The 134,461-nt window shown below is 42.3% G+C and overlaps 1 protein-coding gene across 9 annotated transcripts; it reads left to right on the forward strand.

The window, feature by feature from the left end:
• The first annotated feature begins 9,125 nt into the window (after window positions 1-9,125).
• Window positions 9,126-121,551, forward strand: EGF (epidermal growth factor). 9 transcript variants are annotated; one of them, XR_002889095.2, is made up of 26 exons: window positions 9,126-9,826; window positions 25,477-25,608; window positions 29,912-30,111; window positions 31,166-31,347; window positions 35,449-35,679; window positions 38,255-38,457; window positions 47,242-47,367; window positions 49,015-49,137; window positions 60,537-60,659; window positions 62,311-62,436; window positions 64,734-64,870; window positions 67,904-68,052; window positions 70,220-70,324; window positions 72,794-73,017; window positions 76,958-77,125; window positions 78,070-78,219; window positions 79,928-80,086; window positions 80,943-81,059; window positions 84,599-84,724; window positions 87,617-87,739; window positions 89,365-89,515; window positions 92,897-93,061; window positions 96,910-97,018; window positions 101,063-101,165; window positions 102,711-102,916; window positions 105,907-106,481. XR_002889095.2 is itself a non-coding variant. In XM_024106848.3 (25 exons), the coding sequence occupies exons 1-25, from the start codon at window positions 9,700-9,702 to the stop codon at window positions 120,510-120,512; spliced, it is 3,603 nt and encodes a 1,200-aa protein (XP_023962616.2). In that variant the 5' UTR covers window positions 9,126-9,699; the 3' UTR covers window positions 120,513-121,551. The 9 variants fall into 9 exon arrangements, 7 of the variants coding, with proteins under 7 accessions (XP_023962616.2, XP_023962610.2, XP_023962611.2 ...); XR_010601287.1 differs by lacking the exon at window positions 78,070-78,219; XM_024106848.3 differs by lacking the exons at window positions 102,711-102,916; window positions 105,907-106,481 and adding an exon at window positions 120,469-121,551.
• Window positions 121,552-134,461: the final 12,910 nt, after the last annotated feature.

The raw sequence follows: 134,461 nt of genomic DNA on the forward strand, positions 1-134,461 counted from the left end.
TGTTTTGACTTCAGTACGAGTTTTGACTCTAAGATGGAATAAGGATTTTAGATTTAGGGCAAATACATTTTAAATTATGAAATTAATAATTAATAAAAACAACAACGTGCAGAACATAAGACTAAAATATCCTGTTCTCAAAAGACCCATTGTCATCCTGACAGATTCACAATACCATTGAAAATACATTTACTTCAGTGGAGCCACACTGATTTACACTAGCTGAGAATCTGTCCCTTTGCTGTAGATAGACTTAGTTTTCTGCTTATTGAAATCCATGGGAGTTTTGCTGTTGACTTGAGCATGATCAGTTCCTATATGCTGTATAGCTAGAGGGGAAGAGCTGTCACTCCAGATCCTTAATCCTAGAACATGAAGAAGAGCATGTGCTCCAGCAACATGATGAGAGCCCACGCCCAAGGGTCCACATGTTTGTAGCATCAAGAGATTGTGAACACTGAGAATTCACACAGGAATTGGTTTGTGACTTTCATGCCAACATGCTTAAGGTAGGTCCTGAGATGTCTGTCTATGGATATTGAGATATTATTAGAATTTTACTATTTGATCCAGGTATTTTAGGTATTTAATCTTTTTTTTTAACAACATGTTCTGCATTGCCTGGGAGCCAAGCTCCAAATAAGGCAGGCAAACTCCATACACACAAATGGAGAGGTTTCAGTAGCATTTGGAAACACATGCAAACTCTCAGAATAGAATTCCCCCGCCCCTCTCCCCTTACTAGAGTCTTGTTTCATTTTGGAAAAGTGGACACAGAGGGTTAATTTTCAAAGCGTTGCCCGAGAGGTACACCTAACCCTTTCCCACTTTCCTGGCAGAGAAGGATTTGGGTGTGTAACTCCATTTTGAAACTGTACCTCATTGAGCATGACTGTAAATACTATCATATACTACAGAACAGCCCCAAACACTCTTGTTTGTAACAGTGATACTACAGTATTTGGAACACTTTTGAAAACTGTAGCTACTGTACTTTGGGGCTATTAGAGTAAATAAAACACAGTAATTTTTAATAGAGGTATCTAATGAAATGACACAAGAGAATGAGGTAGCTTTCTATACAGTGTACAAGCCAGTGATCACCGAGAAATGTTACCAGATTATTTTTGGCTACTTTGGTACTTTTGTAGAGATGTGGTCTGCTAGATTTAGTAAAATCACTGAGGGCTCCTTTGCATGTTGCCTTATCTCGGTGTATATAGGGACTTTACATAGTTAACCCATTTTGCTCTTAGCTTCCTATATACAGTGTAATGATTTCAGTATGGAGTAAAAATATTTACATATCACAAATGAAAAATTAATATATTTTACCATAATGTAGACATTTATATTCAAGATACTTACTGTTAAGGGACATTCAATAATATTTAGTAGTTCTCAGTGACTTACAGAAATGTTATGATAATACCATATCATACTCATTGTACAATTCATCAGTACTTTTCCCAAATGCAAATACAGTATAATCCTAACTGGATCTTTTTTTTTTGTTTCCCCCCATATTTGTTTTCTCTATGTAGTATACTGTTAGTAGAAATACATTATAACAAGTGCTTTGCACTTTTGAATTGCGTCTTCCAGCTGAGCTCAGTGCACTTGACAAATGTTAATGAATTAAGCCTCAAGCAGTCTTTTGAGGGAGGGGAAGTATCTTTATCCCCCTTGTATAGGTAAGGAAACTGAGATGGGGAGAGATTGTGACCTACCCAAAATCACACAAGAAGTCTGTGCCAGAGAGGAAAACAGAACGCAGGCCTCCTTGATGCTCAGCATATATACAGATGGAGCAGGTTGAGAACTACCTGTGGTAGACTTTATTTATTATTTATACAGCAGCACTCCAGCTATGCCTGCTCTCTCCTTGGCTTGCTCCTAGTGTGACCAGATGTCCCAATTTTATAGGGACAGTCCCGATTTTGGGTCTTTTTCTTATATTGGCTTCTATTACCTCCCACCCCCGTCCCGATTTTTCACACTTGCTGTCTGGTCGCCCTACTTGCTCCTGACATATCTCCTGCATTGTGGGAGAGGGACAGAGTGGTGCAGATCCAACTCTGTTAGCTAGTATCGCCCCCCCCCACGCCGACCAGGAGAAGCCTAATTTGCCCAGAGAGGCAAAAGGGGCCATCACGTGGGCCAAGTTCTGTCCCAATGTGGCTGATAAAACTGTGCATCCAAGCATAGTCTATGCAGCTAGTATACATTGCCATATAACTGAGTAGACAGTTTGTAGGTATGCTGCTGATTGATTGTTAGTCCTGTACACCAATAAAATAATCACTCCACTGCTGGATTACAAAGAAATGGTTTCCCAGAGCCCTTTAATGCTGAATCCTCTGCACCTTGCTCCCTTGAGTAGTCTCCAGTGAAGTCAATGGACCTATGTGTAGGAAACCAAGCAGGAGTTGGCTCCTAGGATATTTAGTTGCATGAAAAGCACTCTGGTAATAGTCAGTGACTGAGCCAGGTGTTGCAATTGGGTGGGTGATGGGTCTTTGGTGGTGGTTTGAAGAATGAACCCTCCCCACACTCACCTGGCAGCGTCAGCTCCTGTACCACGGGGCGTGGCCTGGCCCCCCACTCTGGGCATTGAGACCTGGTGTATGGGTTCACAGCACCATTCAGGTTTGATCCCATGACAGAGGGGCAGCCCGGTCAAATTTGAGTGAGTGGCATTGCATCCTGGGGTCACAGTGCCACATGACCCTGTGTGCCATGCTGCAATGCGCAGACCGGGGATCTGGGCCAGGCCCTATAGGACAGCAGCTGCTGCTGCTGGGTGAGTGCGCAGTGGGCTTGCTCTCCAGCCCTTTGTGAAAATTTGTATCTTACACCTCCTTTTGTCAGTTGCACAATATGCTTGACAAGGTGCCTCTCATAGACCTAAAGGCTGTGGCGGGAGGCAAAAAAGTGAAAACGTTCCCCCCCCCCCCCCTCCCCGTGCCCTCCATTAGCTCCGCCTCTGGGAATAGTAATATTTCTGTCTGCTGCCTACTAAAAACACACTCATGATTACTGCATCACACAGATCCTGTCTTGGAGTAGCAGCAAACAAAGTAGCATTACTGCTTGTTTGTTCTCTTCTGAAAACCTTCACATTCTGGCTCCAAGATGGTGCACCCACTCAAGCCTGAATTTGAGCCTCCATATTCAAAAAACTCACTTCTTCCAATAATAAGATGCAGATTTAAAATAAGCAGCGAGTTTATTTGATAAACCATCAGTGCCCTTTAAAAATCAAGTATAAGTTGTGCCTGCACCAAGTACTGCAGCCTTTCTTCCCACCCTGCTCTCTTTTTCTTGTCTTTCCCCAAGAGGAGAATTGACAGCTGTGGCCTCAAACAGGGTGTGTCTTGGATGCCGAGTTCCGGGATATCGTTCTCACAGTGGCATTTGAGGTCCGTGATAGGCTCTTTGGCATTGTCTCTTGGCAGCTGTGAGGCTGCCTCTGAAGTTGTATCAGGTCAGCCTGCTTTGTGTATGGCTGGGCCCCTTGCCGATGAGATGCCCCTTATCCTACCAACTGTAATTACTTCCTAATATGGTATAGCAGATCCACATACAAGACTCTGATGATCAATAGGAAAGGATCCAAATAGCCATATATTTTTCACCTTAGATCTATTCAGTGCTTTAATGTTACTTCAGATGAATAAATTGCATTGCAGCTAGCTTTGCTCACTTTTCAGTGCAAGACTCTGCCTTAAGTGGATTCTTCAGGAGGTTCTGCAACTCAAATATTTATTCATTAGAAATTTTCTGCATCCCAAGATCACCTCACTGTTTACTCAATACACAATTAAAAATAGATAAATAAATATTGCCAGCAATTGGCAACACAGTTTATTAAGCCTGCTCTCTGCCACCCCCCCCAAACCAATCCTTTCTGCCCCAGCTGAATGCCCAAATAAGGGAAATGCTAAATTAAATGAATGGAACTTTCACTGTGCTCAGAAAGTCATCAACAAAGGCTCTGCTTAACTGTAGGAGGAAGACAGTGCCAGAGTTGGCACCCTTCACTAAGAATGTCTTGCCATCTCCCCCCAAGGAGTTCTCAGCAAGTCGCAGCCACGACAATGGAAAGAAGCGCTGTTTATTTTTTACTCTGAAAAACTGGCCTACAATGATGTTTGCATCTACATCTGTTCATTTGTAATCCACCATAGTATTATGGACAGTATCTGATTTAACTAGACATAAATTAGGAACCCTACAGGATCCTTTTGTCAATGTGTGTATATACATGTGTATCTATGTGTATCCTCGTGTGTTTTGATTCTCCTCTCACACCAGTTACACACAAACACACACATTTACCTGTGTCAAGCTGGTGTAAGTTAGCCGAGAATCAAGCTAGCTGGAGATATGGGGGCATACAAACTTGTCAGAATAAAGGGAGCTAATTCATTAAACTAATCAAGTGATACTACTCCAAATTTCTCAGGAAGTGTTTGTAAAGAAAACCTTAGAATAAACTCAGACATTTATTTACTATAGAGGAACAAACCTACAGATGAGGAGAGAGAGAAAGTGAGTCATCTGCAGAGGGTTGCAATCCACAGACTGAAATTGACTTTAAATAATTATGTAGTTCTGTTAATTATCCATCTCCCCAGCCAGAACTCATGGGGAAAAAAGGTGCACACACACAGTAGCAATGCATCTGATAATTTGTCTACAGAATACAAACGTGTCCTGATAGTCCAAAATTCTAATCACTGCAGCTCCCATTGACTTCAATGGAAGTGTTGAGTGCTCAGCTGCTCTGAAGCTCAGTGCCAGATTTCATCCCGAAGGATCTCGCAGCATGTCTGTGTTCAGATACATAGACGAGGAATCATTTTACTACTATGGGGGAGGATACATTTTTGACCAAGGACAGTGAGACGAGGAAGAGTGCTGTCAGGCACACAAGCAGTCCTATACTCAGGTTTTAGGTTTCATCCTCAATATCCTCACATGGTAAATGGTACTCAACTTTAATGTATCTATAGCAACTCAGAATAATGAAGGTCTGCTTCAATTTGAGCCATTTGGTTCCAGGGAGTGTTGGTATTCCGAAACCTGATGCTTAGCTGATCTAGTGTAGTCATCTAACAGAGAGATCTAAAGCATCACCGGACAAAATAACCCAGTGGGCTCTACCTATATCATAAATAAGCAGATCACTAAATTGTTTCTCTAGAATGTTAATATGGTATTCTGTTAAATTGTCTAGCTATTCTATTACATTTTACAAAAATTATAACTTTCAGAAAATGATACCTCTTTGAATTACTTGTGAATTCCTTTGAATATCTTCTAGTTGTCAGGCATCATGTGAAAGCCTACAAGTCAAAATTAAAGACGTGAAAGTGCCTAAAGTGGATGATGCACATTACAGCTAATGCTGTAATTGCTGTTAGTGTAAGAGCTTTTTCATGGCTTTTTTGCCTTAAAAAAAAATCTTAACAGAAGATCCTATTAGTAATAGGAATTTTTTAAATTATAACAGAAAAAATATAGAATTCAAGCCATGAAAACCAAATCAAGTGAGGTATTTGGCACATGAATTATTGCGAAATAAATAGTGAGGACAGGAAGCATAATAATACTTAGTATTCCTGACACTTTTCATTATTAAAGTCCTTTACAAATATCAATTAATTAATCTTCATGACATCTCAGTATTATGACAGTAAGAATTATCCCCCATTTACAGATGAGGAAATTACAGAGTTCTGCCTAAGGCCACAGAAAGATCCATGTCATAGCCAGGCTTAGAATTTAAAAAACCCTGGCTTTCAGTTGTATGCCCAGACAACACTAGAATATGCCTCTCACTCTGTGCCCCTCCTGCTTTGCCTGTGGTGTATGGAATAGCATGCAGATTTATATTCCTTGCATCTGCCCCATGTTAAAGCTGTCTGACATACACTTTCAGCTTGTTGATCATATGACCAATAAGTGTGAGAAGGAAGTGAGCACTACTCAGTAGTGTCTTCAGCACAGTCATGGTCATTGGAAATATTTTCCACTGGGGTGGTAATTCCAGAGATCCAGATAAGCTCTCGGTGGGTAGGAAACGGCATGTTAACAAATACATCACCCATTTTTCCTGGAGGTTAGCAGAAAACCTCATTACAGTGAGGTGCACTTGAATCCCTCTGCTACTGTTGTGAAGTTGATTCCCTGGCACGACCCTGACTGAGAGTATTCAACTTCAATAGGCATTCTGTACCTGGAGCTTCTACAACTCAGGGCCACTGGGGAGGAACCAGAAGCTGGCTTTTGGGCTTTTCTGTCCAGGACTGTTCCTCAGTTCCCCACTGACAGTCACACTATAAACAGCCACTACATGTTTTGCATCCTTGCCCATATGGAAGTAATGGTCCTGATTACATCATCTCAGCTCCCTTGTTGCAGCATTTCTCTCCTAAGCACTAAATAATAATATTACCACCTCTCTCTTATATAGTACTTTTCATCTGTATATCACAAAGGTGGTCAGTATTCCTATCTCTATTTTACAGATAGGGAAACTGAGGCATGGTGAGGCTAAGGCCCAGATTTCTAAAGGTATTTAGACATTGCTGCACTCAGCCTTGCAATGCCTAACTGATTTAGGAGCCTAAATATAATTTAAAAAGAGATTTAAGCACCAAAGGAGCCAAAATCCCATTGCTTGCTGATGGGATTTAGGCTCCTATGTGTCTAAATCCCTTTTGAAAATAAGATTTAGGCACCTAAATCAGGCACTGCAATGCTGAGTACAGTGATGTCTAAACAGCTTTCAAAATCGGGCCAGACTGAATTGCCTAAAGTCACTCAGCCGGCTAGTGGCAGAGACAAGAATAGAATCCAGATCTCCTGAGACCCGGTCCAGTGCACTCCCTGTATTACAACAGACATTTTAAAATAAGATGCTGTAGCAAACAGCCCATGGTGCATTTGGAAAGCCAGCATGTTCAATTTCCTCTCTTTCTTGGAAATTCCTACTTTGGACTAAGGAAATGAGGCACGATCTCTTTTATCCAGATTTCAGTAACTAATATTAGGTATTCACTTCTGGATTTGTCAAGTCTGAGGTAGATCTAGCTTTTGGAGATGGAAAATGCCACCACTGAGAGAGCTTCTCTCCAGTTTTTTGGGATCCTCTGTTTATAAGACAGTCCTGAAATTAATGGGTGACTGGAGGTTTGCTGTTGTCTGACTGCACTGAAAGGGGCTCTGCCTAAAGTAAAGGTTATTCTGGTGTTGGCTGTTCAAACTTTCTCCTTTCTCCCACCCACTATCTGGGATCTGAGATGGAAGGGAAAACAAAAATCCATGGGCCTTCCTTCTGAGCCTGTTTTGGGTAGAGGGAAGACAGAGTAAAGAATCAGGGTAAAAGATGGAGGAGAGGTTGAATAGAGCCATGTGTGGGAAAGGGGAGATTGAGAGAATGAGTGTCCTAGGAGTAAAATTGGCCCTGGTTCTAAGGAAAAGGGAGAGATTATTCATTTCCCCCCCTCCTTTTTTGTGGGATTGTGTGAGCCTGACCTGGAGGAGGTCAGCACTCTTCAGGGGAGGCCCACCGCACAGTTTGGCAAACACTGCCTGGTGATTACTCACAGAGAAGTGATGCATTCCTTTAGTGCTGCTCAGGCACTATCCCCCCACCCCCCAACTTGAATTTAGAAGAGAATATGGGGGAAGAGGTGAAGTAAAGCCATGACCCAAAGTCATTTTGTTAGTGAAAATGTACTAATGGGTGAACATCACAATTTACAGCAGATTCTGCAAACCCCAACCTTCAGTGAATACCTCTCATTCACACCAGTAGGCCCGTTGAATTCAGTAGGGCTTTTTGCATGGGTGAGTGCTATTCAGCAGGAGTCGGGGCTGCAGTTTCTGGCCCTTTATAATTGACATTACTTTTGGTTTATAGTGCACACAGTTGTGAATCCAGTTCTGAATGTCTTACAGGAAAACAAGGTTTGCATTTGTCAGTAAAGATTTAATTAGTGGCTTTCCCCGGTTCTTGCAAGGAAGGCAGTGGATTAAGCAAGCAGAACATTATTGTGCATGGATATCAACATCAAGAAACAGTTTCACACAGTTACTCTTGGCAGAGAGCTGCACAGCTTAAAATCAATGTTTCATGGTTCTTATTTTCAATCAGTACAAGTCCACACGTTTTGTCAATTCAAGCAAATATAAAAAAAATTCCCAGGGATGGACTAGCGTACAGCTGTGCTGGGTTCTGGTGCTGCCAGTGTTCCCAGCTGCTGCTGCATCAGAGTATTTATTCCAAAATAATGCCGTAAGAATAATATAAAAACCAAACACCGCACGATAGTTAGTGTAACAGGCCCCCGTTCAGCAAAGCACTTAAGCAGCTATTTAAATTTTAGCGCATTTAAATCCATCCATAGTCAGCAAATCACTTAAGGACGTGTTTAAGTACTTTGCTGAATTGGGTCGATAATGCTTGTATGTCGGGGATTTTTGGAGCAGCAGGAAGAAAGTGAGCCTGATTCATCACTACCTAGCATCTTGTAGTCATTTACTCCTGTGAAAAGTGGGTGTAAAAGGCCACTGTGTCAGAATGGTAGCCTCTGTGCACAGATATCAATGACTACAGCAGGTGCAAAACAGGGCAGAATCAGACCACATGTTGTCTCAGTTCCTGACAGTAACTATCTGCCTGTGATTGTGAAAGAACGATTGGCCAAATTCAGACTGATGTAAGTGGTTGCCAGTTCTGAATTTGACCCTAATGTAATCCAACTTTCCAGGCAAAAATATACCTCAGGAAACCTGGAAGATTATATTTTTTTCTGTTTATGCACAAATATGGATTTAGGATAAAGTTTCTGGTAATGAAACACATGATGTTATTAATATGAATGACTAGTTATTCATACACTATGTATGTACAGTCATGATTAAGTCTGGATACAGCTGCTGAGAAGCTAAAGTACAGCCAGTGTTAAGCAGGTAGCTGCTAGGCACCAGGGACTGCTTTTTTACAATACTGATTATTTATTATGCCCGGTGGGATATCTGCACTTTGACTGGCTTCCCTGTAGTACAGAACTGACAACATTACTATTTGCAAACACAGGCTTCACTCAAGTGGCACTAAAAAGAGAAGAGGTGGGGCAAGCACAGCTTTAAAAAGGAATGGGGAGTCATTCCCAGTTTGTATATAAAGAGAAACTATGTTTTAGGAGGGATAATACCTATAGATAGCTACCCCCAAACTCATTTAAGGTCCGTGGTGGGCACTTTCACAGCTTTTCTGTTTTTAAGATTTATTCCACAGCTTTGCTTGTTGCAAGGAAATTTGCAGTGATCCTCGTGAGCTTTGCTTTTAAGCTGTGTTAAATTTGTGGCAAGGGTGTCAGGCATTTCATACTTGACTTAAGAAAAAAAAAAAGAAAAGAGAGAGAGAGAGAGAGAGAGAGAGAGAGAGGAAACGTGTGTGTGGAAGAAATCTTGCTGGAATTTCCTCAAAGGTTGTAGTAGGGACTGAAGTGACAAGAAAAGCAAGACAGGGATAAAAAACTGTGGGGGGTTGTGAAAAGATGTCCCATTGCATAAAGCTGGCTGTTGTAGAAACACTCTGGGAATACACATGTTCATCTTGTCGTGGATATGACTGAGTACAAGCAAGTTGCTCTCTATTGACAGTTCAAAAAGCATAAGATTATGTTTCTCGTACTTACTGCTTTTTTGCCAGTATTTTTCAAAATTGATTTTGTTAGCCTCTCAGTTTTACAGCACTGGAACTGTCCCAGGGGATACCGATTGGGGAATGAAAACTCCACTTGTATAGGTAAGTAAGTGACTTTTACTTTAGACCATTCAAATGTTAAGGGAAGCTGCATTTTTTTATCCTCTTACCTGAGTTTCATGTGCTTTTGGTTTTTACGTAATGTGTTTGCGTTACTATGATTGGCTTGATAAATCAACTTTTATATATTTTTGTTTCCCACAACTAACAGGATTGCTAGTCCTTTATTTTTATACCAAAACTAGCCAATGCCAATTTAGCTATCTGAAAGCAATCTGTAAGAGAAAGATTAATATTATTAGTAAAGAGATTTGAACTGTCCCTGGTTACCCCGTTCTGTTTTTATGTGTGTCTCTGTAATGTGTGTGTATATCCATACACTTATATATATATATATATATATATATATATATGTGTATATGTGTGTGTGTATATACACACATACACACACAGAGTGATACATATATAGACAAATACATATGTCTATATATGTATTATTTGGTGTGTGTGTGTGTGTGTATATATAGAGAGAACTTTTTTTAAAGATATCTAGCTTACATCTCATGCTACATGAGTCAAGAACCTATTTGGTATCATATTATGCTAAAAGGCACTGGTAAAAATGGATGTCATGGTAATATTAGTTTCATCTTAGTGAAATTAAGATTTATGAATTGGGAGCCCTTTCTCCTGACAGCCTGAAGTTGAGGACAGAACTTTAAGATTGTGGAAAGGCAGAGCCAGTGCTGTATTGGGCTATATGGCAAGGGAGGGAGGAAAAATTCTGGAAGTTTTCAAGGAAGGAACCCAAATATTAGAAGCTAACCCCTTTCCTTAGTTTTCTAGTGTGTCAGAAGCTCTGACTCAGTTCTTGACAAGATTCCAGTGATTTAATAACAGGTGCCTCTTGGTATGTTCTGCCAAGAAATGGCAACTTGTAAACAGAACACAAAAGCATTCATGCTAAATGTCTTACTGTTAAGAAAAAAGGAGCAAGACATACAAGTACAAGGTATACAAATAATAAACTTACCTGAAGGCTTTTCAGAGACTGAGGTGCATTTCATCACTCCTTTGGGAGTTCAGTATGACGCGTAAACACATTGTATGGGCCTTATTGTGTTCTCACTTACACGAGAATAACCCTATTGAACTAAAGGATGTTTCCTGGGTATAATTTAGAGCAGACGTTGGCCACTGAAGTTTAAAAGTCTATAAAGATGCATTCTTTCTTCTTTTTCTTGCAGTTGACTCAGTTGCACCTTTACTTTATATTTATTAATCTCCAGAAAAGTGAGAAATGCTTTGCTATCTCCTCTTCTTTTCTATAGAGAATGAGACACACTCCATTCTATTTTTCATACTGTACTTGGAGAGATTTCTTTTTTAAACACCTCAACCACCAGAGCAGCTGGCGAGTAGCTCAGCAAGACACTGAGGAAATAGTCATACAATCTGTAGCTATAAAGTAACCTGGTAGAAATATGTATTTTTTGCAATAGCTAAGCCTACGAGTAGATTATGTGATCACGGGTGTTGTATGATGTCAAGTAACATGTTGCTGTTCAGAGTATATGGAAATTGAAATGAAATGGGCTGGAATCTGCGCTCAGTTATAGCCTATTGGGGTTGCGTGGGTGTTATTGAGGGCAGAATTTGTCACGGTGCATAGTAGTGAAGAACAACACTTATGTGGAATGGCTTTTGATCTTTTAAATCCCTCTCTTTATTTTCTTCTGACACAAGATTTCAGTTATGTGACTGTAGAACTGTTAATGTTTGAGTCCCTGCAATAATTACACGAATCTGATTAGCAAATAAAAGGTGCTGTGCAAACATGTGCCGGGAAGCTGAGGCGGGTGCTGAAGGCAACTGAGGGGACAAATGTGGAGAGTGGGTCTCATGACTCATACTGGCAAACTGTGAACAATGACAATGCTAGATAGAACTTGACAAACATCTTTGTCATCTGTAGGTCATAACAAATATACCGGTTATTAATCAGTGCTACTGACATTGTCTGTTTTCCTGTTAACGTATCAGCATCACATCAGCCATAAAGGCCTTCACCAAAATGAGAAGGCAACAACTCTATAATTAGTGCTTTTTGCAACAGCTCTCTCTTTATCAGAAAGAACACAGGCTTTTCTAGATTTGTTGTTAAATTTTATTACTACTGATTCGGGGCTAGCTTGGGATAGCCTTATTCACACTGTAGTACTTTACTCCTTGAATTGTTTCATTGATTTCAAGGGATGTTCAAAGATCAAGGTGCTACTTATTGTAGAGTTGTTATAATCTGGCCCTAAATATTTTAAAATAGCTTTGTAAGGCAGTTTATTTGAATCCACCAAATCAATGAATGGCCCTGCCCCCTCAAGTGAGGGAGGGGCCACAGAACCCAGAACTCCATAGATTATTGGGAACAAGCAATAAAAAACCAGGGAGACCAAAACAAGGGCTTATTCGGTCCCTGGACCAAATCTTCTGAACTGTAGGGGAGGAAGAGGATGTTATATACTTTATTCTGTAATTATAAAATTATATCACCATTTACAAAAAATTAATGGTTTTACGCCCTGAACCCTTGTGGGTAGGGAAGCACCTAGTCAGACTGCAGGACTGGGGCTTTAGTTACCAGTTGGTAACTCATCTCTCTCTCTCCTAGATCTTAGTGAATACATGTAAACTTTCACCTGTACAGGAAAAGCAGTTTCAGCCATACAGGCGTTGTGCTCCTTTGTACCACAGTCAGAATGCATACCCAGTGTCAGGTTTCTAGAGGAGCTTTACTTCCCAGCACAGTAGACGATCATTTACCTGCATCACTCATATTTTTGAAAGAGCTGTAGTACATATGCTACTACAGTTGTTTGCTTATGTTTAGTAACCTTCTGCCAGCCATGCTAGTTAAACATTTTGCCTTCATAATGCATGATAGGACATTTGATGGGAATCTTGAAAATACTCAACAGAAGATATTTTCCACAGGGGTCTTATCCAAATCTCATTGAAGTCAACTGAAAGACTCCCACTGACTTCAGTGGGCATTGGATCAGGCTTTATATGAATAAATACCATCTTTATGGATTAAAATTTGCAGCATCGTTGAAAATTGAGGTATGAACAAGAAGTAACCAGGAAATATTGACAAAGTGTCCTGTGGCACCTTATAGACTAACAGAAGTATTGGAGCATAAGCTTTCATGGGTGAATACCCACTTCGTCAGACGCAGTGGGTATTCACCCACGAAAGCTTATGCTCCAATACTTCTGTTAGTTTATAAGGTGCCACAGGACACTTTGTTGCTTTTTACAGATCCAGACTAACATGGCTACCTCTCTGATACAGGAAATATTGGAAACTAATATCACATCTCTCATGGGGCCTTCTCCTGGAAGGTGCCAAGTGCTCTCAACTCGCATTGACTTCAAGGATAACATTTCTTGTCTAAAGGAACTTTGGATGGTGTTTTACTAGGGACAGGTAAGTCAGACTGATAGAACGAAGCTATCTTAGCTTTCCTTATCAGTATTTTGTTTGGTGAGGACTAGCAGGCATTAGTGTTGTGTCCAGTTTTATGTTAAGATTTTCAGAAGTGGACAGTGATTTTGGGTGCCTCAGATTTTAGGTGTCTAGCTTGACACACTTTTAAAAAGGCCTGATTTTCAGAAAATGCTGAGCTCTTTCAAAAAAGGGGCAAAAATAACAATGAGATTTACCTTTGAAAAAGGCAAGCTAATAATAATAATAAAATTAAGAATGCGTTCAGTAACAGAGAAATAAGGGAAGTAATGATTATTGGGTGAAATTTTTCAGACAAAATTTTTTTTTTTGAAGAAAAATGCAGATTCAGGTTGACTGAAACATTTAGTGAATTCTTGCTGAATTTGCCAAATTGTTTTGGTCAAAAATTTTTTTTTTTAAATTGACACAATTTGTTTCAGTGTTTTTGAAATTAAGTATTTTGATTCAGAATAACTTTTTTGTTTTAGAATGGTAGTTCAATTTTATTTTAAAAAATAAACCCTCAAAAATAAACCTGCATTTTGGGTTGTATGAAATGTTTTTTGTTTGACGCCAAACAATTTTTTTAAAAACTTTTTTGGCTGGTCAAAACATTTGAAAAAATTTCATTTCATGTTGCCCTGAAATGATTTTTGTAAATTTTTCAGTTCAGCCAGTGATCCAAAAAATTGATTATTTGCATAGCTCTAGTAGAGATGCATCAAAATTGGATGTTTGATTCAGAACACCTGTAAGGACTGTGTATCTGACTCTCTGGATACTAACTTGCTCTTACCGTTTGTTTTCCTGATCCAGCCCCAAATTGAAAATAGCCTGTTTGCCAGTTCTGGCACAGACATGGCCACGCTTGAGATTTGGGTCCAAGATTGAAAAAGTTTAATGAGGACAGTTTCTTTCTGTGAGATTTCTGCCATTTTCAGTTGATAGCCCTTAAGAGCAGCTTGAGAGATTTTGCACCATTGACACTCAGCCCAAAATCTGATTCAGTTTCATACCCAAACCAAAGCTTAAATTCACTCTGCTTTCAGATCCAAAGGCCACCTCCTTGGCCCTACTCCACTGAAAAAGTCCAAGGATCGATAATCTCTGTATCATACTTTCATGGCTCCTGTTATCATAGTATATCAGAACCTTCTGATCTTTAATATATTTATCCTCACAACACTCCTGTGAGGTAGGGCAGTGCTGTTATATCCCAGTTTTACAGATGGGGGCCTGCGGCACACAGAGACTTAGTGACTTGTCTATGGTCACACAAATAGTCTATTGCAGAGCAATATAATATATGCATGTAGTATAAATGCATTAAACCTGGGTCTCCCTGGTTCCAGACTAGCACCCTACCACTGGACCATCCTTCCTTCTGGGAGCAATGGACAGGTGATATACATGTTTGCAATTATTATTATAACAAAATCAGGTTTCCTGTAAGTGTGCTAGGTGCTTTAATGGAAAAGATATAAGCTCATAGGGGCAAGAATCACCAAGGTATTGCTCATGTCTCTTAGATTGGCCACAAGTACTTTATTGCTGTGGGTGCTGTAGTAGATGCAGTCTAGATGTAAAGTTAGCAGAACTATCAAGCTTATCACAGCTCACTGTGTTATTGCATATCTTTGGAATAGCCTTGGACATATGGTGTGTCTGTCAAGAGAAGCTGGTCAAGGGTCCACATGTCAGAGGAAGGTTAAGAAGCTGACCCTTGGGGTCTTTTTACCAATGCCCAATAGAAATATTAGCCTTGATCCTCCACTGCATCTGAGCTCATGTCTAGGGGGGTGAACATTAGGGAGCTCATTAAGGCTCCCTGATTCTGGATTGGCAGACTCCAGCATGAGTTAGAGAATCTAGGGCAGCCGTGACTTATACCAATAAGGTTCCCAATGGAGCTGGGGAGGATCGGCAAGTTGCCTGTTTCTTTCCCCTAACCAAATGACCTCCTCTGCTTTGCCAGTGTCTTCTCCCCACATGCTGAGTGGAGGGCAACTTGTGCAGCTTTATGCCAGTGAGGAGTCTCCCTTCCACTGGAGATTTCTCTGCGGGTCTGAATGGCACACAGTAACCCAAGTAGAACTGAGAATCTGGCCCATAGTCTTTTACAGATGGACAAGCAGTACGCTTGTTTGTTTTGCTTAATTAGCTCATCAGAATTGATTTTGACACCTGCTCCTTCGATTCCACCAGCCTAAGACTCAAGAGGTCGGTGTTACAGTCTCAGATTGGCATGCCAATTTCTGCTGCTACTTCATAGTAGTGCCATTTCTTTTTTCATTTCTTGCTCTCCTTAGGCCTTTAAACAGTACAATTTTAGCATAAGAGGTCACCACTGGGATTTTTTCATCCTTCAAATGAATTTTATGTTTTTGCTTGTTGATAAAATTGTGATGGTGACTAGATATAATGGGCTGAATTAATCTCCGGTGGAACTCCACAGGAGCCAAACTTCAGTGAGGTCGCATTTGTAAGTAAATGAAGGCAGACTGACTCACAGCCTTCACACACACACTGCTTCTCTGCATCCCTGCCAAGCATGCTAATGCTTCACCTTCTCTGAGCAGAGCGTTTCTCAGGACTCTCAATAAACTGGAATATTTGTATGTAAGGGCATTGAGCATTGCCAGCATCACGATGACATGATTCATGGTTTTCACTGATTCTCAAGGCATTCTCTGCATAAAGAAGTCTTTGACTACAGAGCAGCACCTCATTCTTCTATTTAGAGCTGCCCGTCAGAGCACTGCAGACAGCCTTTGTGTTCACTAAGCCGATTTCTTTCACAGGGAAAAGTTCTCATTAGTTGTTGCTGGGATACATAAAGCAGCTCCGGCAGGATGTCAGCTGCACTTCCCTTTGGCACAAATAGTGCAGGTGAAGGAGAATATGTATGTTGCACCTGGTGGGCAGTTTTAGGATCAGTTTCTCCCAGAGTTTAAGAAATAACCTTTTTACTTCTTAAACTTTGCACAGAGAGGAGCGACCATATTCAGTATTGGGCTATCATCTGTTTTACTGCAATACGATGAGAACATACCCAGAGACCCAATACATTCAGTAGTACCCCTGTGTACTACTGGCACCGCATCTTTGCCATTGTAATAAACGTTCTCTGATAGCAGAAAGTGGGTTACTAATATGCCTCTGATTTTATATTCAACAATTATTCTTTAACTATAGCATGCTTTCAGTTAAGGTGCTTGTTCACTCATCAGGGGGATTTTTTTTTTCATGTGAACTTTGGTGGCGATGAAAGGTGCCAGATTGACAGCCATAAATTCTGAAATTCCTTGTCTGTCCGCAAAACAAATACAACAGAGGGAAGTGTAAATTCCCTCACCCTGACCAGCCAGTGTGCCCTTACCTGGAGGAACTATTTCTTAGTTTCATCGAGTTTAAGGCCAGGAGGTAACAGTAGATCATCTAGTCTGGCCTCCTATATAACACAGGCCATTACATTCCACCCAGTTACCCCTGTTTTGAGCCTAACAACTTGTGTTTGACTAAATTACATCTTCCAGAAAGGCATTCAATCTGGATTTGAAGACATCAGCAGATGAAGAATCCACCACTTCCCATGATAGCTTTTTCCAGTGGTTAATCACGCTCTCTGTTAAAAAATTGTGCTTAATTTCTAATTTTAATTTGTCTGGCTTCACCTTCCAGCCGTTGGTTCTTATTATCCTTTCTTTGCTAGAGCTAAATGGTCCTGTAGCCCATTAGCAGTCCCTCAAATGATGCAGTCCCTGCAGATGGGAGTTACAAGAGTTGCTCTTATTAATACTAATGAGAGTCAAGTATCAGAGGGGTAGCCGTGTTAGTCTGAATCTGTAAAAAGCAACAGAGGGTCCTGTGGCACCTTCTGTTAGTCTTAAAGGTGCCACAGGACCCTCTGTTGCTTTTTACTAATGAGAGTGACACTCACCTATACTCCCCACCCCCCTCTAGTGCTCCTGTGAGAGAATACACCACCAAAAGTCGATTCCTTGAAGAACAAGAGGATAAGTTCCATTCATAGTGCTGGGATGAGTCATCAATTATATTGTATACATGTCAGCTGGTCATGTCTGATAGAAACACTGGTTTCTGGGAGGGCACATTAGTTACCAATTTTTTTTGGTTGTTGTCTTATCTGTTGCTCACAGGTGCCTTTCACTGGTACTTAATTTGCTATGTCTGGTATATGATGTAGTTTGGCTCTTGACCCTCTAGACTGAAAGTGTCCAGTTAAGTGGTGACTCTGATAAGACAAATTACTGCATGATTCAGAGGGTTTTGGAATGGATATTTGATTACTCAACAGGAATTTAAAAGCAGCTTTTTGCTGTTTATTCTCAGACTCATACAAAGCTTGTTTTTACATTGTAGTTGTGTGGCATTTTATTTAATGTCAAACAACATTATGTTTAATGACTAAAGGCTTGTCTTTGCTCTGTATATTTGATGGAAAATAATATTGAAATTCACTGTAGCTTAGCTTGTAAACATTCCTCTTTGAAACGCTTTTTCTCCTTTTATTCTCTCTGCATCAACTCCTTAGCCAATCTCAGGGCTGCAGGCAATATGAGATTGCAGGGTGAGCCCCCCTCAAACCCTCATTCTCCTTTGGTATACACGGATTACTCCCTCTTTGCCAACAAACAGGCAAACATTTTTCATGGCAATAGGTGGCACAGCCTCAGAAAAGCTATGACTGGCTGCTGGCTATTTGTAGGGTGATTTACTTCACTCAGGAAAGGAAAGGTTGCAGCAGAACAAATAGGAGCTGCTGCTTGGATCATCAACCTTGGGCAATTGAAAATGCGTTGCATGCAGCCTTTACCCACCACTCTTGTGGGGCCCAGCTGAGTAGAGCTTGGTAATGCAGGACAGTTGCCATATTCTTGGCACAGAGTGGCACAATAAACCCATCCGAGCTAATGTATCCCTCGTTGCTTCTGTTTTAAATAGAGACAGGTAATTAAATCACAACAAGTGAAAAGTACTTCACTTAGGAAGGAAAAATCAAATGCACAACTACAAGACTGAGAATAACTGGCTCTGTGGTAGCACTGCTGAAAGGGACCTGGTGATTATGGTGGAGCTCAAATTGAATATGAGTCAACAATGTGATGTGGTTGTGAAAAAAGAAAATATCATTCTGGGATGTGTCATATGTAAGTATTGATGAGGCATCAGCTGGAATACTGTGTCTGATTCGGGGTGCACACTTTAGGAAAGATGTGAATAAATTGGAAAGAGTCCAGAGGAGCGCAACAGAAAACACCATCTTGGCCACTATGGATGTAGAAGGGGGGGAGGGATAGCTCAGTGGTTTGAGCATTGGCCTGCTAAACCCAGGGTTGTGAGTTCAATCCTTGAGGGGGCCACTTGGGGATCTGGGGCAAAATCAGTACTTGGTCCTGCTAGTGAAGGCAGGGGGCTGGACTCGATGACCTTTCAAGGTCCCTTCCAGTTCTAGGAGATGGGATATCTCCATTAATTAATTAATTAGAAGCCCTCTACACCAACATTTCCACACAAAGATGGACTACAAGCCGTCAGGAACAGTATCCCCAATAATGTCACGGCACACCTGGTGGCTGAACTTTGTGACTTTGTCCTCACCCACAACTATTTCACATTTGTATACCTCCAAGTCAGCGGCACTGCTATGGGTACCCACATGGCCCCACAGTATGCCAACCTTTTTATGGCTGACTTAGAACAACGCTTCCTCAGCTCTCGTTCCCTAACGCCCCTACTCCACTTGCAGTACACTGATGACATCTTCATCATCTGGACCCATGGAAAAGAAGCCCTTGAGGAATCCCACCATGATTTCAACAATTTCCATCCCACCATCAACCTCAGCCCAGACCAGTCCACACAAGAGATCCACTTCCTGGGCACTACAGAGCTAATAAGTGATGGTCACATAAACACCACCCTATACAGGAAACCTACTGACCATTATACTTACCTATATGCCTCCAGCTTTCATCCAGACCACACCACATGATCCATTGTCTACAGCCAAGCTCTAAGATACAATCGCATTTGCTCCAAACCCCTCAGAGACAAACACTTTATCAAGCATTCTTACAACTACAATACCCACCTGCCGAAGTGAAGGAACAGATTGACAGAGCCAGAAGTCACCTACTACAGGACAGGCCCAACAAAGAAAGTAACAGAACGCCACTAGCCTTCATCTTCAGCCCCCAACTAAAACCTCTCCAGCGCATCATCAAGGATCTACAACCTATCCTGAAGGACGATCCTTCACTCTCACAGATCTTGGGAGACAGGCCAGTCCTCGTTTACAGACAGCCCCCCAACCTGAAGCAAATACTCACCAGCAACCACACACCACACAACAAAAACCCTAACCCAGGAACCTATCCTTGCAACAAAGCCTGTTGCCAACTCTGTCCACATAGCTATTCAGGGGACACCATCATAGGACCTAATCACATTAGCCACACTATCAGAGGCTCATTCACCTGCATGTCTACCGATGTGATATATGCCATCGTGTGCCAGCAATGCCCCTCTGCCATGTACATTGGCCAAACCGGACAGTCTCTACTCAAAAGAATAAATGGACACAAATCAGACATCAAGAATTATAACATTCAAAAACCAGTTGGAGAACACTTCAACCTCCCTGGTCACTCAATTACAGACCTCAAAGTTGCAATACTCCAACAAAAAATCTTCAAAAACAGACTCCAACGAGAAATTGCAGAATTGGAATTAATTTGCAAACTGGACACCATTAAATTAGACTTGCATTACACAAAGTAAAACCTATTTCCCCGTGCTAATTTCCCCCCCCTACTGTTACTCACACTTTCTTGTCAACTGTTGGAAATGGGCCATCCTGATTATCACTACAAAAGTTTTTTTTCTTCTGCTGATAATAGCCCACCTTAATTGATTACTCTTATTATAGCTAGTATGGCAACACCCATTTTTTCATGTCCTCTGTGTGTGTATATATATATATATCTTCCTACTGTATTTTCCACTGCATGCATCTGATGAAGTGGGTTTTAGCCCACGAAAGCTTATGCTCAAATTAATTTGTTAGTCTCTAAGGTGCCACAAGTACTCCTCATTCTTTTTGCTGATACAGACTAACATGACTACCCCTCTGAGAAATGATAATAGATTTAGGAAATCTGGTCTATGAGGAAAGGTTAAAAAGGCCTGTTTAGTCCTGAGAAAAGACTGAGGTGGACCTGTTAACAGTCTTCAAGTATGTAAAAAGGACAGTAATTGTTCCCCATGTCCACTGAAGGTAGGACAAGTAGTAATGGACTTAATCTGCAGCAAGGGAAGTTTAGGTCAGATATTAGGAAAAACTTTCTAACCACAAGGGTAGTTAAACTCTGGAATAGGTTTCTAAGGGAGTTTATGGAATCCCCATCACTGGAGGTTTTTAAGAACAGGTTGGACAAACACCTGTCAGGGATGGTCTATTTGGTCCTGATTCAGTAAAGCAGGGCTGGACTTGATGGCTTCTCGAGATCCCTTCCAGCCTGACCTTTCTATGATTCTATAATTTGATCCTCCCAAATGGCAATACTGCTGGCACTCAAATTAAAGGCCCAAATCCTGCAGCCTTTATTCATTTGAAACTGTTGTGTTTTGACTGACAAAGGGCTGCAGGGTTTAGTCCCAAGCATCCTAGATGCAGCTTCCTAATAGCTATAACTATCCTAAGAATCTGCTTAGCAACATGTTGGAAGGAAACTTTTGTTGAAGTTGCTCTTTTGTCTAACTTATTTCAATGCATGTACGCCATGAAGGGACAATGAATCTGCTTGACCTGGCCTAACACTGTGACGTTTAGGGGACATTCACAGTAGCATTTTGCAGAGTTCAATGTGGTAGGCTAATAACCTTCATGTAGAGGTTTAGGAAGAAGGAAAAGAAGGCTTTCTTTGCAAAGGATATATATTGAAATAAATGATATACAAAAGGACAGCATGGTAGGAATCTGTCTCAAAAGACTACTATCAAAATCAATCATATAACCAGATATTTCAAAAGAAAACCTTTAGAAGAAATTGAGGAGAGGGGCTTGTTATATAATAATTATTACTAAGCTTTCTGAGGAAGTAGCTGTCTAGCTAGAGATTTATGAAGTCCCCACTACTGTAGCATGTGAGCACCTCGCAAACAGTAGTGAACTTCTCCTCACAACAAACCCAGGGTCTAGGAAAGTTATTATTCCCATTTTGCAGTTGGGAACTTAAGGAACAAAACAGCAGAACTTCCATTGTATAAAGATGGCATAGCGCCAAAGTAGCAGTTCTGTGCTTCTTCCACCCAGCCCCTAGCAGAGGGGTCCTGTCTGAGGGACGAGTGGCATGACCAGGGTGAATCTTTGCTCCAGCTATCTCCAGTTGCCAGAACAGCATATTTGGGCATCTGCGTGTAAATTAGAGCAGTCTTTAAGCGACTGTAACTACGCTAGGAAGTTAACAGGCCTCAGAATCCAGGGGGATCATAAAAGTGGTATAAAAAAACCACGTGTGCCCCATGCCTTCTAGAGCTGTGCTAAGCACATTTCAAACACTGCTCAGAAGCTGGATCAAAATTTGCTGTTTATTTTCCTTCCTCAACATATTGAGAATGAAATAAGACGGGGCACTTTGGCTCATAGTTCCCAGATCTGAATGCCAGGGTTTACTTAGTAGAGTGTCCCTGGCTTTGGAATTCAGTTCTCCCATTGGTCTGAAAAGTGAGAGTCCATTCACCTACAGGGCAGAGTACGTTGCTCATCTGTTTTTCAGACTTTTCCCTAAGTGCTTATGGTGATAGCTGGATTATCTTTAGGGCTAATGTCATCCAGCATAATATTATGCATAAAATATATGTAAATTTGTCCAGTGACTGATGGTCAGATTTCATAAATTCAAAATAAAATAAATGATGCCACTGATTCTGTCACTAGATTTTGTATTGGTAAAGAGCAGGAGGAAGTACGATTTTATGGTTCTCTTTTGTTTTATGTTGCAGAGTTCCTCTGTGTAGCCAGCTAAACATGTTGGCAATCCGCTCTGAACAACATACTGCTGTGTGTTTCACTGTGTATTTGAGTAAAAGGCTTGTACATGGGTAGAAAGCATTTCTTGTTTTTCTCTATACTGGGCAGCTACAGAACTTTTGGGATGGGCTTTATATTCAGTTATTATTATTTGTCATGTATATACTGCTGTACGGCTCATGCTGTCTAATTTAGGGAAATATAATACACCGAATAACAGTTTAATAAACAATAGGTGCAGATGTTGGAGCTCTATGCCAGGAGTTATTTTTAAGGAGAAAGGGAAGTTGCTTGTCACCAGAGAAGTGGGAGGCAGTTCAAAGCATGGGGGCAGGATGGCATGATAGAAGGTGTGAAGCAGAGATTGAGGGAAGAGAGTTTGAAGAGAGCAAGGGGAAATGAGTTTAGATCTGGGCTGTTTTCAAAAGTCTCAATTCAGCCTTCACTTCTGCGCACAGACACTTGTAATCACCCTTTTTGATGTGTTATCCCTTATTCATATACATTCTAGAACTTACAAATGCAAAATCCAGTTTCATGAAGTCGGTGCTTAGTTTGCACACACAGAGGGGGTTTGTATTTGTAAAGTCTGTTGTTTTTGCGCTAAAGTGATAGTGTGAGAAACCTGTGCACAAAAATGATTTGTGCACACACAGTAGTGCACGTCCCAAGGGAAGCCACATTTCAAAATGTAAACCTGATTTATTTTACCCACTGAGGAGCAGCTTTTCCTTCACAGCCCAGCAGCTAAGAAAAGGATTGGAGCACCTCCTGACATAGTTACCTTATACTGATGGTTCTGATTCAGACATATCTGAAGCACTGAAAGTTGCTGCCTCTATGGTATCTGCTGTTGGTGCCTTTGTGCTTGAAGACATTGGGGCAGAGATTACACTCTCTAGTGGCTGAAATGGAATTACCGAGGAAGGGGAATGTAGAAGCCAATAAAAGTGGAAGAAAGATAGATTTAATGCTGGGTTTGCTCCACCTAATTAATTGGAGAAATTGTTCAAGAACAGCTGAGTTTTGTGAAAAACTTGAACCTTTGTTATGGTGCAAGGATCAAGGTCGGTTTCTTGAGCTATCTGGAGAGGAAGTGCAATAGCTGTGTCCCTGATTATCGAAAGCACCTTAAATCAAGTCTCTCTACAGGTATACTGCGATGCATGACTAGGAGTTTTCTTGATCATATTTGAACTAGAGGAGCATTCACACAGCCTTCAGTGAATTCCCAAAGCCCTCTTTCAGTTTGCACTGGGCTAAAATTAAAATTTGGGGTGGGTTCTCCAGGTTTTCTCTTGTTTGGTTGTTGCAAAGTCTAGGTCAGGAATATAGAAGGAAAATCCTCAGCAACCTATGCAGTGACTATAATTCTCTGAACTGTATTCCTGACTTTTTAGGAAAAGATGTGTTCAGGAATCAGTGTCCTTTTTGTCTTGCAATCAATTGCAGCCCTTTTCAAATGCTCTCTTGCTGCATTTTCTGTTTGTGTACATTCTTGTACTTACCGTGTTGATAAATTGCCAAAAAGAAGCCTTTGATATGCTTTTTTCTCCCTTCATAATGGACAGAAAAATGGATTTTATGCAGGGTAAAAGTCATTAATTAAGAGCACCTTATATGTCTGTACCAGTTAGCTTCCTCTGATGTACGCTAACAAATACATAAGACCCTGATGGTTCTAAGCGCTGAACACCTACTGAGTGTTGCCATCAGCTGCATTTGATTTCAGTCGGAACTGAGGGCTCTCTGTATTCTGTGGATGTGCTCCTCACAGGAGTGGTCCCTAAGTGTTTAATTCCTTTTCCCATATATACCACCAAATAAAACCTGCTCTTCAGGAATGACCTTATTCTCCAAAAGTCCTTCACTCTTGTAGCTGTTGCGTCAAGTCCCGATAATACAGCATAAATACATCAAGCATTTTTTTGATTCCTGAAGGCTCTAGACTAATCTGTCAGTTAAGAAGTCAGCGTTTCTAACTGATTCACTGGTTGCACTGGACTGGTGTTTGGTTTGGGCTTGTTGCTCTCAGAACTCAAAGGGTCTGATTTTTCTATGCAAGACTCAGCTGAATCCCAAATGTCCTAGATGCAGTTTAAAATGGGAATGCCTTGACATTCAGGCGTGTTTTACAATGCCTACTGCAGAAGGGGAGGTTGTGGGGGGAGAACTGGCAGGGAGAAGTCAGGCAGCTGCAGACTGAGGTAGTGTGTCAAAATTCATTTAGCAAATTATAATGTCAACCTCAGAAACAAACAAGAGCAGGGGACAAATACATTCCTTTTTGCCTGTGAAGCTACTGAACATTAGTTTAGAATGGAGAGTTGTTAGTTACAATGGATAGTCATTAGATAGAAGGGGGATTTCCCTGGCTTGTCCCTTACAAATAAATAACTGAACAAACCCCTTGTAGTAACAAAGAAGCTATATAATATGATTAATGGAATGTCATTCTGTGTGGTCACTCTGAAGCCTAAAATGTCTGAGTCAGTGTGCACAATGAAAATAGCTGCAAGTATGGGTTAGAGTTCTTTTTGATCAAAATATCACCAGGTTTCATGGCCTGTTACTGTCCAATTTTGAAATTCTCAGCCATTTTGATTACGAATTACACCTGTGCAGCGTACAGCTAGAGAGAGGCATGTATCTATGCGATGCCTAGAGTCCTCTAGACCATTGTGATAGCAGAAGTAACAACCAATCACCACCCTTACTCTACGGCTAGTTTGCATTTCAACAATTTCAGCACAACACAACCCACTCACAACAACACAACCGGCACACACAATAACCCCAAATACACACATGCCCTCTCTGCAGCACACACCCTTCATTCGCCTCCATGCACTCCCAGCACAACACAATCCACACACAAATCAACACAACTCTCTCAGCACAACACCCACAGTCTCCCACCTCACTTATACTTACCATAAGCTTGACTGACAAAGCCACAGACCCATTGCTAATGATACCATATAGTCATCCTACTCTTTTAATAATGGGAGATTAAAAATCTGTAGTTAACACGTTATAGTATAGACTAGCTGAGTCATATACATGCTTTCTTTTAGTATTTTGTTCTGTTTTGCTTGCTGAATTCTCCTGTATGTACTTGTATTTCAGATATTGATGAATGCTTTGAAGGTGGTCTAGGTACCTGTGGCCAAACCTGTGTCAATGTTCCAGGATCCTATCTGTGCTCCTGTTTGCCTGGCTACACTCTGGATAATGACAAGTGGTCCTGTTATGCTGATGGTAAGATAATATTTTTAAATTGCTGAATGGAGCGTTATCATTTTATCTATCAGTATAGCATCAGTTCACAATGTGAAAACATTCCAGGCTAGTCTGCTCCCAGCACTGACTTGACATAACTCAGCTACTGGACAAGGAGTGGGAAAAAGTCATGTGCTGATTAAACAACTGCCACAGCTAACATAAAATTAAAGTGGAAAGTGAGCTTACTGGAGTGGGCCCCTGCTCTGGTGTTAGCGTGACAGTTCACACACAAAACATAAAGTGTGGTTGTGGTAAGAAAAATGAGCATGTAAAAATGAGTCCTTCTTACTTAACAGACCAGCTCCCTGTCTCTGTGCAGAGTCATAGCATCCATCCATTCACCCACCCCTCTCCTAACTAACCCTCCTAATATTATCCCTCCCTCCCCAAAATCGTGGCACTAACATGACATTTGCTGCCATCACATTGTTCACTGTCTGTATGTGCTACCCCTTTCCCTTATACCCTGTCTGTCTTGTCTATTTAGAATGTAAGCTCTTTGGGGCAGGAACTGTCTACTCTTTTGTTTGCAGAGTCCTAGTTCAATGGGGTCCCAGTCTTGGTTGAGCGCTAGGCACTGCCTTAATAAGCATGATTAATAATAACTTCTCTCATGTCCAATACTGTAGTATCTGAGCACTTGTGACCAAATCAAGTTTGAATACATTTTACTCCTGGTAACTTCCCAGTGCCAGTATAGCTAAGGAAGACTGAACTGGATTGGGTCTGGCTCACAAATCAGCAACAGAATTGTTAGCTCTTTTCTAGCTTTAGCATCTTCCTCACACTGTTGATGAAGTGTGAGCCAGACAGAAACAAGCTTGACTTTTGGATCCCAGGCTGAGGTCACAAGGCTACAAGCAGCACAGACCGTTTAAAAGAAGCATTTTTATCTTATATTTACTTGTCCAGATCAAATGTACATAGTTTACACCAAGGAGAGGAAAATAATGTAGCCTCACAATGCCATCTGTGCACAGATGCTTTTCGGAGAACAGTCCCACATTAAATTGAAAATGGTACCAGAGAACATCATTATTTTTATAAGGGATAGTTTCAATGTTTAAAACACTATTCCAAAAGGGCTTCTGGAGCTGCTGTTTGGGTAATTTTCTGTGCTTCTTTGTAAGAATAATACGAGTATCAAGCCCTAGTCCTGTATCTTTTATATCAGATATAAACAATCTGTATCAGATATGATATGTGGACAGTCAAAGGAGAGGTGGCTTTTCACTTCGGGGGTTGTCAACATGGGGCAGAAGCCTTGCAGCTCATATCTCCACCTCTGGATATAAATTACTCAGTAGGAAACCCATCAAACAAAATTCCTTCATGTTTTATAGATTGTAAACACTTTGGGGGCAGAGACTGTCTCTTTCTGTCTGTTTGTACAGCACCTGATACAATGATGCTCCAAACTTGATTGGTGTCTCTGGACGATAACGTAGTATAAACATTAAATAATAACAACAACAACAGGGAACCCAAACAAAACAAAATTCCTCAGTGTGTTCAATTCCCCTTCAGTTAGAGCCCTCAATTAAACTACTGTTGTGAGAAATTCACTGACTGGAGAGGACAAAAACAAAATATATGTAAACTCTTGGTCAGTGGAGTAATTGGCAAAAATGCAAGCAGTACAGCTGTCAGGTTCCTGAGACAAATCAACCTTGCTGCAGTTCAACATTCATTTACCATTTACGTAAACCAAGTCTACATAGTTGAAATAGTCTCACATGGATTTGCGCAGTGCAAACAGCAGAAAAAGAGAGTCACTAACATCCTAGAAGCAGCTGTTATAATTGGGTAATACCTTGAAAACTCCAAGTACAAAAGAGCCCATGATACAAATCAGTGTGCTGGTCAACTTCATCATGTACAACAATAAACCAAATCTTGCGTTCCAGTCAAAAACTGCTGCCTAACCTGCTATTCGAAAGCAGAATCAAACTCAGAATCTTGAGGGGTAAGGAGTCCCATTATCTTGATGGGAGGTGGATAAGGCACAGAGTTTTATTTGTCTACCTTCACCTTGCAAGTGTTATGCATCTTGAGGACATCTAGTTCAAGTTTATAGGAATGATGACAACTGAGTTTAGAACCAAAGCTTATGCCTAATATTAAAAAGAATTTTTTAAAAAGTTTATGAAACCTATTATTGAAGCTGATGTACTTATTCATCCTTGTGAATGTTAAAAGTATGTCAGTGAAAACTGGTGGTAGGGTGTGGGTTTGAGGGATTTAAAATTTCCCCTTCAGTATTGGAAACTAAACCGAAGAGGTGAATGGATGACTATTATAGCTGTAATATATATGGGGGTGATTCCCATGTTACACATTTCAGGATAACTTTATTAATAGATTTTGCATGCATCTTCCCCCTCTTCATGTGCTCTGACCAGTTTCAGACACCTTTTAAACATACACATACAAACTACCTTTAAAATGTTTATTGCTTTCCCCTCCAAATGTGGTTTGGTGGCAAATTAATTATTAGGCAGCAGCCTGATATGCAAGACATTTTTAAAAAAATGAAAGGCTGAATTATGACTGGCATAATGAAGCTCCTTCTCTCACCAGCATATCAGTCAATAAGCAGTTGTTTGTACTACCTGAGTGAAAAGAAACGTGTACTGCTTGCAACGCTGCACATGCCAAACTGACCCTGTTTGGTCACGGTCAGGGGGTTATCATATCTCTCATCCCTTCTGACTCTGGCTAGAGCCTCTAGGGCTGTGCTGTTGGGAATGCATGGTGGTACTTTTCTATCAGGGTAGACAGCCTCTCTGCTAAAAGCCCTCATCTCTGAAAAAGAAATCCACAAACACGTTGAGGTATGGAAATGCACAGTTAGGGCACCCAAACAACCTTAACTCTGCCCTATAGGGAGAATCATGAGGGTAAAATAAATCTAACAAGACCATAAATTGGTTTAATGTAAATTGGTGCCACAGACACACTAATGTACAAATCAAAGTCATATGGCTATTGCATGATGTCACTACAGGGCAGAGTTAAGGTTGTTTGGGTGCCCTAACTATGCATTTCCATTCCTTACCTTTAACCTCAGTTCTGGATTCCCTGAGTTTAGGATACTTGCAGCACTAAATTAGTAATGTGCTCTCAACCCTAACTTCATCTTAATGTGGATTGTGTCTGGGAATTAATGGTAATAACTAGTGGCTGCACGAGTCTGTATGTGCAGCTCTTTCCTGGTGCCCATGAGCTACCTATGCTCAGACCTGGCCAGTCTCTGCTACTCTGCACCAGGACCTTCATCCCCCAGTGTGGAGATCTGAAAGGACTCTCTGGTTCTCTCTCTGTGGTTAGGGCTCGGACTGCTCTAACCAAAGAGAGAGCGATCTAGGAGGATACTAACCATACAGATGCAGCCACTCAGGGCTAGTCAGTGCTGTAGCCATCTCTCTCTAGGCTCAGGAGATGGGGAGACCCCATCACCAGCATACCAATGGGCCAGGAGCCCAGCTAGAGCATCCCCCAGCTGCTGGTAGGAGGCAGCCAGATCCCACTCCCAGCCCAAGGCAACTGGTGGCAGAGCCTCAAGGGGAAACTAGAAATCCCTGAACAACAGCTCAGGGGGAGCCCGCAGCCAGCAGGAACATAGGAATTCCTGTGTTCCTAAAGCTTGTTCTATGCTGCCCTATCAGGTTTATCAAGAGAGTTGCTGTTGTCTGTGTTATTAAAGAGCTCCATATTTATCAAATATCCAGATTAGAGCATTGAATCATTTGTATGAAGTCTTCAGATTTCTGGGCCCTGAGAGGTATGCTATAGTAGACATGTAGGCATGTCAATTCTTGAAAATCTTGGCTTTACTCAGTAATTGCTTTATTTTGATTTTCCATTTAGTAACATTGTACCTCTCAGGTGCTAAAGCTCAAAGATGGCCCCACACAGTTTGACTGAGACCCAAAATGAGGGTCACCAAAAATAGTATTCATCCAGGAAACTTAAAATGCTGTGGGATTCCATCTTTCAGTGTAAATAACTCTTTCTGTATTCTCTGTTTCATGAGTCTGTAATTTTTTATTCTGTTGATTTTCCACAATAAAAAGTGAGGGGGCATCACACTTGTGTGAAACATAGATAACCCTGGGACTAAAATGGGTGGTGACCCTTTGAATGCAGAACATTGTGAGGTATGAGTATTATAAGTTCCTCCCAACTCTGTGATGGGCATAGTGCTGAAAAGAATTTAGTGTCATGAAAGAAAAATACCAATGTATGACCACATTTCTTCCCTCCCTTCCCCCCCCAGATCCTGCACCATTCCTAATTTTTAGCCATGGAAATGCCATCTTTAGAATTGACGGAGAGGGGACCAATCACGAACGGCTAGTTGCCAATGCTGGCGTATCAGTGCTCATAGATTTTCATTACAAAGAAGAGAAAATGTATTGGGTGGACTCTGAAAAAGGGCTTCTGCAACGAGTGTACCTGAACGGCACAAAACAAGAGGTAAGCTGGTAATTGCCATGGGATTCTCCAAGAAACCATGTATAATAACAAATCTGATGTGAGGGGCTACTCTTCAGATACAGTGGTGCAATTTCTGCTTAAACAGATTTGCAATTGTAGCATTGAAGTGTGCGTCCCTGGCACAGTAGCCTTGGCAGCAACAGGGAGGTCTGTGTTCAGTGGGCTACCCCACTGGCATTCACAATACATGTGATCTCTTTAATAAGGTGAGGGGATGGTGATAGAATAAAGGCTATGGGGAGGAAATTCAGACAAATCTAGGTTTGTTGTTCTCGCAGACAGTACTAATTTCTACCAGCTTTAAATATATCACTGGAATTATGGGATTTTCTCAAATAGACTTTTTCAGAAACCCAAGCTGGCATGGCTAGTATGAAGAGAATGTACGTAACTCCCCTGACATTTTTCTTGAAACTACTAATTGAGACCTAAGGTTACATGAACACTCCTTTCAGCCTTACCTCTCTTGCTCAGAAACAGCTGTGCTCTATATCTGACTAAGGTTGTGTGGCAAAGACAAAGGAACTTCAGCACTTCCAGACCCCAAGATGCTGTCAGTTCTGCAGTGGACTACAATGAACACCTCATAGGTGAACTCCTGTGTCTACATGCAGCCTCATTGACTTATCCTGCATGTATGAACTTGAAGGATTAGGGCTTTTTCCAGTGTGTGAATGGATATTTTATAGCTTAGGAAATACAAGATAAATTTTGGTAAAAGGAAAATCTGGGCAACTTTGGGATACCCCTGCCTGATTTTCATTTGAGAACAGCTCATCCTTGCTTAGCATGACTTAACTCAATGGTTTGTGCTTAAAGATGTAGGTGACAGGAGGAGAGAAATGCAGCACAAATCAAGGTGATTAAAGAGCAAGCAAGGAAATCCAGTCTCTGTGGTGCCATTAAAAAGAGGCCAGCCAGTGGATTTAAATGGAAGCCTCAATGTGTTTGCAGGTCACTAGTTTGTTTGGTGACGACTTCCGGATGGTAATTTGGGTTGGTTTTTTTTTATGTTTTTAATTTCTGTTTACAGAGACTACGCTATGTTGAAAAAGGTTTTGCAGGGTTTGCCATCAACTGGATAAATCAAGATATTCTTTGGGCCAACCACCAAAAAGCAACTATTGAAGCAACTGACATGAATGGAAACAATTCACGAGTCCTTTTAAAGGATGTAGGTCATCCCACAAGTATTGTTGTTGACCCTGGGAAAAGGTAACTCTGCCTAAGTTTATAAATTCTTCGAATCAGTCTCAAAATAACCAAATGCTCTGATGGCTTCTTGTAGGCTAACAGAACAGCTTGCGTACAGTATGTTGATCAAATGTCAAGTGATTGTTACAACTTCCCCAAGAACACAATAAAGATAAATAGGGTGGCAGGTGGCAGCAGCAGAGTCCAACACAGAGACTGACCTCCCTAGTTCATCATTAAAGTGAGGGGAAAGAGCTCTGATTGCAGGGGAGGAGATGGGGTTAGGTCAGGGGGAAGAGGAATGAGGAGGTTATTGGTTGTCAGGGAAGGAGCCAATGAGGTCTCAGTTGATGGAGGTGGAGGACTTAAGGGGAATGAGCTTGATCTTCATTTGGTAAAGCAGGAAAGATGCCTGAAAATGCTGAGAAGCCCCAATCTAGAACACAATTCGTATTAAACATATAGTACTTACCGTATATACTCGTTTATTAGCCCGTTCGTTTATAAGCCGACCCCCCAAGATGGATAGGTAAAATTAGCAAAAAATGTATGACCCTTTCATAAGCCGACCCTATATTTCAGGGATTGGCAAACTTTGGCTCCTGCCCTATTAGGTCAGCCGCTAGCGGGCCTGGACATTTTGTTTACCTGGAGCGTTCACAGGCACGGAGCCCCTCAGCTAATGCCATAGTGGTTTTCTTTGTTCCCCTCTTTCTATTATATTTGCCTCCAATTTTGGTCAGCTTGTATACCGATTGTAAAGCTACTGACTGCTGTTACTGTTCTATAAATGTTAGTGTTTTAGACTTGATAAGGGAGCTTCTCTAGGCTCAAAATAATTTACATAGAGAGCCACTCAGAGATGCATCCATGCAGGGAGATTTGGCTGGTCTGAAGAGATATTTGTATTTGTATCATCACCCTGAATACTCTGTGCTGACTTCTCTTAACTGTGTAAAGCTCTTTCATTGGTAACTTTTAAAATAACAGCAGAGGAGACATTGAGATACTCCATATTGATATGGCAATAAAATATTTTTGTTGGCATTTTTGATTTACAATGAAGCCACTCGTCACCGCTGTCGATTTTAATGTTAAGGCTCACGTGTCCTCCTCTTTTGCACTTACACACTAACCTTCTTTTCATGCTAACCAACAATATCTATATTCCTCACAGGGTTGGCATTTGAGTATGATTTAAAAGGCTGAATGCCAGACTACTTATTTCTGTACTGAATGTCACATTTACTGATTTGGAAGTTGTCACAAGTCCTTGTACCCTTTCAGCCTAAAGCCACATAAAAACATTTTGTGAATGGAATAATGAAAATATATTTGCTAAACTGTTATGAACTCTGCAGACAGACTAAGGTGTATATATACACCTATGTGTGATCAGCTAGGGATTTATTTTAAAGCATTACTCACATGCTGCTGTGTCAGGCTAGTTAGCTATTAATAAACTGTTTAGGTCCTCCTAGAAGTCTACTTTCTTATGTATCATTTTTATATTTTAGCACAGTCTGCTTGTCTGAAAGTCCTGATGGTTCTATTTTAATATTAATATAGTGAAGTCAAGCAGTCAGTGAATTAATTTCCACAGGGACAAACATATGCAATGTCAGAAACTAAGAAGAAATATATCTTCCTGGAAATGTGTACAACTCTCAAGTAATGAAGATCAGCATGATAGCTAAATTAATAATCACATTTTTCTCAAGATATGCTTGGCTGGTTTTGCTACAGAATAATAATAAAGCAACCTTTTTCTGTATTACTCTATTTCCTTTGTGGAGTTTAGACATGATCAAGAATCTGTAGAGGAGGCGCTGTTGTCTAGGGGTACTGCAAGGGAATGTGAGTCAGGCAATCTGGTTTCAATTCCTCCCACTAATTTGCTATGTGACTTTGCGCATGTCACGTGGGCCTGATCCAACTCGTGCTGAAATTAATGGAAGTTTATGTGATTGGACTGGGCCTTTAATTGTTCTGTGTTTCTCTGTTTCTCCACCTGTAAAATGGAGATTATATAATTTAACCCACTTTTTAAAACATGTTGGTATCCTGAGATAACAAGCACCATAAAAGAGCGAACGATTATTATTGCCGTGCTTGAAAATTGCTATAGTAGCCACCTCATGTTGTCCTTACTAAAACATTTTTTCATCTGTTGTTTCTGTATCAGATTGACCTAGCACATACCACAAGAATTAGATTGTAAACTTCCAGGTGCAGGTACTGAGTCTTTCTGCTGCATTTTTATAGCACCTACCCAGTTAGGCCCTTTCTTGACTATGGCCTCCGGGTATGATATAAATAAGAATAATGATAATACACAGGCTTTGTGGCTTTATTATTTTGTACTTTTAAGAAGCATTGTATTTCTTTCAAATTCAGTATGATTTTACACTTTTGGTCTGAATGGGATATTTATGTCTAACAATTTCAGTGCTATCAAACCAATGCAATGTGATAATTTTGGAATTTCTGTGTGTAATCGTAAAACAAAGAAAGAAGCAAACAGAATTTAAAAAAAACCCTAATCCTGTAAAATAAAACAACTATCCATATATTGTTGGAGGAACTGTGGCCAAGCCAGGTCATGTGAAAATATAGGCCCTGATCCTCCAAACCTCAAGGAGAACAAGTAATTTTGCACAAGTAAATAGTCTCATTGGGCATGCGTAAGTGTGTGCAGGATAATGGCCATATTTTGACTGTGCCCTAATATTTAGATTAAAAGAAATCAATAAAATAGTAGAACAGGTATTTTTCAGTTAAGTTCCTATAAAACAGATTCTGGATTGAAATTGCTTGGAACGGAAGAGTTGTATTTATCCACAGAAGAGATACAACATAGCCAGAAGCAGTGCAGGCTTTCCCTAGTCATGTGCCTTTTCCCTGACTTGCAGGCATCCCTGTAGGGATGACAGGTTCCTGGTGACAATACTGTCTTCTCTGTTGGGGAGAGTCAACAAGGGTGTTGCTAGATCACAACTGCACTTTTGGAAACAATGTTTGGTCACCACTAAACTGGATCTTCCTTGGGGAGTTTCTCGTGTCTTGTTACCTAATTCCCTCAGCCATCCAGTCCCCTTGAAAACATTTTTAAATGTGAAAAAAATTATAAAATGAATCTTAGCACTACAGTGGTTGCCGTTGGACAGTCACCAGTTGTTAAAAGATACAACGCAGTAACCAGAGTTATTTCCTATCTTAAAGGTGTCCTGAAAAGGGGGAAAATAAGGTGTTTGCCCTATTTACTTTTTATATATAAAGAAAGCTATATTTCCCCCCTTTATTGTTTAAGGTTTTATTTTCCTGCTAATTATTTATATTAGACACTCAGATCTTGTCTGTTCTGGAAGTCTCTGTAGTGACTGAAGAACTTGTGAAATTATGATATAATGGGAGAAATATGCAGAAAGCTAAGAACTGAGTGCTGACGCTGTTTTTAGTCAGACTGTATAAAGCTCCTTTTTTAATTTGTAATTGTTGACATCTATTTAACTCCAATAGCTAACGAACATTTTGGAGAAATGATGGTCACCCATTTAATTAAAGTGAGAGAGAGCTCACAATGTGTAAACTCTCAGACCCACAACTGCTCCTCCAGCAAAACCAGGGGAGACTAGACTTGGCACTTCTGATACATCTGCAGTTAAAAAAAAAAGTAGGAAAGGTATTTTTAAAAATGTATCTGATAAGCAACAAATGTATTAAAATTATTTGCCTAAATGACAGAGAGCCTTTAAGCTTGCAAGCCTCGAAGGTCTTTAAGAGATGTAAAGGATAATGGCAACAGTATGTCAAGAGCAAGACTCAAATCCACTTAGATATATATCTTTTATGGACTTTCAAGTGATACTGCACAAGTATTGAAGAAGGGTATTTTGTAAACATTCTGTTTCTGGTAGACAGTTTCTGCATATCTGACTTGTCCTTCATGCAACAGATATCTTGGTATTACTCAACTTCTGAATTAGATGTTTCTGTTCTGGGAGTACTGTGATTAAAAATGAAGAATACTCTAAAAAGGGAGGGCTAAACAGATAATTTGCATCAGCTGCTGCACTATCTTGCAAATAGTTCTTTCAAAATATGACCCTTTTTTGTCTTTAGGTTTGTATTTTGGTCTTCAGACGGTGCTCTTTCCAGCGTTCACAGAGCAATCCTTGATGGAACTGACATGAGAAGTGTTTTGAGGACCACAGAAAAAATAAAGACCATCTCACTGGATTTTATTGACACGAGACTCTTTTGGATCCAGTATGATAGTGAGGAAGATGTTTCACGCATTGGATCATGTGACTATAATGGTGGCTCTATTCATTTGCCCAAACATTTTGCCCCGTAAGTTTTTCTGTGTTGGATAGAAGGAAACTAAATATTTTTTAGAGTTATATCAGATAAAGACATCCTCTTCCCCTTCTTCTTTGAGTCTGGAAATAATAAAGATTGTAAAGTACAGACAAAATGGCACAACATTTTCAGAATAACCAATATATAACCAGAAGATGATAGGAAAATAGAACAAACAACCCATTTTCATTGCTGTCTGAATAGTACTCCTCCTTGGCACTTTTCATCTCCTAAGCTTTTAGCAAATGACAACTCATTAATTCTCAGGATTCTCCTTTTAAGTAGCTATGTATTATTATTAGCTCCTTCCTGTATATGGAGAAACTGAGGCAAAGAAGTTATGTGATTTGCCACAGGTCACAGCAGGTGGGTTCAGAGGACAATGGAGGAGTGTGGGCTTCCAGCCTGTGCTCAGATCACCAATCATGTCTTGTCTTCCTCTTCTGTCTGATAGTCATATATAATCTTGCCGTCTTCTTCAGCTGCTGAATCTGGAGGCTTTCCTGACCCTGGCAGCACTAGATCTACATACTGTCCAATTCTCTGCTGATTTTACTGCTGTGGTCAGTTCCAGAGAAACAGAAATAGTGACAATGAGTGTCTCCGTCACGTATGGTCATCGTAAGCCTTGTCTACACTAGAGAATTTTGGCATTACAAGCACTTGTGACATTGAACACACACGAGTGCTTGCAATTGGGCACATTGCTTTTGCTTGGAGCAAGGCTCATCTTTGCTGCGTTCTGCGTCAGGTCACTCTGCAGTAATGCACTGACCGCAACATGGACAGAGACAGTTGCTCTCCTGTAATTGCCAGCACTGTACCAGAATGTTCCTTTTACCCTTCCAATGACTTCTTCCTGAGGTCTGTATCAGCACACATCTATCTCTTCACATTGTAGGAGGTGCTCAGGAATGGTCCCCCTCACCTATAGACCTCAAGATGCTAGGGAAAACCCCCTCTTTCAGTACCAACTGTCCCCAATGGGCCCTGGTATATCAGTCCCCCCACCAACTCCCCATCCTGCATTCCAGTCAGATACTACCATCCCTGCCCCCTCTGTCATCCTGTTCACTTCCTGAGAATGGGTTAATGTCCTCAAATGATGGACATTTTAGGAGCTGTACAAGACTAAGCTCCTTTTGCATACACTTTACGAGGTGTGGAAGAAAGACCAGGACTGTGGACTTCAGGAAATCTATATCTCCTGTATTAAGGCACCAGTCCTGGGGATCTTCTAGGAACTGTGGGATTGTTACCTAGGGGCTAGATTATTAAATGTATTTGAGTGCCTAAAGGTGCAGATAGGCACCCAGTGGGAATTTTAAAAAGAACCTAGGCACCTAACTCCCATTGATTTCAATCAACTTTGAAATTAGTGGGACTTGGGCACTTTTGAAAATCCTACTAGGTGCCTATCTGCACTTTAAATATCTGGCCGCTAGTGCTTCTGCAATGGTACAGGATTACGGTGTGGACACATTGCAATCATGCACTTGAAAAAAGGATGCCTACTATGGATATCCTGCATCATTGCAACTTACATCAGTAGAATCACACCAATGGAAGTTGCAATGGTACAATTCTCTGTTGTAGACAAGGTTTTATCACATCCTGGTATACATGATTTACTCCTTAGACAAACTGCCTTAGAAAAATTGTGTTTTGTATCAACTGCCCTATGTCTGGTCCAGAAAACATATCTGTTAAGGCTCTAGGTCTGGAAATTGGGAGGTTTTATGCAAATAAAGTGCCACCTAATTGTATGTTTCAGTATGTGTCATCTCATTTGCATACAATTACCATAAAATCTAAGTTTCTCTGCACACTGTCAAATCTCTGAGTTGCTCCCATTGAATTTACCCACATCCCATCAACCCAGTCTCTCTAGCTCCCCACTTCCTCCTTTGAGTTTCCCAGTGTTCTCTGGGGCAATATTATTTTCCCTTGAGCTCTGGAAGGGGCAGAGTCTCCTTCTTCTTCCCCCCATGTGAATATTCTGGGAAATGGATGCCAGCATACTGCTCTTGCTAGCCATCTATGCAGAATTTCCAGCCTCTCTCTTGCTCCTGAGAGGCTCAGGAACCCAGCCGAGGGGGCTAGAAATCAGTAGCCTCTCAAAGAAATGGGGATGCTTAACAGGCACTGTTCCTTCCACAAAGGCACATGGCATAGTGTGTTGTCCATTTTAAACCATGGGTTCAATAGAGTTAGCCAGAATATCAGGACTTTCTCTGTGAAACAGGGCAGTCCTGGTCAACTAGTCACTCAAGCTGCAGGAGTTGTTAGTAATTGTTTGGCTGGCCCCACTGTGTCTGCAGTATGTTGTGTGCTATGTTGTGAGCAACAGTATATTGTGTCCATAGTGACATTTCAACTGTCATACCATACCTCACAAACCATTCAATCATGTGTTCACAGGTTTTAATTTCTGATAAAAAGTATATCAGGGTATCTGAAGCAAACATGGTTGATCTATGTTCCATGTTTTCAGGAGACATTAAGCAAATGATTAAATAGGGATGAAATCAAATGTTACTTATTTGTTGTTTCCTTTCCACTCCAGACACCATTTATTTGGCATATCTCTGTTTGCTGAGCACTTCTACTATCCAGACCCGAAAACTGACACGATCCGGAGAGCCAGTAAATTTACAGGAAAGGTTATAGTCACAATCAGCCTGAAACCATCATTTTTGCCACCTGCTGAAATAAAAGTGGTGCATCCATTTAAACAGCCTGGTGCAAGAACAGATGCTCGAGATTTTGGTAAGTCACCATATAATGACATGCTTATGTGTATAAGAATATTGTCACACACTCCATTTAATTTTTCAGGATAGAATTTTTTTCAGCAAGAGTTCTGGCCCCTTTGAAGTTGATGACAAATTCCCATGGACTGCCCTGGGGCGAGGGTTTCACTCAATATGCATGACTTTAACAGGAGCTTCAGTTAGGAAGTACACAGAGAACAATCTAATTCTATTCATTTACTAATGAGGAACATCCACATGAATTAATTTCTGTGTGTGTGTGTGTGTGTGTGTGTGTGTGTGTGTGTGTGTGCGCGCCGCATATCCCTATATCAAACATACACCTTGGCAACTCGCCTTCTAGGCTAACTTCCTCAATTCCTGTCCCCTTATGGACCTTTTATTCTAAGGCATAATTGAAAACCTTGCTATCAGTCCTAAGTTGTTCTGAGAAATGTATGAAATGTCCAACCAATAGTATATATGTATGTCTCAGTCCCACAGTGAAGTAACTGGATTAAGGGTCACACTGTTTACCCTAGGACTGATATGGAATTCCTATAGAAACTTTTAAATAAGAAGTGTGAGTCTGTGTGATTTACAATAAATCACCTCAAAGTGTGATTAAAATACCATGGGTATTTTACTGTGGGATCAGAAGATGAATATAGGTGAAGGGATCCCCATCGTTGCAACATGGCACCTAAATACCACAGTGGTGGGTACACTATAAATGCCCAGAGAGGAGGAAAAAAACAGGGTCTGACTCTCCACTGTCTTGCACCTTATGTAGTCATTTATACCTTCCCAACTGGGTGTGGATGGTTATTATTTAGATGCAGTAGCATTTTGCACTTATTTTGTACAAGTGTATAAGCAACTACACAAAGTGCAGGACAGTGGAGAATCAGGCACCGGAGAGTGTACTATGGCAGTGGTCCCCAATCTTTTTTGTCTGGCGGGCGCCAGACGACGAGCCACGGAGGACCGTGGCGGCAGACGAGCATCCGCCGAAATACCACCGACAAGCGGCAACATCAATAGGCGTCGCCATCGAAATGCCGCCGAAAATCGGCGGCATTTTGGCGGTGACGCATCTAGATGACGCTGCGTCTCGGTGGATTTCGGCGGATGCTCGTCCGCCGGCCAGTACGTGGGCGCACTTAGATGCCCTGGCGGGCGCCGCGTTGGGAACCCCTGTACTATGGTAATTCCAAAGCTCCCATGGAAGGTGAAGAACCATGAGATTCTGAGCAACTCAGGTGGTGAGGAACATAGAGTATTTCTTAACAAAAATTATAATGTAAAAAAACCCTCTTGAAACATAATTCGGAAACCACCCCATGACACTTACTTATTAACTTCATATCTCTTATCCATCTTTTGACCCTCCTCTCCCTTCACTCCATCCGATGCCATATTTGGACCCACTCTCCCCTCTTCTTGTACCATGGAGTGGTAGAAACCAAGATCTTCAAGAGGTATCTCCTGTGGAAATATCTAATTTTCACTTCAAGCATTTATTCTGTTGCAGTAGGGATGCTAGCAATGAAAATCGAATGTCAAGTGCTTGCATGAAAACAAAACACACAGCCATGACCTTAAGGAGCCTGTCCCTTTATTCAGAGATTTTTCCACTGCTCTGTACAACATGTTACTAGCAGACTGAATCATTCCCTTTGGGAAAAAAACACACAGTCACCGGATCAGGGTAGATGTGGTTCAGAGGTTGAAGCATCTGCATATTGCTCAACGTGATACAACTAGTTGACCCAGGTTTGGAAGGTACTGCATAATTTCTCCTAAATCCTGAGCTGGTATTGACCAATAGGGTGTGTCTGCATGTGCATGTGGTAGAGGTGAGGGGAGAAGAAACTGGCTAGTTCATAATTGCTGACACAATGAATGCCAGGGGCTGTCAGCTGGGTTATAAGCGTTCCCTTGAGGCAAAGTACATAATGTAAAGCTTATCGATGCTGGGCACTTAGCTTTTACTCTTCTCATCGGAGCTTACATGTATTCGCCTCCCCCTCCCACCGAAGAGTATAGACCGCTTTTCACTGTCCACGTTTCAATTGAAAAAGGGTTTTCCCCCTGCTTTTCTTAGTGGATAAATTGTCAATGTTTTGAAATGTGCCATGCTGTTGCAGCTTTACTGCAAGGATAATTTGGTAGAAGCATGAAAGTAAGTGGTGCTTGTAATGCGTTGTTTTCCTCTCCCAAATGGCGTCTTATAATACATGAGGAGAAAAAGAAGCTTACCTTGCCCAATCCAGATGAACTCTTTGGACTTTACATGTGCATTGCTTAGCTTATCCAGCCCAAGAACCAGGCTTGAGAAGGTTAATTAGCCCAAAGCATAAATGAGATTTATAAGGGATCTTACAACAGGGCAACCTGGAGATGAGAGCATGTAGGCTCTAACTAGATGCCCTGTAGAGGCTAAGTCAATGTTTGCTGCAACACAGCATTAAATGTGAATGATCAAACCTTATTTAAACTAGAAACACAGATGGCAAGTAAGTTCTCCTCAGGTACAAAGGAACCTGACAGGAAATGTTTAACTGCTACAATTCCTGCCAAAGATCAAATTTAGGTTATATGCTGCAGGCTTTTTTCATTAGATGAATGCCTTGCTTGGGAAAGGTCCTCCACTATAGCCTTTTTCTTTCATAGGATAGTCTTGAGCTTGTCATGACTGTTTGTTTCACAACTATCAGGACATTAATTTGGCTTTGGGTTTGAGGCAATGTACTCTCACAATGTCATGATGTAAATACCACAACCTTCTGATTCAACAGCTTTGTTCTGTGGGGCAAAGTGTGAAAGGTGGAAGGCATTCTTCCCACATGATAAAGAATCTGAGGTAAATAGCTTCAGATTCAGCTGCTGATAAATGTATAACCCCTCTGGAATACTTGCCACTTCTACTTACGGTTTATAGACTGTCAGCATTGTCCTGACATCTCAAAGACCGATTTCTCCTTTAATTATCTTTTTTTCCTGTAAATACTGTTCTGTTTAAAGGGATACTAGTGTCAGGCAAAACTTAGCCCCAGTTTTAGGTTTTATTGCTAAAATTTTCAAATATGGGTATCTACATTTAGGTTCCTAAATCCATATATAAATCTTTTGATTTTCAGTGGTTCTGAGTATCTGTAACTCCCATTGATCCTTAAAGCAGACGTGGTTAAGAAAATGGCCTATATGATTCATTCATGAGGCCAATAGAAATATTTCCATGATATTTTTTATAAAAGTCCAGTGGAAGCAGTTTATAGTGTTGCTAATCTCTTTGAGACAAGCAGCTCAAATTTTGACACTTCCAACCAAACCTGAACCAAAAACCTCTTTCATATCTGATTAAATAGTAATTCTTGAAGTGCTTTTCTACCAGTTGGCCAGCACTTTCCATATTATGGCTGGGTAGAATAATGCATGTGAAATACAATAGTTAGGCTATTTTTCATGTGGTTGAATTTAGAGGGTGAATTGGAAATAGAGCACATGAACAAGCTCTCTTGTACTTTCTCACCTGTGTGGTCACATGAGGGGGGGTTTGCTGCATGTGTGTGGGTAAGGGTGGTTGCATACTCACGTTCAGCAGCAGCAGTAGCAGCAGCAACAGTACAGCTATTCTTTGCCCGATAAAGGGTCAGGCAATCCCAGAAGAAGATTAAGGAGATTAAACCAAAAATAATAGTTTGGGAGACAAAAATAAGCTTGTGAGCACTCGGTCCTAGTTACAGAAGCACCAGCCGCTGAAGGGAGCTGGGCACAGACAGCTCAAGAAGCCTGAAAACCCCTCCCCATAAAAAGGATATTTGGATAATTGAGTTTTGTTTGAGGGAAATTCAGGGTGGGGGTTTTTTGGGTGCTGTTTTCTATTTGTTTTGAAAGCATCTTTCTGCATCAGGTGTAGGGTCCAATACATTCTACAAGTTCTATGGATGTAGTATAATAAGCAAGGATGTATAGCACTTTAATTCTAATGATCAAGGAACTAGGGTCCCTATTAGTGACAGATTTTTTTTTACCAGCTTCAGGCAATATGTTTGTCTAAATAAAATGTTGCTGGGCTCAGTTAATCTATCCAGCCAGTTTTTCGGAGCATATGAGGCATAAGCACCCCTTACTGAAGTTTAAAACCAGGGTCACCAACTGGCCATAGGTAATGTGAAGAAAATGACCTCTCTTTATGATGCAGTGGCATTTACCATCTTGTTATTTTTCCTTCTCATTCTTTCTCTCTATTATTCTATTAGAATGTAGCCATTGTGAGAGGTCATGATTATGGAGGGAGAGGTGATCTGATTCTTACAAGTAGGCAGTGGGGCCAGTCCCTTGGAAATATGAGTATCAGGAGAGAGACTTTGGACTGTACTCTATATTCTGTGTGGAGCCAGTACAGGAAGCAAAGCCTTGGGTGATGTGTTCACAACAACCTGTGTTGCTACACAAAGAGGCTGCTGCATTTTGTCCCAACTGGAGGCTTAGCGAGGCATGTGGCTTCATTCCTAGCTTCAAGTCCATAAATACATGGGTCACGGTGGTTGTGCTATTTTCTGGCCAGTTGCATATGGAAGTAGGTAGGGTTTTGCCAGGGCTGTTTAGGCATCCAGTAGCATTACAGTCCAAAGGATCCAAGGCTCTGGACTGAATTAACTGTCTGGGGGCAGATTCTATAAGCCAGATCTCTAACATTTGGGTCTTTTGTTGTAAATAACCACATTTTCTTGGCATAGTGCTTCCATATCTTCTGGGACAGAACTTGTGATCAATAATTTTGTAATTGCACCTTATCTCTATTTGCTACCTATCCAAGATCTATCCTGTTCTGTAGTGCCTACCACTGACTCTTTCCTTTGAAAAGGTTCCATTCAGTTATTCACAGGATTAATTCTTGGCTTTGTTTTCTTCTCTCTAGACAGTCTCTGAAAATAATGCTTCCCAGGACACAAAAAGGATAAGCGTTTGGAAATCTCCTTAATTTCTGCCTCTCTGAGTGTTCTGTGTTTATTAAACTAATTACTTCCTTTACATTCATGATGGAGAGCTGATTTTCCTGCTCTTCTCTTTTGGTTTGAACCATAATGATACTCAGATATTTAGGAAATAAGAGCAGATTTTCTCTAAGCAGATTCACTGTGTGTCCTGGGAAGAAGTCGACAGCATACACTATAGTTCTTATCCTATTACAGATGGTGTTTTCTCTGCTAATACAGGAGCATCTAAGGGCATGATCCTCCCCCTGCAGAATGTAACTCCCATGGATTTGACTGGAAGTTACCTATATCCTGCAGAAGGAGAATTGGGCCCCACATATTCCTATTCACCATGCACAGCTTCCTCTTATTCCTTACCTGGCTTTTGCTTTGATTTTCCTTACAAATTCTGGGGATTAGTTAGTTATATGACACCTGAGGTAGTTCTTAGATATGGTAGCCAGATACATATATGCCAAATATCTAACTGCTGTATGTGTAAAAAATGGAATTTTCAGAACAGTTTTTAGAAATTCCTACCACTTTTTATTTCCATTCAGTGAGTGTACTTGTTGTCTTCTTCTTTGAGGACTGCTGTTTTGAGGATAAAGCAGTATACTTACAATAAAGAAGCAGCGTCTCCTCTAGTCGCGTACCCTCTAGTATTGTATAGTGCATGTCAGTTTAAAGTAGATCCCATCTTTTATGCAAACTGTGTCCCAAAATGCTTTACTAAGTTAACTATGGTAATAGAGTTAAAATAAAATAAATGCAGAAAGAGAGATCTTTGTCTATTTAATAGGATTCACAGGGAACCAATAACAACAGTATTTGGCAGCAAACAGAAGATTATTTGAAATTGAATCACAATCGACTCTGCTTTTGTCATCTTGAAGTTCAACTGCTAGCTTAACTCGGATACTTTTTTCCTTTGTGTTCTTCAGTAGTTGTTATTGTGGATAAGCTGCTCTAATAAGGTCTTTATCTGTCCCTCTGTCTTTGGCTCTAATGTGCCAGAGGCCGGCATTCCTTGTTGTTGATGCTGTGCTATGTCATTTAGGAAAGCTGCTTTGGCACTATCATAGGATACCATTCTGCCCTCTATAGGCCCCATCCACATTTATAGACCCAGGACAACGAAAATGATTAGGAGGCTGGGGCACATGACTTACGAGGAGAGGCTGAGGGAACTGGGCTTGTTTAGTCTGCAGAAGAGAAGAGTGAGGGGGGATTTGATAGCAGCCTACAGCTACCTGAAGGGGGGTTCCAAAGAGGATGGAGCTTGGCTGCTTTTAGTGGTGGCAGATGACAGAACAAGGAGCAATGGTCTCAAGTTGCAGTGGGGGAAGTCTAGGTTGGATATTAGGAAACACTATTTCACTAGGAGGGTGGTGAAGCACTGAAATGGGTTACCTAGGGAGGTGGTGGAATCTCCATCCTTAGAGGTTTTTGAGGCCCAGCTTGACAAAGGCCTGGCTGGGGTGCTTTAGTTGGTGTTGGTCCTGCTTTGAGCAGAGGGTTGGACTAGATGACCTCCTGAGGTCTCTTCCAACCCTAATCTTCTATGATTCTATGACCTTTACTGGTGGCTGATTGCCCATTGCCAGTCCTGTTGACATGTGACTGTCTGGCCTGGCTGCTTGCATTGGCCAAATCTTTTGTGAAATTAGGTTCTTGCACAGGTGTGTACCTCCCATCTGTAGAAAATGGCAAAACCTCATTTTACAGATTCTAGTTCCTTTAAGCACACTCCCCCGCCTTGTCTCCCTATGCATGTGCCCATTGTGTATACTGTTATAGTGGCGGATCACCTGTTCTGGTGTCTACTCTTAACTCCTATTTATTGGCAAGAACAATCCCCCTGCACTTGCGAGGAAAAAAGTTGAGAGTCTCATCATCAGTAGCACACAGTAGATAAGATAAACGAATCCCCATTGTCCAAAGTGACAATGAACATGACAAAGAAGACAATTCATCACAAATGTTCCATAAAGTCCAGGCAGCAGGACAAAGTAAATGATTAATTATTAGTCATATATAAACAACAGAGAGGAATAAAATGATAATTAGCATATGAAACAGGATGCAATATCATACGCACTGTTGGCAAGGTGATAAGGTCTTTGTAAAGGGACCATTCTCCTGTACATGCACAGATAGGTGGAGACAGCAAAGTGGATCACAGAGGCAGACAGTCCTTTTCTGGTTGAGGGATCATCTTGCATTTGGCCCAGATGCATCTCATCACTCTGACTTTGCAAACCAACAAAAATCATCTTGTGAGTCTCTGACTATTGACCACGGGTCTCCAGCCAAACCAGTTCTGTCCTTTCTCCTGATGCCTCCGGGAAGTACCTGTGTTGGCAGATGGCCATAAATGATCCTACACAGTCATGGCTTTTAGCCTGCCCCCACTCTCCTGTTGGAGCACAAGGAGCTTCATTTTTAGATAGTAGCTTGCTGATTTGATTTTACCAGTGGAAAATGACACAAGGTTATTTCCCTAATTTGTGGAGATGACTGAAGAAAAGCAAGAGTTAGAGCCCAGAGCATCTCTGCTCTTAACTGGCAGGATTAAAATAGCCTTCCACCAGAAGAAGCAAAACTTTAAAGAGAAGGAGTTTCCTTAGAATTGGCAGATGAATACAGTAGAAACTAACTAGACTTGGAACCTACATACTGGAGATCCTGCTTCCCTCCTCCTACAACTGTGATGGGTGGAGGCCACTCTAGCTGGACTCATGGAGTAAAGGTCCAAAATAACCTCTGTTTGTTGACTGTCAGTGCATGCTTTAGTGGAGGCTTTGGGTATTATTTGGAGGAGAGGAGTTTAGCATGAGGATAAATATAGTTGGGAGTTGTTTTGTGCCGGGTGGTTAGTTGATGGGTTTATTTCGATTAAGTGTATTTTTAACTTGTGGCAGAGACAGCCTAGACTATTAGATATTAACATCAATCTCAGTACGCAAACAATCAGCTTCATCTGTTACTTTAAATATCACAAAGCAGTAGCCGGGTAAACTCCGCATAGGTTCCATTACTAGTGTGGCTCCCTGTCTGGAAGAATTTCAGCGGTCTTTAAAGGGCTTCTGGAGTATTATTACTGTTTCTAAGGTGATCCTACTTAGTAGGCTTTATTCTCTGTTCATGAAAGAAGCTTCGCATTATTTGTCATAATGATTATTGAATACTAAACATGCACATAGCACCATAATCTTGGATAGCTTCACAGTCCCTTCCCCAAAGAATTTTTATAGTCTAAATTGGACAAACATAGAACATGAAAATAACAGATGAAGGTTGTAGGGAAAGGAGCAATAAAAGTTAAAACAAATACAAATGTCAGTTTATACAGCAAGAGTTCTGCTGTTTTAAAAGACAGACCGAGGCAAGGCAAGCTTTAGATTGTAAACTCTTTGGGGCAGGAACCATCTTTTTGTTCTGTGTTTGTACAGTGCCTAGCACATTGGGGTCCTGATCCAGAACTGGGGCTCCTAGGTACTACCACAGTACAAATAATAATAAATAATAATAATTATTAATGAGTAGACAACACCAGGGTGGAAATCATTGGTGGAAAGCATGGTGAATGGGTTTTGAGGCAGGATTTGGAGGAGGAGATCAAAGATGCTTGTGTCCTTCTTTCTCACTGAATATCATGGGTCTGATTGTGCAGTAGCTCCATGTATGAAACTGTCTTTCAAATCAATCTGACTTCCACATGAAAAGTGACTATGAAATCAGGTTCTGTATGTCAAGGTGAATTTTGTATTTTATAACTCAATCTCCATCCTAGAAAACATTTACTCTTCCAGAACACAGATCCTGCCATTTGAACAAAGAAAACTGCAAGAGAAGCATCTGCAGGGATGACTCCAAGACCCATCGGTGCAAGTGTTCGAATGGATTTGTTTTGAGTGGAAATAGGCAATACTGTGAAGGTAATATATGGTTCAAAACATGGGATGGATGGGGCAGCTGGATAAGCTTTCTCCCACACTTTAGCCTTTTCTCAAATCTTGAATTATGTTTCTTTAGGAGATTCTAAAAATTTCAGTTTACTTTCTTTTTTTCCTTATATTTCATTTTCACATGTCCGGGTTCTGATTGAAACTAGAAGCAGAAGTACCAAAATACCTCAAGGAAGTCTGTTCTTTGTGAAATGTTGCACTCTCAGTTTGGATTAGTCAGATGATGTTCAGATAAGCGTGCATAATTTTGTGTGCTTATAAGAATTGAAATGAATCAAACTCCAAGGGTAAAATGGTCAAAACATGCCTAAGTGATGTAGGTACCTCCGTCACATTTTCAAAAGTTACTCAAGCGCCTAAACCTCTTACTTTTGAAAATTGTACGTCATTTGTTTTAATCTAAATTAAACAGTCCAGTATTTTTCTTTGAACTTTTTTCTTTAATTTGTAAAACTTGTTTTAGGGTAAAATTCATAAAAGCACACTAATCACTCAGGAGTAAAATGTATAAAGGTATTTAGGCCCTTAAAGATGCAGATAGGTGCCTAGTAGGATTTTCAAAAGTGTCTGAGCAGGTTAGGTGCCTAACTCCTATTGAAATAAAGTGGAATCACTTTAGAAAGTGGAACTTAGGATCCTAAATCATTTAGGTGCTTTTGAAAATGTTGCCCTAAGTCACTGACAGGGCCAGCTCTAGGATTTTCACCGCCCAAAGCAAAAACAATTTTGGCCGCCCCCCCCTTATTTAATTACTCCGCCCCCGGCCCCGCCTCAACTCCGCCCCTTCCCCGAATCCCCAGCCCTGCCTCCTCCCCCCAGGCTCTCAAGCCTAGGAGGGAGGGGGAGAAGCAGCGCCGCGCCGCGGCCACTCAGAGTCTCCCCCTCCCTCCCAGGTTTGAGAGCCTGGGAGGGAGGGGGAGACTCCGAGTGGCCGCGGCGCGGGTGCCGCTTCTCCCCCTCCCTCCCAGGCGCCCAAGCCTGGGAGGGAGGAGGAGCAGCGGCGTGCGAAACGGCTGCTCGGGATCTCCCCCTCCCTCCCAGGTTTGAGAGCCTGGGAGGGAGGGGGAGATCCCGAGCCGCGGCGGCGTGCGAAACAGCTGATTCGCGTGCCGCTGCCCCCCCTCCCTCCCAGGTTTGAGAGCCTGGGAGGAAGGGCGAGTAGCGGCGCGCGAATTAGCTGTTTTGCGCGCCGTGGCAGCAGCAGCGGAGGTGAGCTAGGGCGGCCGGGGCACATTTTTAGGGGCGGCATTCTGGCGCCAGCCATGCCGCCCCTAAAAATGTGCCACCCCAAGCACCAACTTGTTTTGCTGGTGCTTAGAGCCGGCCCTGGTCACTGAGGCATCTAAATACCTTTAAAAAATTGGCCCTTAGGCCCTTAAAATTTGTACCCTTCATAATTATAAATCAGTATATTATCTAGCTTGTTTGAACTCTACAAGCTTTCTTTTCATGGTTTATTAAGACCAGCATATTTGACAAAAGAAATATCCTATCTTCAGTAGAACAACTAAATAAGAATTTCTTCTAGAAATGTTACTTTGCTTTATTAATCCATGACCCTGCATGTATTAAATATATAATGACCCTACTGTGTCATACAATTGTTTCTCTTGTCAGATGTCAATGAATGTGCTTTTTGGAACCATGGCTGTACTCTGGGATGTGTAAATATCCCTGGATCCTATTACTGTACATGCCCACGAGGTTATATTCTGCTGCCTGATAGAAAAACATGTCATGGTAAGTAGCTGCAATATATAAACATTTGAGGACTGATCCTGGAATCCTCACTTACACAAACCTAGTGTTTCCAGTGTTGCTACATTTCTCTCTTCCAGCCCTTCAATGTGTAAATTACACCAGCTTAGACTCAGTGAACCAAATTTAGAGGTCATGTCTGAGGAAGTAAAAGCAGTGCTTAATTTGTGCCAGGACTTGCCAGGGCTGAGCTTCTCCCCCCCCCCACCCCCGCTGGCACCTCTATGCTTTGCAGTTCATAGCCCTGGCACGTCTGGGCTTGCTCTACCAGTTATGAATATTAAAAAAAAAATTGCTTGAGCCCCAGCACCTCTTTCATTACAAATTAACCACCAACTATAAATTACATATGGATAATCAAGTGTGAGCCTCATGGAGCCTACAGGAGTTAACTAAGCATCCAAATCCTAGGATGTTTACCTGAACCAGTTCCAAGCTATGAACCTCAACTTTTGGGGTTCTCCCATCCCTGGCTGTGTATATACTTTTGCAATGTTGACAATGGGTTTTTGCAACATTGGTGATAAATATCACAAAGCAATATATAAGGTAGAGAATGTAGGAGGTAGTGAATTTTTTTATCTTGCTTGATCTTAAAGAGATCTTTAACAACCTGAGAGAGTATCCATTTTGAGATAATGATAATTAAGGTAATCATATAAAATAATATAAAACTCACCAAAATACACAGAGATTTCACTTGTGTGGGTAAGTAGGAGTCTTGTGGACTTTGGACTCCCGATTTATTTGGAGAACTTTTCCTGAACAGTTTTTCAAATTATAGCAACTTCGAGATGATTTTGGGGAAAATCACAAAAATTTCTAGCAGTTAGGTTAAATTACAACATCCTCTCACTTCTCATGACCATATACGAAGTGATTATATCCAAGAAATCTCTTTTTGAGTGATTTTTGTTTTATTTTGTGAGGTATTATTTTCCATCTACTGAAGTATTCTGTAAGTGGTATAACCCTAATATAAGACAATAAGTAACGCATATTTAGAACATAGCATATGTGAGTAGGAAAGATGCCAAACACTCTTAGCCTAAATAAACATATGTTGTGTGCTTATCCGGCTTCAAACAGCTTGCAGATAGTACAATGAACCATAATGTTTAACATAATATAGAGTCTCGTGGTTGATTAATAATGGAAATAATATATCCCCAAAGCATAAAAATTGAAATATCACCTCCATTTCATTCCCCAGAGATAGAAAGATTTTCTGACGTATATCATTGTGAAGCTTAGCCAGTCATTTCTATAGATTCACATCTATAGTATACAACTATAGTTCCTAGTATTTTTGTTATATGAAATACATATAATGCGTACTCTTGGAGTAAGTATCCAATATGCTCTGATATATCAAAATGGAAAGTAGGATAATTTCTTTTTCTTGGAATATCTTCTATAAATTGATGTTCTGATCATCACTTTTGTAGTTTGAAAGGTTAGGAATGCTGCTGGTTTTGGTTTTGTTTTTCTGTGTAATATTATCCTTGTGTTAGACCCTTCACATCTTCTGGCTGTGATGTGAAATGATCTCTTTATGACACACTTTTCTAGATTTGTTTCTCAGCAGGGTTATGAATTTGACAAGCTCATATATTCCCAGTCAGTTAGTCTAATGGGATATTGTTTCCTGAACGTTTTAAAATTTCCCTTTTTGCTAGTCCAGGTCTTTAGAAGCACTTTAGTAACTGATCTGGATCAATTAAGTAATTTCAACAGTATTTTAATCATGTTTGATTGGTCTAATTGTTTAGTCATAGTTTCATTCATTTAGAATTGCCCAGCCAAGATGGAATTTGGCCACGTAAATATTTCTTTTAATTTTTATTCCTAGCCATGATTCTATTCTGTTCTGTTCTACGTAGGTTCTTATACCATACTCATAATCACCATAGTATCTGAGGCCTATTAGGTTCCTAATTTCCATTGGAATCATTGAGGATCCAAGCCTAAGTGCCTCTACACCCATTTCTGTGAGACAGATCTAGCTGCTGACTGTAAGACTTGGGAATATGAACACCTAAATCCCTACGTATGTGGGAACCAGAAAGTAATTTTGTGTCCCTAGCCAATTTGGTCAGGAAACAAAGGTGAACCCCACTCACCTCAGTGCACATAGGTGGGATAAAGTATCAGGCGTCAGCTTTATTAGCATAATTGTGGGTTAAACAGTGTTTTAATCCCTACCAGGTGTTGAGAGGGGTCATTATGAGAGGACAAAGTTTTACATAATAACCAGCAAGAGGGAGTTCTCCAGTACACCCACATCTCCAGGGCCGGCGCAACCCATTAGGTGACCTAGGCAGTCGCCTAGGGCGCTACAATTTGGGGAGTGGCGATCGCGGTGGTATTTCGGCGACAGGACCTTCCACCGCCTCAGTGGGGGGCGGCATTTCGGGGTGGGACCTTCCGCCGCCTAGGGCGGCAGAAAAGCTGGAGGTGCTCCTGCACATCTCCTCTGTCTTTTCTGGTTGCTCTTGGCCCAGCAGGAGAAATGCCTGTAGAGGGAGGGGTGAGTGTCCCTCTCCCAGGACTGAGCAGCCAGTACTCAGGGAAGCAGTCCTCCTGCTGGTCCCCTTAAACTCCCAACCCCAGCTGATGTGGGGTGGGGGATGCAGGGTGTGACGTGCACAATGCTTTGCAGATCTTGTAAAGAAATTTTGCATAAGTTTGCTCACAACAGCCTGTAACAGGGCAGCCTGCCTCTTTAAAGATCTGGAGGCCTTGAGCCAGCCCTGTTCAGTCACCCCCATCTGTGCCATAATTAGCTGCCTCCCAGCCTGAGGGGGAGGGAAAAATAGGGTCAGCAGATAGCCTGATGAACACCTGGGTCTCCTAGGGCTGACAGAAGTCAGCTGCAGGGAGGAGCTCCAGGAAACAGGTCTCACAGCTCTCGTGGAAGCCGGGAATTCCAGAGAGCTGTGAGAGCGATTCCAGGGAAAGCAGGCAGGGAATGGTGCTCTCTGACAGAGCAGGGAAGATTTAATGGTAGTGCAGGAAGGGGACCTACATTAGAGGAGGAGACTGAGGCAGAGAGTGCCTGCATCACTGTGTTTGACCAGGAGGGGAGATGGGGCAGTCATGCCTGTGGTGCAGTCTAATATGTTCCTTTGTTGAGACCCTAAAATTATGTAACCCTCCACTCAGATTTACACAGATACAATGTTCCTTAGGTTTGTCATGGAAAACTGTTGGAAACATGGGCTTGGAAAGTCTGTGTGGTTACCAGTACAACTGGGCTCTTTAACTGACTTTCCCTTTGTGCTTGATTAGGATAAGCATGCATGTGTATTACGTCCCTTCAGTGCTACCTGTGCTGTGTTTGTTTTCAGACAGTGGTTGGAAAATGCCTTTTCTTTTACATGCTACACTTACCCATGGGGGAAAGAAGAAAATTTGTTTAAAATAATGTATCTGTGGGGCAGCATTGTCCTGTGAAAATGCAGTGGTACCTCTGTTGCCCAGGTGTATTTTAAAGGGGTTTCACTTCACCACTGTACATGCCGCTGTTATTTTTCACAGGTTAGCAATTTGGGTGTGTTCTGTATCTCATGAAATCTCACCCTCACAGCATGTTACTATTGGCTACTAGTCTGGCACTCGTCCCCAAACTGTCCTGGGCTTAGTTGTGGCATTTAGGCATAGGCAATGAGACACTGCTCTATCCCAGGAGTAGCATGCTCCAAAAGGCATAAGCCCATTTTGGTGCCCGGTGGGATGGGGGAGGCTCCACTATGGTACTGTAGGATGGTACAGTCTGCTTCCCTTGGTGCATCTGGCCTGCTTGGGAGCTTTTGCTCTGCTTCTCCGCATCTCCATTTGGATGAAGTGTGCACCTTGGGGCACACAGAGGGAGAAGCAGTTCCTATGCTCTGCTGAGCTCAGGGACGGCGATTGTGACAGGCCTTTGCATGGAATGCAAAGGCTTAGGGAGGAGGCCCTATTGCAATCTATCCCTCTCTTTGGATGATTTATTTGTGGTACTATCTTACATGCAGCTACTTGGGACTGGAAACATTTTCAACACTGCTCATCACTCTGTCAATCCAAGGCACCTATCAGCTTAGTATTTAAGTGCTGAACAGTGATATAAGGTGAGAAGAAGATAATCTGCTTCTGAGACAGGCAACGGACCAAGTATGGATTAATTTAACTCCTAGATTACTGCTATAACTTCTATAATACAAAATGACTCCCACCCCATACAGTGCACACATAATCACAATACCAGCACATTCTCTCAACTAAGCAGAGAGATGGAATAGTGGAAGCCCACACAGTAGCCTGAAACTTTGATGAGTCCCTGCTTATTATATAAGTCTCTTCATTCTAAAGCCATAAATTCCTATTAGGGTATTAATGTAAGGTCAGTTTCTAGACCTCTTTCAAGGTACTTAAGAGGTCAGAAAAATGCATTGCAGAGCACAGTTGTCTTGGATAAGGAATATTTACAGCAGCTATGTATCATTCAAGCCAGCAGACACAGAAGCATCAGTGGGAAACCTGCATTTGTTCCAGTATCAGTCCTCCCAACAGATGTTACCATATGGCACTAAGGCAGTGTAAAGAAACAAATATGTTGGCTGGAAGGAGGACATCTAGGGCTGTTCTCTTCTCTAATTACTTGAAAGGAAAAGAGAATTAATGAAGGAAACCTAAAGATGCAGTTGGCGCTGTCAACAGTTGTGATGGAAAATCCTGTCAGTTCTGTGCTTTCTGGAAAGTCTATTTTCTCCCACAGGAAGTAATGGCAGAATTTACCATCATGGTATTCAAGAAAAAAAGGAATAGTTTTGTATTTATTTATAAATATTCGCATATTATGAGCCTCTCCCTGAATTTACCAAAAGAATTGAAAGAATCATAACAAGTCTTCTGCCAACAATAGGCAGTATCTCGGTTACTGAGACTGATGACAATTTACAATCCCTTACCAAGACAAAATATCTCACCTTCCTTGTGTGCCTGGAAGATCAACAATTAAGACTCTGGTGAACTGAGAGAATATGTTCCAGAGTCAGGACCCTGCAGTTCCAATCACTAATGGTTACATACAGACTCTGTCTGTCTGGAGGAATTACCACAGTGGGTGTAGCAATATTTAAAGAGACAAACAGCACCTTAAGTAACTACAACCCCACCATATTAATTGGATACTAGTGGGATTAGCTGCTAATCTGGTGATTTTTGTTCATATGCACATGATTGAATTAATCAACAATATACTGCCAGGAAGAAATTTTCCTTCGTGGCATATTGGCAAGGTTTTTCCCACCAAGTTCTTTTGCCTTTAGTTACTATTATTATTTATTGTTTGCATTACTGTAGCATTTAGGGTATACCTACACTACAGCTGAGAGAGCGCTTCCCAGCTGGGGTAGACAGACTTGCACTAGCTTTGCTCGAGCTGCTGAGCTAAAAATAGCAGAGAGGACATTGTGGCAATGACAGAGACTCAGGGCAGCGGGTGACTAGCCTTGCCTCAGTGTCCACCATCCATGGCCCAGCTGCCTTTGTCCCTTTATCCCAAGAATCTCCAGTTGACTCCAGGGAAATGGAAGTGCAGCCCCCCTTGGTGTAGTGCAGCAGCTCGGTGAGTCAGCGTTTAACCCTTCTATTGTCTTCTGAACACTCAGCTGCAAGCAGACCATCAGACAGCCTTCTGTATTTGCAATCGAGACTGAGCAGAAGAGGTCTGTTGCATTGCTTCATGATCACAGGAGCATAGCCAGATTTTGGCAAATCTTTGGTGTGAGGCCAGCAAAACTGTGAACTTGAGTAAAAGTACCAGGAATGACCACACATACCAGCAAATAGCAAAGAAGCTGACAGTGTTGCAAATTTACTGGAGTGGTGACCACCGCAAGGAGCAGATTAAGTGGTTTAGGACGGAGCTGACAGGAAAACAAGGAACAAGAACCGCACCTTACGCAACTCGCTGACATCGTGTCCGTTTTATGAAGAGTTTGATCAGGTGCTGGGCACTGTGCCAAGCACAGAACCAACTGTGGTGCATGATGACCTGATCAGCCAGGACGGTGCTCTCCTGGCCCCAGAATCCAGCATGGGGACTGTTGGGATGGGAGTCAGCAGCAGGTGCTGAATGAGGACAGTGAAGTGACTCTGTTGCTGAAACCAGTCCCAGAGGAGGCTTTGGAGCAGGAGCAACAGCAACACATCCAGAGGCCATACTCCGAGGAGCTGTTTGATGCCTCAGCCTGCTGTGGAGCTTGCAGCAGACACAGAAGGAACAGAAACTGCCCTGAGTGTGATAAGTTTCTGGCTCCGTTTTAATGTTTGTTGATACTGTAAGGGGAGGGATTTCCATTCTATGAACCAATGCAAAAGTTATTAGAAGCCCCAGCTGGCACAAGTATCTGCTAATGTCAGATTGTCTGCCACCAGTGGTGTGGCTCCCTCTTCCTCCACCACGTGGCATTCAAAATGGTGACCAGAAAATGCAAAACTGTAAAAACACCTTGAAAGTAAATATTTATTTGAGAACACACAAGTTTTGGCTAGGGCATTCCTGTTCCTTAAAATAATAATTGTACATTGCCATATCTGTAAGGACGCCGCTCTGTAACCACTCAATGGCGTAACAAGCCACCTGGAAACAGTGATTCTAGTCCATTTTCAGCCAAAGGCAGTCCATAGGTGACAAAATCATTTGTGCCAAATTTGACGGGGCTTTGAAATTTTCTACAGAAATGTGGCAAGAGGCAGAAGGGTAAGGAAGATGGCTGTGCAGTTCTGGGTGTTTCCATGCAGTCATAACAGGCTAAGCCTTGTGGAAGCTAATGCAGCATCCTGTTGATTTCCCTCATGCTGATAGTTGCAAACTTTTCCTGCAGTAGGAACTCCAGATAGGTAGTAGCATTTTGGAGAGAAGAATATTTTCCAGGGCCACCTCGGTAGCTGACCAGCCCACTCCACTCATAGATGAGCTATTCAGTCACTACATGTGTGAATATTTCAATTGCACACTGCAGGTTTCCCACCAGCAGTTTGGGATAACATCTCCCTTTGGCAATCGGCCAAGAACTGTTATGTCCTCCAAAATGTGGAAGGCCTGAAATGATAGAAAAAGCTTTTGCAGAATGGCCACCGATGGACACCCACCTGCACCAAACCCAAATAGTTCTGCAAGTTTTAGAAAGCGAAAAACAATTTTGCGTTTTTAACTTACCATTGTCTATGCACTTCTTTCACTGCGATTAACCAGGCTGTGTCCAGAGGCCTTCTGTGATCTGAAGTATCCCTCTCACAAAATATTGAAGTTCAGTTGGAAAAGTAACATTTTATGTCTTTGAAATCAAAAAGGATTTTTTCTGTGCTCCTGCACTGAGCTGTATGAGACAATAATCCACTGTGTCTTGTCCTGTTCCAGCCCCCTCAACATCTACTGGCTGCAGTACCTCCGCAGCTCGCCCACACTGCAACAGGAACCTGAGCCAGTGTATCTTCATGAACCATTCCAAGAGGAAGTGTTTCTCTGGTGAACTTCTGGTTGGAATTCTGGACAGCATAGGTGCCAACTTTCTCTGGCGCCAGTGGTGCTTGCGCCCCCCCCTCCCCCCGTCTCTGGCCCCACCCCGACTCAACCCTTTCCCCGCCCCTTCCCCACCCCCATTCCAACCCCTTCCCCAAAGTCCGCACCCAACTCCTCCCCCTCCCTGCCTCTATTGGACCCCTTCCACAAATTCCCACCCCGGCCCTGCCTCTTCCCCGAGTGTGCTGCCTTCTTCCTCCTCCCCGCTCCCTCCCAGGGCTTACTGCATGAAACAACTGTTTCGCGGTGCAAGCACTGGAAGCTAGGGGGAAAAAGTGGGCATGCGGCGCGCTCAGGGGAGGAGGCAGAGGCAGAGTGGAGGCGGAGGTGAGGAGGGGCGGAGAGCTGCCGGTGGGTGCTAAGCACCCACCAATTTTTCCCCGTGGGTGCTCCAGCCCCGGAGCACCCACAGAGTCGGCGCCTATGCTGGACAGGGCCAACGAGCAGGTCCAGTATCAAAGATAGAGGAACTTGTGGCTAGAGGAAAGGCATGGCAAGAGGAAAGGCTCAGGCTGGCTGCACAGCTTGAGGACAGGGTTTCGGTGCAGTTCTTGGAACAGGAATGGTGGCTAAGGGAGGAGGAGAGAGCTCAGCAGAAATAACTCTTTGAGCGGTTGATACCGCTAAAAGCAACAAGAGTGCTGGTTTCTGCTGCATGACCCACACCATGGCGTGAGTCCCCTATGTGGTACCAAGAGATGCAGTCCAGAAACAGCTTGCAAAATGCCATGGCTGGGTGGCCCATGCAATCAGGCTCCATGAGTGGCTGGGCAAGGCATGGAGTGCCTCCACCTCTCCCCCGGTGCCAGGTATATGGCGAATGGGGGCCCAAGGGACATATAGTGGTAGGGGGTTTCTGCCTTGTATATTTGCAAATTTGACACCATCAGCTCAAGATTAAACGAAGACTGTGAATGGCTAGCCAACTACAAAAGCAGTTTCTCCTCCATTGGTGTTCACACCTTAACTACTAGAAGAGTGCCTCATCCTCCCTGATTGAACTAACCTCGTTATCTCTAGGCTGATTCTTGCCTGCATATTTATACCTGCCTCTGGAAATTTCCATTACATGCGTCTGACGAAGTGGGTATTCACCCACGAAAGCTTATGCTCCAATAACATCTGTTAGTCTATAAGGTGCCAGACGACTCTTTGTTGCTGTCTTGTATATGGTTTCACTGTTTGCACTTGTTCATGCACTTTTTGTTTTTGCTAAGGTTCTGTTGGTAGTGGTGAAGTAATGGCAGCTGGCCTGCCTGGCAGTGGGTGAATGTACTTTTCAAATGCACATTTATAAATAAATCTTTTTATTTTATCAAGAAAGTTTATTGCTGTCACTGCATCACTTCAAACACTTTATATTTAAAATAATAAAGGTTCACCTCTGGCTTCACAAAGATTGTGAAGAGCACCGCAAGCCATAGTAATGCTCACAGCATTGATGACACTGGAATCCAAGAGTATGTAGAGGTCTCTAACAGGGTTTCACTCTACCAAATGCATTCACCAACCATTCTGCACCTGCTCAGAGTGTAATCAATGAATCTTTTGCCAGGGCCTCAGAAGTCAGGTACAGTTTCATAAGCCAAGACAAAAGGGGGTACACAGGGTCCCCCAGAATAACAGTGGGGACAGTAATTCTGTTTATGGCAATGTCATTTGGTGGGAATAGTGTCCCAGTCTATTCATGAACGCAGACTCCCAGTGGGCAGAAAATCATGCCATTATGAACTTTCCCAGTGCAGCCCCCCGTTGACATTCATAAATTGACCTCTGTGTCCACAAGGGCCTGCGTAACAATGGAGTAGTACCCTTTGTGGTTTGTGTAGTTGTGTGCTCCTTGAGGAGTGCAAAGTATGGGCACATGAGTTGCATTAATGGCCCCCGTGCTGTTTGGGAACCTCATTCTCTCAAAGCCAGCAATTACTCCAGGAATATCTTTTATGCCCACCACCTAGGGGTAAACCAGATGCCTGATTGACTCAGAAACCTCTGCCACAACTTTACCCACCATTGACTTTCCAGGACCAAACTGGTTGGCAACAGATATGTAGCATTCTGGGGTTGCTATAACTGGAAGCTGGCTACCTGCTTTTGGACGGGCATTGGCTATCCTCATCTGTGTCTTTACACTGGAGGATCAGGGCAAGCTGCTCGCAGAGCTCCAGAAATGTAGCTTTCTTCATGCAAAAGTTCTGGATGCACTGCTGGTCATCCCACGTCTGCATGTTGCTGTGGTTCTGATCCATAAAAGCCAGCCTACGTAGGGGACTTCAGCAGCTATGCCAAGTGTCGTGAGCAGCATCAGCCAGTTCGAGTCTGCCATGTCTGTGTCCTCTTCCTCCTGCTCCATCATTAGCTCTGTCAGATGCCTTTGGTAGGTCAGAATGCTGCCAAAACGTCCACCTGAAACTCACAGAAGCTCTGCCTAAAGTGCAAGCAAGAGAAGTTCTTCAAATGGTGCCCCCTCCACGTTGGTGGCTCTACTAGCTGGAGCGTACAGACCAAAATGATGGCTCAGCAGGATGTGTGGGTTGGCTGTTCAAACTTCCTGTAATGTACAGGGTGGACAGTCAAGTTTTCTCACAGTTTACCATGGTCAAAGGGCTAAAGCAGCCACATTTCAGGAGGGTGCTAGGGAGTCTGGGACATGGTTGGTTTGACTCAGTTCTGCGTGTTGCAGTGTGGATGCCAGAGCCCCAGATTTGAACCCAAGTTAGAAAATTCTTAATGTAGGGTTGACAATCAGTGTAGAAGCTCAAGCCCTGGTTTCTGTAACTCAGGGTCCACTGACTCGAGTCCTGCTAACCCTGAGCTTATATTCCAGTGTAGACCTACCCTTAGGGAATGTCTACACGGGAATAAAAGACCTGTGGCACTGTCATGGCTGGCCTGGGTCAGCTGACTTGGGTTTGCAGGGCTCAGGCTGCAGAACTATAAATTGCTGTGTAGATGTTTGGGCTCGGTCTGGACTGTCCCTCCTTGCCCAAATGTCTACACAGCAATTTACAGCCCTGCAACCTGAGCCAGCTAATCCAAGCCAGCCATGGGTGTTTTAACTGCTGTGTAGACATACCCTTAGAGGCTCTAGCTGAGCTCAGGGCTCCGTTGAGATAGGCACTGTGTGTACAGAAGTAAGAGATGGTCCCTGTCTGGAAGACCTTATAATCTAAGGTCCTGATTCAGAAAGGTACTTAAGCACATGCCTTGAGGAACATGTGTGGTTCCCATTGACTTCAGTGCTTAAGTGCCTTTCTGAATTATGGCCTAACGACAAAACAAAGAGTGGGAGAAAGGAATGTTGTTGTCCCCATAGTATAACGCACTTTACAGATGGAGAACTGAGGCACTGAGTAGATTAACTACTCATGGTCACACAGGGAATACAGGGCAGATTTGGGAATTGCACCCACATCATCTAATTTCTAGTTCAGTGCCTTACCCACAAGACCATCCTTCTCTTCAGATTAGCCTTCCTCACAGTTTCAGAGCCCCTGTCCCTGTTCAGTTATTTGGTCATTTTCACATGCAACCGGTGAGTGTGTCTTTAATTGCTGTTACTTTGCTGACATCTCAGTAAAATTTTGGAAAGTTTAAAATTACAAGGTACATATTAACAGCTTCAGAGCACAGCAACTATTCCAACTTTCTCCTTCATTATACTTAATAGAGATTTTGAAAAGCAAATAGAAATATTATCCTGGCTGTGTCCACACGTGAATCTTTGTTGTGCCTTTTTAAACATGCTGATTAACCTTTGTCAAGTTAGTATATGTTTTTCTTAATCCTTTTCCTTTTCAAATTACTATAGAGCTCATTTCCTGTGCAAATAATCACACTGAATGCAGCCATGGTTGTCTTGAAACATCTAGAGGGCCTGTTTGCTTTTGTCCAGAGGGATCGGTGCTCAGAGGAGATGGCAAAACGTGCTCAGGTAGGTATATTAACCTTTTTTTTTTTTGCTTTAAAGGGTGCTAAAGTCTGTGTTTTTTGCTGGTGCTGAGCACCAAAGCTGCGTGATGGTGTTTCACACTAGCTTTGTGCAGCTGTCAATGACTGTGCAAGACAGCTGAGAATCATGCTCTTTGATTGGATGAACAGAACTCATCTGCACCAATAAACATTTCTTGCCAGCGGCATTTGAACCTCCGCAGGCCGTATTCTGCTGGCCCCTTTTGTAAATGCTAATCTGGACACTCCACAGACATTTGTTCCAGAACACACACATTAATAATTTCCCCTTGGCAGAGGTGCCACAAGTACTCCTGTTCTTTTTGCGGATACAGACTAACATGGCTTCTACTCTGAAAACAGCACAGAGAGTACAGCTCAAAAGTTGAACAAGGTGGTGGTGAGGAGTAGCAGAGGTGACTTTACAGCTCCCTAGATTCTGGGCTGCTCTAACTTATGACAGCCTTAGCTCAGCTGCCTAGGGGCTGCTTTGTGGCCTGAATAGCCGTAGTATAAAGCATTTTTGTTACTTACCTTCCCCTGCTGACACCTGCTCCCATTCCAAATGTGTCTCCTAAACCAAGGGCTGCAATGGGGCGGACAGTGTAGGGCTACTTTGCTGGCCCTGTGAAGTTTCTGCGTCACAGGAATTCCCCCAGGATCATCGTGGCCCTTTTACAATTTCTCCATAGTCTGGTGTTATAGGAGCCATGATCTAGGAAGGATCGAGGGGGTGGGGATAGTTTTAGTCAGTGTGGCTCAGTTGAGTCAGTTTATGTAGCCAGTGGGTATGTCTACACTGCAGCTGGGTGCGTGCCTTTGAACATTGTGGCACAGGCAGTGGCTTGGTCTAGCTGCTCAAGTAACTAACCAACCCCCTGGGTCTGTCCTTAGGTGGCTGGCACGTGCTGCAACATCCACCCTGGTATTTTTATCGCTAGCTCGTGTTGAGCTAGCGCATGTCTGTCTACTCGGGCTGGTAGACGTGACCCAGCTGTAGTGCAGACATATCCAATGAGACCGCATTCTCTATATGGCCATGTATGGGAGGAATGGTCTCTTGGTGTGGGCAGTGATTTTTTTTTTTTAATCTAGTAAATCATTTGCACTCTTCGTTCTCCCAACAAGGCGGCATGGGCTTAGCAAATGAAACAACGAAACATGATGTTCTGGCCTGTCAAGTTAGAAGATCAGTGAGTTTCATTGCTTAATTACCCTCACCCATTTCACCTTCTGGTGAGAGAATGGCTTTACTTTGCTGTACCATGGGACAAAGCATAGATATTCAGTGTCTGATGGTAGTCGTTACTTTCGGTAGATTTGACTAGAGTTCTGTTGAGTAAAATGAGCTGACTTAAATAATCAACACATGGAGGCTCTGTTCGTATGTCCTACTGCTCCTGTTGTAAATCTTCAAGAAGAGATGTAACAGAAGGAGATGATCATGTTCACCCATGTTGGTAACCTTTGGCCTTTAACAATAATGCTGACTTCCTGAAATCTTTGGCAACAATAAAAATCTATCTCATAGTTGAAATCACAATTGTATGGGTTGTTCTGTTGCTGATACTTGTGATTTTTATAGTGTTTTATATTATAACTACAGTTAATTTTTTTAAAATGCTCTGTTTAAGGTTGTACATCTCTGGATAATGGTGGATGTAGCCAGATGTGTACCTCTTTAACTCCATCTTCCTGGGAGTGTGGTTGTTTTCCTGGATATAAGCTGCAGGGGAATAAAAGACACTGCACTGCAATAGGTCAGTATTGAAATGTTCCTGGATATTCCTGGCTATATGACAAGAAAGGTATAACAACTTTTAACGGGGATTGGGAATTTGAGGAATATTGATAGTTTAGGAAAATAAAACATGGTGAAATATATCATGACGTACATAACTACATAGTTCAGTTTCCCTTGCAACATATTGTTCCTTTTAGTCAACTTCAGTAGTTCATGAGGGGTCCCATCCTTCATTGTGTAGCTCTTGGGTGGGTGGGGGGGGATTGTTGTGCCCCACAAGTAAATGGGGAGTTGTGTGTGCAGCAGTCTGCTGATGTGCTACACAATGCAGAATTGGGGTCTAGGTTTTTATATGTGGGGACTGGGCAGGGCATGGCCAGCTGGTGGCCCTCTATTGCAGAAGTTATTTTCACCACTGATCCAAAAAGACCAAGTTTGTTGACATGCATGTCACAGTGCAAGGCCCATCTATTTGGGGTGAGGACAGTGGTGGTGGGCAGATAGTAGATTGGTTTTTGGAGTGAATCTTTACTTTTAGATTTTTGTCAGTGTTAGATGTTATGAATTATACACATGCCCAGAGAGGTTGTACTGGATGCATTTTATAAATTTAAAAATGAATAAATTGCATTGTCAAACACCAGGCATATGACATATGCACATCTGTACTGTACCATTTTACTCCGTGCATGTCAATCCCAATCTGCAGTCTTTGCTATTGCAGTGCAAAGCTCCTTATGGTCCCGCACTGTCCAGTGTACTGGATTCTATGGTGGTGCTGTGCTATACAGTTTATAAGAGGAAGGATTTTCTTGTGGCTGAGTCACTGGACTGGCACTGAAGATGAGTGGATTCAATTTCTGCCTCTGTCGCAGACTCTGTGTGCCCTTGGGCAGATGACAAGGCTCTGATCCTGCAAACACTTACCCACGTTTACTTTTCCTCTCCTGTGTAGTGGTAAGCATGTACATGCTTGCAGGATCAGGACCTAAAGCCCGGTGCCTCAGTTTCCCCACCCTTCCTTTCACCCTTTGTCATTCACTATTTCTATTTAGATTATAAACTCTTTGGGGCAGAAAGTGTCTCTTACAACATGGTTGTACAGTGCCTCACACAATGGTGCCCGAATCTTTCTTGTAGCCTCTGGGCAATCCTGTAATGCAAACAATGACAGCAGCACTAATTAATGTATGTTGGGGGGATTAATTGAGACTGTCAGACTAACTGCATTGGTGAAGTAAGTGAGATTTAAGTCCAGGTCCCAAGGGTAAAGGCTAGTTCAATAAACTAAAGCACTACCAAGCTCCCCTCCTTTGCATTGTAAAATGCTGATTTAGGGTATGTCAATGCTGGAATCGGAGGTATGATTGCAGCTCAGGTAGGCGTACCTGTGCTAGCTTTAATTTAGTTAGCGTGGCTAAAAAAAGCAATGAAGATGCAGTGGCACAGACCTCTGTGTGGGCTAGCAAAGCAAATACTTGCCCAGGGTTCTGGGAAGACTTGTACAATCTGCTCTGAAATCCAAGTGCTGGCTAGGTGAAAGCTAGCACGGGTATGCCTACCTTTGATTGAAGTGTTGACGTACCCTTAGTGGTGCCCACAATATGGGCTGCCCAGGGGAAGGAGTGAGTATGGCTTAGAGTCTGTGTTCTGTATTTTAACACTTCCCTTTCTGTTTCTTTGTTAAATAAAAGACAGTGTGATTCAGCTTGTGTATACCTGGGCCCAGACTTTCAGCCTTTCCTGAGACAAAACTTCTATTAAAACAACAAGGAGTCTGGTGGCACCTTAAAGACTAACAGATTTATTTGGTCATAAGCTTTCGTGGGTAAAAACCTCACTTCTTCAGATGCATAGAGTGAAAGTTACAGATGCAGGCATTATATACTGACACATGGAGAGCAGGGAGTTACTTCGCAAGTGGAGAACCAGTGTTGACTTCTATTGACTTTTATGGGATTTTGCCTGAGGAAAGGACTAAGTAATAACTAAGTAAGGACTTCATGATTTGCTCTGTGTGTATGCAGCATATCTATGCAGTCAGCTGTGCAGAAGAGATAAGTGCCAGTTTAAAATTTAGCAATAAAAGGAAAAGAGGTAATTGCTTTCAGTGATAGACAATTAACTTTTTCCTTCTTTACTGATGAGATCTTGTTGATGTTGATCGCTGATTAAGATGACGGAAACAAAAGAGCAAGGAGAGACAGAGAGGAGAAATGTGCACTCTAATTGCTTTTTCACACATAAATCATCTTATCTACAGATTACTTTGAGCCTAGAAAAATTAACATGCATGCAAAATTTCATTAACAGGCCCCAGGCCATTTTTGTTGTTTGCAAACGGCCAGGACATCCGCCGCATCAGTTTTGATGGAACAGATTACACAAGTTTACTCGACTGGCAGATGGGAATGGTTTTAGCACTGGACTATGACCCAGTTGAAAGTAAGGTAAGGCATTAAAAATGAGAGGATTTTGAAGTGTTGTGAGGACAAATGGATTGTGCTTCCTTGTACCTTAATCTTTTTGCTGCCAGTGATCCAGATAACATGCTGTGCTGCTATCATTCCGTTGAATGTCCAGCAACACAGTTGGTGTGGTGTTCTGTCATGAGTAGGAATGATAAACACAAGCCCACCGGTTAAATTTGACCTTTCAGTTCTGTCTCCATTAGTTTAATGTGGTCCATATGCCAAAATGGCTGGATTTCCCACATGGTTTTAAGCATGACTACAGTCAAGAACAAAGAGATAAGGTGGATCTCTTATATTGGACCAAATTCTGTTGGTAAAGGAGACGCTGTCTAGAACAAAAACATTTGTATAATCAATTGATTTCTCACTTTAAACTTCAGAATTATTTCCTGGAAATATATCAGGTGCTTTTATTGAAGGATCATAGAAAATCAAGCCATCTTTACCACTGATACGCATCAAAACCCATCCGTATGTAGAGGCTCTTTTAACAAGCATTGCACCAAAATCTCCTAGTAATATTAAACCAACTTTCTGCAAATGTGGCGGGCTTGTTAGCCATTTCAGAATGTGGTCCTGATTCTACCTGGTGCTCCTTCTGGACCCAGGAGTCAGCCCACATGGAGCAGCTTGCCAGATTAGGGCCAGTGAGTACTGCCTCATCTCAGTGCTCTAAGCTTGGTGAATTTGCAAGAGGGGTGGTTGAATACTGCTTTGTTAAGCCTTGTATAATAGTTTTCTCCTTTTAATGAGACATATCTACACTGTTCTCTAAGGTAATGCAGTATGCTCAAGTTTATCTGAATACCGTGAGGGATGCAGATTTTATTTGGATAATTGGGAGTTCAGAGAAATGAGAGGGCAGCTTCTTGCCCCAGTCCCCCAGTGGTCTTCCTTGCTGTCAGAAACAGCTAGACAAGGGATAGACTTTGCTGTTGTCACAGCACATGGGCAGTAACAACAAGGTAGCAGACTCCCTAGCACCTGGCTCCGGTGGCTGCTTGGCTTGGTGCACACATGCCCCAGCATTACCTCCTGGGGGCTTAGGGAGCAGCATGGAGGCAGCTGGGCACAGGTAGCAGGGGCAGGAGCGGTGCCAGGGTTTTTGCCACCCTAGGCGGCAGTGCTCCTCCTCAGAGTGTTCTGCGGTGGGGGTCCTTCTGCTCCGCGTCTTCGGGGCGCTTCGGTGGTGGGTCCCAGAGTGAGTGAAGGAACCGCCGCTGAAGCGTCCCGAAGAGGCGGAGCGGAAGGACCCCGCCGCCGAATTGCCGCCGAGGACGGCAAAATGCCGCCCCCCAAATCCTGCCATCCTAGGCAACTACCTAGGGTCGCCTAGTGGAAGCGCCAGTCCTGGGCAGGGGGCTTCCCTGGCAGGGTTGCGAGGTGGCAACTGGGCAGGGGTTTCACTGGAGGGTTGCATGCTGGCAGCTGCGTGGAGTGGCTAACTGGGAGGTTGCACACAGGCAGCTGGTTCTGGGTAGGGTTGCCAACTGTCTAATCACACAAACCCAAACACCCCTGCCCTGCCCCGCCCCTTCCCCGAGGCCCCACCCTGCTCACTCCATCGCCCCTCACTCACTTTCATCAGGCTGGGACAGAGGGTTGGGGTGCAGGAGGGGGTACAGGCCCTGGGCTGGGGCCGAGGGGTTTGGAGTGTGGGAGGTGGCTCCGGGCTGAGCCTGGACCGGGGGACTGGGGTGCAGGAGCAGGTAAGGGGTGAAAGCTCTGGGAGGGAGTCTGGGTGCTGGAGGGGGCTCAGGGCTGGAGTAGGGGGTTGGAGTGTGGGAGGGGGTGAGGGGTGCCAGCTCCAGATGCGTGGTACTTACCTCAGTCGGCTCCTGGTCAGTGGTGCAGTGGGGCTAAGGCAGGCTCTCTGCCTTCCCTGGCCCCATGCCACTCCCAGAAATGGCCAGCATGTCCCTGCTGCCCCTTGTTGGGGGGAGGGCAGGGGGTCTCAGCACCCTGCCTGCAGATACCACCCCCACAGCTCCCACTGGCCGCAGTTCCTGGCCAATGGGAGCTGCAGAGTCGGTGCTCTGAGCAGGGGCAGTGCGCAGAGCCCCCTGATCTCTCCCAGGGGTCACAGGGACATGCTGGCCCCATCCGGGAGTGGCATGTGGCCAGGTGCTACTGGACTTTTAGCAGCCTAAAATCTCCCAGTTTGGCTGCAGTAGCCTCCAGGAGTTAGAGCCTGATCCTCCACTACTTTCAAGCAAAATACTCATTGAAGTTAATGAGAGTTTGCCTGAGTTGAGTTAAAGAGTCAAGAAAAATCTACAGTCAGTGCAAAGGCATTTATGTTGTTAGCATTTGCAGTGAAGTTTTAATGTTATTTTGTATGCAGTTTTGCAGTTCGGGATACAATTCTCTGCTGATACCAAATATAAAATGGCTTCCCCCACCGCCCCCACGAATGGTGGTAACCATAACTCTAGACAGTGGAGACTTTCAATTTTTGGCTGAGACCTTGCAAGGTTCTCTGCGTAGGCCAGACCCTTGTGCCTGCCTGCAACCCCATTAGAGTCGAGTCCTGGAACATCTTGCAGGACTGGGGCCTGTTATTTAAGAAAATAACAAAGACAAATGTGAAAAGAGGTGAAACAGGAGCAAATTATATCCATCCCCCTCCACGCACCTGCTTTCATTTACTTAAATGATCTGGCAACTAAATATTAACACATTTCTTTCTGTCTCTTCCTTCTCTTGTTTCATGGGCTGTGTTTCACTTTAGGAGGTTGCTGTCTAAAAGGGAACCATGATTATTCAGGAAGTGTTATGTAGGACACCTAAGATTTACTGCTAAGTATGCTCAGCCTGCAGAAGTCATTCTGGTTGAAGGATAAGTGCCTGTTTGAGCAATAATCACAGGTTACCGTTTTATAAATAAATGAATAGGGATGTTTCCAAAAAGAAAATTCATAGTCAGCGATGAAACAGTAAGATCAGGGAAATTGGACAGATATTATCTGTGAAATAGTTGGAAGTAACTCTTATGTTTCCTCTTAACAGATTTATTTTGCACACACAGCCTTGAAGTGGATAGAACAAGCTGATCTGGATGGCTCAAATCGTGAAAAAATTATTTGCGAAGCTATAGATACACCTGAAGGTCTTGCTGTGGACTGGATTAACCGTAAATTGTATTGGACAGACAGAGGGTATGCTCTTCTCTCTGCACTGATGCCAGAGCACATATAACTTTGTCATAAGATATATGGAAAAGCTGAACTGTAATATGGGAATAATTGAGATGTTACTCTAAATACAGTAGTGTTTTCTCTAGTGACTGAAAGTCATTACCGACTGAAAACTTAGCATCTGAAAATCAGTGTCAAGGGTGTGAAAGTATGTAAAAAAAGAACAATTCTCTGTGATTCTGATATTGTACTTCTCGTACAGGCAAAATTCCCACTGATTTCAGCAGGAGATTGGTTTTTGTGAGAACCAGGTGATCAGACTCAATTGCAATGAATGTAGAATATGTGCTGCATATAAGCATCAGGAACATTAGTATATACTATACACATGACACATCTTGGACATACCACAGAACCTTTGTCTCCTTAATCACAGACCTGCTTGAGTTAAAGGAGTCCCTTCGTTAATTCACTGTCATAGAAAGGATTATGTCCTCTTTATGGCTTAGTCACTAGTGGATAATATGATCACACATCTGAGCCAGCACATTACACTATTCACAGAGGGGAAAAAAGGCCCATCTTTGGCAAAAAGGCAGTGTTGGATTAGAGCAACACTTAGTGGTTATATGAAAGATGAAGGATGGTTACATACAGGGCAGGCTCCAGGCACCAGCTGACCAAGCACGTGCTTGGGGCAGCACCTTATAAGGGGCGGCCAATGTTAGGGTGGCAGGGGACGCGTGCGGTGTTTTTGTTTTTGTTCGCAGGGCAGCGCTCAAGGGCTTTTTTTTTTGTTTCAGTGGTGCAGCGTAGCCCTCGGGGTGGGCAGGGTCTTCGGCGGCGCAGCACGGGGGGGGGTTGGCTGGCGCGGCGCTTCGCTCCAAGGGTTTGAGCGGCCCAGCAAGGCGCTCGGGGGGGGGCAGGGGTTTGGGCAGCCCGGCGAGGCACTTGGGGGGGTTCGGCAGCCCAGCACAGCGCTCGGGGGTTTGAGCGGTCCGGCACTCCAGGGGTTTTGGGCGACTTGGCGCTTGGGGAGGGTGGCGGGGGTTTGAGCGGCCTGGCGCGGCAATCGGGGGGTGGGGTTTGGCGCGCTGGGGGGGAGCGTGGGTTTCGGCGGCGCAGCACTCGGGGGGGAGGTGTTACGGAGGGGGGGGGCGGTGCTCTTCTTTTTTGCCTGGGGCAGCAAAAAAGTTAGAGCCGGCCCTGGCTACATAGCATGACCAACATTTTACTAGACAATAAAAAGTGATTCTGAATATGCAGATATCTTACTCCTGTATATGCTGTACCCTGAATAGCAGCTTCCTCAGTCTGTGATGTATATACCCAGGCTATTTTTGTTTGTGAACTGTCTGGAAAATATGTGGATCAATTTCCTGTGTAAAAATTAGTAAAGTTCCTATGCCCTTCCTTCAGAAGGTATAGTTCATGGATGGATTTGTACCTTTCACACATTCTGAGCCACTGTTTTTTTTTCTCCCATGCCTACATTCCTCCTTTCATCCTGACACTGCTGGCCCTTTCCTTGTTGAGTCAGCTAGGAATGGAAGGATGTAGGTTTCCTTTCAGTCAGATGTTAATACTATTCTGACATTTGTTCCCCTGGATAAAATTTATGAGAGTAAGGTTTCTGCAATCTTTTCTGGATAATATACAGGACTGGGAGTCAGGCCATCTGTTTCTGTCTCAGGTTTTCTGTGTTTGCTTGGGCACCTCACTGACTCAGTTTCCCTGTCTGTAAAGTGAGGATAATGATATGTACCTGTCTTTATAAAGTGCTTTGAGACCTATGGATGAAAAGAGCTGTATACGAGAAAATTATTTATTACTTTTGTCCTTTAACACTTTTCCTCATTCAGGAGCTTATTTTCCCCTTGACTCCAGTTAATGTTCTTAATAAACAGACGTCCAATTCTCTACCTACCACAAAAAAATGAGTTTAAGATTTCCTACAGAGAGTAGTCTGCCATCATTCCATTGGACCAGATAATGGAGCTATGACATGAATGATTAAAACAATGAGTCAGTCAGTAATGGCAAGATTAGCTTTTGTATTTGAAATGCCATTCATTGCACTTTATGGTCAGCTAAAGCAAATGACAGTTTAAAAATTCAGTATATTTTGCTAAAGAAGGGAATGAAGATGATAGCAGTAATGGCTCAAATTGTGTCCTGTATATTTCAGGAAGTCGTACATTGGGAGGAGTGAGTTGAACGGAATGCACAGAGAAATGATCATCAAGGAGGACATCTTCCAGCCCCGAGGGATTGCTGTTCACCCACTAGCTAAGTAAGAAGTAATAGATACTATTGATCTAAGAGTAGGTGGTGAGGAAAGTAAATATTAAAGCTTTTTCCCCCCTTCTCTAATTAGGAGGCCAGTGTTCAGGTCCTGCCTTTGTCCCACATAAACTGAGTTTGTTGATCTAATCCTAAATACTTGTCCACTTCCCACTGTTGGAAGTGGACTGCCCAGTGAAACAGTAATTGGGGGTGCTGAGAGTGAAGATTGATGGAGTTGAGTGGGAGAAGTTTGCAGAGCACCTGCCATCACTTGGCTCTACCCAGTTCTATCAGTTCATCATTGTCAATCAGCACCCAATTCACCTTGGAATAGGAAGAAAACAGTAGATGACTTTTTTTTTCTTCAAGGAACTATAACTTTTATTGTAAAGAGACACACATTTGCCTTTGGGACACAGTGGGACCACACATGCCAGCTCTCTGGTTTTGTGTGGGTGGGCAGCTGTAGCAGTGGGAATCTAGAAGCAGTTTTTAAAAATACTTATGGCTTCTTTTTCACTGCTGGGCTATTGTTAGTTGAGTAATTACAGGAATTATTTTATTACTATGTGTTTTGTACAATTAGCACCTGGCACCAGGGATAAATTGTATATAAATAAAACTAAGCAAATACATATATATAGTTAAAGTCACCCTCACTGGTAAATGTTGTTAGTTAAAAAGGATTGTATAATTTGCAGGACAACATATGCTGAGCCTTGAAAGGAATTTTATTGCAGTTATCATACTCACTTTTAAGTAACGTTGCTGTCTTTGAAGTCAGATCCACAATAATCTACTGGATGTGAAGGTGCACGATTATAAACATGTATCTGCACTTATATCTTAACTACATATCTGCTGGTGCATACATAGTATGTTGATAGGGACATTAGAACCACCAAGTGATAGATTAAGGTTATTGGCGAAATCCTGGCCTCATTGAAGTTAATGGCAAAACTCCCATGGACTTCATATGGGCCAGGATTTCACCCTGTCTGTAACAGGATGGTTTCTAAAACCTGAATTAGTGAAGCAGGTTTTTTCTGAGTCATTTTGATGTCAGGTCTGTTTATCCTGCAGGAAAGTGCACTATAATTACCACTAAGTGAAAAGAGTAGGTGGACCTTGTTAACTCCATCAAGGAAATAAAAGATTTTGGAATAATTGAAAGTTAAGATGGAACAAGGGTATGGAACACAGAAGGTCTCTAGGGAAAACACTTAGGAACACCTGAGTTTGGCAAGCTAGTCATAGGTTATCAATGGCAATAAAGCAAAATCTCAAGTTGAAAGTAAGATTGACCTATGTATAGTGTGTCACAGGATGTCGGAGTTTTATGGTCTTGTTCCAGAAAAAGCAGGCAGAAGTCCAGGCGAGTTTTGATTACTGTTGACAAGATTATTTTTGAAACAGTAACTGATGAATCACTGTTCAAAGTTGAAGTAAAAGATGTATTGGGGAGGGGCAGGTATGGTGGGGTCTGGAATTAGAGCCTAGTGAAAGTTTCCCTGTTGAGAAGTTAAAGGCTAAAGAAACAACAAAGAACTATGGTAGTTTCCATGATGGTAATGGTCAGTATTAAAGATGAAATTCAAAGTCAAACAAGAGTATCAAGAACATTGTGGGACAGATGATACTCTCCATTAGCAGTCCTTTGATGTCAGAGGAACTGCTTGTAGGATTTGGGGCCTATATGAGTACATTTAACAAAGGCAGATAACTTGGCCAAATTCATCCTTGATGTAACTCCACTGAAGTCACTGGGATTACACCAAGGAAAATCTGAGGCCCGAAAATGATTAGTGATTCTGCATGCCTTAATTTTTAAGTGCCCAACTTGAGTCACTTTAAAGGGGTCTGATTTTCAGAAAATGTTGAGCCCTCAACCTCTGAAAATCAGGCTTCTTTATATCATCTCGGTTGGGCACCCATAAATTGAGCATCAAGAATCTTTAGTTAGTTTGAAAAATTTGGCCCAGGGCTCATTATTGGTTTCTTTTAATATATAAAACAAAATAGAAGAAAATAATTTCCTTGCTGACTTGCTTACTGAGATGTGCATTCAGGATTCCATGTGTGCCCTGTAACAGCTGTTCCTATCACAGTGCCTAAAGCAGCAATCCCTCCATTGCTGTAGGGTGTTTTATCATCTGTTACAAGGGAAACGCAGAACCCTAAACTCGGTAAGAAGCAGATCAAGGTAATGGTTTTTCAAAGATTTTATTTTAAACTGCAAAAACAGAATTATGTTCACAACCACACATATATTTAATGTAATGATCTGGGATCTTAAAACAATTTTTAAAAGATCAGTATTCTAAGTATTTGTTTGCAGGATAGGTGCCTTATGTATTGTCTGCCATGTGCCTGACTTGCTACAGTCAGTCTGTCATGAAAGAATTCCCCAAAACAAGATAAATGTGAAGGGAAAACATATTTGCTTACTGACTCCTTTGTGTTTTGCTCACTAAAGGAGATTATTCTGGACTGACTTGGGGGTCAACCCACGGATCGAAAGTGCTTCCCTACAAGGCATTGATCGTCTGGTTATAGCTAGCACTGACCTGGTTTGGCCCAGTGGAATTACTGTCGACTGCTTAGCTGACAAGTTGTACTGGTGTGATGCTAAAAAGTCTGTTATTGAAACCGCAAATCTGGATGGTTCTAAACGCCGAATACTTACACAGAATGATGTAGGTGAGGTTTTGGGGTTGATGATTACTTGTTATGTATATGTCTCTGTGTGTATGTTAATCTGAATTATGGGCCAGATTCTTCACTGATTTACATTCTGTGTCGCTCAGTTGAGGTTAATGGGATTGTAGTAGGTAAGTCAATGCAGAATTTAGTATATTCAGCAACACCGGTACCAGAGATAACCCTTATTAATCACCCTCTAGTTGTAAGAGACCAACCCAAATCTATTGCACAGAGTTCTGTGCTGCCTTCCCTAGAAAATCTATCCCATTAAGAAAATGATATGTTGGTTCCTTGAGTCATTGCTTCACTGCATACATACATCAATGGAATTACACCTATGTAAGTGAGAGGAGAAAACAGGCCTTTAGATTTTAAGCTCTTTGTATCAAGGACTATGTCTATACAATCTTCAACTTGCAGATGTCTCTAAATACATAATACATGCACTGCAGGCAATGGAAAGATAATCTTTGCAAGATGCTGGTGGCTATTACTGCTCAGCCTTGCTGTGATTTGAGACAAGAGAGGATCACCTTGTAAGCTAGAACAGAAGCCTCAGCAGAGGATAACTGATAGTCTAACACATTTAGAATAAACCACATTTTAGTGTTTGTTTGTGTGTGTATATAGAGCAGTGATTGCCCTTGGACGCTGTCACATTGTTGACAACATATATTTTGTAACTGTGTAGTTAGTCTACAGCAGTGTTGCCCAAAAGGCAGGTCATGGATCAATAGAGGACTGCCGTCTGGGTTCAAATAGACCTCCATGTATAATGACCACACTATCACAGTATTGTGGTAGTGTTGTTCTGCCAGAGACCACATTAGGCAGCCATCTCATAGTACTTGGCTGCTTTTTTCCCCTGGTGTGGCTTGTGTTGCCTCTTCTATGCCAGATTCCCCATTACTGGTTTGCAGGGCTGCCTGCAAAGAGGGGAGGACTCTCCAGTCCCTTGGGTACCAATAGGGCTGAAGGGAGTGCCCTTCTGGCATTCCTTTCCCCTCCCTGCCCAGTGCTACTCTGGCCTGTCATTCCTCTTTGTCCCCTCTGTGATAGATTTGACAATGAAAAGTACAAACTGTGGTAAACTCCACTTTGCATCTGAGTCAGGCAGGCTGAGCTGCAAAGAAAACATGACAACCTGTTGTAAGTTTCACTTTGTTCTCCAGTGGCTGTCAAAGGGGTAGCATCTCTCGGGGAGGGAAGCAAAAGAGAGGACGAGAGAAAGGAACATCAGAGGAGAGTGGAGGAAAAGAGATGGATCTGAGACTATGGTGTGTGTATTGGGAGACAGAGAGGTGACATCAGACATAAGAGTGTGTTTAGGTTGGTGAGCATCAGACCTATGCATCGGAAGGGGAAAAGAGATACAGAGTGACATCCTGGTCCTGTTGAAGTCAATGGGAATTTTGCCCTTGACTTCAGTAGAGCAAGTGTTTCACTCTTGGTGTTTTATGGCTTAAAAATGGGACCAGGGGAGGGTTGTCTAAAAATTTATTTTTTCTCTCTTTCTCCCTCCCTCTCTCTCTGTCTGGTTTATATAGGGTTTTTGTTTGTTTTTTAATTGTCTCTGTCTTAACATGTGTGGTCTCAGATAGTTTGTGTGAAGTATTGTATGTATATAATTGTATATTATTTTTAAATGACATACTTTGATAAACACTCAGCTGGACCCATGAACATTTTAAGATTAATACATTGCACTCTGGACAAATATAACTTCAAATCTTCCCAATGGTATCTAAATACTTATACATACTTTGGGTAAGTATGCATTCTTATTGCACGGGTGCCATCTAGTGTCGCTGTAGTTACAGCTCATATGTGAATAATGAGTAGAATGTACCGGCATCCGGTGACAGCTGCGTGCAAGGCAGATTAGGTTTTCCTAGATTTGTTCCATCATTCTGACTGTTTTGTAGTGTGAGTAAAAACAAAGATGTAAGCACCTGTTCTAGGGGACCAACGGTAAAGGCCTTTATTTGTTTATACAGTCCCTATTGTGTTTGGAGATGCATAGTAATGGTACATACTTTTACATGATTATTGTAGGATGGATCCTTTTTTCTTATTTTTAATGGATCATTTTCCACTTTATTTTTGATTTTTAAGTTGTGGTTAAGTATAAGTGAAACTGTGAAGGCTAAATTACTGATGTCCACAGTGGAATGGGAGGATTGTGGTCTCAACCAGGGTGCAGGTTATGTGTAATAAAATAATGATTCAATATTTGGATGAAGACATTATGCAGGATGTTGGCTAGTTACTCAAACTTAAACATCATGAATTGAAGTAAGAAGAGAATCAAGCCAAGGGAGTAGGACTTGAGGATATATGCTCATGGGATAGAAAAGGATTCCTAAATCCCATACGTTTAAGAAAAAGTAAACAGCCTTGTCCACGTAGGAACATTTCTTCGATATAAATTGAAGTGTGAATTGAAACCAATATGGTTATACCGGTAAAACCCCCTGTTTAGACATACTAATTCTGGTATAAAAGTGGCTTTTTTTTAGTTTAGCTAATGTCACTTGGGAAGGGGGTTAAGCTAAACTGAAAGAAAGACACATTTATCCTGGAATAAGTATCCAAATGTGGGTGGTATAACTGATGATATTTTTCTCATATAGACAGGGTTTTTCCAGTTGGGCAAAGGCTTAAGTGTAAATTGCGTTCCTACAGGAAATACCTGTCACTCAACAGGAATAACTGATGCTACAGGCTGATAAAATGGGGCAAATATCCAAACTCTGGCAAGAGTTTAGAGTTCTCTCCAAAAGCAGCTAAAAATATATGCAGGTCCAGTATATGCGATCTGTCTGTGGGTGCATTGTGGAGAGGATAACTTGTCTAAATGTATAGGGCCATAGAAACCTAACAGTAATCGCTAACTCTGACACTGATACTCAAATAGCTGGAATTAGACAGCTTAGATTTCTTTTAAAATCTATACAACAGTACTTGGCAACCTTAACTCTGAATTGCCATGCTTGTCTTTTGAAGTCATCCCTTTATTCCAATATGAAAATTTAAGCATATGTTCAGTTAACATTAGAGCCCTGCATGGATACAAAATGTATATCTGCAGATATAAATTGGTATCTGCAAAGCTGCAGGGCTCTGCTGGGAACTGCAACAATGAAAGCAGTAGCCTGTTGTGCTGCCGCTCGTGGGAGCCAGTGCCTTGTGCCGGCAGCTCTTCTGGTGTGGCTGTACTGCCCCCAGCTCTGCCCCCAACCCCGCCCACTGGGGCAGGCACCAGGCTCACCTGCAGCTGTCTCTGGTCGTGCTAGTGCATTGAGCGGGGCTGGGGGCGATACAGATATCCCAGAGGAGCTGTAGGTGCGGGGCACTGGCTCCTGGGAGTGGTGGCCCGACAGGCTGCTGCTTTTGCTGCTGCAGTTCCCAGTAGAGCCCTGCAGCTCCGCGAATAATGATTTATATCTGCAGATATCCGCATTTGCAAATATAAATTTTGTATCCATGCAGGGCTTTAGTTACCATGGGAAAAACTGCTACTCTGTGCACTATTTTGAAAATGTAAGGGTTAATTCTAAGCCACGTAGGTGAATGGTGTAGTATACTGGCTTGTGCATGTACACACACGTGCACACCACTGTCCCTTATAGGATGGAATCAAAATTGAATCAGCTGTATCACAACTTTGCATTGGTAACAGCTAAAAGAGAATCTTGAGAGGCAAGGGCCTATGCTTTTGGAGTAGGAAGAGCAGGGTGCCACTGCTCATGAACACAGTGACAACCATTCATGGGCCCTGATTTGTTCCATCATAGATACCCATACTTGCACTTTTATGTATCTCTACAGTATTGCTGTGTTTCTAGAAAGACGGGTGTGGATACTTATTTTGGTTATGTGCTGACTTGTGTAACTTGAACATGAACTGGAATTGAAGAGTATAATTGCTTTCTAGGCCATCCATTTGATGTAGCAGTATTTGAGGATCACATTTGGTTCTCTGACTGGGCTAAGCCTTCATTAACAAGGGTGGACAAGAAGACCGGCCAAAACAGGGTACGTCTCCGAGGCAGCATGCTGAGACCCTCATCAGTGATTGTAGTTCATCCTTTGGCGAAACCAGGTATACTGCAAAAGTTAAGCAGTCATTCCCTTATGGGCTCCTTTTTATGTTCACTGCTATTGGTAAATAGACATTTAGAGGAGGGAATGTTCATCTCTGAAACAGAATTTTCAAAAGGCTCCACGTGCACAGTCAGACTGGCTTTCATTAGAATCATGAGAAAACTGTTGCTGTTGTATCCTACCTCTGAAACTCATGGGCATTAGTGGGTTTGTTCTCAGCTGGGTGTGTAGACTTTGGACATGCAGCTCCCCCATTAATGCTAATAGATCTTGTGTCTCTATAGCCATGTGCTTCAAGTTTAGAATATGATACTTTCTATAGCACTAACCTGACCAATTGCCTTGAGACCACACTCTTGATATCCATCTATCGTCTTTGTGTAGCATCCTTCTCCTTATACAAATAATAGTGATTAGTAACACCAAAAAGGCATCTGTGGAATCTCAAAGATTCTTTGGTTTGAGGGCCAAACCACTTGATTTTTCTGCAAGGGACAAATTCCATCCCATGGGAAGAGCTTGCAGGCAACTTCATATTGCATCTACCTTACTAAACTGAGTTGTCCTATTGATTTCAATAAGACTACTTGTGTAAACAAGGCAGTCACAGTTTGACCCAGTGTTTACTATCCCCTGCACAGAAGTAAGCCTTATAGAGGACATTAGGGCTCCAGGTGTTCAATAATAAAAAGCATGTATAATATCTGTAAGTATATCTGTGTATGATGGAAAGCATGCAGTTCTGCTTTACTGTCCCACAGTAACACATAGACTTTATTGTACATGTCCCATTTTAACAAAAAAAGTGCAGTCTCTTCTCTGTCAGTTTTTAATTTCTTAACTGCTTCATGCCAGATAAGATAAGATAAGATAATTAATAGTTGAGGATTCTCAGAATGTATGGGTGCATCCTGCTAAGGTGCACATATGTCTCTCCACTAGGGGCAGATCCTTGCCTTCATGAGAATGGAGGCTGTGATCAGATCTGTGAAGACAGATTTGGAGTTGCCCATTGCTCATGTCACAAAGGCTTTATGAAAACCCAAAATGGGAAAACCTGTCAGGCTCTGAATATTCCTGAGACAGCAGCAGGTATCATATTCTTTTAGTCATGAAAAAAAACTTGTCTTCAAAGGATACTGTCAAATAATAATGTAATGTATTTTTCTTACTCTTTACAATTTGTGATAGCCTTGTAGACATTTGAAAACAGCATTTATTTCCCTTTGATAGGTATTTTCTTACGGTGTCACTCCCCTGCCTTTCTTCTCTCTCTCTCCTTCCCCTCTGGGTTTTGAATGGAAGTCAAATCAGCATCTCTCTGCCACTCACCTGCTGTATGAATGTAGATGTAATTTAACCTCTGTGCCTCCATTTCCCCATCTGTAATATATGAATAATAATAGTTGCCCACCTTTGTACAGTATACTGAGATCCACCAACAGAGAGCTCTAGAAAAGTGTTACTTAAATGGTGTCTGCACTACAGATTCTCACTGAATTTGTAACCCGTTTGATTCTGCAAATAGTTCATGTCTGCATGTAAAATGATTTACACACAATTCCTAACCATGTAGATGTGCTGTGTTTTGACTTCATATGTGAGCAGGACTATTACATGATTGTCAGGCTCTAACTTGGTTCTGCAGGGCAAAATTTCCCAAAGTACCTTGACAACTTACCAAAGTGCATTGCACCAGGTGGAAAAACACCAACTGTGCTCTGCCCCTGGCATCAACAGCTGAGGCATTTGGGAAAACTGCTTATATTTTCCAGGAGTGCATTCATACACACTGGTCATGCATTGTGCTAAGTGTGGACAAGCCAATATGGTTGGCACACAGTTGAGCTGGAAAAAATGCTGCTGTGTGGTTGCACTGAATCATGTTGGCTGTGTCTGTGTCAGAGCCTGGATGTGTGCAACATGTTTCTATTAAGGGTAGGAAGGACCTGTATTTAACAACATATTTCAACATAAGGGGCTAGAATTCACAACAATTGTCTCTGAAAATTAAGGCCTTTCCTCAGTGAACTTAAAGAAGCCGCTCCACTAACTCAGCTGCTAAAAACTTATGCAAATCTGACATGATCTATCCTGTAGGGGGGGCAACGATTCACATTCATTCGAGTGATTATATTACAGGGGAGAGTGGTGTAGCTAAGCATCTGACAAAGTGCTAGTCAATATACTGTAGGCTACAATTCTTTACTGTCCCCCTCAGGATGGATCAAAGGTTCTTCGCACCTTTAATTTTTATGATTCTGTGTTCTGATATGGTACCCCCAGACTGAAAAAAAGCATCAACTCTCTTCCCTCTTCTCTCATTCCCTATAACATACTGGCTTATACAGTCAGGCTCACCTGAACATGCCAGTATCTTGTGAAGGTGAATTGCTGTGCCTTTAAGGTGAATTGCTGTACCGTCCTTAGGAATTTTAAAAAGTTTAAAAAAATCACACTCTTCTACACCTCAGTGGATGACCACTGGGGCAGTAACATATGAATCTGTCCTCTATGGTATTAGACCTTGACACACAGACCTTGAGGTACGTACATCCAATGTTTTCAAGTGCAATCTGGGAATTAATTTAATTCCTTCCCATTGCATTTGAGAAAGCCAACCACCGATTGGATTTTAGGCCTGGGGGAGCAGGCCAGAATGAGAACAATCTGACTTTTGTTTTAAACAGAAAGCCAGAGATTCTGTGACTTGTGAATTACTGATTTATGTATGACTAAAAATCAGAACTTTGAGTCAGTAGACTTCAACCATCTTTTCTACTTTCTTCAACATTTTCAGGGGGTATCTCTGTATACAAGAAGGCAGCACCACAGAATAAAACAGCAACACTGGAAACCTTATACCAAAGTCCACTGAATAGTGGGACATATGGGGATACTAACAATGGGGAGGAGCTACAGACTCAACACTTGCTGATGGCTGAAATCATGGTGTCTGGTAAGATCTACAATTTTGTGGTTCACGTGGGTCACGTCTGTTGTACTGAAAGTGAAATTCTGAGCTGGATACAAATTGGTTTATTCAACTGGGTCAGAGATGAGTGGTGGAGCTTAGAGGAAGGAGGGATCAATCTGTAAAAACCACCAGGGAGAAGAAACAAAAATCAAGGTTTAGGTATGGATGATGTGAAATTGGAAAGTCCAGTCAGAACCACCCAAAGGTGAGATCCAGAGGGGCCTGGATTAAATATGGACAGAAGGTTTTTGCTTAACAAGAAAACTGTAAATCACAAAGAACTGGATCAGAAAAACCAAAAAGGGATTAATGGCTTTTCTTGCCTAGACACTTTTATCTCAAGTTAATTGCTATGAACATTTGTACTTTAAAAATCTGTAGTTTATGAACTGCCACTGTGAAGGTCAAAGCCTTTCTTCTCATCAGGCACAGGGGGGAATTGAACTCACGTCTCCCATGTCCCAGGAGAGTGTTCTAGCCACTGGGCTAATGGTTATAAAAGAGGCCTGGTCTCCTGCCTGGAAAAATTCATTTTGGGTAATAATAAAAAAAAAAAAAAAAAACAACCATGTTAGCTCAACTCAAAATGGATTTTTTTGATTCACCAAAATTTTACACAATTTTGGGATTCAGCCAAATCAGTTGTTCACCCAGCTTACACTGGGAAAATGAGTGGTTGGTTAGTTGTGTTTAAAATTGTGTTGGCTGGTCATTGTTAACCCTAGGGGGCCATGTTTTAAAACTTTAGCTGTCCATGCTTTTGTGTTAAAAATCCATTTGCTCCTTTGCCTAACTGAACTAGTCAGTGTGGTGGACTTTGATTTTGTTTGTGCTACAGATCGAGATGACTGTGCTGGGTTAGAATGCAATGTCAACGCCCAGTGTGTTCCCCTGGAAGATGGTGCTGTGTGTCAGTGTTTGAAAGGATTTACCAGGGAGGGTAAACAATGCTATGGTAAGGGCAAGAATTAAATCAAATGTTCCAGAAAACTATAGAATTGAAAAAGCCATCTGTCTTTTGTTGCATTGACATATCCACAGCATGAGCCATCCCAGGAAGGTCGACAAGACCGCTGTGTTTAGACACATCATTTCCATTGAAAAGGATAATGAACAGAGACCATGAAATGGAATGGTTAATTATTACATCCATTATTTCCCCTTGAATCATGAGTGTGAATCCTATTATTATTGACGAGTATGACAAATTCGCCGCAGGTTTAACTCTTCTGACTTTAGTTCTCTTAATTCATAAATATTATACCAGCGATGAATTGAGTCTGTTGTAGGAGGAGGGAGAGAAATGATGTGCTACAATGCCCTTAGCAATGGAGGATGCAGCAGAATACCGAAGAAGCTCTTCTCACAAATGGCTCCGTGACTCTCCTAGAACATTGTGAAAGAGATAGCTCAAGTGTGTAAGTGGCAGCGTTATCAGATGAGAAGAGAGTTCCCCTTGAACTAAGTGTGGAATGTGAAAGCAAATAGAACCCACTGAACATTCATGCTCATGTAGTAGCATTAGCGTTTATAGTTTCTGCAGGCTGCAACCACTAAATATGCGCACTTTAACAGGTGTAAAAGATTAGCAGGAGCGACAGATTAAGACTATGTAATTAGAGATGAGGCCAATAAGAGTGGATATTGTAGAGGTTTATAAATAATTAACACTACAGAGAAGGTAAATGGGGCAGTCCTACTTGCCTTTTCACCTAATGCTAGAACAAGGAAGGACACATCCAATGAAATTGGAAGACAACAAAATTGATAAGAGGAAATACTTTGTTACCCAACACATAACTATCCTAGGGAACTCATTGCCACAGTATGTTGTTGAGGCCAAGGGCTTGGCGGTAATAAAAAACACTTTATGTATTTAAATAAAGAACATCCACACAACATCAGCAGGGTTAAAAAAAATAATCATCAGACATAAATCCTCATGCTTCCCAACATAAGCCAACTACTGGGTTTGGGACGACACTTCTTCTCAAGGCATATCAGTTGTTCAGTATGATTTTGTTTGTACCTCCCTCTGAAGCACCTGGAACTGGCCATTGTTCCTGACAAAACAACTGTAGATTGTTCTCACTATTATTGCAATTCTGTGTTCCTATGATACGTCAGACATTCTATTCAGTAGAGAGCAGAGATAACAAATACAAATTATGGGGGCAATAGTAACACAAATATAATATATTTATTTATAAAATGCATCTAATTACAAAAAGCTCAAGGCACATAGATAGTATAGTTGATGTATAATTTAGAATTGTAGATTCTCTTAAGGTTTAATGAGTCTAATGCAATGTTTATATTGTATAATTATGTGAGTTCCTCTGTCTGTCTCTTTCTGGTATTAGAATGTGCTCTTGGGTACTCTTGTGATGAGACCAGCTATAGCACAGTGCTCTTAGCCCATATGTGCTCTTGCATAAACAATAAATAAAAGCACTTTATCTTACCACAAAGGTAAAGACAAGGTAGACCTCAGAAATAAAGCACAGGCAATCATTTGACTGTAAAACACCAAGGACACTTGCAGCATTATTTAAATAATAATAATTGGGAGGGAGAATAGATATTACTTGTTTCATTGAGCTATTGTTTTCACTTTCTCTTAACCCTTGTTCCTCTTTTCAAAGTTTACATTCCACTTCATATCGTGCTTCTGGAGAGCAAGAAACGAGGCAGTTTTGAGATTAGGTTATATACTCATGATTCAGGGAATTTGTCACTTAAATTAAATGGAAAGCCAGGCATTGCAGATCAGAGGGGAGGCCACGTGTGGGGGAGAGAGAGAGTGAGTGTGTGTATGGTGCACCCTCATGGGACAGCCTTGAAGCTGAACATTGCAATTTCAAAGATAAATACATTATCGTGCCTGGTTCTACTTACAGTCCTTTTTTGGCACAAATATAAATTTACTCAGTCAAGTATGTTTTTAAAGAAATTTTGTGCCACAACTGAGATCAGCAGGGGGTGCTCAAGCTTGATGCCCCATGGTATAAAAGAGAGGTGCTGCTGGCAGAGCATTCTCCACCTTTCCTTTAGAATGCTCACCCACCGCCAGGCCAAAATAGCCTTGCACATACTCTGCAAAGCCCATCTGTTTGAATGGGCTTTGGGGGACAGCTAATGTGTTTGAGGGTGCCTTGTGGGAATGTGTGGTGGTGGGATTTAAATCATACTGATCACATGACATGGGCATCCAGAGCTTTCGATCATGGTGCCCTTTTGGCTGAAGTTCTTTTTCTTTTAAATAATGATCAATCAATAAATAAGCTGGGTATTTTCAAGGAAGCCTACGGGAATTAGGCATCCAGTTGAATGGGAGTTAGGTGGCTAACTTACTTAGGCTCAAATCCCAGCCTCAATTTATGGCTGGAAATAAGGACACCTCACACCCTCTGCTCACTCTTCCCAGTATTTTAGAAGCAAAAGGATTGGTCTATACTACAGATTTAGGTTAAGGTGACCAGACAGCAAGTGTGAAAAATCGGGATGGGGTTGGGGGGTAATAGGAGCCTATATAAGAAAAAGACCCCAAAATCAGGACTGTCCCTATAAAATCGGCAGCTTACATCGACCTAAATATGTCAGTTTACACACTACAGCCTTGGTCCCAGGGCCGGCTCCAGGTTTTTTGCTGCCCCAAGCAAAAAAACAAAACAAAAACCTGGAGTGCTGCCCCTTGAAAAGTGCCACTCCAAGCACATGCTTGGAACGCTGGTGCCTAGAGCTGGCCCTGCTTGGTCCTGCCCTATTAAACCGACATCATTATTCCACCTCCACTGGAGGCATAGGCTTATGTCGGGGTAGATCAGGGTGATGCAATGTCTGCGTAGACACTGTGTTACTTACATCAGCTGTTGACCGTCATTCTTGTCTACTTTCATCAATGCTGAAGCCGTGAAATTGACAAGAAAGCCATGGCGTGGGTGGGGGGCTCCAGCTAGAGCCCAGCTGCCCCGGGCTCCCCGTTCCCGGACAGGCTGCGTACTCCCCGCTCGGAGCCCGTCTGCTCTCAGGCTCCCTGCTTTCAGCCCAGCTGCGCCCTCCTGGGCTCCTCACTCCTAGCCAGGCTGTGCCCCCCACTCCCAGCCAGGCTGTGCCCAGCCTGCTCCCTGCAGGGAGCCCTGGTGCTGCATGGAGGCTCCCAGCTCCCTGCTACTTGGAGTCTGGCTGCTCTCGGGCTCTTGGCTCCCTGCCGCAGCTGGGCCCCCCTGCTAGGGAGCTGGGAGCCTTGGTGTAGCCGCCAGGCCCCCCGCAGGGAGCAGGAAGCCAAGAGTCTTGGTGCAATTACTGCAGTGGTTGTAAGTCGACCCAACATAGGTCGACTTATCTTTCTAGTGTAGACGTGCCTAAAGTAAAGGTACCAGGATAGTTTGAAGGTGGATCTCATACGGTCATTTCTTTTCTATCATTTCAACATGTTACATGTTGCTCCATGAATAATGTATCCCTTGGCTCCTAACATTGTTTTTCTCATAGATGTTGATGAGTGTGCTCTTAACATGGACCGCTGTAATCGACACCTATCGGACTGTATCAATACTGAAGGTGGCTATGTCTGCAAGTGTCTGGAGGGCTACCGTGGAGATGGGCTTCATTGTTACGGTGAGGGGGAGTGTGAAGGTGATGGGGGGAGTGAGAGGCAGTGACAGAATGAATGAGGAAGTAAGAGACGCGTCTAATGATTTGGATCGGCTATGTGTCAAGATGCGAGAGTTGTGTTAAGCGGCCATAATGATCTATTCCACTGATTGGTTGAAAAACGGCATAGGAGCCTGCATACTAATATTAGACTAGTAAGCTCCCCAAGGTGGATGACATTTATCATCTCTACTTTTTTGGCTCTTTTCCTACTGTTTGATGTGTGGCAACATCAGCAGCTGATCAATATGCAAAGCCTCTAGTTGTCAGTGGATTCTTCCCCTGGGTGTTTACACTTTGGTGGCTATGCTGGGGGAAAAATGGGTGAACCAGTAGAGATTTATTGAAAATCATTACCATGCATATAAACTAAAGCAGGTATTCAGTGTGTCATAACACTCCTCAAATAATTCTAGGTTAGTTTAATAGGCATGAGCTTCAGGGTGTTGACATTTACAACCTGGGTACATTTAAAGACGTGTTAATAATCAGATCCACTGATCCTACTGGCCAGAACTTGGGTTGTGACATCATGTCTTCATTTCCTATAACTTTTATTTTTTCAAATCTATCTTTAGCATTAAAGTAGGAATGAAGAACGGGATTATCATCAATATTAGGGTAATAAAAAGCATGCGTAGGGCTTTACATGAGTCTTCATTTCCCTTTTGCATTTTTAAATTATTTTTTCTGGTCTTTTTTTCTCTACAGCCTGATCAACCCCCCATTAAAACCAGTGGGACTTTTTCCATTGACTTCATTAGGCTTTAGCTCAGGCCATTAGGGTAGAACAAGATTGCTAAAAAAAAAATCAAGACCAGAGGCAGGCAGAGAGCCTGTGGGAGTGTGGAAAATGCATACATGAGTGGTAACCTTTACCTTATAGTTCAGGTCCCTTTGATATGTACATAATTAGGCAGTTCAGAACTGTTGCACATCTAGGATTGCAGTTATACCTAATAAAATTATTTAGAAAAAGTTAATTCTCTTTCTGAAGAGCATCCAGGTTTTAAAACCACAGTATCTCAGCTACTTTTTTTCCAAAACTTCATAAGTAATGAGATCCTGATGTGGATAAATAAAACTGAAGCTGATCTTGAATTCTATAACCTTATGAAGAGATGGAAAGGAATGTCTTCAAATGGATACCATATTCTGGTTTTAAAGAATGCATAACTTGTCATGTAACAATAATCAGAAATCTGCCAGTATGTCAAGGGAGAATACAGAACACACCTGTATTGTTTTTTTGCACTCACGTAATTCAGAATATTTTGTTTTAATTTTGTTTAAAACACCACTCTGAGTTCTCCAGGATACTTTGGGCCACATCCTGTAGTCCTTACTCAGGCAAAACTCCTGAGAATTTTATATGAATCAGGACTGCAGGATTCAATCCTTTATCTCAGTTTTAGTCTGGCAAAATAGGGTTGAGTGAACCTCAAAAGGCTCAGTTTACCTGATCTTTCTGGAATTTATTTGAAGTTTACATGACGTAACCAAACCTTTAGACCGCAAGACTTTTTTTTTTTTTTTTTTTAAATGTGTCCTTGTTTTTAGCACTGCTGGAAGCAGTAGCTGCTGGCTTCTTAACCACCTTCTGATCTAACCTGTGTTGCCTGATCTATGGATTGTGTTCTCATCCCAAGATCTGGTCAAGTATTATTAAAATTACTGTTCATCTGGGACCTCTGACATGCACAGTTGCAACTCTCACACTTAGGAAAAATCTTCTGTATTTGTAATAGTTGTATTAACACAGTTAGTAAAGTTACAAACACACCAACCCAGCAAAGTAGATAGCGATAACGCAGAATGACCATCTGTGCATCCATATACTCTCACCATCCCTTGCATAACAACCTGAAATGTTAGTCATTGTCTTCTTCCTCCTCCTCTTCCTCCTTGCCATCATCACCAGTGGTCGTCATTCTGACTTCTCCCAAGAGTTACATCTTTCAAGGCACACAGGCCGGAATTCAACTTTTATAATGTGTTATGCTGATACCACTATGTCTAATGCATATTCAGTAGGGGTTTCATCCCCTTTTCCTTATTTGTATCTCCTCTCCCTACTAATGTTGACGTGTCCTCCCATAGGTTATTAGTTCGTTAACCTCAACCCTATTAACATATACATGAATTAGTTATCATGGTATTCTTGTGGTTGGACATCTGCTGATGTTTCTCATTTTAAAATATCCCAGGCTGGTATAAACAAGCATCTTGTGGTTGCCTGTCAGCAGTTTAATCATTACAGCATTTTATCTTGATATCTTATGTTCTAGGCTTACTCTTGGTTAGCTGCTTATGCTCAGGTTTTTGAGCCTTGTAACTTGTTTAACTTAGGAACTGTCCTACAGGCCTGAGGCTTGTAGACTCATTGCATTACTGCCTTAACTTAACTAACCTATAGGCTACACCTGTTCACAGAAGGTGAACTCCAACTTCTGCTACCCCCCTGATGGACCTGTGCTGGTGCTAGCAGTGATGGGAAATATTAAGAGAAAATGTCTTGTGTAGGTCAGGCCTTAGGCCTTCTCATGCATGTCTTGTGCTCTCTCTGTCCTATAATTTTATGGGTGAAGCTTCTGCCTTCTCTTTCCAGTGGAGGATCTACTGTCCTTCTCTCAACACTGCTGTCCTCTGAGGTGCAAGGATGGATAAGCCTACCTGTCCTCCTTTCACAGAGAGCACACTTTATTGCTCTTTCATCCCACTTGCTGCCAAGAATATTCTGTGGAGGGAAGCTCTGCAGCATTCGTCCCCGTGCCAGTAGTGCTGAGCCATTGCAGCCTGTATAGAATGACACTCAGAGGCATTCATTCTTCTAACTGCAGACTGTTTGGGTGACAGATATCGATGAATGCAAGCTGGGGACACACGCATGTGGAGAAAACACTGTCTGCACCAATACTGAAGGAAACTACACTTGCACTTGCATTAATGGTCTATCCAGAACTGGGGACAACTGTACTGGTGAGTAAAGTTAGTAAATAAGCCAAATAACCTGGTCTCTAAGTAAAGAAGATTGAGTGCTCAGATAGATGAATCATCCTGGGAAATTCAGAAAGTGCTGAATATGTCAGGCAGCCTGTGAATCCAATTAAATTGGTTCTGGATGCAGCTGTTTTGCAAATCGCATCTCCCCAAGAAGAGGTGGGCTGAGGAGACCAGATTTTGATTTTACAAAGCTGGGAATGGTGAGCATTTGATTCCATTTGTTGGAAGCATCAACATTCAGGACCAGCTCTAAGTTCTAAATGTCATAGTGTACAGCTAATAACCACTGTCTTCCATAAGAGCAGATATAGTTCTCTGTTGGGGTAATACCATGTCCCTCTTATGAGATAACCAAAGACTCACTATGCCAAGTCATTTTTCAGGCTCTACAGGGGGTCAGCCTCTCTGCAGAGGGCCAGCACAAAGTGTTGTGGCTCAGGGGATACAGCACTAGCTGGGTCTTGAGGGGACTGGGTTCTAGTCCAGGCTCTGCCACTAGCCTGCTGTTTGACCTTAGGCAAGTCACTTCACCTCCCTGTGCCTTTGTTTCCTCATCGTAAAATGGGGATAATAATACTGACCTTCTTTGTAAAGTGCTTTGAGATCTATTGGGGGAGAGTGTTGTATAAGAGCTAGGTATTATTATTGTTTAAGTCCTACTTAAGTCCTCAGCTAGAGTATAAAGAACAGATTTTCAAGAGTGCTCAGCTCAGTCACCAATATAAGTGGCCAGATTTTCAGCAGAGATGGGTGTGTTGGCTGCTAAACTCTTTTGAAAATCTGGCCATCAGTGTCACAACAGGAGCTGAGTTTCATTGATGTGCCTAAATGGGATCTGATCTCCTTTGAAAATGTGGCTTTAAGTGTGCTGGTCCTCTACCTAGGGGTGAATTTTCCTCTTGCTGGTATACAGTCCAGTGACAGAAAACATTCTGCAAAATTCTCCGAGACCCGTCTGTGCAGAAAAATGAAGGAAATTATGACATTGAAAGTGACCAGCAAATTCTCAACCCCTCTTTGCAAGGATTTGATTTTTCAGCAGTTTTAGCTGTAATTGAGAAATGGTGACATTAAATAATATATGACTTTATGCCTGATTCAGCTATGGAAATAGATACTGTTTTAAAAATCCAAAGCTTAAGTTTGCTCTGGTTGTTTGTGTAGTGGTAATAGAAAAGCATCATAAACTGTAGAAACAAAGAAAGGACTGGTATGTATTGTAGCTCCACCTTAACAATGTGCAGATGGGCGAATCACAGTCTGTTTAATGGGGTTAAAGAATCTTACTTACAGGGCCGGCTCCAGGCACCAACTTAACAAGCAGGTGCTTGGGGCGGCCAAGGGAGAGGGGCGGCACCTGCGACAATTCAGGGGCGGCAGGTCCCTCACTCCCTCTAGGAGCGAAGGACCTGCCGCTGAACTGCCGCCGCCGATCGCGGCTTTTTTTTTTTTTTTTTTTTTTTGCTTGGGGCGGCAGAAATGCTGGAGCCGGCCCTGCTTACTTATTATCTTGCCTGGAAATGCTGAAGCTCTGTACCAAGCGATTTTGCCAGTTTAGCCAACAACTAAGACATGCATGCGTGTGAAATACTGTATTTCAGAATCTGCTATGCCTTCTAACATGAGCACCAGTGGTGACAACATTTCCTCTGAACAAGATGGTTTTATGGGCTGCCCTCCTTCATATGAGTCCTACTGTCTTCATGGCGGAGTTTGTATTTATGTTTCAGTTCTACAAGACTATGTGTGCACGTAAGTATAGACCTTTGTCTCATCTGTGCCGATGTATGCCATCCTAGAGATACTGTGATGGGCATTTCCTCTCAAGACAAACAATGAAGTATTTTGCCATATATGTTCTGTGTGTTTCCTACAACTGTCAGCAGAGCCTGCCCTTTATATTCAGTTGATATATGATGTTCACCGTGTTCCCAAACACTGCAGTTAACAGTAGCATTTGATTTCTTCCTTGAGTGCTTGATTCTTTTGCGTATATTTGCTTCAGAGTCTAGAGGTATGTCTACACTGCACACTCCTGTTGGTGGCATGTGGAGTACATACACTACCTGCCCCCTATAGCATAGATATACATGGCAGTGAAGACAATGAGTTGAGTAAAATAAGGAAATACCTGACCCCTGTGGGTATGAACCCTACTCACCCAAGCGGTGCCTCCCCCAGCTACACTGCTGTTTTCAGCAGTGTAGTGTCCTGTGGCCTCTTTGCTGCTGGAATCTTTCCCAGCCGCAAGGAGAGACAAATTCACAGAGAGAGGCTCCATCAGTTCCCCACTGCCAAGCCTTTTCCTGCTGCCCTCCCCCCACAGCCTTTTACTGACACATGTAGCTACACGCAGGGCCGGCTCCAGGCACCAGCCGACCAAGCACGTGCTTGGGGTGGCACCTGGTAAGGGGCGGCCAATCTTGGGGTGGCGGGGGGCGCTCAGGGTTTTTTGTTTTTTGGGGGGGGTTCGGTCGGGCGGCGCTGGGGGTGGGGTGGGTTGTTTTTGTTTTGGCGGCTGGGGGGGGGGGATTCGGCAGTGGCGCTCCAGGGGGGGTGTGACGATGCGGCGGGGCGCTCCACGGGGGAAGAGGGGGTGTTTGGCAGCACGGCTCGGTGGTGGGGGTGTTTAGCGGCGCTCAGAGGGAGGTGTGTGTGGCGGCGGGAGGGTTTGGCGGCGCAGCATTCCGTGGGGGGGTGGGTGTTCGGCGGCGCTCTGTGGGGGGCTGGGGGGTTCAGCAGGGGGGTTCGGCGGCGCTCCGCGGGGGAGCTGGCATGTTCGGCAGCACGGCGCTCCGCGGGAGACTAGGGGGGTTTGGCAGCACAGCGCTGGGGGGGTTCGGTGGTGCGGTGCTCTGCGCGTTGGGGGGGGGGGTGGCACGGTGGTGAGAAGGTGTGCTATGGAGGGCGGCACTCTTTTTTTTTTTTTGCTTGGGGCAGCAAAAAAGTTAGAGCCGGCCCTGGCTACACGCCACAGTGTGAATGCAGCCTGCTTTTTTCTGCAGCATGTAGCTACACCTACCCTACATACCGCCGCTAGAGGTGCAGTGTAGACATAGCTGTTGTAGGGTAACTGGCCAAACCAGGGTGCCCACAGCATAACAGTTACTTTTCATTTCTCCTCCTACATATGTATTTATATATTTTTGTATGTATTTTTCAATAATAATACTTAGTTATTCACACCCCTGCCAATCACGTGTCCTCCTTGGCCTTTCGGCTTCTCCTCTGGGTTGGTTTGCTGCAGTCATCTGTGCAGGGGCGGCTCTAGGGTTTTTGCCACCCCAAGCATGGCAGTTAGGCGGCCTTCGGCGGCATGCCTGCGGGCGGTCCGTGGTCATGCGGATTCGGTGGCATTTCTGCGGGTGACCTGCCGGTCCTGCGCCTTCAGCATACCCACCGCCGAATTACTGCCAAAGCTGCAGAACCAGCGGACCTCCCGCAGGCATGCCGCCTGACTGCCGCCCTCACAGCAACCGGCAGGCTGCCCCCTGTGGCTTGCCGCACCAGGCACGCGCTTGCTGTGCTGGTGCCTGGAGCCGCCCCTGCATCTGTGGTGCTCTGTGATGGGAGAGGATACCTCCATCCATGCCCTTTCAGACCAATACCAGCCTTTAGCGCCTCCACTTAGAGATTGGGGGATTTTTTGTCTGTGTGAAATTATCAAATACAACGGTCCTCTTAAAAACAAGGTTCATTAAAAAAATAAAAAGAAAATGGTAATAAAGCAACAGAAATGGTTTGTATATCAGACCTCATCTGAATTCTTTCCAAAGCCCAAGAAGGCAGGGCTCTCTTTGGGGGGTGTCTATGCAAACACCTAATTTGTGGCAAGCTGGGGTGTACATCTACCTTGCACTAGCCTGATGTACACTAAGTCTTCATGTGGGCCCTGCTGCCGCACACAGATTATTTGTGTTTAAAACTATATACTATATGGTAGAGGGGTCCCTTTTTAATGATTATTTTTATATTTGCACACTAGATGGCAGTATTCCCTCATTTAGACTGTATAATTCACATTGAATACAAGAATGTAGTTGGGGGGAAGGTGGGAAATATTTGTTTAGTGATGAATTGCACATACCAAACATAATTTATTTTAATTTGATTCAAATGCTCATATTAGAGAGTGATCCATTTGGCTTGTATGGAATTTATTGTGGTTTTACATCATAAACGTATTAGCAATGTTCTAGATCTAGTGCGTATTTGTCATACCTTGCGACAGAAACAAGGTGCATGGTTTTAATTTAGTAATTAATGTTTGCATAGCATTTGAGATCATCAGCAAAGGGTGCTATAGGCCACATCCTACTTGCTTTACTCGTGGGTGGTTCTGTTGACTTCAGTAAGCCCAGTTTGTTGAGTAGGATTTGGGTCCACATTATTAACCCTGAAAGAATTTTAAGAATCTAATTTACTTTTTGCTGTTTATGTTGCATTGTTCCCATTTTGTATTTCACTCAGCTTGGATAATGAAACTAGGTTGGCAAGATTCCCTTTTATTTTTCAGTTTCTAGTCAATTTCATGAACTTTTTTGTGTCTCTGGGTTTGCAACACTGAAGGGTGATTTAAAAAAAAAAGCAGCAACTGTTCTTTTAAAATTTAAAAAGATCCTGAAGATATTTCTATCCATAAAAGCTTTTGTAATGCCCCTTCTTCCTCTTCCCCCATTGCTTTTAACAAAAAAAAAAGTTTGAAAATAAAACCAAATTATTCAGCAAGATCTCATTTTCAAACTGTCTTTTATAGGGAAAAATTGAAATTTACCTGTTGGAAGATGCTACTTTGAAAATCTTAGAGGAACATTCCCGTATGGAAAATGCCTATAGAATTTAATAGAAAATAATTGTTTATAATTTTTTTAACCATCTCATAGAATTGAATAAGGAATTAGATCCCTATTATAAAATTCTATAGGATGTTTCTATAAATAACATCTCGCTATTAAATGGTGGTTAGAGAAATTTCTACAAAAAACTATTGGTTTATTTAATCCCTGTTAAACTTTACCAGGGTACTCTTCCATAAGGGTTGCACTTGATGAAGCAACACCAAAGGTGATTAAAAGAGTGACATTTTTCTTTTCCATCATTGGTTACCGTGTGTGCTCATTTGCTTTTTGATAGCTGTGTGACTGGTTACGTGGGGGAGCGCTGTCAGTTCAGCGACTTGGAATGGTGGGAACAGCAGCATGTGGAGCAAATAAAGAAGCGGAACATCACAATTGCAGTTTGTATAGTTGTGCTGATCCTGCTGCTCCTCCTGGGATCTCTTGCTGCTTACTGTTACAGGTAAAACTTTCAATCACAAACTTACAACACAAGTCCTAGGTACCAAGAAGTTTTTGTATATAACTAATGGTGAAGTATAAGGGCTATGCCGGTTTACAGCAGCTGAGGATCTGACCCCACATGTATTTTGCTATTTTTTTCTTTTCAGTAATTTATCCTATGAATTATTCACATTCCTTAGGCATCTGAGCTCCTCTTCCTTGCTTGCAGTACACACATTGACATTAATGAGAGTTACATGTGTCGAGGGAGAAGGAGAATAGACCCTATTAGGTTTGAAGAGGATCCATAATTTGTATTGATGTGGGAGTTCAGAAGCATGCCCTATAATGCATATTTTTTCCCTAGGGTTTCTCTTCGGTAGCCCAGAGCTGCAAAGCAATTGGTAGGGCTTTGCCTCTTCTGTGATAGCAATCCCGTTAGGTTTTTGGGGGGCTGTGCCTGAGAATTTTCTTGGCATGGGAAGATTGGGTGTGTTCTCCGTCTATCACCAAGCTGTGCAATGATACATGTAGCAGAGCATGTTGAAGCAGTAGCTTGCCAGGTATTAGAAGCAGCAGCGACAGGGGTGTGAGTCTACGGTGTTTCAGTTGGGAAAGTTCTCCCATCTCTAATGACTCTTAGGGATTGCACAGGGATGTGCTGACTTTTGGTGGAAAAATGCCCTATAATCAATATGTTATTTATAAATACACTGTTCCTATAGATGACAGAAGGTCTCAATCTTGCATTATATTGCAACCCCCAACTAGCCCGTGTGTCACTGAGAGCTGAGAAAGCAGCATCAAACTCTAGGAAAGGGAATTTTCATGCAAATACCTGTATCTGTATTTAAGGACCTCATCACCCAACTGTTCTCAGAGGCTATAGTACAATCTTATAGGTTGTACTTTGAGAAAAATACCCAGCAGCCAAATCAAGACACCCTCCTCCTGCATAGATCAAAAAGAAGGAAATAAACCTGCCTACTAGTGTGTGTGTGTGTGTGTGTGTGTGTGTATGCGCTCGCGTGTGTTTTGAAGATCAGAGTCCATTAGACACAAATAGCCACTGAAGTTAATGTAATTTTTTTCTTATTTAATTATTCATAGTATATTAGACCAAAGAACTGGAAGTGCTGCCATATTTCTTATGTTCTATTGACTGATTTTATAGCCCTGGATTTAAACCTAATTGCAGGTTGGCCTGTTTTCATGATTTGGGATTCAAAGCCAAGTCAGCTGAATTATGTATATAGAATAAATATACAGAGTTAGGATTTCTTAGACTCTTTGTCTCTTTAATTGAAGCTGTCATTTTAACAAAGTGAAAGATACAGCTGGCTTTAAGGTGCAGGGGTATTCACTGATGCACTAGATTTCCCTCCCTCCCCTTTTTTCCTTTTCTTTCTTAGCTGCATTCTGTTAAAAACAAAATCTTTGTCATTTTGCCCTGATTTACTTTTCTTCTTTACCAAATGATTCTGCTCAATGTAACTGTTTACTTCAACAGCAAGTTTTCAGTTACATGCTTGACTGGCTTTGTACTACAGCTATTACTAGCCCAACTAAATCAAAATGAAACTACTGATCTAAAATCCCTATTTAAGTGGAGCCTAGAAACCAATATTTGGATTGAAATTGGTGTTTCATCTTTTCTCGTAGCTGAGTATATTTTGAAACATATTGATTACATTCCATAAACAGATTGGTAACACTCCTACTCTCCCCACATAAAACACAAACTCCTATCTCTTTGTAATTGCAAGGATCTAAGGCAAACTACATTTATTCACTTCCAAAATTTATAATCGAGAAAGCAAAAGGACTGATGCACTGTGTCAATGTGTTTAGTGGATATGGTCAAATAAAACAGAATTATTGTTGTTAATAATATTTAGCACCTTACATTTTTATAGTGCTGTAGCTGGATAAGCCTCATTTCACTTCTGTGAGGCAGGGAGGTATTAATATCCCTATTTTACAGGTGAGGAAAGGTGACTTGTCCAAGGTCACAGGACAAGTCAGTGGCACAGCTGGGATTAGAATTGAGAAGTTCCTGGTTCCTAGACCATGCTCCGTCAACTGGTGTCACTGTCTCTTCAAATTGTTCTCAGTTACACATGGAGATCCTCAAACCTGCCAAATTGTTCTAGCATGTGGTGTTCTGTATGCTTAAAAAATGAACAATAGAATTCAAACAATCCTGTTAAGTGGGATAGGCTGTTGTGAGCACATAGTTCCTGTGCGTGAGTTTTGCAGTGGGCCTGAGTCACTTCTGGAACTGTCAGGCACTAGTTCCCTTTGACAGTTGTCTGTAGAGTGCCAAGTGGTTCACATGTGGCTGCATGAAATACTATCTCTCCTCCATCCTGTCCCCTGTCGGGGATTTTTCTACATTTGAACCTCTCAGGGCATGTCACTCTGGGGGAGAGTCCTTGGCTTTGGAATTAACTTTCTCCAGTGATATATCAAAGCCTAGGTTTAGGGTGCAGGATGCAGTGCAGGACACATCTTCTTAGTCTCATGTTTAGTTTCTAGGGTCAGTAGCTAGGGCCAGGGAGGTACTTACTATATATGGTGGGATTGGGTCTGTCGTATCTCCACCAGAAGACAATTTTTGGTTTGTATTTAATTTTTATAAATGTGATAAAATATGACAGTTATGGGCATGATACAAATAGCTAATTAACATGTAAATACAAGGTGAAATAAAGAGGGAAATTTCCATTTAATCTAATAAAGATCAGTTGGTAATTGGCATTAAAAGTAGAGCTTATCAAATGCAGTAACTCAGAATGCACTAGAGTGAATCTGGAGACATCTCCCAAGTTAAGTTTAGGAGAGCGCATGGGTGACAGCTGAAGTATTAGCTACTCTAGTTAATGTTTATCAGGAGAAAGGCTGTGTGTGTTTTCTAGTAAATGTATTCTGTCTGTGATCCCAATTCAGGAAACCACTTAAGCACCCGCTTAAAATGAAGTGGGTATTTAAACTCAGTTCCTCAATAGGGATGCTTTTCCGAAAACGGAGTCATAGTCATTTTCAGTCTCTACTATAGTGATCATTGTTCAACTGCTAAAATAGTGTGTTTGAATTGTGAAATTGACCACTTAGATCTGATTACTTCTATCTTTTTTTCTCCTCTTAATAATATTGTTGGCTTTTTTTCAGAACTAAACAGTTTTCCTCTTATATAACTATCCGTGGTAGACTTACTCCAGTGTTTTATGTTCTTAGAATTTTGAGTACTCTAGGTTATTAGTAATATTTACTATATGATTTTCTGAACGTTTGTTGATGTCATTCATGAAAAACAATGAATAAAAAGTAGGGCTGGATTTTCAGAATTGTATATGCTCAAATAAGCATGCAAGAATGTGTGCATATTTATTTCCCTGACTTACACAAACAATTACAGTGACTGGACAAACTGTCTTAGCATTTGTGCATGAGTAGTCCTGAGTACCTGGCCTTTAATAAAGAAGAAAAAAGCCAAATTTGTAAATCAACAAATATTACAATAATAAACAATATTATATTTGTTTACTATTCCCTCCCAAATCCTCATCGCAATTGTTATTTTTATAAACTACATGATACTGAAGGCACATTGTCGCAAACATTTTACTACTGCACCTACTACTGTTTGAACCATTCCACTTTTGTCAAGTCAGGACTTTTTAACCACACATCTGTAATTCGTAGTATTGTACTAATTGGTCTGTATGAAAGAAAACAAAATACATCCACTCATTTGTCAATATTAGCAAAATATTACCCTTCGCCAGTAAAATAAAACATAGCAGTAAAATGGCATCTGTTCCTCCCAATGACAATTAATTTGTCTGGGCTTTTGTTCTGTTGCAGAAGTCAGAACTTTTATAAGAAGAATCCATATGCGGAAGCGATAAGAAATGCCAGCAGCAGCAGCAGTGCCGACAGTGAGAACGTGACACCTACTAGCAATAAGTCTCGGGTAACTATATTAATATGGAAGTAGGAAGGATCAAAGGGTATTAGGGATCCACTTGAGATTATCCATCAAATAATTCTCATCTTAACTATATTAAATAACTGCTAGAGTCATCAAATACTTTGCTGTGAACCGTAGTTCATCTTACCTCATTGTTATCCCTCAAAGTTCACAGCTGCCTGAATGTATTGCAACCATTAGCCGGTGTTATTGTTAGCTTTGAACACAACAGTTGGAACTGTGTTCTAAATTAAGGAAATGGCAATGTGATGACATGGCATATCACTGAGTTATTTTCACAGGAAAGTATGTCCTCCCTGTAAAAGTTTTCTTGGAAGCCAAGTATTCTGCATGCTAGGCGAGATGTCGAACTTTATATTTGGGTTTGATGTAGTTAAATACCTTTGTATCAGAAGCAGCCTTGGAAAGACAAACATCCAATCTATTATAGCAGCTTGTGGGTGAGAGAATATAAAATATTCTTCTAACCATTTTTTCTTGATGCAGAGGGTCAAGTTCTCTTCATGGTCAGACTCATCCAAGTGTGTTGAAGTCACTGGGGTTGCACCAGTGTAATAGAGATAATTTGGCCCCATAAAATCTACATTATGGGCTTGATTTTCATTTACACTAAGGCTATTTTATACTGCTCTGACACAGTAACCGAGCCTTTAAGTGGTGCTAAATTACACACTTTGCAAATATGGATACACTGACATTTGCTTTAAAACCCCTTTTCACTGCCAGGGTTATGTAAAGTGGCCTAAAGCCTTCTCTACACACACAAGTTATACAGCTTTTCAGTATAATTAAAGTAGTACATTGCCCCCCTACCCCCACCTCCCGCCTCTGTGCAATGTGGATTCAGCACTTATATAGTGGAATAGTTTATTCTTGTATGGGAAAGGCAATAAGCTATACCAATATAAGGTAGCTGTATTGCAGTATAACTGTGTCCACACTACAAGTTGTATCAGTATCACTATTTCAGTTACAAAAAAATCACATCCCTTACCTACATAATTATACCAGTACAAAAACTGTGTATAGACCAGGCCTTAGTGTAAAAGAGACTCATGCCCTAAATGTTTTTTTTAAATAATTCAGATATTAGATTTAATTCTAGATTTGATCTTGAATAAAAATTCCCTATCTTGAAACTATTGCACCGAATCTCCGAATCCAGAGAGATTCCGTTTACAGGCCTTGCCAGGTTTGTTTGTAAATTAATACATGTGAGGGGCTGGAAGATTTTAAATAGCATGTAACATGTATCTGCTCTGAAGATTTTTCTTTTTTTTTAAGCAACAGTAAAATGACATTTTGCAAATGGACTGGATTGAAGGTCTGGCTGTGTTTGCAAGTGGGTGGCCGCTGAAACGTGCGGTTAAACCTATGCAAGGCATGTTGAATGGACTTGACCATGGTTGCAGCATGAAATAATTCTTTAGCTGGTGAGGCCTCGTGCTCCTGTGGACCTTTTATTACCCGCATTTCAGTTGCTGAGCCAGTCGGCACTTTGTTCCTGCAGGTATCAGATAGCAAATGCGATGAATCTGAGCCATGCTGGCATTTGTTCATGGGCAGAGAAGAAAAACACAGTTTGCAAAGTAGCTGATGTTTGGGAAATCAGAAACATTTGTTGGAATCGAGAAAAGCCTGTTGGCTTGGATCTGTGTATTAGGAGGCCTTTGGCTGATCAGCATGGCCCCCACCAGCATTTGTCCCTGCAGTTAATACCAACTGCTGATGACGTTTGCATTGAGTATGGGGGTAATTAAACAGCTAAACAATGAACTGAGTCAACAAAAACAAATCCGACCTACCTAATATACATTCTAGTGATGAATTTCACCACCTACATTCTTCTACTGGGGGGTGTAAAATATATATTCAATAAAGTGACTCATTTCAAATGACTTGTTAACGGCTCAGCAAGTAATCACTGCCCCACTGCTATTACTTTCTCTTAGAAATAGAATATTTTTGCATCATGCATTTGATTTGCTCAGTGATGATGTAGCCATGAGGATTAAATACCATGGCATCTTCAGACATACTTGGGATGGGAACAGCATCATTGCCAAGAAAAGCACTGGACAGTAATCCACTCCCACTGTTCACTCAGAAGGATAAGCTTTGTGGGTTTTATTTAAAAAGAAAATTCAGTTACTTTCTGGGGCAGAGACTGTCTCTTCATCTGTGCCTGTATCGCTCCCAGCACAATAGGCCACCAATCCTGGTTAGGATCTTTGGGTGCTACCAAAGAGTAAAGGGTTAATAATAATATTTAATAATGAATTACTTAAATAGTGGGTGGATCATATGCTATGATAATACACGTAATAAATAATGCTAATAATGCAACCTGGAGCTGTAAACTGTTAATGAGATTCGCCCCTTTCCTGGCAAATAGTCCCAGTACGCAGTGTTTGTGTAGCTAAAAGAGGGTTTTGGGGAATGGAATCTCCTCTCTGATCTCTGGGCCAGGTGCAAGGCAGCTTCTATGCCTTGTCCCTATTTGGGCCCACCCGCACTCCCCCAGCTGTGAAATACGTGCATGCAAGGGGTCTAACGTTTCCCACCAGCTGCAATCAATTGCCATGGCGTCAGTTACTGGAACTGCCTGGGTAAAACGGTTCAGTTACTCCTGCCCCCTATGCCAATGTCCTCTCTCTCTGCCTCCATCCTTCCAGCTGAGGGAGAACGGTTGCAACTAGCCTTGTGCAAAACATGGCAGTTTGCTGCATGTGGGGGTTATGGCAACCATTCCTTCACTTTCACGCTAAGGGGGTTCACAGCCTTGAGTTTCATATAGACTTTCAGATTCAAATAAACACAAAACACAAAGAAAAACTCAATTGAAGCTGTCAGTTTTCACCATGTTTTTGTCAAACCCACATTAAGCCGTGTATTTCGCAATCATAAACCGGGCCAGGTTCACTCAGGAGGTGTGGGATCCTTGGCCAACTGTTAGATGAGCCTATTCTGGGCTTTAGTTTGTTCTGAGACCTGTAATCCAGCAAGTTTAGCTCTACTTTGCATTATGTTCCAGATATTTGAAAGGCTGCTGTAGAGTCCACCATATGCCTGTTACAACTGTAGGTCTGGAGATTTTTTGCATGTGAATCAATGCCCAAATATGCATATTAGATAAATGTGCATTGTCTTATTTGCATAAATCCATCATTCCACCCCCCCAACCCCCACTCCGGCCAACATCAGATATTGCTCTAATTTCTCCCTCCATACCTTCCCTCTGCCTCCCATCTCTGAACATCCCTCTTCCATTTCCCTCCCCTCTTTTTAGGTATCCCTCACCATCAGTTTCCCCGTTCCCCTTTATCTCTGTCTCCCACCCCTTTTCCCTCTTTTCTTTCTGATTCTTCCCCCACACTGCCCTGTTGAGTTTCCCCATCTCCCTTGGGGCAGTCTCCTAACCTCCAGAAGGGGCAGGGTCTCCTTCTCCTTTATGTCCATGGAGTATGTGCTGAGAACTGGGAGTCACTATCATGGTTTCTTCCTAGCCTGTTCTGGAGGATTTCCTCGCTCTCCTGTTCTGGGCTGCTGCCTACTGGCCATTGCCTGCAGACCTGGCGCTCTGCACTGCTGAGCAGCTGGTGACTCACTCCCCAAAGAGAAGGGGAAAGTAAGGGTCAGATTTTTACAGGTATGTAGGTGCCTAAAGATGCAGATACACATCAGGAGGATTTACAAAAGCGCCGAGGTGCCTAGCTCTGAAATCAATGAGAGTTAGGCCCCAGGTCCCTGGGAGAGGGCTGAGCCTGTGGGCTGATTTCAGATGCCTTCTCCTGGGCTCCCAAAAGGCTCACTGAAAAACTGCTCAGGAACCTAGGAGCAGGCACTAACGTAATTAGCTGGATAGAAGGGAATCATGCTGGAGGACATTAGGCACTTTTCTCCACCATATGGGCTGAGCATGCTGCCTGTGCAGCACAATGGCTATTGTTTATGAGTGTGGCTCACTGTATGTTACTCTGAGAAAAAAACAATAGGTTGTCTACTATATTTGTGTATGTTTTCCAGTTCATTGTTGTGATGGCATGTAACAGTCGCAAGGAAGGCAGAGCTGTCAATCTAATGGACTGTGAGAGGACCGATCACGGTCACCCCTGCCCTTCGGAGTCCGGTGAGTAGGATTTTCTTTAATCTTTGGCAGCAGCTTTACTTGGAAAAATCTAACAGCTATCACCGCAGAGTGTGTCCTTGTATACAGCAGTTAGTCAGCGTTACAGCACAAAAGCGGTCATTCCTGGCCCCTTAGTGAGGAGACAGCATTACAATCCGACAGCTTCTCAGACAGCTTGGGGTTCTGATGTAAATATCCTGGTTGGCAAGTACCGTCTTCATCTCGCCAGAGATCTCGTTTGTTGATGTTCAAGAAGGATCTTGCTTGAGAGAGAGGTAAATTGCTATTCACAGTTTAAATAGTTCCAACCTAGAGTGGCAATTCAAAGACAAGGCATACGTGAGCCACATCCTGCAATGTGGCAGTCAGTTCTGCCAGGAGAATCATGAGGAAGTAAGGAGCCTAGAAGTGCTCCTTGAGCCAAAAATACTCAAAATGTAGTGGGTAGTGATCCTTTCAAATCCCCTAGTTTTTGCCTGAGCAGATGCGATGGCTTTACTCAGAAACACACTGTGAACTTTTTTCAGAGTAGCAGCCGTGTTAATCTGTATCCGCAAAAAGAACAGGAGTACTTGTGGCACCTTAGAGACTAACAAATTTATTAGAGCATAAGCTTTCGTGGGCATCCGAAGAAGTGGGCTGTAGCCCACGAAAGCTTATGCTCTAATAAATTTGTTAGTTAGTCTCTAAGGTGCCACAAGTACTCCTGTTCTTTTTACTGTGAACTTTGTTATTTTTTCCACAAAAGCTGTATTTCTTTATTTGTTATGTCATTGAGTCTCTCCCAATGACTTTGTGTTATTCAGTGGGGATTAATGACATTTACATTTCGATTAGGGAGTCGAAAGCTGCACTGAACATTGAACTCTTAATGTCCATTTGCATTCCCTGGCCCTGATTCACCACCATATTGGAGGGAAGCAGGTGCCAGGGAGCTGGTAGAGGGTTCTTGATTTCAGGGTCCTTAACACCATAGATGGAGCTCAGCTCTGCCATGCCCCTATGACATTAGCCCATCCTTGACATGCTCCCTCCTGCCCCTTACACCAGGAGCAGGAGGTAGCTGGTGTAGGAGACAACTTACACAGGGGTGCCCCATGGGAATCCAGTGCCAGTTTAAGGCCACTTGGCACTGAGTAAGCATCACTTACATCACTGCATAATGTCCACTCAGTCCTTGACCCCTGCTGACACACTCCACGTGGTCTGTTTAGTGTCAGTGCTGGTGATTTTGTGATGTGCGCACACATTATCCATTAGGAGCTGGGCAGAGACCAGTACTTTCGCGCAGACGTCCGAATAACCAGCCATCGGATTCTGAGAATAATAGCACTGTGTTTGTATTTATTTAGAACTTCCCCGTTCAAAGCACTATACAAACATTAACTTTTGAAGCCTCCTCGCAACACCCCGGTGATACAAGCAAGCAGGCATTTTCTGCGTTGTACAGATGGGGGAAGTCTGACCTTGGAAAAGACGCACTAAATCAGCCGCAGTCCTGGCATGGAACCCAGAAGTTCCTGACGCTTGTGCTTTTTCATTTAGAGCATGCTGCCTTTCAGCTGTCAGCTGGATTCATTGACGTCTGACCAGGGCTGGATTTGAACTGGCAACCGATGGAGGAAAGGCTCCATGTACTGCACCAGTCCTCTCAGTGCTCATATTTAACTCATGTCTACAGCAATTATCATGAGTTGTAATTGCTCATTCTCTCTGAGCAACAATTTATAAACAGGGCCAAATTTGCAAAGGTATTTAGACACCTAAAAATGCAGATAGACGCCTAGAGGGATTTTCCAAAGAGTCTAACCAGACTAGCATTTTTAAATCCTCCAATTTTCCAAAGCATGAATGTTGTGGGAGGTGGGGATTCTAGTGGGTAGAACAGGAGACTGGGAGCTATGGCACCAGGGTTCTGTTCCCAGCACGGCCACCTATTTGATGAGAGCCCTTGATCAATTCATTTAGGGTAAAGTTCACCCCTATGCTAACAGGGATAGCAGATGAAGGAACATAAATCCACACCGTGTAGAGTTCAAGTTTATTACGAGTTTATTACGCACAGCGCTGGCAGAGTGTCCCCTTGCTTATTAGGCTCAGAGACACTGTCAATCAATTGATTACAATAGAATATATGGATTTTCCGTGGGTGGGGAAAAGTGACGGGGTAGGCAGTTCCACACCCTGGGATAGGTTTTGCAGCAAGACAAGATAGCACATTAGCCAATGGTTAACAGGTTACATAATGTCTCCACCCATGGTTTTAAGTTAACAAGTTAACATTTAATTAATACTTTGATAAAATGTATTAGCATAAAATATAGATGTTGAATTCTGATTTGGGGTCCATAGGAATGAAGCAACTCCTTTGATTGTCCAACAGGTACATTCCTAGGGGATAAAGCAAAGAAACAGTGAAAGTATATGACAATAAAGATTGTCTCCTTAGTGTTTTAAGGCAGGCATTGGTCCCTGGGAAAGGGAGGTGGGAGGAGGCCATATCTTATAATTACATGTTCCAACCCTTCATGAACTCAAGGTTGGAATATGGGAAGAACATCTCCTACAGAAGAAACAAGCACAACAGAAACAGGGCTGCTTTGTTCTATTTGCAACTTTGCATAAGACACAATATTCAGTTATTGCTCCAACATCTGGCAATTTTGCTGACCAGGCCTATCTTAGCAAGCAAGGTTATCTTAGTTTATTCTGCTTCTTTTAGCTAATCACTATTTGCTAGGCCTCTGGTCTCTTGACCAAACTCTGGTCTTTGGGCCTGTAAAAGAGCTAACACAACTTCTAGTAGTTGAAAAGTCATATTGAGGGTGAAGTGGAGATGGGCTTCCACATGGACTCCTGATATGCTATCGTGGAGGTGGGTCAATTGGGGGTGGGATGGAGGAGGAGCAGAGTCATAGTGAAGGGGGCCCATGGCTATATGCATACTGTAGCCACAAACACCTAAGGAAGACGTGTGCAGAGCTGACTAGCTCAGATCCTTTGTTGGAGTACTGGCTGCAGAAAGACTGCAGAGCTGCCCTACATAATGCACCAACGTTGGGTGGTGAATTCCACCCCAATCCCTCTTCAATTAATTGTACAAAGCCTATTTATTCAGGCTGTGCGTGGGCGAGGTGAATTTACCCTTTGATTTCTCTAACTCAGTTTCACCATCTGTAAATGAGAATAATACTTAAATGCTTATCCAACTTTTTAAGTTGCTTTGATAAGCTTAGATGAAGGACTCTCTATGGTAGGGTGACCTGATAGCAGATGTGAAAAATCAGGACAAGGTGTGGGGGGTAATAGGTGCCTATATAAGATAAAGCCCCAAATATTGGGACTGTCCCTATAAAATCGGGACATCTGGTTACCCTACTCTATGGGAACAGAATAGTACCATTCATTATTATAGGCACAGCTAGTAGTATTGCCTATAGCCATGAATGCCTGACACTTTCCATTATAAGACCCTGTTCTCAGTTGCTTATAACTTTGTCCAACTTTAACCATTTGGGCTGAAATTCTCCATGGCAGCTGTCTGCCTTAAGGTTGTGTGTTGTTTTGCTCATGTGAAAATGAATTCTTACACCATTTCCTTGAAGTGCTCATATTCCCATGCTTTATAGCAGGAATCTGGCCAAGTGATAAGTCTTTGAAAAATTGTTTCTTAAAATCTAAAAATGCCCTATCTCAAAAAGGATATAATGGAACTGGAAAAGGAAAAGAAGGGCAACAAAGGTGATGGTATGGCTTCCATAAGAGGAGAGACTAAAAAGATTAGGGCTGTTCATCTTAGAAAAGAAATGATTAAAGGGGATATGATAGAGGTCTATAAAATCATGAATGGTATGGAAAAAAGTGAACAGAAAATTGTTATTTATCATTTCCTATGATACAAAAAAACAGGAGACAGCCAATGAAATTAATAAGCAGCAGGTTTAATACAAACTAGTTAATACTTTTTCACAAAATGCACAATTAATCTGTGGAACTCATTGCCATGGGACGTGAAGGCCAAAAGTATAACTGGGTTCAAAAAAGCTAGGTAAATTCATGGAAGACTGGTACATCAACAGCTATTAGCCAAGGTAATCAGGGATGTAAGTAACCCCATATTTAGGGCAACCTAAACCTCTGACTGGCAGAAACTGGGAGGGGAAGACAGGGCTGGATCTCTCAAAAATTGCCATTTCTTTACACTCCCTCTGAAGCTCTGGCACTGGCCCCTGTCAGAGACAGGATACTGGGTTAGATGGACTAGTGGTCTGACTCAGTATGGCTGCTGTTCTGGTCTTATGAACAGGGCCGGTTCTGGCTTTTTGGCCGCCCCAAGCAAAAAAAAAAAAAAAACCTGCGGCACGGCCGGAGCGCGGGTGCAGGGGGACCGGCTGGGGGGGGGAAGCGGGCGGGAGAGAGAGAGAAGGGGGCAGCCAGGGCTACAGCGGGGGTACTGCTATGCGGTCCCTCCCGCTGTGCTGCCGCCTGCCGTGAGGGCTCCGCTCTGGTCTGTGGGAAGGGAAGGAAGAGGACTGCCCTACAGGGCAGCCGGAGCGGAACAAAAAAAAAAAAGCGGCCATGCCGCCCTAGGATTGGGCAGAATTCCACCTCGAACAATCTGCCGCCCCAAGCACCAGCTTACTCAGCTGGTGCCTGGAGCCGGCCCTGCTTATGAATTTTCTTGCTAGTTGCTATCTGTGTTCTCAGATGGCTCTGAGTAACATTTATCCATTTCGTCCAGCATATGCACAACCTCAGCCTGCAACAAACAACAAAGCAGCACAAATGCTAGCAGAAGAGGAGAGAGAGCAGGGCTGCCGGCAACAGCTTCTCAATGGTAGGAAGCCTCAGCTTGGTGAAGCAGAGAGGAGCCCTCACCAGCTTCAGTGGAGCACCAGCCCCATTACGATGTTGGAAAGTGACCTTCACTCCCCAGCACCATCCAGCCTGTTAATGCAGCCCGATTAAAGGGCCCGAGAACTGAGCTGAAGCTGGGGTAGTATGGAACTGAAACTTACAAACTGAAGCAATATTTTTTCTTTAAACTGTACATTAAAAAAAATACCTTGCCAGTCTTTCCTTATCATCTCTGCTTGGAAGCATTGCCGAGATGAATATACCAGTGCTAAATATTCTATTACATTTTTAATATCACTGTAAAGGTCCTACTAATTTCAGTACTTTGCAGCTAAGAGGACACTGGACGAGAACTCACCCCAGGTGGTGACCATTAGAAACAAACATCTTCTGAATGATTTTATTGTTACTTTCGGCTGTTTGCTTTCTTCATATACATTCAAAAGTCATGAAAACAAACTAGGTAACAGGTAACCAGGATGACCATATGGAGAAACTGCAATTCTGTAAACTAAGATGATACAGTAGAATCAGATAAAATAATTTCTTCATTAAAATACTACTCAGGGACACTGTAGGCCGGATGATCCTCTCCCCTACACTAGTTTTATACTAGGGTACCTCCTTTGACTTCGGTGGAGTTACTCCTGATGGATACTTGTGTAAGTGAGAGCAAATTGAGATCCTATACTTTTAAGATTTAGCTGGACCATAAGAATTTTTGTATAAATGAGCATCAATTCTATCCAGCAAGGGAGATGTAGCCTGTGGGGAAAGCTACGTCATTTATAAATCTTCCTATCTAAAATCTTCAAAGTCCCTTCAGATGATGAAATGTTTTGTTCCTGGGATGAGAGAATGGGCCAGATTCTTCTCTGGTCTACAAGTATAAATGCACTGGAGTTATTCTCACTTTATAGTGGTGTGACTGAGAATGAAATCTGGCTCATTATGGATGGGTCTGGCGTATGGAAAGAGTTCCAACCATCTGCCATACCAAATACACACATTTAATAAAAAAAATAGGAAAAAATCCAGTTTGGATTGATTTACACAAAACCAACTTGTTTGTGCTGCCACATTAAATCCATGGGATTGAATGTAAACATAGAAGAGGATTTATTTTTATCATTGACATCCAAGCAGCTACAATTTACTTCTAATTAATTCTAAACGAAGGTTGTAAAACTTAACAGTTGTAAAGCTTTGTTTTATAGAGAGTTGTCACTTAGTTGTTTATGATCTCAGATTATTTGAATTCAGCTTGTTTGAATTGCTGCGATTGTTTTTAAAGTATTTGCAAATCAGCTATATTACTTATAGTATGAATATTCCCATGTGCAGCTCCACCCCACTCATGCAGACATCTGTTTGCTCATCAGAATCAAACCTCCAATGTTTTTGAGGTTTGTCCTGCACTAATTATGAATCCTCATCTCTAATACCCACTGAGTTGCCCATCACTATTAATAGTGTTATAATTTCTGAATCTAGATAGCTGAAAATGTTATTCTTATTCACATATATGTGCAATCCTTTTTTTAGAATTCTGCTAAAAAGACAGGCTATATTTCCCATCCATTTCTTAAGTCCCTAGACTAGTGATTGGAGGAGCAAGTACTCTAAGCAGTTTCAGGGCCGAATCTCCTTTCACTTATACCAGTTTTATAGCTGGATAACGCCACTGACTCCACTGGTGTAAGCAATAGGAGAACTGAGCTTGTGGTATCTGAATTCACAATTATCCAATCACCACATCAGCTCTGATTTCAATGCAAAGTTATGAAATATATCTTTTATAAAAGGTTCATAAATGTTAGATTTGTTTCATTTCTACTCTGAAATATTCTAATGTGTTTGTAACTGCCATTAACGTTAATTGCAATTACACACACCCACATGAACAGATGGACTCCTCTATTTAGACTGAAGTGATTTGAAGAGTGTTAGAACACTAAATATTATACAAGAGGGGACAACCCTTGTGTTGAACCATATGTACTCAATAGGTAGATTGGACTGTAAGGTAAATAGCTAAACTTTGAACAGAGTAGAGATGGATCATAGTCTCCAAGTGTGGATTTGTATCTGAACCCAAACTTCCCAAGTCTTTGCAGGGGTATTTGTTTATGACAGTGATTTCGCTTGTCTCGGTATAAGAACAGAGGGCAGACAGACAAAAAGGCCTGATTCAGCGAAGCACTTCACATACTTAGGTTCCACTGACCTCAATGAGACTTAAGCATGTGCTTGAAGTCAAGCATGTACTTAAGTGCTTCCTTGAATAGGGATTGACAGTTGGATCTAAACTTCCTCTGTCTTAAACTGTTCAGTTTCTGGGTTTGGACCATCTCTAAAACAAAAGTGTTTCAAAGGCCTTAAAAATTGTACAGTTTCAAATCCACGCTTCACAGTCTTTTTGCCTTAGTTTTGTGTAAAGTATCTCATTTCTAATTTGGTAGCTTTCACTGGAGAGTTTTGAAAGTCAAAAGTATACATTTTTACAGTGGGGGTACTGGTGACTGTAACATTATCTTGTTTGTTTCCTCAACTCACATAGATCTAAACAGAAAATGCTTTTTAGTGCTAAAACCACAAGGAAAAGAAGTATATATAAATATAATATATTTGGTTTATTTGTATGTTTATAAAGTTTGTGATTTATAAAATAAATAATTCCTCGCATTTCCATTGTTTTGATAGAACAGAGTGCAAAATGATGGCTTAGATTTAATATATGTCACATTTACTGATAATCTAAACGGGTACAGCATAGCTGCAAAAACTAATGTGTATGTACAGCATGCACAGATATGGTTCTTCTCTGACTGTTTAAAGGATAATCCTTATTAGTGTAAATCCTCCATACCTCAAGATTAGATCCCAGCCTTAGTAGAGTATCAAGTAAGTGTTCAATGGGCAATGTGGGATTTTAGCTATACAACTCTCATAAGCAGTGAGAAGCTGCATGACTAATTCCCCATGTACTATGCTGAATATTTACTCCTTTCTGTGCACATGAGAATGTTTCTAAAATCACCTTTGCTATTTATATGTGTAGAAACATGACTGATGGTCTTAAGCTACGTTTTCAATGGAGTCCAAGGTGTTAGCCTAGGATTTACATTGAAGTTAATGGGAGCTGGTGAATGGGACATATAAAATCCCACGCTGGCAGTAACATGGTTAAGGAGAGCTGGAGAGCCCAGTTAGCCCATTCTGTGGCACCTGGAGGGGAGACAGGTAATTAAGGATTAGACCCAGCTGGGGAGAACCAGACTGGATAGTTCCTACAAAGGAAGACTGGAAGGCCAATAGGGGAGAACTGAGAGTGGAGAGCTGCAGTAGGTAGCTTATACCCTGGGGCTGTCCCTGAAGGAGAGGGCAGCAGGAGCGAAGGAGTTCCAGGTGACTGCCAGAGAGGCTTAAGAGCTACTTAAACGTGGACCCTTCCTCTTCAGACTGGTGAGAAGCCACCCAGGAAGCTCAATCTCCAAGAGGAGAGGACCAGAGGGTGTGATCACCAGGAACAACCTGCAAGAGGGGCATGGTAGGAAGTAGTCCAGTGGAAAAGCAAGGGTTTGGGAAAGATTGATGCCAATATCTTTATATGTGGTCCCTGGTCTGGAACCTAAAGGAATGGGTGGGTCTGGGTGCCCCTGCTTACACCCAGCAAGGAGGTTTATTAAGGCCTAGAACAAGCGAAGATGATACTTGAAGATGCCAAGGAAGATACTTGAAGATACTTGAAGATTGTATTACCTTCATCTAGGGTGATTGACATCCTGATATATTGGGCTCCTTAGCACCTTGAGAGGGGAAAAGGCTACCACTGACTTGGCTAGAGGGTTGCAGCAAATGGGCTAAATGGCAATTGGTCCACCAACGAAGGAGGGTAAACTGAGGCAGAGTTGTTGTGTCATCTGGTTTTCCCACAAGGGTGTGCTGAAGATTGAAGGCTCCCTTCAACACAGTCAAATGGCTGTATCACCTCTTTTCTTACCTGATCAGCCACTGAATGTGTCAAAATCCCATTGAAGATAATGAAAATTCTGTGAATGGAGCAGATGTAGAACTGATCCCTAAAAATATACAAGTAAACTTATATTTTTATGAGATGAAATTAATATGTGTCACACTAAGTTTTAGAAAGAAGAATTTTAAAACGAAAAGTGAGACTAAGATTAGATACAGAGAGATTTCTGCATGAAGAGAGAAACGTTTAGGAGTATAATCCTGCCTTTATTGAAGTCATTGGAAAAACTCCCATTGATACAAGAGAGTGAATGTTGATTATAGGCAATGCAGGTAGTAACACTTAGAGGCAAGGTTGCCTGACACTTTCCATTATAAGATCCTGTTTCTAGTTAGTTATAACTTTGCCAAACTTTACCGGTTCAGGCTCAAATTTTCCATGCTGGGTGTCTGCCTCAGTTTGATTTTTTTTCTCCTAAAAACTTCAGCAAAAGTGTCTTTTCAGAATGAGATTAGGGGGGAAAACACATCTTTTGCCCATGTTAAAAATATTCTACAACCGTTTCTTAGAGAAGCTGCCTTGCTTTCATCCTTTGGAACAGAGACTTGAAATTTGGTGGTGTGGGGTCAGCTGAGGGGTTCAGAGTGAGGGAGGCGGCTCAGGGCTGGGGCAGAGGGTTGGGGTGCAGGGCTGTGAGGGTTCCGGATGAGGGTGCAGGCTCTGGGGTGGGGCCGGGGATGAGGGGTTTGCAGGCTTCCCCGGGGCTACGGCAGGGAGAGAGGACTCCCCTCCCCCCCCCCCCAGCTCTCTCTCCTCGTAGCAACACCTGGGCTGGGAGGGAGAGGTGCCTCTCCCTGCCACGGCAGCTGCGGGACTGGGGCAGCGGGATAGGCGCCCTCCCCTGGCGGTGGCAGGTCTGGGACGGGGCTGGGTTCGGGCTGCCCGCCTCCCAAAATTTCCAGTAAGGCCCCTTCCCCAGCCATGGAAAGTCCTGGCCAGGGAGGTTCCTTGAACACCTGCATGGTGCTTAATAGGCTGCTGTGCAGCCAGACGGCCACACAGCTTACAGGGAATTTAAATTCATAGATTCCAAAGCCAGAATGGAGCAGGTCCTCAAGGAATCCATTCTGAAGCACTTATAGGAGAGGAAAGTGAGCAGGAACAGTCAGCATGGATTCACCAAGGGCAAGTCATGCCTGACTAACCTAATTGCCTTCTATGAGGAGATAACTGGCTCTGTGGATGAGGGGAAAGCAGTGGATGTGTTATTCCTTGACTTTAGCAAAGCTTTTGATACGGTCTCCCACAGTATTCTTGCCGCCAAGTTAAAGAAGTATGGGCAGGATGAATGGACTATAAGATGGATAGAAAGCTGGCTAGATCGTCGGGCTCAATGGGTAGTGATCAATGGCTTCATGTCTAGTTGGCAGCCGGTATCAAGCAGAGTGCCCCAAGGGTTGGTCCTGGGGCCGGTTTTGTTCAATATCTTCATTAATGATCTGGAGGATGGCGTGGACTGCACTCTCAGCAAATTTGCAGATGACGCTAAACTGGGAGGAGTGGTAGATACGTTGGTGGGTAGGGATAGGATACAGAGGGATCTAGACAAATTAGAAGATTGGGCCAAAAGAAACCTGATGAGGTTCAACAAGGACAAGTGCAGAGTCCTGCACTTAGGATGGAAGAATCCCATGCACCCCTACAGACTAGGGACCGAATGGCTAGGCAGCAGTTCTGCAGAAAAGGACCTAGGGGTTACAGTGGACAAGAAGCTGGATATGAGTCAACAGTGTGCCCTTGTTGCCAAGAAGGCTAATGGCATTTTGGGCTGTATAAATAGGGGCATTGCAAGCAGATCGAGGGACGTGATCATTCCCCTCTATTCGACATTGGCGAGGCCTCATCTGGAGTACTGTGTCCAGTTTTGGGCCCCACACTACAAGAAGGATGTGGAAAAATTGGAAAGAGTCCAGCGGAGGGCAACAAAAATGATTAGGGGGCTGGAACACAAGACTTATGAGGAGAGGCTGAGGGAACTGGGATTGTTTAGTCTGCAGAAGAGAAGAATGAGGGGGGATTTCATAGCTGTTTTCAACTACCTGAAAGGGGGTTCCAAAGAGGATGGATCTAGACTGTTCTCAGTGGTAGCAGATGACAGAACAAGGAGTAATGGTCTCAAGTTGCAGTGAGGGAGGTTTAGGTTGGATATTAGGAAAAACTTTTTCACTAGGAGGGTGGTGAAGCACTGGAATGAGTTACCTAGGGAGGTGGTGGAATCTCCTTCCTTAGAGGTTTTTAAGGTCAGGCTTGACAAAGCCCTGGCTGGGATGTTTAAGTTGGGAATTGGTCCTGCTTTGAGCAGGGGGTTGGACTAGATGACCTCCTGAGGTCCCTTCCAACGCTGATATTCTATGATTATGATCCTCTAGTCTGACCTACTGTATAACACAGACCATAGAACTTCCCCCAAATAATTCTTAGAGCAAATCTTTAAAAAAAAGCATCCAATCTTGATTTAAAAATGATCAGTGATGGAGAATCCCCCATGACCATTGGTAAATTGTTCCAGTTTTCTCACTGTTAAAAATTTACACCCTATTTCCAGTCTGGCTAGAAGTTGAAACATTCAGCATTCATTGGATCGTGTTATACCTTTCTCTGCGAGATTGGAGAGCTCATTATTAAATATTTGTTCCCCACGTAGGTACTTTGTCAGGCACTTAGATGCTATAGTGATGAGCGCTATAGAAAAGCCCATGAGGAAATTAATAATTCTGTCTCCAGAGCAGGTTTTGAATAGTGTGCAGTAAATAAGGCCTAAAGCATTGAACAATGAGGAGAAAACAAAATATTGAATAGTTGCTCATTAATTGAGCACTGTCCAGTTTGTGTACTGAATCAGGCAGTGATCCAACTGTATATGATCATGTAATTAAAGACTCTGTGCTAAAGCATACCCATCAGGAGGCTGAAATAGGTTTCCCCAGCAACCTTAATTCTGGCATTTCCTAACTTTTGAATGTTAGATTTTGCAAACTGAACATTCCTTTAATGGAGTTTTTTAATGTAATCTGATATAGAGCAGGTAACTTGGAAAGAACAATGGGAGAATCAATGAAATTGAAATGTCACATTTTGAACTGAGAAACTATTTTACAGAATGGGTAACTTGTGGAACTCATTGCAACAAGACATTGTTGAGGCAAAGAAGTCAGTAGGATTTAGAAAAGGCTATGTTTTTTATATGGATAATGAGAACATCCACAGTACTTTTTAAAAAAGAAAGAAGTACATGGTATATGAGCCCTTATGCTTCAGGGCATAAGACAACCAGTAGCTGATGGAGATCAGTAAGAAACTTTCCCTATGTGCAAGGTATTCCTTGATTGTACACTACAGGATTTCCTGCAACTTCCCCTGAAGCATGGTGGGTGGGGTATGGAGATATACCTATCTCATAGAGCTGGAAGGGACCTTGAAAGGTCATTGAGTCCAGCCCCCTGCCTTCACTAGCAGGACCAAGTACTGATTTTTTGCCCCAGAGCCCTAAGTGGCCCCCTCAAAGGATTGAACTCACAACCCTGAGTTTAGCAGGCCAATGCTCAAACCACTGAGCTATCCCTCCCCCCGAGCATCAGGTACTGGTCACTGTCAGAGATGGAATACTGAATAAAAGGACCCTGGAGTGATCTGTGTGGCAATTCCTATATGCCCTCAAAGCTTCCGTTGGCCAAAGTATTGTTTTTTCCTTTAAAGGGGTGTCCTTTTATCTCTCATGTTACTTCAAGCTGATGCTTAAACTCCTTAGTTAACCTACAGCACACCCTTGGTATTGTTGTCTCACTGACTGATAATTTGCCATCTTTATCCATGTGAAAAGGTAAAATAGTAACGCCCAGCGGAAGCTTCTGCACACAGCCCCAACTGGAAGGATGGCAGAACTGTCTCCTTGGCTTTTCTACTAAGACTGTCACTTAATACCAGTTGTGACGTGCACACCTGTCCACTAGGAACTGGACAGAGACCATCTAATTTCAGACATGCCATTTTCACCATTCAGAGGATGGGAAGGACTTTCAGTCACCACTCACTGCCAAGCAGGGCTGGATTCAGGCCCCCCAGACAAGCCTTAGTACTTTATTACCAAGGTTAGGAGAAAGTTCTGCAAATTCTAGGCACAAAATTTGCCTTTTGAGGCAGCTGCTGCAGGAATCCTTTATATTGGCGCCTTAGCCACCATCTTGTCTTCCTCCTTAGCGTCCAGGTGCAACAGGCTCAATGGAAACAATTGTCTTCTGCCTGCCTACTCCTCCTTATGCAAGGGGAGTTCTCACTCTTCATTCTGCTGACTCCCGCTATGTACTAAACCAAAGTCCCGACATTGCAACCCAGCAGCCCCCTGCTCTCAAGGTAAGAAACTAAAATATGACCTCACCAGGTTTACTGAGCATACCTGAGTACACAGTCCCCCACACTTCAGGCTCATACTTAGGGGTGAGAGCAGCAGTGAGTGCCGACCTTCTTTCTTCCCACTTGCATTCCTGCTGAGAGCCTAGTTTCATGTTCTGCCTCATCCATTGCTGCCTCCCATTCGGTTCCTCTGCTGGGGCCCCCACTGGATTATTGTTGCCATATGTATACTGTCCTTCAGCCAGTTTTCAGTCCAGGAGGCAGAGTTCACCTTCTCCAAGAGGCTCTGGTTGAAACCCCTTAGAAATAATTTTTAAAGTAAGACTGTAGGACAAAGTGAAAGCAACCATATACGGTAGTTCTCTCACTTTTGATAAGGTTCACAAGCTGCTGCCAGAATATATATCAGTAAAACAGCAACTGGGGTCATGGCCCATGAGAGGGGCCTTTCCCAATTCAAATAATTAATTGATCAAAGATCGGCTGCTCTTGCCTATGTAGAAAGCTAATTTATTTTTAAAATTAATTTAGAATAATAGAAATGTAGGGCTGGAAGGGACCTTGAGAGGTAATCACATCCAGTCCCCTCTGCTGAGGCAGGAACAAGTAACCCTAGACCATCCCTGACAGGTATTTGTCCAATTTGTTCTTAAAACCCGCAGTGATTGAGATTCCACAACCTCCCTTGGAAGCCTGTTCCAGAGTTTAACTATCTTTATTGAGGGGAGAACAATTTCTATGTAACCTAAATCTCCCTTGCTGCAGATTAAGCCCATTACTTTTTGTCCTGCCTTTGGTGAACATGGAGAACAATTGATTAAACCACCTTTAACATATTTGAAGATTGTTATCAAGTCCAATCTGTCATCTTTTCTCAAGACTAAACATGCCCAGTTTTTAGCTTTACCTCATAAGTCAGGTTTTCTAAATCTTTTATCATTTATGTTGCTCTGCTTTGGACTCTATCCAATTTTTCCACATCTTTCCTAAAGAGCTGAACTCAGGCAGAGCACTCACCGGTGCTGAGTAGAGTGGAACAGTTGCCACCCGCAACGTACTTACAACACTCTTGTTAATACACCCCAGAATATAATTTTTTTTAGCAGCTACATCCCTTTGTTGACGTGTATTCAATCTGAGATTCACTATTTCCCCCCTCCCCCCATCCTTTTCAGCAGTACTACACCTAGCCAATTATTCCCCATTTGGTAGTTTTATGCTTGATTTTTCCTTCCTATGTGAAGTACTTTGCATGTATCTTTATTGAATTTCATCTTGTTGAATTCTGACCAAGTCTCCAATTTGTCAAGATCGTTTTGAATTCTAAACCTGCTCTCCAAAGTTCTTGCAACCCCTCCTGAAATCAATTTTGTGGTTTACTCATAACCTCTAGCACACTTTTGGCAGCTCTAGGCATTTATTTATTGGTTTAAAAATAAATTTTTAATGCGCTATTTTCAGCAGTACAGAAGAGATGTCCATTTTAACAGGCAGTATCTTTCTTAAATATTGATTGCACAAACAATGCAGTTGGCTATGCTATGCTAAATGGAGAGATTGCATAGCTGGCATTTTATTAGCCTATTAACAGTTGTTAGTCATTATGTATTGTGGTGAAAAGTATTCTGTATTAATATATTGATTCCCCTCCCCCCACCCTCCCTGATAAATTATAGAGTGAATTATTTCCTCCAGAGCCTGTAGAGAGCTTTGAGGGAGATGGAGAAAGTTAAGGGTGTTACGTTAAGGAAAGCAACCCATGACACTGCCATGCTGCAGTATGATTCAAATAAAATACTTTAAGATTTCAATAGCCCTCTAACCATTTTCCATTTCTCTTTTTGTGATTAAAGTGAGGGTGTTAAGTTGTTAAAGGGAGTGGGAGGGCAAAAGTAGCATGTGGCCTGAGACTGCCGTCTCTTATGCATCTGAAGAAGTGAGGTTCTGACCCACGAAAGCTTATGCTCCCAGTACTTCTGTTAGTCTCAAAGGTGCCACAGGACCCTCTGTTGCTTTTTACAGATTCAGACTAACACGGCTACCCCTCTGATACTTGTCTCTTATGTGAGTAATCTTTACCTTGGACTTCTGTCTGTAATTAATGGGAACGTAAAATGAGGAAGACACATGTATTTTAAATGACTCTTGAAATGTAACCTTTCTAAAGGAATCAATAAATGAAATACAGCCAGATGCGGAATATCTCACCAGAGACATAAAACACTCATCATTCTGATATGTTTGAGGTTCCCTACAGTATTTGTATGAAATAATAGAGTTCAAACTTGTTTCCATTAACCCCAGTGCTGCTTATTAATGATTTTTTCAGGGACATGGATACAGTCAAATTCAGGTTAGGTGTTTGGAATCACAATACAGATAAAAGGAAAAAGGTTAATCCAGTCAATGGAATAGGCCAAAACCAGGACTGCCTAAGTTTATAGCATCTTTTCCTCATTTGCCACTTGGTCAGTAGCAGTTTGTTTTAAATAACAGCTTTCTCTTAAATAACAAACCTCCCAGCTGAGGGCCTAAATATAGTATTAACTACCCAGTCTATGATGTTGGGATTATCTTTAGGACCACAATACTGTGATTTTGGCTTTTGACCCGTGAGAATATTTTTTCTTTGCCTAAGAAAAGAGAAATGTAGTAGTCTACATCTTGGGGGACTTCCACATATAACAAATGTAATCCTTCAGGATATTCACACTGAGACAGAATTTACTGCCATATATAAATTATGATTATGTACATTTATTTCTCCATTTTTCATACATTAAAATGTGATGCTAAACGATAGTAGGAAACTAACATATCACTGCCAGAGAACCAAGACCCCAGATCTGAACAGTGCTAAGTTCTGAGACATTGTGGAACTGAATCCCTTCTGACCTTAATATCTATGAGTTTATGAATCTGAAGTGAAATTTAGTGGTAGGCAGCTAAAATAAGCCAACCCAAAAGCCTAGAGCTAACCCTCCCAGCTGCCCAAGAAGCTTGAAAGTTCAGATCTGGATCTAAGCTGTATGACTCAGCCACATCAAGGAAAAGGATGGTGTGACAGGGTGCAGGTGCACCCAGTCCTTGGCCACCTCAGGAACTGCTCAGACTCCTTTTTTTGTCCAATCTGTATAATTTATTCAAGTCCCACCACCAATACCTGCACAGTACAACACAACAGTCCTAATTTCTATGACCTTCAGTCCCTGTTCATCAGGGTACTGGGAGGAAAGGAGAAATCTCTTTCTTGGGATCGCCTTCAACCTGGTCACAGCTAGCCCTGTCCTCCCCACGCTAACACTTCCTTTCTGTCTTTATTAAACTAGTTAGCTAATGGGCCAATTAATTCCTTAGCTCGCCCAGCTTCCCTATCTGATTAAACTAATTCCTCCCTATCTCCTCAGTCAGATGTTGCTGGGGAAACTAATTGAGGCTACAGTGATCAGAGTTCAGACTCATCTGTCAGGCCTCAGCACTCTGTCACAAATGGTCTTAGGCTAAAGCACAGGACTTGAGGTCAGAAAATCTGGGTTTTGTTCCTAGCTGTGCTACTGACTTGTGTGTGGCTTTGGGCAAGTCACTTAACCTTTCTCTGCTTCAATTTCCCCATCTGTAAAATACAAGTATAGATGCTTATCTATATCATGGATGTTCTGAGGACTAATTCGTGGCTGCTTTTTGATAATCTGATGTAAGTTGTTATAGAAAGACAAAATGCTAACACTCTCATAAACAATATTCTCTCTCAATTCAGTGGAGCAAGAAGACTGAGTAATAATAAAGAGAACTGGATTTGTAATTAAGTTGAAATTACTCTAGATTTTCATGACTTTCTGCTTCAGTACCAGATTCAGACCTGTTGGGGAAAAAATGGGGTTGAACCCTCTTATACTAGACCTGAATTTGGCCCTCATTGTCTGCATTGTTACATGCAGAATGGGTGACTAGTGTGTAAGGTATATAGTCACCCTAATTCATTCAAAAGTATATTTCATTTCCAACTGTTGTAGTCTAGTCTCTTTGCATGAAATTTGCCCCTCTGTAGAGGGCCCATTCATCATGCAAGTTCTATTTAAACCTTAAAGTATAGGTAAGTCGTGCTAGTCTTTTGTACAGAAGTGACAAGTAGACATAGATCGAGGAGTGCTTGTGGCACCTTAGAGACTAACAAATTTAAGGTGCCACAAGTACTGTTTGTTCTTTTTGCTGATACAGACTAACACGGCTACCACTCTGAAACCTGTAGACATAGATGTAAGCTTTCAAAATGCTTTGCAAATCACACCTATTGTGGGCTCTCCAGCAGGAGAATTCAATGAGCCAGAATGATATAGGTGCATTTGCTGCAGAGTGCACTAGAATGAAGAGTGATTCCAAGCATTATTCAGATTCATGAGTGCAGGCTTTTCTCATGTACACTAGCAGAAACAGTGTGAGATCGGTTCAGAAATCTCTTCCATTATAAATTTCAGCTCAAACCTGAAATCTGAGTTATGCAAATGTGCAGTATGCTACCTAGCTAGCTATATGTGCTTGCAGGAAAGTTGAAGGAGCTAAAGGTGTCTAGGTTCTTTGAATGGCTAGGCCTGACAAATGATATATTCCTAAGTCTTAGGAAAGAATGTGAGTTTAACAGTACATTAACTTTGGCAACCAACAGAATAGAAAAGGTTACAGCCAAAAGTTGGCAGATCAATTCTTGGAATGTTTAAAAAAAAAGGAGCTCAGAATAAAAAGGTTAGGCTTTATTCTTTCCACATGTATTTGTAGCAAGGGGATAGATTTCAGGTTTCAGTCTGTTCCATTCTAATGGTGGTTTTCTCTTTGTGTGTTTTGCTACTTATTCCTGCATCAGTTATATTGTAGACCACTTGGCTTTACATTAAGATGATTTTATAAACTGATGCATTTACAAAATCAGCTGACCAGAAAGGAATATGCATTAAAATATTTGCATTTACATTTGCATGCCTTCTACTGCAAATTATGATTAGATAACAACTGGCAATAGTATACTCATCCAAAAACCAAAAGGCAAACAAACTTTCAGGAAGTAAGGGAACAGCTGACTGTGAGATGTGGGCAGATTTTCAAATCTCCTCATTGTAAAAACACGAATGAAACTGAAAATGTGTTTGTATTGTAAAGGGATCAAAAGTGAAAAGGGATGGAAGAAATAAATACTTTTGTGTTCCCTTCAAAAGGGACAAGCAATAGTTCATAAGAAAGGGCTTCTCTGAAAATAAACAAATCATTTCTAATACAGCCATCAATGCATTATAATGCAGTATCAATGTATACAAGCACCATGACTCTTTCACTTACTTCCCCAGTCATAATAATTTCTGCTTTGCTGCTAATACGTGAAGACGTGTTGGCTCCAAAACTCACTCTCTGTCTCCTTTTTAACATTAGTGTAGTTTACAGATTGATAAAACTGAGTAGGGCTCCTATGAGTGCCCAGGGGATGTATGTTCAGATTTGTGTTGTTTCTCTCCAAGTGTTGGATATTGTGCTCTTCTGCACACTCTTTTATGATGAACAGAGGGGGGCTTTTAGGGCCCCAGCTGATCTAGGAATGCTGACAATGCTACCTCTGTGTGGCATCATTCTACCTCTATACACCAATAGTCCACGGGTTTTCTGAAGGATTCAGGTGCTGGAGACTGGGGAGGAGCAGGCCAGGAGCTGAGTAGAGGGGAAGGCCATTTCCACAGCACTGTTCCAAGCATCGCAGTGCAAATTTAGGGCCAGATTGTGATACCCTTACTCACATTGACTAGCACTGTGTGCTACACATGTTCCCATTGATTTCAGGCTCATAATCTGGTCATTAATGAATGGGTGTCAGATTCTGATACTCTTACTCCGTCCCTGCTCCCATTGATATCAATATATATAGACATGATCACGCAATCACTTAAAATTAGCAATGGGTTAAAGCCACACAGTTGATCCAAACCTTAGCCCAAAATGCACATCAGACCAAAATGGAAACTTTAGCGTTCATAGAGGCTTAACTGTTTTTAAAATTGTTTCATTTTCCATCCTCTCCAGGTTTTGTCTGCAGATGGGCAGGACGTGAGATGAGCCTTGACTGAGCATGAGCTGTAGGCTGTGCATTGAGTTTTGTTAAACAAATAAGGAACCTGTCTGATGCTCCCAACTGTGATTTTAAAAAACATTATTTTTCTTTTAAAAATATAATTGTAAATATATAATTTTACTCCCTGGTTTCATCTGGCACTACAAAGAGAAGCAAGGATAAGCTATTTGCAACTGTAGCTGTTGCAGCATTACCAATCCCCTGGATGCAGGGAAGATCAAAAGAATTAGGAGAGCCTGACAGCTCTGAGTGACATTTCTGGTCCAGATTCTGATCCTCTGAGGTCCAGAGTACTTTCAACTCAGTTATTTTTGAGGGCGCTCAGTAGAATAGAGCTCCAGTTTTGCAGATCCAAGAAATTTGGCTAAGATTCAGATAGGCATCAGAACATGTGATTTCTTATCTGAACTGAGCATTTGAAGGTTCATTTTAAATGCATTGGTGAGACCACTGGAATTTGGTTTTTCAAAACTCTCAAACTACTCCGTAGGTTTTTAAGTGTGTTTGAGTTCACAAATGGGGATGGATGGATCAGTGTTCAAGTCGGGCACCCCAACAGTGCCTGGCTCAGACTGAGGAAGCTAACGATCAAGCCAGGGGACCAAATTGGTAATGAATAGGTAATGAATCCTGGTCACATGCCATCTGAGGCACGTTGCGCATACACTAAGTTCACAAACCTTCCTTCCTGTACTTTAAACTAGGGCTGTCAAGTGATTACAAAAATTAACAGCGCAATTAATTGCGCTGTTAAACAATAATAGAATACCATTTATTTAAATATTTTTGGACGTTTTCTAAATTTTTCAAAAATATTGATTTCAATTACAACACAGAATACAAAGTTTACAGCACTCACTATTTTTGATTACAAATATTTGCACTGTAAAAAACAAAAGAAATAGTATTTTTCAATTCACCTACTACAAGTACTGTAGTGCAATCTCTTTCATGAAAGTTGAATTTACAAATGTAGAATTATGTACCAAAAAAATCTGCATTGAAAAATAAAACAATGTGAACTTTAGAGCCTACAAGTTCAATCAGTCCTACTTTTTGTTCAGCCAATTGCTCAGACAAACAAGTTTGTTTACATTTGCAGAAGATACTGCTGCCTGCTTCTTGTTTATAATGTCACCTGAAAGTGAGAAGGGGTGTTTGCATGACACTGTTATAGCTAGTGTTGCAAGATATTTATGTGCCAGTTTCACCTAAGATTCATATGTCCCTTCATGCTTCAACCACCATTCCAGGGGACATGCATCCATGTTGATGACGGGTTCTGCTTGATAACCATCCAAAGCAGTATAGACCGATGCATGTTCATTTTCATCATCAAGAGTCAGGTGCCACCAGCAGAAGGTTGATTTTCTTTTTTGGTGGTTTGCATCTGAGTGTTGCTCTTTTAAGACTTCTGAAAGCATGCTCCACACCTCATCCCTCTCAGATTTTGGAAGGCACTTCAGATTCTTAAACCTTGGGTTGAGTGCTGTAACTATCTTTAGAAATCTCACATTGGTATCTTCTTTGCGTTTTGTCAAATTTGCAGTGAAAGTGTTCTTAAAAAGAACAACATGTGCAGGTTCATCATCCGAGACTGCTATAACATGAAATAAATGGCAGAATGCGGGTAAAACAGCAGGAGACACACAATTCTCCCCCAGGGAGTTCAGTCACAAATTTAATTAACACATTATTTTTTAACAAGCGTCATCAGCATGGAAGCATGTCCTCTGGAATAATGGCTGACTCATAAGAGGCATCTGAATCTTTAGCGCATCTGGCAAATAAATATCTTGCAATGCCAGCTACAACAGTGCCATGTTTAACAGTGCGATTAATTGGTGAGGGGCTGGCTGAGGGTGCACTGTAGGGGAGGCGGACACGATCCCCTGGTGGGGCATCCGCCGGCGCCTGTCCTGCTCCTCTGGGTGCTGGGCAGCGCAGGTGCAGTCCCTGGCATGCACTGCTGCTGGCGGCCCCTGGAAAAAGGCCAGGGGAAGGGAGCGGCAAGTCAGGGGTCTCAGCTCTCGCATGCTGCTGCTTCCACAGCTCCTTTTGGCAGTGAACAGGAGCAGCGACGGGACAGGGATGCATCCACCAGCCAGTCAGGTAAAGTAACCCAGCGGCTGCAACTGGGACCTAACCCCGAGCTCCCCCTCCCGGGCACTGCCCCCTATACACACACACACACACACCAGCCCCTTGCCTTGAGCACCAAACGGGAGCTCCTGCACCTCCCCATCCCCACCTGCACCCCTCGCACCAAACGGGTGCTGCCCCAGGTAAGCGCTCCACATCCCAACCCTCTGTCCCAGCCCTGAGCCCCCTTCCACACCCTAACTCCTGGCCAGACCCTGCACCCCAACCCCCAGCCCACTCCTGCACCCTAACTCTCTCCCAGACCCCACACACCAACCGTGAGCCTCCTCCCACATCCTAATTGCAGGCCAGACCCCACACCCCAATGTGGTTTTTTTTTACATTTTTTTATATAAAGCGCTCTTATCCAAAGTACTTTACAATAGTTAGATAACAGTACAAACAATATTTGGCAAGATCATTAAATGGTCCGCCGAGACCCTTAGCAATTTTCAAGTGGTCTGTGAAAAAAATGTTAGACTACACAAACAATCAAGGTACCTCACTTTATTTTCATTTATTTCCTATTACTTATAATATAGGAGGAGGAGGAAGAAAAAAAGAATGAAAAACAGGGATGGGGGAGATAAGAGAGAGTGTTCTTTTTCTTGGCTGGGTCCCCAGGGGGGGGCCCCTAAAAATGAAGCTGAGCACAGGGCCCCACTAACTCTAAATCCGCCACTGGTGAGAGAGGTGGAGCTGTATCTTGTCATGTGACCTTAAATAAGCTTGATCACCTTACTTCACTGCTACCTCTTCATACCTCCAACTATCTAAATAATGTATGCAGATGAACATTACATTAGCTATAATCTCAAACACTTGGGAACTACGAAACACCTTGAATTTGGGGAAGAGAGAGATGAAAGCATTTCTTTTGCTCTGAGGTCTTATATCCAGATATCACAGTCTGTTTTGATACCACATGCTAAGATAAAACCTGACACTATCCTGAAACTGAACTGTGGTGGGTGCAGTGGAGGTATTAGCTACAAACCCATCACCAGCCTTCCACCCTGCCAGCCAACTGTCTACTCTACCCAGCTCCAGCCACCTCTCATCTAGCCCACAGTACCCCAAAACTTACCTGTTTCTTCCTGTGACCCAAATTCCACAAGCTTTTCTATCAGCAAAGATTGCAGAATATAGTGTGTCGCAGGATCATTTTCTGTGTTTTTTGCTGGTCACACAGCAGAAATGATGCAGAACCACTGATCTGGTTGGTAAAGCAAAGGCATAGGGAGCCTGAAGAGGTTTGTACAAACCAACATGTTTGTTAATTGTAACGTTGGTCTTACTTGTCTTCCTCCAATGTTTATATTAATAAAAAGATTTTTGCCTCAGGTTCCATCTTGGGAATATCAGAAAATGCTTACCAGAGCTCCTGGGCTGTTTCATGGCGAAATTGTATTTGTGATCTGTCAATAAATCTCTGCTATTACAGGGGATAGATTCAGAGGGATCATTATGTATTATTGCAAGTCATATGAGTGCCAAAAAAATCAAGGTCCCATTTCCATTAGGGATGCAGAAATAAACTAGGGGTTTGTCAGATGCATTGGCTATTGATGCACAATACCAGGCAACATGACTCATGACTCTATCTGGAAGAAGAGAGCGTGACAATGAGAAGGGACAGTGAACCTTACTGCCTGCAGAATTGCTCTCAGGGACATGTCTCTGACCCTGATTGCCTCCAAATTCATTCTCATTAATCTCTCATGACTCCACAGCCTTCAGAGTTTCCCTCCTTGATCACTCTGTGACCCAGATTGCCTTTAAATTGTTCCAGAATGACCCATACATGACCCCATTACTTCCTCACTTTCCATGTATGATGTCCTGTGACCCCCAGTGTCCTGCTATACGCTCTCATTGACCCTTCTCTGACCCAGATTGCCTTTTAATTTTCCTCATTGACCCCTGAATGATCCCTCAGCCTCCCAGCTTGTTATTCATGACCCCATGTGAGCCCACTGCCTGCAGAGTTGCTCTCATTGACCACCTCACTGACCCTGATTGCCTCCAAATTCATTATTAACCTAGCATAGCCCGAAAGGCTCCAGACTTGCCCTACTTGAACATGCTGTGACCCTGATTGCCTTTAAATTGTTCCAGATTGACCCAGGCATGACCCCACTACCTCTTCACCTGCAATGCATGACTTCATGTGACGCCCTGGTGTTGATTCACCCTCTCAATCTTCTGTGACCTTGATTGCCTCTAAATTTTCCTCATTGAGCCCTCAGACTCCCGCCTTGTTCTTTATGACCCTATGTGAACCCACTGCTGACAGAGTTGCTCTCATTGACCTGTCTCTAACTCAGATTGCCTCCAAATTCATTCTCATTAACCTCGCATGACCCCCACAGCCTTCAGACTAGGTGTATTTTACCAGTTTGTGACCCTGATTGCCCTTAAATTATTCTGGATTGACCCATACATGACCTCCCACTACCAATGCAGGACCTCATGTGACCCCCAATGTGTTGAGTTACCTTCTCATTGACCCCTCTCTGACCCCGATTGCCTACAAATTCATTCTTATTAACCCACAGCCTTCAGACTTGCCCTCCTTGACCCCTCTGTGACCCTGATTGCCTCCAAATTTATCCTCATTGACCTGGCATAACCCCACTGCTTTCAGACTTGCCTTCCTTCACTACTCCGTGACCCTGATTAACTCCAAGTTTCACCTGATTGACCCCTTCATGACCTCTCTGTCTACTCAGCTGCAAAATCAACGACCTCATGTGACCCCACAGCCCTGATCTTCCCCTCAGACTCACCCTTCTGTGTCCCTGATTGCCTCCAATTATATCCTCATTGATGCCAGAATGACCCCATATCTCCAGCCTTGCTCTCCATGACCCCATGTGAACCCACTGCCTGCAGGATCACTCTCATTGATCCCTTTTGACCCCAAGGGGGTCATATCAAGGGAGTGGGATTTACTCAAGGTTGGAGGGCGGAGGGGTCATGCATTGGTCAATGAGCATAGATTTGGAAGCAATCTGAGCCACAGAGGCGTCAACGAGGGGCATATCAAGGCTGGTGGTCCAAATTAATTCATGGATTGCAAGGGAGGATATAGTCGAGTTAGGCAAGGGTCAATCATGAAAAACTTGGATACAGGATGGGTCTCTTAGAGCAAGTCTTCAGGCAGTGGGTTCACATGGGGTCATGAAGATCAAGGCTGGAGGTAGTGGAGGTTATTCAATGATCAATAGAATATTTTGGAGGTAATCAGGGTTGGAAAGGGGTCAATGAGAGCAACTCTGGAGTCAATGGGTTCATATGGGGTCATGCAGAGCAAGGTGGCAGGCTGTGTGGTCATACACGGGTCAATGAGGAGTAAAATTGCAGCATTTTGGGTCACAAAGGGGTCAATGAGAGCAACCTTGCAGTCAGCAGGTTCACATGGGTTCACGAATAACAAGGCTGGAGCTAGTGGGGATGATTCGAGGTCAATGAGGAATAATTTGGAGGCAATCAGCCTCGCAAAGGAGTCAATGAGAGCAATGCCTCAGGCATTGGGTGACATAGGATCACAGAGAACAAGGCTGGAGGTAATAGGGTCATGTAGGAATCAATCTTGTTACTTTTTTTTTTTAGTGATGGATAAGTCTGTGCTGCATGTTAGGGATAGACAAATCCTCCAAAAGCTAGAATGGCACACATGAGTGCCAAATATGTGGTATAAGATTTTTTTAAAAAATCAAGTTACGAGTTTTTACTTGCATAATTCAAGCACTCAGAAGTTAGGAAATGCCAGAAATAAGTTATCCCATCCAACCTTAATTTAGCCCTTTCGTGCATATGCGTTATGATAGGATCTTCAAGTATATGCTTACAAACAATTTTTCCCCCCACTGGTCCCCCTGTCCCATTCAGTATACAGGATTGATTTCACTGAGTTGCATCAACAGTGAAGTTGGTGATAGGACCCAGATTTTTAAAGGTATTTAGGTGTTGCTGCAATCAGCATTGCAATGCTAGCTGATGTAGAAGCTTAAATCTCATTTTCAAAAGGGATTCTGGTGCTCCTCATTCCCTTGACCCCTTTTGAAAATGAGATTTAGGCTCCTTAATCAGTTAGCATTGCAATGCTGAGTGCAGCAACACCTAAATACCTTCAAAAATCTGGGCCCAAATGTTTGAGTAATATTCTACTTGCAGAGTATAAACTGGGTATGTATCTGTTGGAAGTGACAGAGGAGGAGAAAAACCTGGGTGTATTGGCTGATCACAGGATGACTATGTGCCACCAATGTTATACAGCCTTGAAAAAGGCTAATTCACTCCTAGGATGCATCAGGCAAGGCATTTCCACAAGAGACAGGGAAGTGTTAGTATCATTATACACAGCATGGATGAGACCTTATCTGGAATACTGTGTGCAATTCTGATCTCCTATGTTTAAGAAAGATTAATTCAAATGAACAGATACAGAGAAGGGCTACTAGGATGATCCAAGGAATGGAAAAACCTACCTTATGAAAGGAGACTCAAAGAGCTTGGCCTGTTTAGCCTAACCAAAAGAAGGCTCAGGGAGATATGATTGTTCTCTATAAATACATCAGAGGGCTAAATACCATGGAGGGAGAGGAATGACTTAAATTAAGCACCAATGTGGACACAAGAACAAATGGATATAAACTGGCCATCAACAAATTTAGGCTTGAAATTAGCTGAAGGTTTCTAACCATCAGAGGAGTGAAGTTCTGGAATAGCCTTCCAAAGGGAATGGGGCAGGGGAGGGAACCTAACTGGCTTAGAGAATGATCTTAATAAGTTTATGGCAGGGATGGCATGATGAGACTGTCTACAGAGAATCCACCATTTACACTGATGTGTAATGTGTAACTTTCTAATGTGCCAGGGGTGCTCCACCCCAGGCCCTGCCCCAATCCACCCCCCCGACCTCTTCCCACCCCTGCTCCACCTTTTCCTGTCCCATTCCACCCCTCTCCCAAGCGTGCCCCACCCTCGCTCCTTCCCCCCAGCACTTCCTGCATGCTGCAGAACAGCTGATTGCGGTGGGCGGGAGGTGCTGGGAGGCGCTGATCGCAGGGCTGCCAATGGTTGCTCAGCACCCACCCTTTTTTTTTTTTTTTTCCTGTGGGTGCTCCAGGGCTGAAGCACCCAGAAATTCAATGCCTATGTTGCCTACAGTGGCATGTAGCCAATCTACGACTTCTAGCAGAAAATATCTCCAATGGGCAGGGATGGGACACTAGATGAGAAGGGCTCTAAATTCCTAAAGAGAATTCTTTGCCAGATGGCAAATTCTTGCCCACATGCTTAGGATCTAGAGATCACCATATTTTGGGTTGAGAAGGAATTTTCCCCAGTCCAGCTTGGCAGATACCCCGGGCTTCCTCTGCAGCATGAGGCATGGGTCACTTGCAGGTTTAAACTAGTGTAAATGGTGGATTCTCTGTAACTTTAAGTCTCTAAACCATTTTTGGAGGACTTCAGTAACTCAGCCAGAGGGTAGAATTGGGTGGATGAGGTTCTGTGGCCTGCAATATGCAGGAGGTCACCTAGATGATCGTGATGATCTCTTCTGACCTTAAAGTCTATGAGAGGCATGTGAACTGAACCTTGGACCTGAAACTTCAGGAGAGTTCTAATCTGGATAGGAACTTCATGGCTTGGGTCCACTTCTCAATCTTTTATACTTCACAACATCAGCATCATTCAGGAAACTGTAAAGTAATGACTGGTGTGTTTTTTGTTCTGTTGTCCTCACTTTTATATAGTTCTCTGTTAGGAAGACTCAAAATAATGGAAGATCTAGTCTATATAGCATAGCTCCCCCAATCCTACACTCTTTTGACCTACATACTGAGGCTAAACTTCTATTAAAGTCAACGGACTCTTCCCTGAATAAAAACTGCAGGATCAGCCTATGTGTAAATTACAACATTCACACACTATGGCATTAGGATAGGATGGTGTTCCAGCTCTAACTGAATTTCCTGACTTCTGGCTGAAACCAGATGCTTAATACTGTTCTAACAAAATTTTAGGGGTGAATACAGCAATATTTTATTTAATAAATCTGTCCTTTAAAATTAATCTAATGGAAACTGTAAAGTAATACTTTGCAATATTGATATTTTAGTGCCCCAACACTGTATATTAAACAATAGGAATACCTTGCACATGACACAGTTGAGGTGCAAAGCCACATGCTACTGCCCACTATAAATATGTACGAGATGTGGTGGAAGAAATACAGTTTTTCAGGATGACATTTAAAGGCCAAGTGCAATTTCCAATGGGACCACCTTATGGATCAGTTTCTCATGGCCATAAAATATATATGTAAACATTCTTGTGAATGTCTGTCATCATTTGTACCATTGCATTATGCATACCTCTTGCCCCCTCATAGGCCGCATGAATTTCAGAGTTCCATTAAGGTTTTTCAGTCTTACACTACATCGAGCCAGCAGAGCTCTCTGTGGTGTCGCTTCAATGAAATGTCAAGGAAAATGCTGTCAGTTTTACAACCTTTCAAGGAATGAAAGTGAAATAATGTACTTGGAAACATCTAGTGGAAGAACATTATAAAAGGAGAATTCCTCCCCTTTCTCCTGCTCGGACGACTTAGCTGGCCCCACATAGGAGGAGTAACAGAAAGGCTAAGTGTCTAATTCAAGGTCATATTCCAAGTCAATGACAGTCAATATATGCTAGATGAGTCCCCAATTGGCATTCCTCTGGTCTAACCACTAGGTCATGTTACCGCCAGTGCTTACAGTCTTTGTATGAACTAGGGCTGGCCTCATTACTCATTACGCACAGCCAGCTTAGAGTTGGGCACTTCTGATTTCCAAACTGACTTGCTTTCTTCAACAGAAATAAATGGTATGGATGCTGTATAATCGGGCCAGGTCTATACTACAAATTTTTGCCAGCATAGCTGTGTTGGTCATGGGTGTGATTTGTGACTAACATAGCTGTGCCAGCAAGAAACCTGAGTGTAGACGTAATTGTATTGACAAAACTGCCCTTTTGCTGATACAGTTCGTGCCGCTCGGGGGAACTGGAATAAGCTATGCTGGAAGAAGTGCCATTTTCCTCGTATAAGATACACCCACACTTGGAGCTCTTTGCCAGTATAGTATATCCTGTATACCTATACTATCAAAGCACTCCTAGTGTAGACCTTGCATAAGTCCCCCTTCTCTTGTGCCTCCCAACCCTACTGAAAGGTGACACTTGGCATGACCACCCCTGCTTAATGGAAGTTTCCTGAAGACAAGATTCACATGATTTTGTGGCTGTCAGAATAGGGAGATTTCCTGTAACTTAAAAGAAAAAAACACCCAAATATCAATATAACTTTCTCACTTGAGCTTTACAGTGTTAACAATCATAGTTCATATTTACATAGATTCTCATCTGTTGAACTGAAAGTAATTGCCAGATTGGGCAAAATCTATTATTATCCCCATTGTACAGATGAGATAACTGTGGAAATGCAAGTGAGGACATGATATGGACCAAAGACAGTATTTTACTAGGTAAGATTCATCACTGTAACTTTCTGATCTGGGGAAAAGTTGTCCATGTCAAATTAGATCCATGTGGTGATTGTGAAAACAGATTGAGAGAATTATGGAAACCAAATGCCTATATTTATCTAAAGACTGAGGATTACCTTCATGAAGAGTGAGAAAGTAGTTCAGCCTCAAATTTCATTCAAATGTTTCTTTTGTTTCAGCAAATCTTGGAATAGAGACAAATTGTAGCAAATATGTAATTTTGACATGAAAAACAGACCAATAGCACCTGAAATGAAACCACAAATTCAGTTCAGTTAGGCTCAGGGATTAAATGTGACTGGAACAATGTTCTCTTGCAATTTGAAATTCTGGGAAGCAAGATTATTTTCCCTGAAAACTCATTAACTCTTTCAAGTCCGAATGGATTATTAAAATGGATTCTTTTAAATCAAACGTGCACTGATGCCACTATATGAGGGTTCTGTTTCTAAGTGTCAAGATTGCACTGGTAGTTATAGGGGTAGGGCCTGAAGGAATGAATAGTTAGTATTGTGCCAAGTAGTTTTCGACTCTCAGGCCATAGAGGAAATATGGTCCACTGGGTTGCATGTTAGCTGGTGACCCTGAAGATTTGGGTTCCATTCCCAGCTCTGTTACCGATCTTCTCTGTGACAAATCACTACTTCACCATTGTTTCTCCTCCCAGAGTTTGTTTGTCATGCTCATTTAGATTGTAGGCTCTTTGGAGCTGTGACTCTCTTACAATGTGTTTGTACTCTGCCCAGCACAAATGGGACTGATAGCTGTTTATATTACAGGAACAATAAATAATATTAATACAATTCTGTACCCTATTTGGGTTACTGTCCAATTAGATGACAATGACTTTAGAATATATTGGACCAGGCCAGATTTAAGAAAAGAAAAAGGCGAGTGAATAGTAATCAGCAAATTACATGTTTGCTCTCTTGTTTATCTACACATTATCAACCAAATGATCCCAATCTTTATTAGAGAAGAGCCCAATCCAAAGCCCATCGAAGTCCTTCCATTCACATCAGTGAGCTTTGGATTAAACTCTTAGAGCAGCATCAGCATTACATATTATTAGTAATATTTTTTATAAAATATGTAGTAATATTTATTATTAGTAAAATAATAAGCTAAAGGCTAGGGATTACCTTCCAGAAAGATAAGAAAGAAGTTCTATCTCATACCTCATTCTCAAGTCTCAGCTCACATAATACAGTAATAAATATCACTATGTATTTTGGCAGGGGTTGAATGGGAAAATAGCATATATCTATTGTAAGCTTGTCAGGGCCTGGATTGTATCTTTGCAGGTATTTGTCCTGCACCTAGCATAAGGAGGCCCCAACTCTGATCTATGCTACTGTAAGATATAATCTTGATAATTATATATTACCGTAGCATGCAGATTTCCTATTCATCCTCTAGCCAATTATGTACACAACTTCTTAAGAGAAAAATACAGAATAAAATTGAAGATATTATGTGGGAAATTATAAATCCAAATGATCATTGACGTTGACTTATTAGGCAAGTCTGAGGCCTTTTTCCACTTTGTCATGGATAACAGTCGTGCTACTATATATCAGTGGATACAGTTTGACAGCATACTCTTGCAGAGAGATCAAATAGTGTCATTTAATTGCTATCAACACTAGAAAGTGACAGCTCACTACAGAAATCAGAAGGCAGATGAAATTTCAGTTTTGTTCCTAAATGTCCCTTTATTTATATTGCTGTACTTGAACTGAGAGCAGAGATTTGCAATGTCACGGATTCACTGAAGGTCTGACTATAAGCTCATTGAAGTCAATGTCAAATCTCACTTTGATATCAGTGGTATAGGACCAAACCCTTCAACATTATAAAGTCTTTCTCTACCAGCATCCTCCAGTACTTATTGAAAAAATTGTTATAAAAAATAAAGAAAATTGAATGTTAAGCAGTCTAATAAAACTGATTGCATTTTGAAAGTTTTGCCTTAATGAGTAATGGGATCCCCTTTGTCTAACAGATTTTAAATGGTACTAGAAGGGATATCCAAAAGGAGGCCATTTCCTGCTTTCTATACCGACATTCAGGGTGGGGGTAGGGGTGGGATTTTCCTTTTTTATTATCTGATGAACATCATTAGTCTCTTCGGTCAGACTGCTAGGCGCCTCCTGGAGCTTAACCTCAGATTAGCATCTGCTTCATTTTAGTGTCTGCCTCATAATGATATCAATAAACATAGCCTTCTTACAGTAAAAGTTGATAATTAAATCTGTGCTAGCTGACTCAACATCTCCTGCGCCCTGGAGAATCATTATGGATAATGAGGATTTAATGGATCAAAATATTGTATGTTTTACTGAATAATGAACATGGTGCCCTTGAAAGGTGATCGAGGGGTTAATCACTGATGGCCAAGGTTTATCCAGAGCTCATGCAGAGTGCAGACAGGAGCAGGAAAAGCTCTCTCACATTGCTCCAAACCCCAGGCCAAATTCAGTGTTGGTGTAAATGGGTGAAACTCTTTTGACATCAATGGAGTTAGACCTGCTTACACCAGATCTGAATTTCACCCGTCCTCTCTGCATTACAAAGATTAATGGCATCTGCAAAAGAGCGGTGCAAATGGGAAACACAGGTTAGTAAGGTGTTGCACTGCATCGACATTCGTAATTAATAGGGTTTGTATACTACACTAAGCAAGGTACTATCAAGCTTGGTTGCACAGATGAGCTTAGGAGCAGCATAAAATGCAACTTTCCTGATGTCCTTGTAGTTTGTCCGTTTCTCTCATCTAATGCTATCTGGTAATGAATCTCCTGAACTGATGGGACCCAGTTCAGCACTTTAACATGGCTCGTGTAGTCACGGCACAGCTCTCCCAGCACTCTAAAAAACCCATCTCCACAAGGGGCATAGCTCCCAATGCTGGTGCACTGTCTACACTGGCACATTACAGCGCTGAAACTTGCAGTGCTCAGGGGGACGTGTTTTTTCACACTTCAGAGCGAGAAAGTTGCAGCGCTGTAAAGTGCCAGCGTAGACAAGCAATGGTGATGTATAAACAATGTTCTGAATAAACCTGTGAGACAAGGCAGACAGTGCTTGGCCTGAGGAGACAGGTTGTTGGGCACTTTCATCTACCCCTCTACCCCAATATAACACGAATTCGGATATAATGCGGTAAAGCTGTGCTCCGGGGGGATGGGGCTGCATGCTCCGGCGGATCAACGCAAGTTCAATATAACACAGTTTCACCTATAACGCAGTAAGGTTTTTTAGCTCCCGAGGACAGCATTATATTGCGGTAAAGGTGTATTTACATGTGGGGCCTCGTTAAGAACTGTGCATGTTTCAATAAGATATTTTTGTTAGCTTTTCTTTATACTGCTTATGTTGCATTAGTTAAATACCAAAGTGCAGGTGGTAGAAAATTCACAAGTCTATTCTAACCTATTTTATATAGGTTCTTTATACTGCCCTCATCACTGTAGTATCTGAGCACCTTACTGAAAATCTCCAATGCTCTAAAGTACTGACTATTCAGAGTTGTGGTGCCCTCAAGCCCTGTCAAATTGTACATGCAGAGTAGTGCAATAGACAAACCAACTGGTAGAACAGAAAAAATGACTTAGGTCCTGGTCTTGTGAAGATTTATGCACATGCTTAACTTTATGCACTAGAAATAATCCCACTGACTTCAAAGCAAGTATTCACAATGCATAAAGTTAAGCATCTGACTAGGTCTAAGCAGAATCAGGATCTGAGTTGATTTTTAGGAGAAGAAAGAATAGTGAGGAGAGAGAAAGGAAAAACAAAAAGTTTATTTATTGTTACTTTTAAGCAGTTAGACGTCACTCTAATCTCGCTTTTATAAATATACAAAACAAAGAGTTAAAATCCACCAAATGTATAATACAGATATGCAGCCCTGTGATATAATACCACAGTAATACCTGCCCACCAAAAATATAAAATGGGAGCTCCTCTCTCCATTTCACACCAAATTCAATCCTGACAGATTCCAGTTTGCCAAAAGCAACTGCTGGGAATGGCTGAACTAGGTGGTTTAAACAATTAACTTTAGATGAGAAACGAGGTAAGAAAGCCCAATATTCCACTTTCTATGTGAGCGTCTTTCTGTCTTAGAGCATCTGATACATCTGTTGCAAATAGGGAAATTTCATCATAGCTAAACCAGGGCTAGGGCTTGAGTTCAATTCCTGATTCAATGGCAGTGAAAGCTTGTGAGCTGTGCATG

Source organism: Chrysemys picta, chromosome 5 (assembly GCF_011386835.1).
Source record: "Chrysemys picta bellii isolate R12L10 chromosome 5, ASM1138683v2, whole genome shotgun sequence".
Taxonomy (NCBI): domain Eukaryota; kingdom Metazoa; phylum Chordata; order Testudines; family Emydidae; genus Chrysemys; species Chrysemys picta.

Coding starts and splice junctions, on each gene's coding strand:
- EGF (XM_024106842.2), top strand. CDS start 9,700: ATGTTTCTCGTACTTACTGCTTTTTTGCCAGTATTTTTCAAAATTGAT. Junction 9,827..25,476: donor TGAAAACTCCACTTGTATAG/GTAAGTAAGTGA, acceptor CTTGTATTTCAG/ATATTGATGAATGCTTTGAA. Junction 87,740..89,364: donor AACTGGGGACAACTGTACTG/GTGAGTAAAGTT, acceptor ACTGTATTTCAG/AATCTGCTATGCCTTCTAAC.